Source organism: Leuresthes tenuis, unplaced genomic scaffold (genome assembly GCF_036924035.1).
Source record: "Leuresthes tenuis unplaced genomic scaffold, fLeuTen1.0.hap1 SCAF_24, whole genome shotgun sequence".
NCBI classification, from domain to species: Eukaryota; Metazoa; Chordata; class Actinopteri; order Atheriniformes; family Atherinopsidae; genus Leuresthes; species Leuresthes tenuis.
Window position 1 is genome coordinate 18,277,234 of NW_027325378.1, and position 142,140 is coordinate 18,419,373.

At 42.5% G+C, this 142,140-nt stretch overlaps 6 protein-coding genes across 10 annotated transcripts in view; 2 read left to right on the forward strand and 4 right to left on the reverse strand.

Annotated features, from left to right (window-relative positions):
* The first annotated feature begins 16,684 nt into the window (after positions 1–16,684).
* On the forward strand, positions 16,685–30,390 carry tecrl2a (trans-2,3-enoyl-CoA reductase-like 2a). Its single transcript, XM_072378231.1, has 13 exons — positions 16,685–16,825; positions 19,861–19,911; positions 20,046–20,097; positions 21,595–21,639; positions 26,741–26,844; positions 26,955–27,070; positions 27,704–27,809; positions 28,161–28,233; positions 28,978–29,021; positions 29,091–29,148; positions 29,418–29,506; positions 29,604–29,649; positions 29,769–30,390. The coding sequence occupies exons 1-13, from the start codon at positions 16,802–16,804 to the stop codon at positions 29,894–29,896; spliced, it is 936 nt and encodes a 311-aa protein (XP_072234332.1). The 5' UTR covers positions 16,685–16,801; the 3' UTR covers positions 29,897–30,390.
* Positions 30,391–30,549: 159 nt separating this feature from the next.
* On the reverse strand, positions 30,550–61,064 carry abca4a (ATP-binding cassette, sub-family A (ABC1), member 4a). Its single transcript, XM_072378230.1, has 49 exons — positions 60,997–61,064; positions 60,421–60,514; positions 60,163–60,304; positions 59,862–60,001; positions 58,412–58,539; positions 57,836–58,033; positions 55,480–55,569; positions 52,930–53,164; positions 52,526–52,665; positions 49,971–50,087; positions 49,217–49,414; positions 46,465–46,670; positions 46,205–46,381; positions 45,781–46,003; positions 44,448–44,669; positions 43,930–44,134; positions 43,766–43,843; positions 43,421–43,630; positions 42,133–42,310; positions 41,921–42,052; positions 41,667–41,806; positions 41,419–41,556; positions 40,945–41,123; positions 40,586–40,691; positions 40,017–40,222; positions 39,753–39,807; positions 38,532–38,689; positions 38,128–38,252; positions 37,896–37,994; positions 37,616–37,805; positions 37,368–37,462; positions 37,075–37,107; positions 36,763–36,868; positions 36,561–36,635; positions 36,231–36,400; positions 35,843–36,020; positions 35,632–35,747; positions 34,507–34,654; positions 34,296–34,419; positions 33,994–34,123; positions 33,773–33,893; positions 33,594–33,656; positions 33,373–33,479; positions 33,096–33,237; positions 32,682–32,816; positions 32,439–32,542; positions 32,252–32,344; positions 31,904–32,153; positions 30,550–31,670 (listed from the first exon to the last, which is right to left on the reverse strand). Exons 1-49 carry the CDS (start codon positions 61,060–61,062, stop codon positions 31,545–31,547), a joined length of 6,891 nt encoding a protein of 2,296 aa, XP_072234331.1. The 5' UTR covers positions 61,063–61,064; the 3' UTR covers positions 30,550–31,544.
* A 1,006-nt stretch (positions 61,065–62,070) lies between these two features.
* On the reverse strand, positions 62,071–92,427 carry arhgap29a (Rho GTPase activating protein 29a). 4 transcript variants are annotated; one of them, XM_072379046.1, is made up of 23 exons: positions 92,162–92,427; positions 90,850–91,231; positions 76,952–77,095; positions 73,688–73,784; positions 73,284–73,356; positions 72,766–72,826; positions 72,214–72,360; positions 71,338–71,402; positions 71,151–71,261; positions 70,985–71,065; positions 70,530–70,712; positions 70,316–70,453; positions 70,020–70,210; positions 68,528–68,697; positions 68,266–68,394; positions 67,100–67,198; positions 66,760–66,923; positions 65,788–65,976; positions 65,242–65,379; positions 64,895–65,130; positions 64,419–64,734; positions 64,194–64,299; positions 62,071–64,071 (listed from the first exon to the last, which is right to left on the reverse strand). In XM_072379046.1, the coding sequence occupies exons 2-23, from the start codon at positions 91,130–91,132 to the stop codon at positions 63,095–63,097; spliced, it is 4,098 nt and encodes a 1,365-aa protein (XP_072235147.1). In that variant the 5' UTR covers positions 91,133–91,231; positions 92,162–92,427; the 3' UTR covers positions 62,071–63,094. The 4 variants fall into 4 exon arrangements, with proteins under 4 accessions (XP_072235147.1, XP_072235145.1, XP_072235146.1 ...); XM_072379044.1 differs by having other exon boundaries at positions 64,194–64,302; XM_072379045.1 differs by having other exon boundaries at positions 64,194–64,302; positions 92,074–92,166.
* Positions 92,428–100,271: 7,844 nt separating this feature from the next.
* Positions 100,272–102,214, reverse strand: LOC140284691 (THAP domain-containing protein 2-like). Its single transcript, XM_072378637.1, has 4 exons — positions 102,082–102,214; positions 101,560–101,752; positions 100,992–101,117; positions 100,272–100,891 (listed from the first exon to the last, which is right to left on the reverse strand). Exons 1-4 carry the CDS (start codon positions 102,159–102,161, stop codon positions 100,382–100,384), a joined length of 909 nt encoding a protein of 302 aa, XP_072234738.1. The 5' UTR covers positions 102,162–102,214; the 3' UTR covers positions 100,272–100,381.
* A 274-nt stretch (positions 102,215–102,488) lies between these two features.
* On the forward strand, positions 102,489–136,115 carry prkdc (protein kinase, DNA-activated, catalytic subunit). Its single transcript, XM_072378348.1, has 86 exons — positions 102,489–102,805; positions 103,652–103,728; positions 103,816–103,920; positions 104,043–104,117; positions 104,315–104,423; positions 104,535–104,647; positions 104,782–104,881; positions 104,966–105,021; positions 105,123–105,153; positions 105,232–105,389; positions 105,513–105,659; positions 106,282–106,446; positions 106,600–106,768; positions 106,863–106,912; positions 107,006–107,122; positions 107,738–107,887; positions 108,039–108,148; positions 108,285–108,444; positions 108,572–108,658; positions 108,734–108,853; positions 110,107–110,266; positions 110,375–110,484; positions 110,665–110,752; positions 110,868–111,031; positions 111,129–111,281; positions 111,937–112,044; positions 112,138–112,364; positions 112,509–112,603; positions 112,738–112,840; positions 113,108–113,241; positions 113,374–113,604; positions 113,693–113,919; positions 114,013–114,221; positions 114,348–114,480; positions 114,604–114,762; positions 115,528–115,731; positions 115,834–116,022; positions 116,189–116,293; positions 116,374–116,541; positions 116,629–116,756; positions 116,844–117,051; positions 117,187–117,365; positions 117,453–117,621; positions 118,197–118,262; positions 118,350–118,413; positions 118,649–118,797; positions 119,016–119,156; positions 119,293–119,412; positions 119,499–119,642; positions 120,033–120,184; positions 120,837–120,968; positions 121,359–121,470; positions 121,608–121,732; positions 121,868–122,017; positions 122,095–122,268; positions 122,835–122,933; positions 123,043–123,253; positions 123,338–123,512; positions 123,627–123,833; positions 124,041–124,156; positions 124,255–124,386; positions 124,490–124,669; positions 124,886–125,094; positions 125,233–125,371; positions 125,524–125,712; positions 125,867–126,091; positions 128,668–128,776; positions 128,872–128,974; positions 129,070–129,232; positions 129,315–129,489; positions 129,562–129,755; positions 129,937–130,120; positions 130,317–130,477; positions 130,716–130,927; positions 131,182–131,269; positions 131,366–131,509; positions 132,624–132,831; positions 133,071–133,138; positions 133,223–133,443; positions 133,590–133,682; positions 133,907–133,993; positions 134,122–134,193; positions 134,281–134,482; positions 134,852–135,040; positions 135,349–135,488; positions 135,626–136,115. Exons 1-86 carry the CDS (start codon positions 102,616–102,618, stop codon positions 135,828–135,830), a joined length of 12,369 nt encoding a protein of 4,122 aa, XP_072234449.1. The 5' UTR covers positions 102,489–102,615; the 3' UTR covers positions 135,831–136,115.
* Positions 136,116–141,140: 5,025 nt separating this feature from the next.
* garem (GRB2 associated, regulator of MAPK1) overlaps positions 141,141–142,140 on the reverse strand; it is an 8,339-nt gene continuing 7,339 nt past the window's right edge. For both annotated transcript variants that reach the window (XM_072378350.1, XM_072378349.1), the window contains exon 6: positions 141,141–142,140. This exon is cut by the window's right edge. The gene's annotated coding sequence lies outside the window, so the exon portion shown is untranslated.

Sequence of the window (142,140 nt, forward strand, 5' to 3'; positions counted from 1 at the left end):
TTCTTGTCATTTGGTACACCTCAGCATTTTCTCTCCGTTTCCCTTCCTTAAGAATGGCTTCTTGACAGCCAACCTTCCAAGAAGACAATTTCTGATGAGGCCTCAGAACAGTTGATGGATCAGCTGACAGACCAGCTATAAGTAGGTTTTTCAGCCTGCCACTGCTTCTCTTATCCTCTAGTTGTCCAGTTTCCTCAAATTTGTCACGCTTACATGTGCCAAGTTTTCAGTTTGCAGCTCTTTGGGAATCACCTTGATGCTGCAAAAACAATATTTCATCCCTGTCAAACTGTGTTATATTTGGCATTTTTCGTGGAGGCAACAAAGAAATTGTAACAAATTGTGTCTTAACGGCAGGCTGCTGTTAACAAAGTTAATTTAAAATTGATTATTTGCTAAATTGTGTGTTGTGTACACACAACACTGGTTCATCTCTTGAGTTAGGAGCCTACTGTTGTTAGGGTTTATGGATTTTTGTGGACTTTGTTCTTGGGTTTTCTGTGTGTTGTTATCACTGGTTTGAATCGGGTTTTATTCTGTTAGTATTCTAGTCTTTGTCTGTTAGGTACTTTTGTGGTTGGTCTTTGTTGTTATTGCTTTTTTCTCTTAGTCTCGTCTTGCCTCTGTTCAGTTTAGTTTCTAGTTCTCGTTCATGTTTCCTCCGTCTTCATGTTCTGGCCATTTGCTCCACTCACCCACCTGTGGGAATTGTCTCAGCTGCTGTTCATTCACCAATCACTCTCATCCGTATTCAAGCTCCCTGGTTATTTCAGTCAATGTCCGATCCTTGCTGTCGTATAATGTTCATTCATGTCCTTAGTCACAGTCAGGTTGTTATTTATTAGGGTTTTGTTTTCTCAGTTTAGTTCATGGTTTTCCAGCTTTATTATAGTTTGCAATAAATCAAGTTTGGTTCCTCCTCAACTTCCTAACTGTCCGTGTCTGCATTTTGGATCCTATAACCACCACTCATCCACCCTAACAGTTTTGTTTTGTATGCCTTGAATGATTCATAGGTTGCAGTGTTAAGTGGCTTAAGAAAAGAAAAATGTTCAAAAATATAGATCGTAGAGGGACTGAACAAAAAATGAGTGAAACAGTTGATGTCCAAAAAGAAAATCTGGAGAGCTGTTGCTCAAGACCACTTGAAAAGACAAGAGATAATTCCTGCTTCTTGGAAGCAAATATAATAAGGGGTGTCTTAAGAATTTTGCATGGTGCTGTAAATAATACAAAATGTCTTTAAGAATGTTTCATTGACAAATTGAGAAAATTCCTCAATGGTAAATCACGATGATGAATTGTCCCAGTATATGCTGTTGAGGCACATTGATAAGCTCTCCTGAAACGCACCCCTGCATCAGCCTGTGGGAGTTTCTATTCATAACTACATACAGTCTGGAGCATCAGTTTCAAACACTTTGACAGTTGTCAAGTGCAAAAACCAAGGATGATAAACTCTCATCCCAAGGATATATCAATGTCCTCTTATCTATGAGATAATAAATAAAAAAAAAAGGTAGAGGTGTGTCTTTTCTGTGCTAGCAGCTTCCTGAATAAACCATGGATGCGTTTAAATGTGTGGGCAGTTTTTCTGTCGTGCTAAGGGACAGGAGCATTAAATCAATCCTCCCAGGCATGGAACAGCCTCAGGCCATTATATGTTGAGCTCTTATTGTCAGACCCAGAGGGGTAACAGTGCTGACATCGGCACTCAAGCAATTTGAATCAGATTCCACGACTGGCCTTAAAAATCAGTGTATATGACTACATAACTGTAGTTCAGCTACAGTGTTGAGGTAAGGGCTAACAATTAGCATGCTAATCAGTCCTGTCTAACAGAGCATCACTTTTTAAATACTTGCAATGGCATCCTGTTTGCTCAGCAGAATTTAAACAGCTCTTCTGACGGTCAGCACCCCGAGCATTTGTGAAGCCAGAGTGCAGTAAGCATACTCAAGCAAGGTTTATGGATTTTTCAAAGATATAATACGGCTTTAATTCCATGTTGACGTTTCTTGGAGGTGTGATGAAATCAAGAGTAATCTTACAGAATCTTGAGCGTGTCCACAAAGTGTGGTGGATTTATTTGATCAGTCAAAAGTATTTTTTCAGTTAATGAGTGCACCAGGGAAACAATTATAATGCAGCAATAAAGATCAAATAGGAAATGGATGAAAAACAGCATCATATTAACACCCTGCAACAGACCTACAAGAGTTGAGGATAATTCTGCTTAAAAAAATATATGCCTTTACCGTAACACTGCATCACCCAGTGAATGCAGCTCAAAGGCTCAGTCTTAGAAGAGCACTCAGCCAATAACAGTTACTCGCAAGCCAATTCAACATGATATTTCAGTGAAACTTGCAGAAAGCACTTCAATACAAAGGCAAGTGAAGTCACAATGTCCTTCAGGTAACAATTCCTTTAGTTAAGAGAAATAGAGAAACCTGCCAAACAGAGAAATCCATTTCTATGAAGTTCCATGTTATGTGGCACGGAGTAACATCTGAGCAGCAATATGCAACACTGTCAGACAATCAAGCCATCAAAATAAGTATAGGACAAGCATTTCTGTTATAAATCATCCCAATGTAAACTTGTTGAAAGTGGCAACGTTTAAGATCGTATGCCAGATTTGTTTCTGAGCCTCCTTTTGTTCATTAACTATTGGTAGGTCACATGGTTTGAGGTTCGAGCCCCACGCTGTTATCTTCACATTTTAAAGTTGTGCACATTTCTCACATTACATTTGTCCGTAATACTACCAGCAGTTTGTGTGAGAAAATCTGTTTTCCAATTAAAAATGAGAATAGATTAATTAAAAACAAAAAATAACAAATGCAGCAAAGTTGTTTGTTTTGTGCATATTGTGCATGTGCACTCGTGTATGTGTGTGTTATTGAAATCTGTTGAAATTAATTATCACCTGGTAGTGAAGAAACCAATTTAGAGGCTTGAACTTTGCTTTGGAAAACAGTTGACAGCATCATAAAGCATATGCAATTTGTAGTTAATGGGCCAAAACATGCAGAACCACTGGTGCAGTACTTTAAATCCACCGGGCTGACCCACTGTTACTGTAAACAGCACATTATAAAGATTTGTCCACATTTCTATTAGACCTTTGCTCAGCAGTTTTTTTTTTATTGAGTCAGGAGGTGGTGCACATTTCTAAATATAAATCCTGCATGTGTGTGGGTGGACACATTTATTGTAACAAAGAAAATAAAAAAAAATGTATAGATTGAAGCTCATTAAATTTGTCGATTTTCCCTGCCTCACAGCAGAATGTAGAGCAAAGTATATTTTCAAATGCCATCGTGGGGGACATGTGATTGAAAGGAGGACTAACATACATTGGATATAGATGGGGTTTTTTCTGTGCTTGAGAACATACTGTATATTATTGGATGGCTTTATTGACTATCAACAGAATAACAATATAACACACATTTTCACATTGTTTAGTCTGAACAGATCATCAGTTAATCATTCAGATTTGCTAGGTAATGTTATATCCCAGTACCGGCTCAAAGTAGAATTATCCAGCCTCCCCATCTGTAAATCCTCCCACAAGTTAATGGTGACATTAAACTAGTTTGAGTTTGGTTAAAAGAAAGTTGTGATTGTAAGGAAGATTAGCAAACACTGTATATAGATTTCCAGTTTTAAAAAATGTGTTAAAAATGCCTTGGCGAAGAAGCCTTAGACTCATACAGAAACAAGAGGCTGTGCCCTTCCTATCGAACTCTCAGCAAGAAAGTATATAAATGTATTGTTAAAAATGTCTTGATTTATGTGAATCTAAGTAAACCATGTGAGATTGGAAGGTGCTGAGCACCGAGGAAGTGCCGCAACAGGCAGCATCTTTAAAATGAAAAATACTTTTTTTTTTTTTTAAAAGATGTATAAGTCTAAAAGAAACAGAACTTCCCACTTTGTAGCCAAGTGCTCTGATGAAGAGGGAGGTGATACCTTAGATACTGTTGGGAAGCAGGTTAACATTTCTGCTCATTTTGGGAGCAAAAGGCAAGTGCCATATATGTGATTTGTGTTGAAGTAGTTGGCCTTGAAGTAACCTTTGACTGAATCAAGGATTTGCTTTAGAGTGGTAAAACTCTACATGAAAGAGTCATGTTTCGTACCCCAGCAGACGTGTCGTGGCTGAATAAAGAAATCCATCGAGGGGTCTAACGTTTCAGCAGGGACACGAGCAGGTAGCAGGTTCTTGACAAATGATCACCAAGTGATGAAGCAACATTTTCAGATTTTCACCTGCTTCTTTGTTTTTCCTCATTCATGCCGTTTTTCCTCCAATTCTCTTTTAGTTGTTTTTTCTTTTGTTCTCCCACTCGGCCCACTTCTATCTCCTTTGTACACAATTATCGATCTTAATCTGAAAATTCTCTTTTTCTTTAACTACTTTGTCCTTGTCCTGTGCCTTATCCCTACATTGCCCCCTAATAGAATTGAAGTTGTCCATTAAGGTGCTCTTGTTTTTCTGTTTCTTATCTGATGTCTGCCTCTCTGCCTTCACTTCTTCTTCACTGTTTAGAAATCTGATTCCGTGGATGGCCTCTCCATTTTCTCTCGGCTCATCTTTCACTTTGCTTGACGTAATCCGTGGCATTCATGGCCCACTTTCTGTGTGAATCTGAACATTCTGCGCCGGTGGCTTTCACTTTCCCGTGTCGGTCTCAGCCGTTCCACTTTCCTGCTCGTCTGCTTCTGACCTTTACCACACACTGCTGGTTATTACCCAGAAGGTCATTTCTATTTCCTCGTTCTGGCTTGAAGGCTTTCTCGCAGTTTAACACCTCGATTTTTTTTTTTCTCCCAGGTGGCTCTTAGTTAACGAGGCAGACAGGGGTGAAACATCTCATTGTCGGGAAAAACATGAACAATAAAGCCTTTACAGGTCAAGGTCTTGGATTAGATTTTGTTCCCAAAGCTCAACTGGGTGCTGTGAAGCATTTAGCTTGATGTTTATTACTGTCATTGACAGACAGAAAATAATCTGGTTAAAGCGTCTATTTTTCACTTCAGTTGTTGAAACTATGCGATATGTGATTCTGCTCAATCCCAGATGGTAACTGTTGATATGTGCTCCACAGTCGCACATCTTTGACCTGCTGAATTTCCTGCTGTTAGAACCGACCGTCGTCAAGCTGCACCTGCTGTTGAGCAAACCTTTCTGTACACGACAGGGATCCCTTCTGAAGACAGTTTCCTAATCTAACTGAAACATTTGTCTTCTCTTAAAGCTGGGCTGTTTAATAATTTCTTGTGTGAATCGATAAAAATATGATTTTGTATGTAAAAGTAATGATTTTGCATATTTTAAACTTTTCCATTTCTGCAGCTCTCCAGACGAGCGTCTTTCAGCTTGTGTTTTATTATTCATATTTTCTGCTTATGGGGCTATTATTGTGTTCACAAGAACAAAATAATGAATAGTGTGATAAATATATCAGACTTTGCCAAAGGCTGTTGCACAAAGCAAAGTTTTAAGAAGTGGTTTGAAGGCAACTCGAAATTTAGTCTGCCTGATTTCAGTGCAGAAGGAGTTTTATAGGACTGAGACTCGAATGGAAAATCGCTCTTTGTCATGAACTGTGATATGAGAGTAGTTAGCAGGGTGCTTTCAGATATTAGTGGTCAGGAGGAAATGGAGTCACTGAGCTTCAGACTCTAGCCTCTTTGGGCCTAAAGGGACCCAAATAAAATTTACAACTGAACTCATTTTTACCACATGCCATTATGGTGTCATGAGCTAGATTCACTCATTTTTTTAATCAGCATGATGGTGACACTATTTCCCATGTTAAATAAACATTAGGCATAAAAGGAAAAAAAAACAATTTGTGTCCAATCAGTTTCAGGTGTCCCCCTCGAGCTCCACCCACATTTCCGAACACATAAACCAAGAGGCTGTAGGGGCCTAACGCTGCACATGTAAAGGTAGTCGGTTGTTGTATGATTTCCAGCTCAGTACAGCTCCAGTCTCACAAAAATTAAAAAATAGATAATAATTAACATATTTGTTCATGTATCCAAGTGTCACAATGTAGGAGCAGAAGTTGTGAGATGGTATGTTTTTCATTGTCTGCTAAGCAGGAAAAGTAATGTGAACCTGGACCTATGTATATGTCATCTGTTTTGTTTGTTTTTATTCATATTCAAGCAAAGATGGAGCAAGGAAGATAATACAGCTGGGGATTGGATCACTCCTGCATGTTTATGCAGGCCTACATGCTCTACACATGGTCCAAAGTATCAGTGTATATTCAGCCAAATTCTCAATAAAGCTACTCTCATTCACATATTTTTCTCTTCCTTTTGTCAGACTGCTAAATGAATCAGATATTGTGACTGGAAATCAACCCATTAAGATGGAAGAGCATTTCCAGACTGTCGCTCTGCTCTAATAAAATCCTCATTTCATAGCCATATAGCATCTGAAAAAATCCCCCCCATGTACAGTGATTTTCCTCAGAGAGAAGTGACAGAATGTTGTGAAGGTTGTTTTTTTGTTTTTTAAAACAGACCACACACCATGCGTGTACACTCGGACAACAACAGTGGTCCCTTTAAAAGAGCCAAGTCTGGCTGTAACTGTCACTTGACTGAACCTGTGCGATGTAACCATGCTGACTGATTTAGATCATCCTAAACGTCATTCATTTTAAACTCGACCTTCTGAAGTCACAGATTGTGTCAAAAGTCTCCCTCATACAAGTCAAGTATTCTGTTGCAATCGATACAACTGGTCACATAGAGGTTTCCAAGGATGAAGTTCACAACTAAGCTCTCCCAGAAAGTTGCTAAGCAAAAACCAAACCAAGTGTTTTCCTCAAAAGTTTCTTCAACTATTTTCTAAAGTTCACAATAGAAAGTGGTTCAATCTCTGGACTCTAAAGAAAGGGCAAATGGTGAGGTGGTGACTTACAGTAGATCATACTTGGTAAACTAAAAGACAAAAGGCACTACTCCTTGAGATATTTTAGACTTGCATACACAATGTTGGACTTAATTTCCCCCATCTGCATACATGTAGCTTGTTTCTATTTACATTTTACTTATAAATTGTGCACTCTTGTCATGTTTGGTACTTTTTTGTTGATAAAATGGACAATATCTTTGTCTGTTTGTGTTAGGGCTCACCTGTGACAAAAAGTGCAGGAAAACGTAAAAAAGCTGATGTCTAGGAGCTGCCATACAAAAGTGAGCGTGGTGAGAGGAGCAGCAGCAGCATTAGTGGCGAAACCCTGCAAGCTCCACCAAGCAGGCCTTATATCAACACCCTCACAGGTGCAGCCAGTTAGGATAATTAAGACAATGAGATTCATGCATCACCAAACGACTCTTCCACTGTCTCTGCAAGGCCAGCCGGAACTTGAGGAAGCTTACACTTTACAAACACATGAATCATACATAGAATATGTATGAAAGAAAAAATGCTTTGTCATACAAAACAGTTGAACAAAGTAGAGTTTAGTTATTAACTTTTTTGGTTTTCGAAAGTGAGCAATTTAGCCATTTTCCAACGGAGAGCAGGCTTTTCATCCTGAAAGTGTGCTATGTTAGAAAGTTAGCGCAGTCACCAAATCAATCATCAAACTGTTGATCAAGAGCTCCGTCAAACCGCCACAGAAAAATGTTTCCCACCTTGTACTTGAGCACAATAAAAGCCTTATTTCTATTGGAACTGTGAGGATTCATTTCTTAAGAAGTAAAGACAATGGCGCTGTAGTTACTGCTTGACAGAAAGTGTTTCATCACTTCAGAGAGCCTCAAATGGAAAAGAAGACAATCATCTTAGGGTCCCACCCCCACTCTTCTTCATGCTGTCTGTTACACACTCTTTGATCAGTAACTGGATTTGTGGCCAGAACCAAATTACCATAAGAACCCTCAGGTAATGTCAGCGGCGAGCAACCTCGGGAGAGTTTACAGTCTTTAGGCCAGAGATCAGTGTTATTCCTTGGAAAAGGCTTTCTTGGCGGCACAGTGAGATCCTAATAAAATACTGTATTAAAAAGGAAATAAAAATTCCATGTTTCTCAATTCCTTTGCATCTTTTTCTGATATTTCTTAAAAGAATTATTCATTTTATAAAACTAGCCCCATCAGACGTTCTCCCTGTGCATGTCTCTCCGGGTACTTCAGCTTTCTTCCACCATCCAAAAATGTGCATGTTAGATTATTTGGTGTCTCAAAATTAACCCTAGAAGGGAGTGTGAGCACACATGCTTGTTTGTCTCGTTTGTCTCTGTGTAGCCCTGTACTGGACTGGCAACCTGCCTCTCGCCCAGTGACAGCTGGGATAGGCTCCAGCCCTACAGCTTTACATTCCAGGTTATGATATAAAAAAAAAAAAAAAAAACTATATCGCTCCTTACCGTATATTAAAATTAGATAAATACAGCCTCAGATTAATACATTTTACACTGTCATTATTTGTTTTGTGTGTGAAAAATTAACCACAAGCCAGATTCAACAGCTTGTAGAACCATCTTTCGCGGGAACAACTTGAAAAAACATTTTTCTAGATGATGCTTTAAGATTCTCACAGTATTATGGAGGATTTTTGTTACACTCTTTCTACTTTATTTTGCTGCAGTTCATTGAGGTTTGCAGCATTCCTCACTGCAAAGCTTTCATAAGGGCCATGGCATTTTAGTCTGGTTGAGGTCTGGTCTTGAGCGGTCTATTGCAACACCTTCATTATTTTCTTTTTCAGCCATTATGTTCGCAGATTTGCTTGGGATCATTGTCCTGTTGCCTAGCTTTAGTTGTCACACAGATGGTCTCACATTTATAATACTTTGGTATACAGAGAAGTTCATGGATGACTCAGTGACTGCAAGGTGTTCAGGTCCTATGGCTGCAAAACAAGCCCAAAGCATCACCCTTCCCCCATCGTGCTTGACAGTTAGTATTAGGTGTTTGTGCTGATATATTGCATTTGGTTTTCACCAAACATGGCGCTGCATTCATGCACTTATGACCAGACATCTTAACTTTGCTCTCGTCTCCCCAAAGGACATTGTTCAAGAAGTTTCTTGGTTTAGTTTGTTCAGATGCAACCTTGCAAACTTAAACTGTGCTGCCATGTTCTTTTTAGAGAGAAGAGACTTTCTTCTGGCAAACCAGACATTCTTGTTCAGTCATTTTTCTAGTTTCCCTGTCATGAACTTTAACATTTAGCATGCTAACTGAGGCCTGTAGAGTCTGATATGCAACTCTAGGAGTAGGAGTAAGCATGTACGTATTTTTCAAACACAGTTTCTACATCATGGCCTAATATTATCATTATTTACATCCTCCTGTAAATATAATTGTTCCGGCTCTCTCCAGTCGCCTCGGCGCTCTGATTCGATGCAGGAGATGTCAGTGGGCAGTGATCTTTCAGGGTGTGCTGTTGTTCATCCAAAACAAACTAAGTTCTCCGTTGCGTGCGTGTATTTCCTTTATAGCATGCTTCAGCAGTGAAGCCGGACAAAAGCAAATTAAAACAAACAAACAAACAAAAAAGTTGCCTATAGTGATTAACGTGAAGTTTGCGGAAGCTACAGCGTCGTTAGTAACCACCATAGCAACGTTCGAAACAAAAATGAACTTCACAGGTCAATAACTAACAAACTAAAGCTTGAATAAATTCCTTGAAAGAAGAATTTTTCGCTTTCAACAATGTATTATAATGTCCAAACTACTTTAAAATATTTATTTTCCTCTGTGAATAAAAGGAACGTCAACCCTGACTTCAGGCTTTGTGCAGGCACACTGGTCGCTCGTGTTGGTGGATATTCGTAGGATTATGCACAAAAATCTGTGCAGAACTTTTCGTACATTTACATACAAACTTAGGGTGAGAGCAGCCTGGTCAGTTGTAAGTCACAGAGAATCTAGAATCAAAGACTGATCAAGTTCAAAAGCTAAATCGCCTAATGGCCGAGGGTTGTCTCTCAGTTGTTGCCATAATCTTCAGAGATCTCAAGCCAAAAAAAAAGATCAAAATGGACCTTAGACTTTGTTAGAATTAATTTTTAAAATAGCTGTCAGTGCGAGTGACTGCTTCACCATCTGTCCCAACAATGCAGATGATGTTATGCGAGTAAAACTAATGAAAACAATGATGTGTGAAGTTGCAGTGACACTTCATAATGTGCTGACTGATTACCTGGGATCTCTGCCACAACAATGGTAATATCTCTTCCCTGCGCCTCTGATAAGGTAGCAAAAAGCAGCACTGACGACCTCTTTTACGACAGAAAAAGCCTTGCATCTGTAGTTAATGTGGCGAAACATTTACTTCATCTTTGTTGTGATGCAGAGTTCATTATTGTTAAGGGCATACTTTATTGTTGCTGGTTCGCTTGTTTACACATGAGAAGCTTATGGATAAGGCCAAATGAGGATTATATGGATATAAATCAAATTGTTACTTTTAACTTTGTAAAGGTGAGAGTGAAAATTAATGAGAAAAACTCGGAACCTTCACTTTAGCAGAGCTCTGCATCATCTCTTAAGTAAAAAAAAACTCAGAAGATACGTGTTAGTCTTTTTTAAGATGCAATATTCATGTTTTTTGACAATTTAAAGCTACTACAGAGTTGATTTAGCTATATTAGCTATATGTATCTCGCATCCTTAATGGATACATTTATGTACTGAAGAAAGACTTCAGACCTGTATGCTGGAGCCATTTTCCGTGCAGATGGATCTCATTGTAGTCACTTCACAGAATTCTCATTATTTCGTTTCAGCAACCCATTAGTTTTCTCAAAGTTGGAATGAAAGGTTGTTTTTCCCATGGAAGGCACATTAGTGCACCCAACCCCTTCTGGTGTCCTTTCACTTCATTTGATTCTTTGTATGTGAAATGTGAAAGAGAAATTCTTAACACTGAACAAAAAAAGGAAAAATAAAAACTCTGCCTATGCCAGGGAAATGTAAATATATATAAACATATATATTATGGCATGCCATTCAGGAAATTAATCTTTGAATATGTGGAATGAATCCTGGAATATATAGAATGAACCTTGAATATATTCAATGAAACTTTGAAAATCTGAAGTGAAACTTGAATATATTGATAGAACGACAATATATATATACAATAATATAATATTATTCTGTATAAATTACATATACAGCTGAGTTGAACTAAGGCTAATGTCCGACTTTGCCATTTTATTAGGAAATCAAGTTTTTAAATGAAGTATGTCAGATGCTGCAACGTTGTGGAGTGTGTGAGAAAAAGTACGTGGAAGTTTAGCTCAGTTCACTGCACAGACATTGTCTTTCAGTTACTTCAGTAGTGATTTGTCAGTTGACAAATCAGGGTTTTATTAGAGCAGAGTGACAATCTGGAGATACTTGATGCGAACAGGAGTTGACGTGTGGCATTAAAAGGCTGCTTTTTAGTCACAATTTATGATGCATTTAGCAACATTTAGAAACAGAAAAAAATATAAAGGGAGCAGCTTTGAAAATTCCCCTTTACTGATATACGCTTACACTCTACTGCAAAAAATTGCAAAAGTTGGAACTCTGGACCATGTGTGGAGCATCTAAACCCATTTGAGTCTCGTTGAGCAGGAGCAGCAACATGCAGGAAAGATTCAATCCACAATCAAATTATCTAAGTGAGTTAGTTAGGTTTGATGTCTTATGATCTTGGTCAGACTAACGCAAAAATGTGTTGATTTTTTTTAAATATCATATAAACAAGCTTGTTGAGTCAATCATGAATTCCTCTTTCCACCACTGCACTGTCTGGAGTCTGGAGTATTCAAGAGTCAAATGAGAGACCATCTGCCCTGACATCTCACGCTTGGATAAAAATGGAGAATAAAACTGGACAATAATCTCAAGAACATTAGCTTTACACATCAGCAATTCTAGAGCAGATGGCTGAAAGATAAAGGAATCAAGCTGTTGCAGTAACCCAGTCCAGAGTCCATACCACAACCTGGACCTTAAGAAAGCTGTGCATAAACAAATGGCTGCAGACCTCAGTGAACTGCAGCAAGAAAAGAAATTCCTCCACACCTTTTACATCCTGATATCATACAGAAATCTGTATCTATTGCAGCTAAAAGAGGTTTAGCTATTGATTCTCGCAAGTGAGTCATGGATTTTTTAAATTTATTTTTCCTGATACTTCAAGCCATTGAATTAATTTTAAGACCTGGGCGCGTTAAAGTTGGAGCAGGTGTCTGAGGAAAGGGTGTTTATGGTATCTCTGCTTAGACCATTGCCCCCTCCATAGTAAACAGTAGAAAATGGACGGATGCATGAAAAAGACCTGATAAGGGCCAAAAGATTTTTTTCTGTGCTCAAACAAAAGCTTGGCATTGAAAGTGGATGTAGTTTTTTCTTGCGATTATAAATATTATCTTTGAAAAAAGATGTTCCAAGAAGAAAATAAATGTTAGTATTTAATCATTCCAGAATTCTTAAAGATATCAACTTGTCTTTATATTTGTATGTCATCAGTTTATTTACCATTTCTCTTATAGCTGAATTTACACATTCATGGACATATTTATCTATTTAAGTATTTATTTATCTATTGAATATTAAATAAAAAAAGCTCCCTCCATTTAAACCCAAGTAGTGATATCATTGCATATTTGTTTTCAGCTGTCGCAGAACTTCAGTCCCCCATGATCAATTTTCACTTCGCTCTTCATCTACACATCAGGAACAACAAGAGGTTTACTGAATAGTTTCTCTAATGATCCAGACACTTCAAAGCAAACAAGAATTTGTAAAAGATGACCAAAAATGACAGAAAGAGACTTAAGAAGTGGAGGGAACCCAGGTTTAACCAGTAAGTGATGCTGCAGAACGCCCACACAACCTGCTGCTTGGACACCATCTCCCCCTACTGGACAAACACCATTTGTGCTGGAGAGAACGGTCAAAGAATGTGCAGCAGACCATTTTAAACTCATCTATAATCTCTACATTGTAGATTGGTTTATAGATTGCAATTTGCAGCAACCAAACTGCAGATAAAAAGGAGTGTAATTGCTGGACTATAAGATGGAAAAAAAAAACTTAAATGTAGCAGTTTTAATGCAAAGCATGCTGTGATACATCAGGTTGAACAATTGCCTGTTTTATTCGAATTACAGCATCTGTTACCCTTTAAGCAATAGCATAAGAGGCTACCAGGGGAACCAGGTAAGGGAACAGCTGCAGGAACTCCAGTGTTTCTTTTCCATGAAATGGTGAACTGCAAATCAATTTAGCAAAGAACTATTGTGTGGGGTGATTAAGGATTCCCAGGAAAGCAGAATTCAATGAAATTCCAATTTAGCCCAGTATTAGGGCTTTTTTTAGAGTGCATACATAAGGACCAATGGAAAACATTCCTAACGATATTAAGGTGTTAATCAAGGTAGAAAACTTAAACATGATGGATGTTGCACAGTTTCACGTCCTTATATAATTTTGACTCTTTAGTTGGGGAGCTAGTTTTGTTTTGAGTGTTTCAGACCAAAAAGCAAATATCGATAACCCTGGGGAGGGCCTCCCTTTTGTATGTAAACATCAGTGCACACTTGTGTCATACACAGGCATTTTATTCTACAGCAGTGCCTTCACTGAACATCAAAATCAAGAGGTTAGGAGACGTGCCTGTACTGTGTGGACAGGCAGAGTCTTCTCATGAAGGGTCGCAGATTCAGATCTCTGCAGGGGAAGATGGAGGAGACGTCAAGCCAGCCGTCATAACATCCTCCCACACTGCGGTGAGCCGATTACATTTAGCAATAGCCTCTAGCTCTGCACCGTCTAAACTCCACATCTTGATAAGGACAGAAAAAAAACTTCCCTGAGCTGGCACCCTCAGAGGTGGAGGGAGATGGAAAAGCCGATAATGACCCTTGGGACCAGCAGGCGGCAGATGACGGGTGTGATGCAGACTCGAACATTTGATTCAAGGCAACTGCAAAAACTTTTAACTGCAAAAAAACTGCTGGTTTCCGCAAACTTTCCCCAAACATGTACTCCTCTGTCTCAGTAAAGGATTTTAAAGCAGGGGTTTTTTGCCATAGACCTACTCTTGAGTAAACTGTAAAAACGAAGTTCTTTGTAATTTCCAGAAAATATGAGAGGTTTCTATGGAATTTAACAAAGGTTAAAATCAGCTATTTATCAGTGTGAACCTTCACAGGCACATATACAGACAAAACGAATGTCAGTGTCTTTCCTGATAAACATTATTGTACTTAGAACTAACTGAAGTAAGCACTACAGAATAAAACAGGAAATAAAACTGGCTACAATACAGAGCAAATGTTAACTAGACCCAGAAAAGGAGATTTAAGAAAGAATTAAGACAAAGTGACTCTAAGATAGAGGATTCTTCGTTTAGCAGATGAATTGGTAACAGGTGAGGGTGTCAGCTCACCGCTTTGTGCGAAAATCTGCTAGAAAATCATAATGGAAATATTTGCTCGTGCAAAACTGCAACAAACTTTGGTCTTTCAACATCCCCAGTGCATAATGAGGTAAAAGATTCAGTGAGTCTCAGAGTGCAAAGGCCAAGGACGGACAGCACTCGAGTGCTTGTGATATTCAGTGTTGAACAGCACATGCAACAGAAAGCAAATGTATTTATTTCCTGTGTCTTATTCCTCACTGATTTCATCCTGGTTTACATTTGCCTAGAGCCTTTAGGGCTTGGTCTATCTTTCTATCCAAGCTCTCGTCTCTCCACAGACTGAAACCCCCTCAGGCAACACAACAAAAGCCTGAATTACAGTAGGCTCAGCTTGATTTTTCAGTGTCTGAATCTATTTGCTAAGGGAGCAAATTAATAAGAACACAGCTGAAGAGGCATATGTGATAACGCCACATGGCAAAGGAGATTAAAAGAAAAATGTCACTTATAGGCGAAGCAAACTCAAAATATAGACCGTTCTGCTTGAGGGGGAAACTGAATTTTGTTATCTAGCCCAAACAGCTTCAGTAAATCAAAGTCCAGTTTTATGCGTGTGTTTACTCCTTGTAATTTGCATCTGTTTCCCCCTGGCCAGATGTTTCGAATATCAAATAAATAAACGATAAACAACCACATTGAATGCTGCGACAGGTAAAAAAAAGGGCTACAAAGCACAGGTTGGAGAAACAATACGAAGCCAGCAGCACGCTGTCAAACACAAGCGACATGAGAATTATTTTTTTTTTGCAATCAACTTTCATTTATTCTAAATATTATTAACACAGGAAGCAAACACACACATTGAATACACAGAACTGATTTGGGTTTTTAGATGACCGAAATACTTTTTCTCACATAGCATCCCAATCAATAGTCCCTGTTCCTAGATGTATATTAAGTGCTGATCTTACTCTAAAATAGACTAACTGTGAGCTTCTTGGGATAATGAAATGGGATAATCCAAAATTGCATTTTGGCCCGAGATGTCCAATATCCAAATGCTATGTTGAGCCCATAATTGTGAAATGAACAGTTCGCCACCCGTCAACCAAATTAAGAATAACATTTCTTATATTTAAGTCCAGAGAAAGCTACATCTTTAAGTCTTAAAGGATGAACCAGCTCCTGTTCTAGTGTCTTCCAGGGTGAAGCTGCATCAAACCAATGTTTCAAGGAACGCAGTACGAACGCCCAATGATATAAATTAAAGTTTGGAGCAAGCCCGTCCGCCCTGTGTTTTGTCTCGTTGTAATTTTGACCATTTACTGCGAGGTTTCTTTCCATTCCAAATTAACTTTTTAAGATTTGAGTCGAGTTTCTGTCAAAACCCTGCTGGGGTTGGTAACATGAGAATTTGATGTAAAATAAATTCAGCATGTGCAAACATAAACTACATGAAAAAGACACAACATAAAACTACGTCCGATGACAATAAAACACTGTAATGGGTTTAACTAACCACACTGTCTGACAAACAGGCGATTAAATCTTTAAATAAAATTTTACGAGATTTTAATTTCTTTCATTACATCTTGTCGCCAAACCAGATAAACTGTATTGATGGCTTCTATAAATGCAGTGGATGGACTGCAGTTTTTAAGTTGCACTCTTTTTGTGAGGGATATCTTGGTGCTCAGTCCATCCCTCATGGATTCATCTTATGCTGACACGACATTGCACTGCAGCTTTAGAGAAATGTGCTCCAAGCCATAACTCTCTTGCTGGCATTAGGTGGATTTCATTTATAGAATGGTATTTATATTGCATGTGTATTTTATAGCTTTTTTCTTCTTTTTTTTTTAAAAACACATGCGACTTTAGGTGTAAAAGGAATGTATTGTTTCCTGCGAGTGCATTCTACACGGGTTGGTGTTTATCTAACTTTGTTCTTGTTTTGCACCCTGACGTTCTCTTACAATCAGCTGCTCTTAACAGTCTCTGTCTCTGGTTGGCTTTCACCTGCTCAAGCCAAGCTGGGTTATGCTAAGACCTTTAATTAACAGGAAAAAAGCCAGAGATGTGCAAAGAGGAAAAAGCAGCAAAAAAAGGAAGGGTTAGACCATGTGCAGGGTTTCTGGAGGGCCACCGGTGACTCTGTGTCCCACCGCTGTCTCGGATGAAGATAAAAAGAGAAGGCGAGAGAGAGAGGAAGAGGAGGAGCAGGAGGAGGAGAGGACTGGAAAGAATAAGGGTCAGTCCAGGGATTGGCCTGGAAAGGAGAGGAGCTATTTCTGTGTGTGAGGGGTGTATGTGTTGTGTTTGCTTGTGATGGTTCCAATCCTTTGTTTTTCACACTGTATATTGAGGCGTTAATAACGTTAGGCCACCAACATGAGCCGGACCACCTTCTTTGAGGTAAGTCAGTGTACTGTATTACTGCTGAACTCAGATTCTAAACTGCTACTTACTGGTAGAGATTTTTTACATTTCTTCATCATCGTTTCACAAGTCTTCAGTTCAGTTTGGGTGATAAGAGGTGGAGTCATTTTTTGCAAGTTCTTAATAAAGCTGAAATGCGGATTTTCTCTTCCTCTGTTTTTTAAATAGGAAAGTTTCTAAAATCTCAAGATTCTATGCCTTAAAAACTAAAAGCTGGAGCCTTTGTTTTTCTGATTCCTCTCGTGACTCTGGTTATGTCTCACAGGGTCTGATGAGCACTAATGAAGAAATAGACAAGTAATTTGCTTTAAGTGCAGCAGGCCTATGAGCTGAAGCTAATTACAGGTTGCTCTGGGATGTGTGCCATGCCCCACTATAGTACCTGTTACAGTCAAACTATAAGGCAAACCAGCCTGAAATTAAAAGAGGCATGCATTCATTATGACTGCTAATGTATTTTTTTTTTACAATGAGGTAGTTGAACTCGTGTTAAAGGTTTCCATTGTTTCCAGTCTGAATGCTGAACCAAGCAAACCGATTGTTCAACAAACATCCATACTGAAAGAATAGATGTGAAAGCGGTATTGATTATTTAAGTAACTCACTTTGATAATGGAAATGACCATATTTTCCTAAATGATTAGCTTTTATCCAACCTTACCCTAGCTTCAAGATTGGCACCACACTTTTTCGGTTTTGTGGATGCGCAACGTATTTCCAGGGCTTTCTATGCTACACAAACCAGATAAGAGTAAGTTGTCTGAAACTTTCCCCACAATTCAAAGTGTATTTCCTAACACACTGAAACACAAGTAACCGGCCGTTTTAGCATAATTTGCTTTGTCTTCACTGACAGTCATTAAGAGTTCAGTATTTTACCATTGTGGAATGTATTTCTTTCAAAATTGGCACCAGTTCAGACAATTGACTGCATAATTCAAAACTTAGTGTCAATTAATAACTGGCACCTTAAAAAGAGCTTGTCAAAGGGTTAGTTGCTTGCTTTACGTGGTTGAACGAGAAATTCTGTCAATTTGGAGCTACTATGAAAGTAAAACAGATAATGATTTTTGTTGAGCAGCCATATGGAGCTAATAAGCTTCAGCAGTAGCTACTGTGCTCAGTGCATGAAGTAATGATCATGTGGTTCAGGATCAGTCATTACATTAATCGGCTTTCACATTAAGGGGGGGCATTATAGTTAAGAGAGAACCCCAGCTAATATTAGTTAGTTGGATAATTAGAACAGGATATGTTGAAAGCAAAAAAGTTTCTAAAAAATACACCCGAGATATAAAGAGTGTTCATTTCCCCTTGCATATAAAAATATCTCATATACAAGTTCTGTTTGACCTGTACTGTCAGCTGTGCCCTGCATGCACAAAAGGATCAGGGAGACAGATAACAAGGTTTACAAGGGCACAATACAGCTTTGAGCACACTGTTTCACAAGGCATGGCCATAAGGGCACTCCTTCTCTTCACTAGCATGCAAATACATCAGGATGTGGCACAAAGATGCCCTTTGGAGGTTGTCAGATGGGAAAAACAAACTCACTTCCCTGGTTGTCCTTTTCTGGAACGTCAGTATGCTATGTCCTCAGATGCTGCCAAGTTTGAACATACTCCAACAGGAGAGAGGACAAGACCTACTCCAGTTTTCTAACAAAAACACTTAAAGTGAGCACTTGTTACTGAGGGTTTTACCTCACTGTACCGATGAACTGTGTTGATCTTTATTCAGTGAATGCTTCATTTAAATGTGTGTTCTTTTACTTTTACAAACAGCAGATGGTGGGGCTCTGCTTCATTCTCATTCTCTCTTTCTTGACTGTGCAGTCAGCAAATCTTTAGGTATCCATTAGTGGGTTATTACACTGTCCAGTAAAGAACCTATTTAGCTGGGACAGCTCTGCTGAGCAGCACAGTATGGAGTGCTTTCGGGGCAAATTGTCGGCCCACCCAGCACCCTCCTTGCATATGCCATACATCACCGTTGACATGGTCTAATTAAGATAGAAAAAAATGTGCAAGATAGCAGCACAACTCCTCTTCTTGTAACAGACTCAGGCATCCTCATTACCCAGAATGAGATTGTGCCACTTAAAACAGAGAACTGGACGCACCTGACAGAAAAGAGTTATTCAAAACAAATGTAACAATTATGAATATAACCGGCTGCTGTACAGGTACGGTAAATGCTATACAGTAAAAACTGCAACACATGCAACCACAGTTCCAAAAAGATGGACAGAGCATTAGCAATAAGCAAAAAATGTATGAGAATTGTGGCGAAATTTCAGAATAATGTTCCTCAACATACAATTTAAAAAAATAATAATTAAAAAAAACTTTGAACATCCCATCATCTACAGTACATTATATAATCAAAACATTCAGATAATCTGGACACAGCACGACGTAAATGGCTGAAAATCCATATCGGATGCCCACGATCTTCAAGGACTCAGCTGTCGTTGCATTAATAACAGGCTTGTGTTTGCTGTGGAAATCGCTGCATGAACTCACAATTCACTGTGCCTTCCTCAGATATGGGTTAAAGCTTTGTCATGTGACCGTGATCCAGAAATGCCACAGTAGTGTCTGGGCCAATATGGACAGAAAGTGGACAACTGTTCTGTGTTGAAAAAAAAAAAACAGCATTTGTTTTCAGCACTCAGTTAAAATGCTTGCATCCCTGATGGTATGGGGGTGCATTGGTGATTATGTAACCAGCTTCTTATATATCTCGAAAGGCAACATCAGTGCTAAAAGATTTTTGGAGCATATGTTCTCATCCAGATCACATCACACACACATATATATCAGTATTTGTGTAAATTATATTTTCTTCAAGCAATAAATTATAAGATGAAATCAAATTAAATGTAAAAAATGGATGAGTGTTACCTGGCTATCGTAAACCCTTAATGAGCACAGGAGATAAATCCCTTGTGTGATGTGCGTATGGGTTCTAATGCTTTATAAAAAGTAGTTCTTTCTTTTCTACAGGTGGAGATTCTCGATGCCAGGACAAGGAAGCAGCTTTGCTTTTTAGATAAGGTATGCTTACAGAATTTGACATGAAGCTCTGCAGATTTGAACAATGTCTGGCTGCACAGCAGGACTTTATAATGACTGCAAACTTGAAAGTTTTTACCTCAAAGTTACAAACTTTATATCTGTATTCTTTTCAGGTGGAGCCTCACTCAACAATAGGAGACATAAAGAACTTATTTAACAAGTCATGTGAGTGCTTTCAATTCAGTTATATAGTGTCTAGTAATGATGAGTCTTCTATCATCCCATGGTTTGCTTTTATGAAACTTCAGGTAATTAGAAAATGTCTTATCATTCTTACCTATTCGCTCACAATACAAAAAAAAAAGAAATAAATATATAAAATCATGTGGTCCTTACCAGGTATTCAAAATAGGTAAATAAAGTTTCAGAATAATTCAAGACATGTCAAAGCATACTATTTATTTCACAAAAACTAAGCCAAAATACAGAAACTGTGAAAACCTATGTACACCCTTAGTATTTCCTTAAGAATTAGGAGGGTAAGTACCAGCATGGTGCTGCTAATCCAATGCAATTGATTACTTCATCATCGGCAAGTGGGAGCACTTCTGTAAAAGAAGGAGATTTGCAGTCAATTTTTCAGAGCTGGAGCATTCAGGTGTGAGTTAACACAATGCAAGACAGCAAGTGAATGCTGCTGCCTATCAATCTGGGAAAGATTAAAAAGGACCGTTTCCAAACAATTCAGAATCCATCATTCTACAGAGAGAAAGATTATTCAAAAGTGGAAAACATCCTACACAGCTGCCAATTTTCCCAGGAATGAACATCCTAGAAAGTTCACTCCAAGGTCAGACTGCTCAATGAGCATATAAACTGCAACAAACCCAAAAGCAGCACTGCTTAGGTTTGCAAAGTTGCATGTGAACACACACAACAAGGCTTATGGAACCATTTCCTTTGGATGGATGAGACCAAAGTGGAGATGTGGAGACAGCATCAAGTTTGGCAAAAAACCAAACACCTCGTACCGAGTTTCAAGCATTTGATTTGTGGCTTGTGGAAGGACAGAGAACTGTGCATGAACAACAGTCTGCAAACTTCAAAGAACTGAAGCAACGCTGTGAAAAAGAGAGAGCCAGAATTCTTCCACGATGATGTGAAAGACTGTTAACGCCTTATAAAAAACTGCAAACTATACCTTCAAGTTAATTCCTGCTGAAGGTGGTTCTACAAGCTTTTGAATCATGAGATGATTTTACATGATTTTAAGCCTCAGCATTGGGGCTTAGTTTTTGTTAAATAAATAATGACATGTCAAGTGCTGTTGTTCATCTGAGGTTGTAGTTATTGAATTTTTAGACCTGATAAGGACCGAAAGATTTTTATGTTCTGATACATAAAAGTTAAAAGTTTTTCTTTTTTTACATGCATGTACTGTTGTTATATGTTTGACATCTGACATGCATTTATTGTAAACTAGAACTTGATCTTATGGTTCTTGGATAAAGATAATGATTAATCCACTTGTTCTGCTTCAGTCTGTCATAAGCTTGACTATGTTACTAAATGTTTGCCGACACCAATGCCATCAACACCCATCAGAGTCCCACCGCTCAATTATTAGAGATCCTGAAGCCCAAAGCTATGTGCAATGCCAACTCTGACCAACCTTGTATGTGAGTGTTTGTATTGTATCTGTTTGTTGTTTGATCTGCTCAGATCCTCACTGGTATCCAGCAAGACAGGCCCTGAGGCTTGATCCCAGTAAGTAGTTAAGTTGTAGTTACATCTTTGTATTGTAGGGTTCAGATTAGCCGAACGCATCACAACTCATTGAACAGCATTTCATCCCTTTTTAGGGTAAAGAACTGGAATATCCTTAACTGTCTGAGTAAATCAGCTGATTCTTAGTCTGATTTAGTTGCGCTCCACTTTGATGGAGACCAAACTAGAAGCAGAGCAACTCCACAACAAGCAGCATCTAAGGGAGGCTGCATCGCTGGCAGCTGTGTGTCACGTGTCAAAGACTTCAAAGAAACTGACTACAAAGGATTTTCATTGAAGTATTGAATACATTAGCTTTGACCTTGAGTATTAGTCAAGTTATAGTTGAACTCTAAGACTGTAAAACATGATAAAATGCCTATATCATATTGCTACATCATATCGGGAGAAAGAAATGATTTGAGGAGGAAGATTTTTAGATCAATAAAAATCACTGATCGATCAAATTAAGTTTGGAGAGTGACTGAATGGCAGCTGTCAACATTTGTGCTGTCATGTGTAGGAGGTGGCGAGGAAGGAGGACCCAGGTGCAGACACAGACCGAGAGCCAGGAGGCAAAAATGAAAAGAAACTATTTATTTTAAAACAAAGCCTGGAAATACATCAAACTAAAACATGGATATCAAAATCAAAACGCTGAGTAAAACTTGAATAGACTAGACTAGACTAACCAGAACAGAAACTAGGATCAGCACAAGAGATGGTAATGATGAGGATCGGGCAAAGAGTGAATGAAGCCAGGAGCTTAAATACAGAGGAGGGTGATTGGTGAGTGCAGACAGCTGAGGAAAATAACAGGTGAGGGGAGTGGAGCTGATGACCGGACTGAGGAAACAAGTGAGGAAGTGAATAGAACTGAGACAAGACAGGAAAAAAAGAAAAAGAAAACTAACAACAACAAACAGAATGGAAATACACAACATGGAAAAACAAAAACCAAGATAAAAAAATACCAAAAAGACATAGATCATGACATGTACATCCACAGGATGTGAAAGTGAGTTTATGAAGCGATGTAACTGATGGCTACCATCCACACAACAGAGCAACTAAAACCATGAATGCAACCATCAATAGAAACGCAGTATGTGTGACTGTGTATTATGATACATCATATTCTCTTTTACTGGACTGAATACAGGAGTAACCATCGATGCCCTTGCATCTGTCCATTTCCAGCTATTTGTGGAGGTGGTGTGCAGCAGTGCCGCTCTTGCATAATTTGTCCTAAATGGACGCATTTTCTTTAAATATACTAAACCTTAATACTATTGTGTTTATGTCGTAAAAGAGAAATAGTTGCTTTACTAAAAGCTATTTTGAAGTACAGCGTTATGAGCTAATTTATGGTAGCCTATGTGGACATGATCTATCAGTAAACTGTATGCCAACTTTATTCTTATTATTTAATCTTTTATTAATAGTATTCCAACTTCATTTCAAAAAGTACAACTTTAATCTTTGACGATTCAATTGTATTCTTGACAGTCTGACCTTAGACTTGAAATGTTACCTCTTTTTCAAGAGTGTCCTGCGTAGCTTCAGATGCGTCCTTCGGTGTGTGAATGTGTGTGACAGAGAAAAAAGCACCATGTAGCCTGTAACATTACATAGACTAGGACATGCTGTATGAGTGGGTGTAAATAGATCATTTTAACTTGTAGTGTAAAAGCTTTTTTGAGTGGTCAACTAGACTTTATAAATACAGTCCATTTACCATTCATCATTTACCTATCTGCCTCTAATATTTAAAATGAGCTTAAATTCCATTAGTGAAAGATATAGGTGGTTTTGTAGTTCATTCAAGGCAGAGGGGGTCGTATATTATTTGACATCCAAGACACTCAAAAGTAATAGTTCTTTGAAAGGATGTACGTCGTAGACAAGTTAGGAGCAGAGCAGTAGCTTTATAAATGTGCCAATGTTTGTCTCGACACGAGAACAAAGCAGGTCATCCAACACAGACATACAATCTGCAGCCGTCTGTAATGGTTTGAAGGTTTGTGATAAACCATAGGATTCCAGTGCATTTAATTATTGCAAAGATGCATGGATATAAATATCGTCATCATCAGTGACTAAAAGAGTACTTCAGTCTGGGTTACAAGCCTAATAATGGGAAATGATATCACCGGTATTATAAAGGAGCAACTCACAAATCTTTAAATAGTATTTGCACTGACTTTCAATTGAGAGGTGAATGACAGCCATAAAAGGTACCCCATTACTTCATAAAGCCAAAAATAATTAAGTAATTGTTCATTCCAGCTTTATCTTTAACATCAAAGATGGACTATTTAATGCACATTATTATCTTGTTCACTTTAGACAAAGCAGGACTATGAGCCCTACCTTGTTCCTAAAAGGTACACTGATGGCGTTTGGACAGAAGCTATTTGGGTCATTTACTTCCAAGGACATACTAAAAATACCACCTAATTACTGCTGCATATTATCTGTGGATGTGTCCAAAAATACATTTCCAGGTAGAAAGACTGTGTGCCGATGACCTGAACCATCACTTAAAACTCAAGGCTTATTGCAAACCAACTTCCAAAAGAGAAACAGAGTGCAGTAACTTGCATATTTCATAATCCAATAATTTAGTCTCAATAAAACTTATCAAATGCTGAAAGTGTGCTCAATTTATAATCATGAATTTGATGACTGATGAAAGTGTTGTGACACGAGCAACTAAAGGCTTTAAAAAAAAGTGGCATTAAAAAAATGTTGGATCTAATTGGGCGTGGTTGGAAATAAAAAGGGAACCTTTCAGAATTAAAGACGGACTGAGCTTCAGTAATTGATTAAAAAAAAGTATATAAATTGTAGAGTAATTTAAGACTAAGGTTCTGCGATATAGTATTCCATCCATACAGTACAAACGGGAGACATCTGTGTGTTGAAGGGACTTGGCTGAAGATCAGTATGAGACAGCTGAAGATCAGTATGAGACATAACTGAAGATCAGTATGAGACAGCTGAAGATCAGTATGAGACAGCTGAAGATCAGTATGAGACATAGCTGAAGATCAGTATGAAACATGGCTGCAAATCAGTATGAAACATGGCTGCAAATCAGTATGAGACTGGGCTGAAGATCAGTATTAGACATGGCTGAAGATCAGTACGAGACAGCTGAAAATCAGTATGAGACATGGCTGAAGATCAGTATGAGACAGCTGAAGATCAGTATTAGACATGGCTGAAGATCAGTATGAGACATGGCTGAAGATCGGTATTAGACATGGCTGAAGATCAGTACGAGACAGCTGAAAATGAGTATGAGACAGCTGAAGATCAGTATGAGACATGGCTGAAGATCAGTATTAGACATGGCTGAAGATCAGTATGAGACATGGCTGAAGATCAGTATGAGACAGCTGAAAATGAGTATGAGACAGCTGAAGATCAGTATGAGACATGGCTGAAGATCAGTATTAGACATGGCTGAAGATCAGTATGAGACATGGCTGAAGATCAGTATGAGACATGGCTGAAGATCAGTATGAGACAGCTGAAAATGAGTATGAGACAGCTGAAGATCAGTATGAGACATGGCTGAAGATCAGTATTAGACATGGCTGAAGATCAGTATGAGACATGGCTGAAGATCAGTATGAGACATGGCTGAAGATCAGTATGAGACAGCTGAAGATCAGTATGAGATTGGGTTGAAGGCAGTATGAGACATGGCTGAAGATCAGTATGAGACATGGCTGAAGATCAGTATGAGACAGCTGAAGATCAGTATTAGACATGGCTGAAGATCAGTATTAGACAGCTGAAGATCAGTACGAGACAGCTGAAGATCAGTACGAGACAGCTGAAAATCAGTATGAGACAGCTGAAAATCAGTATGAGACATGGCTGAAGATCAGTATGAGACAGCTGAAGATCAGTATGAGACATGGCTGAAGATCAGTATGAGACATGGCTGAAAATCAGTACGAGACAGCTGAAGATCAGTATGAGACAGCTGAAGATCAGTATGAGACATAGCTGAAAATCAGTATGAGACAGCTGAAAATCAGCACGCGACATGGCTGAAGATCAGTATTAGACATGGCTGAAGATCAGTATGAGATTGGGTTGAAGGCAGTATGAGGCAGCCGAAGGTCAGTATGAGACAGCTGAAAATCAGTACGCGACATGGCTGAAGATCAGTATGAGACAGCGGAAGATCAGTATGAGATTGGGTTGAAGGCAGTATGAGACAGCTGAAGGTCAGTATGAGAATGTTGACTCCATGGTTACGGCCTTGCTTCTGATATAACCATCACTGTGTGAATGAAAGTGATAGAGGACAAAGCAGGTGTAGGAAGTGCTTTGTGTGTCTGTGTGTGTGTGTGAATCAATTAATTTGGCTTGTGATGGAAAAGCACTTTGAGCAGTAGGCTAGACGACAAAGACTTTTTAAAATAAAGTCTGATGTGGAGACACTCGGGAGTATTTCCCTTCTGTGGCATGTAGAGTCTAATTGAAGGGTATGAACAAATGACCTATATGTGTGTTTCCGTTGGAGGCTTTGTTGAAGTCAAAATATTTGGCACGTCATGAAACACAAAATTCAACACAGAAGCCTCGGAGCTAGGACTGTTGAGCAGCTATATTGGACAAGAATGAAAACACTCCTCTCTCAAATTTCCAGCAACAGTCCCAGACATGTTACTGAATTGTTGCCAGCTTTTTTTTTTCAGTTTGTTTCCTCAGCTGTTTCTTTGAGTACCACTTCCTTTTCCAGCCTTTTATTGCCACCATCCCGACTTTTTTTTTGAGACGCGTTGCTGCCATCGGATTCAAGATGAGATGATATTTTTCATGAAATAGTGAATTGCCTCACTGTCAACATTTCATTAGTTTTCTATTTGCAAATCAGTGCACTTTTGTTTTCATTTACATTTTAGACAGCATTACAACTTTTTTTTTTTTAAGAATCAGTGTTTATTAAGTTCATATGCACATAACTGGCAACACTGAATATTTTTGCCCGCACTGCCATTTCATGACGTCACAGCATTGACCCTGCTTAGTGAAATGATACAATCTTATAAAATGTGTTTTTTATCTTCTTTCTCAGAAGGAAAATCACTCAGAGATGATGAAGTCTTGCAGACTCTACCTGTGGGGACCACTGCCACTATGTACTTCACAGATCTTGGTCCACAGTTAGGTTGGACTACGGTGAGAAGACCGAGCTTTAAGATCACTTATTCACCGATTCTGCAATAGAGTCAATGAATAGAGTGGGGTGAATATAATAAACTGATCTAATCAGTGTATGTTATTTTCAGGTGTTTTTTGCAGAGTACGTTGGGCCCCTTTTCACCTACCTCCTCTTTTTTTTCCGAGTACCGTACATTTATTCTCACAGATATGCCTTTACTTCCAGTCCCCATCCTGTTGTCACGTAAGTAGAAAATTAAATGTCGACTATAGCACAAGTTATGACAGGCTACAAGCTCACAACAGGCTTTTAAGCTGGTAATTGCCTATGAAGTATTCAGTGTTTAACAAGCTTATTGAGCACGAGATTTGTTGTCTGGATGAATAACGTTTTTTGCTGGAGTAATGTCTCACTGCATATGAAATGACATATTTAGCAAGAGGTCTGTCACTCAAATGAAATCAGGAACAGTAACTGCATGACCTCATGTCAGAGCACCAACCTCAAAACTTAATTGTTTGTTGAAAAATCTACCTTAAAAGCTGCTGTGACAGGATGGTTTTGCAAGTCCCTTTTGTTCATTCATTCGTGTCCAGCTCCTCGAATGTTAAAACTGCACCCATGTCAATTTAGGACTAAGACATCTTAAGCCTCTACAGAAAGTGTTTTTTTTACCTGCAGCTTTCTTTGTTAAATAAAGGATGTGTTGCTGCACTGACACAGTTTGACTGTCAGATCGTGGATCTAATGGACCACTCCAAGTGCAATCTTCTGGCTCCTCCAATCTGAAAGCTGCTGAAAACATATTTTGAAGAGATGGACAGTAGAAGCAGGGGCTCAAGAACAGTCCAGTTATTACTCCCTCTCCTCTTTCAGACTGGCCTGCATCTGTCACACCTGCCACTACATGAAGAGGCTGATAGAAACTATCTTTGTGCATCGTTTCTCCCACGGAACCATGCCTCTCAGGACAATAGTCAAGGTGAGGGAGCATAACTTTGTCTAGAAAAGAGGATATTTTACAATGTGTTACCTTTTTTCCTCTCTCCAGCTGTAGCTGGTTTTAGGTATTTTGTTATTTATAAGGACAAGTCTACAGCATAAATCATATAATCGGAAATACCACTGTTGATTACAATGTGCATCCCTAGATGGATCTGTGATGGAAAAAAATTATTCATGATAATCAAAAAAAAGATGCAGTTGGGAAACATTAAGGACTGAGAAATCTCATTTAAGACAGATTATTCATTATTAGTATTCAGAGTGTTCCTAGTCAGTTGCAATGTGTTTCTTCAGCTGCAGTAGCAGTGTTGTCTGCTTCTTGTTTCAGAATTGTGTTTATTACTGGAGTTTCTCAGCATGGTTAGCCTATTATATCAACCACCCTCTGTATACACCTCCATGTAAGTCAAACTGAAAAGACACAAACACTCACTTTCTTGTTTTCTGTCTTTGTGGGGTCCCGTCTTTAACTTAATGCATTCCCAAGACCCTTACCCTAAGGCCTGAAATGTACCTGCTTTTACCCTCACACTAACATCAACAGCTGGCTCAGACTAACTGTTCACACACTTGTCTATGTACTATGCCCATCACTGGAAAATTCCACTGTGGGGCACACCAGAGAGTTTGGACTATACAGAGCACCTGGAGTCGCAGGATTTAATCAATGAACATAACAAGAATAGAGAGGTTAGCATTTGGGTGATAAAGTATTAAGATCACAACTGGAAAGGTAACACCGATGGTATCTTTGTTGCTGTTTAAAGCCCCTCGATCAGGACGATCAAACATCCGATCAGATTTGCTTCGACACTGCCCCCACTGGTCACTTGTGAATTGCATCTCACATACAAAAAAAACGGTAATTTTATGAAGAACCACTGCTCCAAATAAACAGGAAAGACATGAGGCAGTTATCATAAGGACATCAAACAACTATATTTCTTGTTAAAAGTAAATGTTTCTGGCCTGGCCCTGACCAACCAAACTCCTAACCCCATCTTCTAGTGTCGCGGGCTATCAGTCTCTTGACCTCATTAATATGGAGAAACAAGATATATCTCTCTCACACCACACAAACAGACATTTTTTTGTCTTTTTATACTTTTCGCAGCATATCAATGCCAGACCATTTCTCTTCACAGCATATGGAGAGCTGCAAGTCAACTATGCACTAGTTATATTTGCGGTACGTATACTGATACTCACACTGGACCGACATAAAGTCAGACTCCTGATTTGATCAATTCTGCTTTAGATGTGTGAAATGGGTAACTTCTCCATTCACTTGAGTCTGAGTACTCTCAGAGGAGATGGTGAGTTGAACTTTTCTTTCTCTCCTTACGTTGGCGATAAAGCGATGATGATGGAATTACTGTATATTTACTAAAGCCATTCACTTGTCCGTAGATTATCCATCATTGACACTCGTTGCATTTGTTTTGTTGATTTATCTACCCAAAAACACTATGGTAAATTGTCTAAGTCTACTGTTTTTGTTCATTGCTCAAAGAAACACTGCAACGGTCATATTTTGCATGATAAACAAACAGAAACTTTTTTCTTTTTCCTCGAAATACTTCAGGATCCAGAGGCAAAAGGTTTCCTGTGCCAACTAAAAACCCTTTCACGTGGCTTTTTTTCTTTGTTTCTTGTCCGAACTACACATATGAGGTAACATTCACTGCAATTTCTTATGTTAACCAGCAAGAAAAATAAAAATGTGTATTTACCTCTCTGTTTGCCTGCGCACTTGACAAATATCCTGTAGGTTGGAGCTTGGATGAGCTTTTCCATCATGACCCAGTGTCTGCCAGGTATCTCCATGAATGCATGATGTGACATCATACTCTCAACCAACTGATCATGTCCTATATATAAAGGTGGTGGAATACAGGCATCTGTCATTGTATGTTGTTTTGTTTTTTTCCTGCAGTGGTGGTGTACACATTGCTGGGGTTCATTCAGATGACCATCTGGGCTAAAGGAAAGCATAAAGCCTACATCAGAGAGTTCAAAGACTATCCTTGTATTCGGATGGCCATCATCCCCCTGATTCTCTGACAGCGGCGGGGAGTCCAGCGCTATCCGTTTTTCTTTTTTTGATATTTATGACTGAGCTGAAACCAGTTGGAATAGAAGCAATAATATGGCAACGTACTGTATCTGAGCCTTTAAAAACAGCAGGGAACATTTCATTCTCTGTTCAGTTCTTAAGTTTGGGTTTAATTTCGTCCTATACATTAAATCTAGCAATATATAAGCAATATAAGTTGACTGCACTTAAATAGCTCTTCAGTGGTGTTTTCCGAGCTTTGTTAACTTTTGGATTCTTAAATTCAGTTCCTTCAGAACTCTGCTAAGGACTTGAACGTGTAGTATTTTAGAAAGCCATATTAAAAGTGGGCTGGCTTAAAAGCGATAAAAGTTTTCATCTATTAAAATTTTCAGGAGAATTAGTCTGTACAGAAGTTATCCTGTAGAAATACAACAAACTTTTCCTCTTGATAAAGTGCCTGTAGAAGAAAACAAATGAACTTTAAGCTTTTCTACTCAGATCAGCTTATTCGCTGAAATTGAAAATGCTGTGACCTTCCGACATTAACGTGTAGAAGCCTTACCAAGTACTCAGTAATAACTTCTCTGACCCATTCTGTCTAATCTCAGGTTTTATTCAATTTAGTAGAAAACTTTTGTGTTCTTGTTGGGTAGTTAGGGTTTTTTTTTCGTTTTTTTGTAGAAACGCACATGTAAGTTGAAACGGGCTGAATAAAGGCGCACATCTTAAAGACAAACTTTATTTCATGCTTCTCATAGAAACATCACCATTTTTTTCTGTCTCTGTCATCTTTCTGCAGTAACACCAGGTGTTGTTGGAATGCAGAGAGATGACCAAAGTTGCACATGCATATGCTATAAAGTGCAAAAACATAGACACCAAACTATCACATAGTGTTGAAATGATTTTGACTTCAGCAGAAGGATTTTGTAATGATTATCAGCAGTACTGCACTAGCATATTGCCAAACATCTTGGTAAAAAGTGTAATACTTGTGATCAATAAAGTGCTAGAACTATGCTCCTTTGGGTGTTTTCTCACATTTAAAAAGGCATTTAAAGACAATCTTGCATGGCATCTGAAGCAAAGAAAAAAATATATATATATAAAGGACCTATGCCTTTTCACAACCTCACACTTAGCTTTTTATTTTTTAAATCTTTTTCATAGATGAAATGTCTCTGTCCATTTCCTATTTCTAAATCTGTATTTCATTTAGTTCAACAAGGCCTACAAGGTGAGCAGAACATAAAACATACAGCAGGCACATAAATGCTCACTAACCCTGTTTACTTTTAAAAGCAAAGTAGACCATGTGCAGCATTGCATCGTGTTGAATCAAATCCAAACACTGCTGCCCCAACTTGCGTCGCTGTAAGGTTTCTAACGCATACGACTGACCAAATTCCACAATCAGAAGGCTCCTTAAATATGGATTAAAAGTGCAGACCTCTTTTGGATAGCTCAAGTTCATCATCTGAGGCTTTTAGCATCTAAAAATAGATGCAGTCACTGGTTTCTAATAGAGGAGATGTGATTGAAGACTCTGTGTTGAAAAGGTGGCTCTATTCCTGTCTCCATAATCCTCCGAAGTGCTGACGAGTCCATAGGCCACCGGAGTGGGAACCAACAGCTGTCATCCAGGTCAGCTTATTAAGTTCCCTTCCTTAAAGACTTGATGGGTGTGGTATCGATATAACGTTGTGCTCCAGCAACTTTTGGATGCAATACAATAGAGTCATCCTCTCTTGACTGCTGCTTGGCAAAATTCACAAACACCTGCAGGGAAATATGAAGATCAAAATGAATGATGTAGTAAGCTACAACAGGTCGACACCAGAGATATAAAGAGATGGTAAAGTTTTGTCTTTTTGAAGAGAACATTTACAGAAAGCAGGGCTAAAACATCTTAAATATATAAGGTAGTTAAAATCTTAAAAGAGAGCAGATATGACCCATCTTGAATATCCATTTTAGAATTCATTACGTTCTGTTTGCCCGAGTTTAATCACCTGGTCGAGAGTGGTCTGTGACACAGAGTAGTCCTCTATGTTGAGTTTGTCCTTGTTAGCCAGCACCATTTGAAATATCCTTGCCAGAGAAGGGGAGGAAATCTTGTACTGTAGAGTGTTGTAGTGTTTCTCCCTTTGAATGCAGCCAGGGAAGGTGCTCTCCATGAAGGCTTCAGCGGGGTTCAGGTCCGGGGCACAGCCAGGCTTCGCTGCCCTGATTTTCATGGTCACGACATAGCCGTCACCGAATCTGGATCAGAATAACAGTTTTTTGGGTTTTTTTTATGTAGACGTTTTGGTATTTTTTGTAACGTTATTAGCAATATGACATAAACTGAGATGACCCACTTGTATTTGAGATGCTGAATGGTTCCCAAACACTTGAAGGATCCATTGACCATAATGGCTAAGCGGGTACACAGAGCCTCACATTCCTCCATACTGTGAATATGAAGTAATAACAATCCTGTTGTGTGCTCACAGCTACAAACACATTTGTACTCACATATATCTATATGCGATAATTATAATTTACCTGTGAGAAGTGAGGACCACTGCCCGGTTGTCCTGAATGACACTCATGATGGAGTTCCACAGAAAACGTCTGGAGAGAGGGTCCATACCTGTGGTAGGCTCATCCTAAAGTACAGTGTTATAAAAACACATTGACATTTCCACAGCTGAATTTTGTCTATTCAAATCTGACCGTTCCCACAACTGTAAAGCCCATGCAAAATAATCAGCCATCTAAAGACAGTAGTACTATGGTTGGCCTCACCAGCAGCACCAGAGCAGGACAGCCTATCATGGCAATGGCGGTGGAGAGTTTCCTCCTGTTACCTCCACTGTAGGTCCCAGCGCTCTGACTGGCATACTCCGAGAGGCCCAGCTTCTGGATGGCCCATTCTGCAACCTAAATATGAAGCGAATATGTGCCTCGCATTACACTTTTCTGGCTCCTGTTCGTAAAGGCAGCAGTTTAGTGGAGAAGTTCAGACCTATGTCCCCCTGTCCCCCTGACACTGAGGTGTCACCAAGCCAGCTGAGAGACACAATGTCTCTAGTGTGTGTTAGGGTCTGCCCCAGGAGGACCTCTTGGTTGTACATTCCCAAAATACCAGATCTCGGAGGCCTCCAGGAATGGCAAACGGTCAAACTCCCACCAAAAACAAGAAGTATTGCTACTTCTCACCTTGCTGATCTCAGACTCTGGGACCCCACGGAGGCGTGCGTAGAGGTGCAGATGTTCTCTGCCTGTTAGCAGCTCATCTATGGCATCGAACTGCGGGCAGTAACCCATGTTCTGATGGACATCCAGGATATTGGTCAAAATGCTGCAAAGACAACATGGTAGGAACACAGTTAAACTTTAAAAGGATTTCTGTGACATGCCTCCAACAAAGAGACTAATAGATTCACCTCTGAGTGATCCAGATAACAACCACATGGGTTAACTTCATATTACGAACCTGTGACCAGAAACTGTGGCCTCTCCTGAAGTCACATCTATATCCCCAGTCAGCATCTTAAATGTTGTGGTCTTTCCTGCTCCATTTACACCCAAAAGACCGAAGCACTGCAGGTGATGAGGAGGAGAAGAAAATAAACACAGACAAACGATAAAGTTCACAGTCTGTCTCCTCTGAGGAGCATCTGTCTGAAATCCATTAAAGCTAAAACTGAGCCAAACCTCTCCAGGTGATACTCCAACACAGATTCTGTCCACTGCAGGGATGATTGTTCCCGTGTATGTCTGGCAAAGAAAGAAGGCAACAAAATTAAATTGAAACAGCTAGTATGAAAACCTTTTTCTTTTTTTTTTCTGCTTTACTTTTATCCTTTAGTCTACAATAAAGAAAATTACCTCACCTTGGACAAGTCTTTTATGTGTAAAATGTTGTTTGTTTTTCCACTTTGGTGGATTCGCTCTCTTTCCTCAGCTACATCTACATCTTCGTCCGCATTGTGAGGCTTTGGGCCATCTGGAATCCTGTGAAAAGGAAAAATGACTAATCAGCAAACCAACTGTTAAGTCCAGGTGACAATCTCGTCAAATATCAGATTGTGTAATCCAGTCTTGCTGCACTTGCCAGTGGTCAAGGAAGAAGCGATACTGGAAGAGAATGTTAAGGATGAAATAGACAAATCCTTCAACAGCCATGCAGAACAAGTTCTTCCCAATGAAGTCCCAGTTATAGGGATCTGGACTGTAGTCATCACCTGAAGAAAAGCATACACACAGCACAGCTTTAAGTTGTGTTTTCACATTTAATGTTTTTCATTTATAAACTGTTGTGAAAATATATCCACAACTTAGATAAACCTAATCTATATTTGGTATTTGCTTGCTGGGCCATGACAGGTTTGATTGCACATGTGTAGTTTTTCGTACCAAAACGGGTGTTGATATCAGTCACAGCCTGGTTCGTGGCCATGTCTATGAGACCCCGGCCCAGGCAGTAATGGGGAAAGATGAGCAGCATTGTCTTTAACATCTGGTTGAACCTGTACAGAGCCTAGAAAGTGATCCGACAAATGTAATGAGTACGAGAGGATAGGCGGATTGTAAACAGAACTCAAGTAAACGAGCCCCCTAAACCTACCGTGGTGCTCTCAAAGAGGTCCAGGATGAAGGTGATGGCGCTGCTGTTGATGCCAATGAAGAGGTTGATACATGACAGAGAGACGTAGGCTGTGCTGGGGACGTTGAATACGTAGGACATGGGGTACATCATGGGTGTCACAGACCAGCTACGAAAGAAAGAAATATGAATCAGTTCAGCAAAGAGAATGTCAAAGTGTAACACAAATGGCATCCTATTAGGCACTATTTAACAAAACACTTGTGGACATTGCCTGCTGATCTTGCTTTTAAATCCATATCAGTAATGGACCTTAAACAGAGGAGGTGGCCTCGGGTATCACCAACCAAACACTCATATTGCGGCTTTGATTCTCCTCCTAAGGTCGTTTCACAGCCATTTGCACCTTCCACTTGTGACTGTGTTGGTCAGGCAGGTTAACGGCTCACACGTGTCAATGACCTAAACTACCCATAGATGGGCGAGTGGGTCAGTGGCACACATGTAACTCCCAATGACTCTTGAAGTGTAAATGTCCCAACATATGTCCTTTGAGTGCTTACATGGCCCCTAAACGTTTTTCTGCTCAACAGAATTAAATAGAAATAAATCCTGTTAGTTTCAAGACAAAGCCAACACAAACAGGACAAATGTTGGCCACTACCGTGCCATTCTATGTGCTGATAGGCTGATTGCACTCGACACTGCTGATAAGTTACCATATCGGTCCATCCTTAAGCTGAAGAACACATTCCATTGGTGAAATTTGAACTCTCACATCCCCTGATCATTGTTGAAACTGTACAATTCATTCATCCAATGTGATCTGTTCTTTTTTTCATGTTGCTCTGCCAGCTTCAAGATCAATTACAGTTTTGGGTTTGGAATTTCGTTTTGCACCATCTTTACAGTCTTTTTATGTACTTCTCTGTAGTTTAGAATGTGACATTTGATAACAATAGTTTGACGCAGGGGACACATTTGTACAGAAAATGCATTCGGGCAGCTTTGCGACTGTTTATGGCTGCTTTTAAACTGTCCACTTGAGGCAACGCTCCTGTCTATGTTGATTTTGTTTGTCTTGTTTGCTGTCAATTATGGAAAATAATAGACACGCACAGTTCAAACAAAATGACTGCAACTTACCCATAAAGCATAAGCAGGGCAATCAGGGGTTGTAGATTGGTTGGTGAAGTGTAGCACCTCTTATCAAAAAAGATGAAAATTTTCACCACTAATGCAGCACTGATGGAGTAATTTACCTGCAGAGAGGGACAGTAAATACCGGCCTCTGTTAAAAGAATATGCCGACGTGTCAGACACTAGCACACTCTAAAAGCTAATGGGGCTGCTGTACCATGTCCCACAGAAGGTTGGCTATCCAGTACACCAGTGGACTGACACCGCTGACAAACTGCAGGTGTTTGGCCTGAGTGACCCTCTCCTGGATGAGGTAGAGGACAAAGCTGGCTGGGACAAAGGACATAGCAAAAATGACGCAAATAGCCACCACTGCGTCCACTGAGGTGGTCAGTCTGTGGAAAGGAAAGAAAATTAGAAACGTCTCCATGAGCGGTGGTCATAGAAAGGCTCATTTTTAGAAAATCTATGTAAACTATCCTGTTTTGGCTCAGCTAAAATACAAAATAGAAAGACTGGACTATCAAAACTGTTTACCTTCCCTTTAAAAAAAAGAGCAAAAGCAGTATAATGGGGTAAGGATTATCTGGCCAATGGTCACTCACACAGTGATCTCAGAGAGCTGCTCTTTGGTGAGGTTAATAGGATGGTTGATGGCAGTGATTCCATATTCATCCAAATTAGCTCCTTTGGGCAGGTTTGCCCGGAGGATGGCGTTGTTGGCCACATTCATAAAAGATACCATCGAATGCCAGCCCTTATTGTTGTACCACACCTGGGAAAAGCAGTGAACAACACAATTTGGCAAATTATATATTGTCTTTATGATGCAAGCGTGTCATATAAAAACTACTTCATCAGATGCTGTTATAAAACAGGCAAAGAGATCAAAAAGAGGAATTTTTCATCCAGCAGATGAGCTTTGCCGAACTAACCTTGACATTGTTTTCAGTCTCCATGTACTTGAGGAATGTCCCAATATCATTCAGCATCTGTTTGGAGTATTTGCCCTAAAAATAAAAATTGGAAGGCTCATCAGAAAATCCTTTTTTGTGAAAAAATGCAAGCGTGCCTAAACAGAAATGACAGAGCACTTACAGACAAAAGAAAACACGATATTTGGCCTCAGAGCCTTACCCCAGTAACATTGAGAAGTCGTCCCAGCTGGGCTGCAACATCCTGAATCGTCTTTGGCTGTACTCCTAAAACAGGAAGCTGTCCTCCAACTGATATACCCCCATACCTGGACACCACAGAGAAAATCTATTTGACACCTATCAAACTTGTAATCTGTAATCCTGTGACGGTAATACGTCAATGCAACCACTAGAGAGAGCACTGCACCAAGACACCCTCACATCCTTCCACAATATGTACCCCAAAACCCATGAGAGATCCCTATTTAGACATAAATCTAATCTTCCAGTGTATAAGTGGGGTGGAAATTACCTTTGCTCATTAACCCAATATTTGCTCTTCAAGCTGTGGAGAAATCACACGAGAGACTGAATTATTTCTCAAATAGCAATGCATAACAGTACGAAAAAGTAACATTCAGCATTTTGTGCACCATTCTCCATCTTTTTTATTATATCAGTGCTTGTTACAATCTGCCACCTTAAATTCAGATCAATTCACAGCAAATAACTCTACAGTACTGGTGTGATTACATTACTTTCCTTTGTTTCCATTTGCAGTTTTTCCATTTATTCTATTTTTGAACTGTCACAAAGATCCAGTACCTGGTTCTGATGAGACCGGGGTAAGTCTTCACCAGGTAGTCAGAGATGTTCCTACCAGTCAGGTCCATCAGAACATCCCCTGTTGACTGGATCCTCTGATGAGCAAAACAACACAAAGGGTTGCATTTTAAATTAGACACGTGTCACTTGTTGTAGATCTAAAGCAATCAAAAAAGCAAAAGTTCTACTCATGGAATGAAGTAGTGTGCATGAGCTGAAAAATGTTGAAGATCAGTTTGTCAACCTACCTGTGGGGGGGGCAGGCCTCCAGCTCCCTCAGGACAAACAGGGAGCATGGTGAGTTTTTTGGGTGTGCTGCACTGACATTCCGGAGATGGTTTAAGGGAGTCCCACTGTGGGCTCTCCAGCATTTCTATCAGGGCAGGGTTAACCAAGGGCATCTCCCACTCTGTGGTGATGTTGTTACATGGGAAATCTCTGGCAAAGGAAGAACGAAAAGCATGCTATGAAAGAAAAATATTCCAACAAAATAATTAGATATATACAGTCACTGTAAAGGTCACTTACTCCAGTGGTTCATCCACCATGCAGCGAGTTCCAAAACCGGGATTGTCCAGCAACACCTTACCAAAGTATCTCATGTGAGCATCCATTGGACGCTCGTTGCTGCAATAGACCGATCAAGGAAGATAATTATAAAAATGTGACGATGCCATTCGATCATAAATAAATTTTCATTATGACCTTACTAAAGAGCCATGTCTCCTCATGATAGCTAAATGGTGTAACTTGGGACTACCTGAAGAAGGTGTACTGTCGCCCATACATCCAGGGGCTGAGGGGCAGGCTGGGATACTCTCCAAAAGGTGGGACAATGAGTGTGAACATCAGTGCCAGGAAGACAAAGCTGGCGGGCAGAACAATCTACCAAAGACACAATTGCAGTTTAGAAAACAGCAAAGATCTGTAACAGTCATATGACGGCCTGTGTGGGACAAAAATGTGCTGACTACTTGCTGATTAATACAAAAAAAGTCTGGTGTTTCTTGATTAAAAAAATATATATTTTAAAATGTATCAGTCCTAAATGTGTACTAAATGCAAATACTGTAACATTAAGAAATAATATCAAACACTGTAACTTTATTTACATATATGTCATTATCATTATGATTATGATGTGATAAATCACAGGCAGGTAACCTGGGCAATGAAGTCTTTGTAGGAACGTGTGGCATGATGTAACCTCTTGATCATCAGGGCAAAGAACTGTTTGATGATCAGACAGAGGCCTCTGACCTGGTAGGATCCCCTGCCTGCACTGGCCTCTGAGATATCACATGGGCCCTGGCCATTGGACTCTGGAAAACAAACCCAAGTTAAATTGACATAGAATAAGTTGAGCCACAGCTGTGAACCCAGAAAAGCCAGCGAGCTACCCAAGCAATTTAGCTTTTTTCAAGCAACGTTCAAAATGTATTTGCCAAAAATACTCAGAGGATGTCTTAAGGACTCAGTAATCACCTTCACGTGACACTGGACCCTCCCAAAGCTGCAATTCTAAATAAAAACTGGTCTAGCGCTCATCAGAATGCCCACGCTGAAGCTCTCTGCATTGTGCTGTTGTCAGGAAAAACACAATACCATCGTATAATTTTTTAATAGTTTCATTACTTGAAAAATCATGCCAAAGCTTTATAAAAAGTTTCAGCCAGATGCTGATTAGCTTAGCACAAAGACTGAAAGCAGGGGCTAACAGTTAGCATTGCTCAATAAAAAAGGGGGGAAAAATGAATTGAAACCTTTCTACTTATGTTTTAGTAGAAAAACACAACGTCGTTTTATGGTGCTGTAATCTTTTAGTACTTGCTTACTTTTTTTCACCCTAGCGTGTCAACCTTTGTGAGCTTTGAGGTGTCTGTGTTTTCTTTGAACCAAGCTAGGCTAACTGTACCGTGCTGCTGCAATCTTTGTGCTTTTATGTTAACATTATAGGGAACCTTCAAACCTTATTAACTCTCACTTTATTTTTTTCTCATAAAGTTGCCATTTATTAGACTGTCAGTATGTTCCTTTATATTCTCAGTTAAACTCCACATTAGACCTTTAAAAAATATGTTTGTCCCACAACAGCAGCAGTAGTCCAGAGCTCTAAGCTGAAAGGCACCATCACCTTTTAGTGCTTCCACATCAACACCCACTCTGTTGAATCCACAGACACTAGCTCGTGAAACCTGCTGCAATGATTTATCTGAAAGGGTTCAAGAATGGACACGAAGGAAAGAACACACTTGATAATGGGTAGACTGAGGAACAGGACAGCAGGGGCTACGACAACACATTCAGAAACACAATAAATGAATAAGAAGACAATAGGACGTTTGAAGAGGGTTCCACAATAAGTTTGTCTCTCTTTTTATGTACCTTGAATGCATTTCTTTTTGGCTGCGTTTCCATCTGCAGTGACCTTTAGAAAGATCTATAAGAAAATAGATCATCTTATTATCAGGACCCAAGACTGACAGAAGCACTTATATTTATACCATATATTTATAAAACATACAATGTATGATTGATTTTTTCTTTTGTACTTTCTGTAAAAAAAATTGCAATTGTTTATGTTAAATTGAAACTACTGTTAACGTGTCCAGTTAGAAATTTATTTCCTTTGTTTTTGTTTCCACACACCTCCTCCAGCGATGTGTCGGACACACCAAAGCTGCTGAGACCGATGTCCACAAGGGTTTCCTCCAGCTCTCTGAAGAGGCTAGCGTATGCCCTGGGTTTGAAGTTCCGGTTCGGCAGCAGAAAGGTCAGCTCCTGGCCAATGGCCTCAATTAGACGAGCCTGGGGCACATGATGATGGACCACTGCTGTGATGGTTTCCAAGTTACCTGTTGGTAGAATGATTTGATTTTATTGCATTTCTATTATAACCGTTCTAAATGTGTTTTTTTACTCTTCCTTTTATTTTCTGCTCTTACTTTTGCTCTTCTCTTAGTCATACATTTCTAAGTGCAAATTAAATCAGTAAACAGATATCAAACAAACTGTAACATATAAAGGCAAGACTGCATGTTCCATTAACTTTTAATGGGTATATAGAGACTGTGGAGTATTTTCTAAAGCTCAGTGTGCACAGTGTGTTTCTAAATGAGCCACCAGCAGGTACAATTAAGACCCACTTACAGCAAATCTGTGCAAAAAGATTCCACTGAGGATTAAAGTCACAGTAATGGAGCTGATGGTGACCTTACCATCCAACTTTCTGCCTGGGGATTGGCTCTCTTCCTGGCTTGCTTTAAACTTTAAACACTTTGAGCATTTACAGGAACAATCCTGTGTGCAGTCGCAGCTGGCCTGCTGGATGAAACGACAACACAAAAACAGCTTAGAGACACTACATGTGGGTTATTATGGAGATTAATCAGCATGACGCTTGTTTTCTACAGCGTTTTCACCAGGCTGCCCAGAAACAGTACAACCTAAAGTGTCTTCCGTTTGTGCTTCTGCTCTGACAATAATTCATCATTTCACTTTTGAAGCTAACCTCCTGTGTCCAATAAACGCTAATATGCAGAAACAAAAACGAGGTTTCATCTTCACAGGTCCCCACCTTGATATTGTCATGTTTCATTCGGCGTACAAGAGTGAGGTAGAAGCCAGCACCAAAGCAGTTCTTGAGGAAAATGGGTGAACCGCAGCAGTAGAGGCGACCCTGAGAGATGATGGCCACCCTGTCACTCAGCAGGTCGGCCTCGTCCATGTGGTGAGTGGACATGATCACTGTGCGCCCTGCAAAAGGGGGGATATTTGATGTTTCTGATTTGGATAAATATTGCTGCTGTGAAAAAAATATTGTGATGTTTTTCAAAGAGAATTTGGCTTGTGTAACAAATCCTGTTGGCCTAAGACTACATGACAGGCATGAGTCCAGTTATTGGATGCATATATTGGTTGAAATGAAAAAAAAGTCAAACATTACCAAGATTACAAATGCAGCTATAAAAAAAAAATAAAAAGAACCACAACACCCCCTGCCAGTAGTGGCAAGTAAAGCTTTGTGCTGGGCCTGTGCTGCCAGTGTTACCTGCACGGTATTTGAGCAGTAGGTCCCAAATCGAGCGTCGAGAGTATGGGTCCACCCCAGAGGTGGGCTCATCCAGGATCACCACCTTGGCCCCACCAACAAAAGCCAGGGCGACTGACAACTTCCTCTGCATCCCCCCTGGTTTGGAACACCGTAAGTTACTGATGGTGCACATGTTTTTGTGTGTTCGTGGCTTGCAAAGGGATGAGCATTTCAACAGTCGTGCGTGCACCTGCTTCCAAACCGACCTGAGAGGTTCTGGGTCAGCACATTTCTCTTGTGGGGAAGACCCAGATCCTGCAGCATGTTCTCCACCTCCTCCTCGGCCTCAGCTATTGGACGGCCTTTCAGCAGCGAGTAGAAGAGAATGTGCTCTGCTACAGTCATACTGAGAGAGAACAAGGGAAAGAGGAGGAAGCTGTCAAATCACATGCAAAACAATACCTTAATGAATGTTACTAATTAATTCAGGAGATGAAGTGTGGAGGAGTTGCATACATACTACTGAAAAAGGATGTTGTGTTGAGGGCACATCCCCAGAGACAGACGGATGCTGTCCATGTCTGTGCGGATGTCTTTGCCGTAAATAGTGGCTGTCCCCGATGTTGCCGGGAACATACCTGTCAAGATAGACCTGTGCAAAGGAAAAGATGGACTCAGATGTTTATGCATGTATATCCATATGCTTGCATGTACAGCATCTGTGTGACATACATGGTGGTGGTCTTTCCAGCTCCATTGTGGCCCAGCAAAGCAGTAATCTGGCTCTCATAGAAGCTGATGCTCAGGCCATCGACTGCCGGTGCGCAGCACTTGCCGAACACCTTAACCAGATTCTGGACGCAAACCCCCTTCACCAGATCAGGTGGCTCTGCCTCAAAGAATGACTGCTCTGTAGATAACGAAAGCAAATTCACTTTAGCTGTCTGAAGCTTAGTCAAAAATGCACCCGTGTCGGTTTGAATGAATCCCATCGTGTCTATTTTTAAGACAGGAAACAGGAAAATCAGGTATGAAATCATGTGATTGGAATGCCATAAAGAGTAAAGAAAAAGTCTCCATCACTTATTAACTAAGCATGAAACTGAAGGGCAAGCAACGTGTGTTCACATACGGTATGCCAGCAAGAGCAAACACACACAAGGACATCAAGTTCCCACACAGCGAAGCCTGAATGCGACGGTAAATACTCAGGAGCCACAGTTCTACACAGTACTGGATCAATTCTGTAATTTACTGTATGTGGCCAAAAAAAGTGCACAGCAGCGTGAAGACTTCTCTTCTCAATTACTGGGTTAAGGCCTGGAATCTATGGTGGCCAATACACACGTAAAAAGGAAACACTGAACCACTTTTTACAATTTGAGCCTGATGAATCCTGGCATTGTCATCTTGGAATATGCCTGTGCGATCAGGAAAGACAACCAAATAAACCCGGTTATTCGGTAAATTCTGGTAATGAGCGGACTTCCTTTTCAGGTCACGTAGTGTTGTTGAACCTCACCCTGACCAACTGAAGCAGTCCCAGATTATAATGATGGGTTCAGCACTTCATCCACCTCGGTGAAAATAGTCAGAATAGTCCTTTATGTTCTCTCCCATACTTTACATTAGTCTCACTGATAAGCTGTGTGGTAATGCTCTTATTTTCACTGTTAAACATTCCCATGAGTTCTACTGTTGAGCGGACCGATGATTTGACCTCTCTGAAACAGAATAACAGGGCATGTGTCTGTCAACGTGTGTCTGTCAGCTACTCCTTAAATCAGTTAGGGTTAAATAACTTGCTGCCAGGTGAAACATATTAATCACTGCAGTGCTTTTAATCACTACACTACTTTCCCAACAGCAGGACCTTTAGTGTTTGTTTAGTTAAATCCAGGTGAGGATTTTTTTTTTCCTTCCTGATCAGGCAATGTATTCTGGAATTTGTTCCTTGTCTAACCTTAACACTGATTAAAGTGTGTGGCAAAGCATAAAAAACAACAAGCAGCCATTATACCGTCTTTCTCCTTGTTCTTCTCAGACTCAGCCTGGTTTTCCTTCCCCAGCAAGTCACGCCGGTCCTGGTGCTGACACGACGGTGCGTCCTCCTTAGCCCCGGCTTGCTCCTTATCAACGTTTTCCTCCTCAGCTTTTTTCTGTTGCTCCCCTTGCTCCTTGTTTGCCAGGTTATCGAAACCTTTCCTATCCGACTCCATTTTGTCATTGCCTTTGGAAAATGGGGTTGAAGTTAGTTTGATGCTCGATGGCAAATACCTTACAGTCCAGTCAAGTATCATCACTGGTTTTGTCAGCAAAACTGGAAAAAGAAAAGCCCATAGAGAAATAGTAGTTGTAATTGTACCTGATGCTGGGGCCACACTGTTGAGCCAATAACATGGCAGGAAAGGGAAGTAAAAAGGACGGCCAATCCCATACTGTCCTGTGATGACAAAATAAATATCCAATAAACTGGCAAATATGCTTTTTTTGTGTGTTTTATGTGATGTAACCAGACAGCACGCTGACCAGGGAAGACATTGTCCAGGTACCAGGCCAGAACAGCATAAAGCACCGTGTCCAAGCCCATCATACAAATAGAGGTGAGGAAGGAGAACTCATCTCCCTCCAGGGGGCTGGTCCGGATGTTGTCCCACTGCAGACCCATACCCTGCTCCTCGTACCGTGACAGATACTCTGTCCCAAAGCCAAACGCCACCTGGGACAGCAGGCTCTGAGTGAGGAAGCAACGGCAAAATAAGACTTTTCAAATATCTACAGCCAGACTTTTAACTACCTGTAGTCTAATACTTTATTTAATGATTTGGATGAATAATCTTAGATGAGTTTGAACCACAGATATGTTTTCTTAATAAGGAATGGGTTATAGTTTTTAAAAAAAATATGGTATCTAATACCTATGTAACTAAGGGAATTCTGAGTGTGCAAAGGAGGGCTCAAATCTTAATGTTTTTAAGAAGCTAAGCTGTTCTGTGATGAAATAGGGAAAGTGTAGATGTTAGCATGCTTTCAGTACAGACACCCACCGCCAGGATCTTCATATCTTTGGTGATGCGGTCCTGCCAGGCGAAGCAGAAGATGTGCGGAAGGTAAAGGGTGAAGAATACAATACCGCAGCAGGCAGCTGCGAGGTTGGCTTGGTTGAAGAAGACGCTCAGGAGGAAGCACTGCATGATGGTAGCCGTGGTGAAGGTAAGCAGGAAGAGAAAAAGGATGGTGGGGTTGCTGTAATTCAGTACTCTTCCTCCCTGGAGATAATTGAGGAACATACAGAGTAATGTTCAAATGTGTGCAGCAACACCAAAGTGAAGCGCTCTTTCCATAAATGTTTGAATCATTTTGCTTTGGTGAAAGTGACAGCACAGGACATGCTGTGGGACTTTATATTGAATGTTGAATGGACAACCCCGATACCGGCTGTGTACAATGTAAAAAAAGAAGAAAATTCAATGATTTACAAATCTAATAAACTGAAATTTGTTTCACAACAGAACAAAGAACACAAAGACATTTAAAGATCCTCATCCAATCTTCATCAGCAACACATCTCATATCTCAATAGTTGGGACAGGCCCATTTCTACTACTGCATAGTGTCCCCTCTTCTCTGGTGCATCTGCTCTTTGGTCCCGAGGACACGGCATCCATGATTTCCAAAAAGAATATGAAATTTTGATTCATATGGCTCAGGACAGTTTTCTTCTTTGCCTCAGTCCATTTCAAGTGAGCTTTAGTCAACATTTGATATGGTTTTATGCTCTACTGTGAATCAAATGTTGGCTTATGAGGTATGCTAATCACTGGGTTGTGTTTCTATTTACATCTGAGACGTCAACCCAACTTTTTAGTACTCAAGAAGAAAGAATTAAAGAAATCAAGAGAAAAATGCAAGACCATAAACAAGCAGAAAAAGCCTACAGTGTCTGGTGCATTTGTTCATCATAAAATGGAAATCTGAGCCTCTATGGAACCTTGTTGGAAACATCAGGGTGCTGGTAAAGTATTCTGGAAAAGACAGCTCTCCGTGCAGAGACCCAATTTGGAAGATTTCATGTGAAAACCCGTTTTACCCAAAGCCTCCACAAGAGGTCCCATCAGCTCACTTTAATATATTATATAATGTCTGAGAGGCACTGTGAGCCGCTAATCATTGACAAGTCCCTTCCTGCAAATCCAACAAGATCCACACATAATTCTGATGATGTCATAGTGTTCACAGTGATGTCATTAATGATTTATAGGGTAAGTATCCACTGAGTGAGCTATTATAAACAATTCAGTTGTACAAGGAGAAGACTGGAATGATTCACAGTTGAACAGGTGATTTCTTCACACTCATATCTTGAGGAGGTTTGCTCACCATGATGATGGCAGTAAGGAGAGCTGTGCTGGTGCCCATCATGATAAAGCTGTCAATAAACCATGTGGACCAAATGACACCGTTGGTGACCCCCGTGGCCTTCAGGGTCTCCTTCAAGCGGAGTTCCTTCTCGAGAACAATACTCTTCACTATCATGGACACGGAGTAGACCCAGGCCAACACCATGAAGATGGGGAAACAGCGGTTCAGTGTCAGCATGAAGCTGGAGGGGGGAGGAAGAGCACAGATATGATAAGGAGAAGGAGGACCTGCTTACTGACGCATCGAGACAGAAATGTGTGATTCTCACAAGCTGTTGGATTCACTGCCAGAACAAGCAAGCAGTGAGTACTCTATGAGCTAAGCGAGAGTCAGCAGTTTCCTGCGATCAAACTTTCAATTCAATTATCATGTTTCCACTCACAGATCATCCACATAACAAGGGTAAGGCATCTGTTGTAGGTAAACCCCCAGAGGCCACTCCTTTCCTGTCTGAGTCTTGATGATCCCATGTTCTATTATGTCCTGAAGGTAAGCAAAGCCACCCCAAACGTAGCGGAGGTCATCCATAGGATCAGCCCTGGGGCCCGGGTCCCAGTACCTAAAAAAATACACACATGCTTAGCCTCCGTTTGCTTTGTCACGACACTGAATAGATCATTTCCACTTGAGGATGATTCTAACCTGTCTTTGACTTTATTGGTGCGCTCCACGGCATCGATATCCATACGGATCTTAAACTTCACATGAGCCGGGACATTAGTAGTCCAAGAGTGCATGTTCACAAAGACGAGGCCAGCCCAGAACTTGCCATCCTTTAGCAGGTCCAAGGCCCGATAAGTGACATCGTCCTTGTCAGGAAGAGCCACAAATTTATCGAGGATCATACACTGGCGGGGGGGGGGTGAACAAGAGAGAGACAGACAGACATATGAAAACAAGTGATGGACCTGAGTAACCTCTGGGTATGAGATGGAGAAAATGAATAAATCTCAATAAGATTTGGTAGATTTGCAATTCATCCCAAGGGGCCAAATCTTCTCTCTGATATTCAAAAGAGTTAACATCAAGGTAGCGCCCGACTAAAAGGCAGGTAAACGGGATAAATGCTCGAACCACTGTTTAGAAAATTAGATAAAATGATTTCGGTCCTATTGAGTAGAGTAGCATGACTTTTTTTTTTTATTCAATCGAGATGGTTTAGATTTATTCCTTAGGGGCCACAAATACCACATTTTCATGGCAAACTGTCTTGTAGTTGTGGAGATGGTTCATCCTGCAGAGAAGTGGTGGACTGACTGACAAGCTAAGACAGCCATCCCTGAGTGAAAAGCCCAGAAATACCAGAGTGGAGACATTCACACATTTGCAGAAGCGGTTGTCTCTTCCAAGAAAACTGCTTCTGTTATAGCCATTCACTGTTAGCTAATGCAAGACTAACTCCAAAACAGCTCTTCACCCCTAAGAGTACGCAGACAACCTCCCTCCCCAACGCAGAACATGCAAACACAGTCCTGCACCTGGAAACATGCACAGTCACCCTTTTGAAATGATTCATATCTAAAAGACGGACCCTTTATATGTTGACGCTTTCGCTCATATGAAGAGTGTGGCCCCACAGGGTGGTGTGACACGCATGCATGCCACCAACATGAGCCGGCCAACCATTAAACTCACGGTCATTGTTGTCTCTTTATAAAGGATAGAGGATGGAGTGACAGCTGTATCTAATCGGCCTCAGTCGTTCCCGCTCTCTCTGTCACACTCAAGTGCTGTAAGCTTCAACTTGGACAAAAACAAAGAGCACCAACAATCTCCCCGGCCTGTCTTCCAGGTACGCCCCATGTCAACCCCCCCAGTGCAATGAGCCTCTCATCGCGATTAGCCTCTGCAGGGAACGGGGCACTTTTAACTTTGCTTCAAATGCACTGGCCCCCCAAAAGGGGAGGGCCCTCACAAGAGACGGTATGTGATGTTTTGTTTTTGTTTTTTCTTAAACCGCCGCTCAATCACCGCTAACAAAAGAGAGTGGACAGCTGGTTTGCAACTTTGGCACATGCCCACCTGGGTAGACTTCCACATATCTGGACAGGGGACAAATTACAGAGCCAAAGAACAGTTTATTCAAATCCTCTAATAACGTCAAGAGTGGTACTGAGAGCAAAGTGCTCAGCTAACCAGGGGCATTGAAACCTAAGTGAAAGGACCTGTGCTTAAATGGATTATTCTTATGAATAAGCCTGTCCAAGAATTCGATGTTTCAAGTGAAACAAGAGTGGCAAAACAGTCCACATTCTTATTGTTAAAGTTCTAAAGGAGAAGTTCTAAAGGTTTGCAATAATGATCCTGACACTTTATATTCATCTGAAAACCTGAAGCCTCACTCTTGGAATGCAGTTATTTTGGACCTTGGTCACAATCTCAGCACCTGGTCAAAAACAAGCGGTAGCTGAACAGAAACCCAAAGGGCCTGAAGATAAAGATGAAATATTCCTCAAGTACAATGAGTATGTTGTTGCTGTTTTGTCTAATTCAGAGGTGAAAATATACATAAGTCAGGACACTCCGAGATGTCATTCTGACTCATCAAATCTTGCCTTAACAATCAACAGCCATGGGGTCAAGGTGAGGTGAGGAAGTTCAAGAAAAAAGTGTGCAGGCACATCTCCATGACCTTCACGGATGAATCTTCTAAAAAAAAACTATTTTTTTTCATCAACATTCGGGACCAGAATTTGCACTTTTCTGCTCTGGATGACTGCTCAAAGTGCTTTTACACTGCAAGCTGTATTTACACACAGACACACTCATACAGCACTTCTCAGTTTACACAGCATTACAGGCTGCCCAGCGCTTTTTCTTTTTGCCATCAGACACTGATGGATGCACTGAAGGCAACCTCGGGTTCAGTGTCTTGTCAAAGGACACTTAGCAAGACAAGTGTCAAACCACAACCTTACAACTGTCAGACGATTGCTCTTCTTAAGTAACCTCAAAATCCACAATGGACTATTTCAAGAGCTGTGAGCTCAAGGCTTTGCCTTGGTGTGCACTCTCTCAGCCTTAAGTAACAGAGAAACTATGTGTGTATGTGTCTCAGAGGTGCAGGGCATGCACTGCAAGTCAAATACCTCACAGAACGAGAAGCAATTGACGGAAGAATAGGCAACAGTTCCTAGAGCAGGAACAGAATGATTCTTAGCTGGTTACAAAATGTATTCAGTGGAAGCTGTCTAACTTCCTGAAGCCAGTGCTACTAAGCACTGACCATCTAAGGTGCAAAAACGCTTTTCCCTTTAGGTCATTTTCGAAACAGTAAAAGAGTGAAATTCAAAAGGATTCCTTTTTTTTTTTTATATCGGTCTAGTGATCCTTTACTGTAATTCCATATACTGATGCACATACTGACTGCTGTCTTTCAGTAAAGCCTACTCACATCCCCGTATTGATTTAGCATCCGAATGACCCTGTCAGTGAGGTTGAATATGTCTCGCCAGTCGAAATTCGGCATGTCGTACGGACGGTCCTCTGGTGGGCCGTTGTGCAGGAAGTTGAGGATGTGTTTGGAAGAGAATGACGCCTCTTCCAGACTCCTGTCAATGAAATCCATCACAGATGGATTGCGGATGGTGTCCTGAAACAAAAGGAAATAGGGTCATTATGTTTATTTCCCTTTTTTTAATGACGAGCAAAAACCCTTTGTATTCGATAATATGTTGCTTAGAAATCATAGGGGCACCATAAATATTACAAGTTGGCCAAGAATAAAATGGAAAACAATGCAATTCCAGAAAAGAAAAACAATACGTTATAATGTTATTTTCATGGAAATGTATTGATGAAACCATCAGGACAGGAGATGAAAAGACTTGTGCTTGTAACACGAAGAAGAAAAGTATGTGCAGTGTTACAAAGAGAGGCCTATCTGGAAAAGTGAAAGAGATGGTATATTATGGTAAGATAAACTTTCATATTCGAGCCGGAAATCCCTGAGACCTCAAAATTAGTCAGGAAAAAGCTCAAGATAAAATAACAACAACATCATTTATCACCTCATTCAAAGGGACATTGTTTGGCATTGGATGTCAGCTGAATGGAAAAAGCAAGCTCGATCATCATCTGCATCTCATGTCTCACTGACAGTAATGCTTTTTTGTGCTATAAGGGGTCCACTCATTCTGTTGTCCTACCCGGATCATCTTGACTTGGACTCCATCTTGGAAAAAGTCCCAGAGCTGAGGAGCCACTTCCTCCCAGGCCTTCCCCATTGTCCTCAGCCTCTCCAGCTCCTCAAACGTGGTGTTTGCCTATAGTAGAGATGTCCATGTGAATATAGGTAAAAGCATGTAGAAACGCGCAAATGCAAACATTTGGTCACATCCAATTTCCAGCAGAATTTATCAAACACCAAATACACACTTGTACACATGAGTCAGACATTCAAACACACACACACAGTCACAGACCTCCTAATCTCCTGCTACATACCATTCCCACATCAAACTCTGTGAAAGCAGGCTTTGCAAAGACAACACACACATTCTCACCCAAAGAATTCCCGCGGGCCTTTACAGATAACCGGCAACAAATGCACTCACTGCCAAATCGTCAAATATTTACTGCACGCTTATCGTTCAAACCATGGATGTGTACAGTGCTTTGTGAGGCGCATACCCAAGGCTGGCTGCTTCAGCATTCAGTCATGTGCAGTGGGGGATAAAAGCACTCAAGAGTACACCCAATTAAACGCCTTCCTCTTGTGTGTGTCTGATTCCGGGTGACAATGGAGACAATGAAGCCGGGGTGACAATGGAGGCCGTTGGTGACAACTGGCTGAATGCATTCAGCCGGCCCAGTGAATCCCAGTAAGGTTCCCACAAGTGAGAGCTTCCTCAGTTCAAAACAGCATGGAAAAGACGAGAAGAGGGGAACTGGATTTCTTTTGGTGATTTGGTCAAAGGGAGCAGGAGCTAAAATGTAGGGGTTTGTGGGCCTTGCTTTGTATTGTTAGTACACACTGTCCTAAATGTAATGCAACAAATAAAATGTTTTTGGGTGCGCTAGCACGGAATCTCAATGCTTCCATTCTGAGAAGTTGAACGTTAATTATTTGATTTGTCTTTTTTTTCCCCTGAAGTTCTTCCGTGCAAAACACCAAAACAATTAGCAACTACACTTCCAACAACCTTTTGAACGAACAAAGTAAGAGCCCACTGATGACAGGAAACAGAAGAGGCCCCCATAGCTTATTATCCACAAGAGCAGTCAAATGAAACACAACAGCATACATTTAAATGCAACAGTCCTCACTTAGAGAACTTAGAAATACGCCGATGCGTGACGTGAGAGCATGACAACCGAGAGCCTATAGAAGCAATGTTTTTGGTCTGGCAATGTAATAAATGACCTCGTGGTCATTACTTTCTTAGTGCTTTAACATCCCATCTGAGGGAAACGGAAAACAAACAGGTCATCAAAGGTCAGGTAGGAGGAAAGACGGCAGTGTGTGTGTTATTATGCGTCTTTAAGGACGGAGCGCTGGTGCTGGCATAACACTGAAAAAGCCATGGCGCCAGTGGACTGTAGCAGTCACCTCAGCCGATCAGCTTGTGCTCTTCCATTGCGACCAAGCCATCCATGACAGCTGCCCCCCTGAGGGGCTTTGACCGACACTTATCTACATCTAGATACAAAGGGCTGGACATGACATGAGGGAAGCTGATCCCCTTTTATGAGAGGAAAAGCATTGTTCACTGCATCAGATTTACTTGCCTTAAAGAAAAACAACGATACGGATGTTGTTAAGAAGCAGAAAGGATCTATCGGTGGTCGTCTGCGATATTGTATTAATTTAGTTATAAGTCAGACAATCAGATATCTTCATAGGTATTGTTCCATATTTGTATATATTCCCTTTGTGGATCTCTCATTCTTACAATCGCAAACACATCCCGATGACTTCTAAGACTTTCCCTGAAGAATTCATAAAATGGAATCAGAAGTTGCAGCTTAGAATGAAGTCACATCAGAGGTGACTGTGTTCAAGTTGGAAGTCAGAAAACCAGAAGGGTTTGCTCAACGTTTTGCTCCCTGACTGGAGTTAGCTAGTATTACTAATCTAAGTTGACAGCCTTATTACCTTCAGTTCTGCACATATAAACATGTCAATGTGTTAAATGATACAGGTTGGACAGCACTATGTGTGCAACTGAATTGAAGAGACAGAAACTGACAGATGTATAATCAAACAATTTGTCACAGCAGCCATGTTGGCTTTTGAGTTCAGGGTTGCTCTGGTTGTGCCTACATCAGGAGTCAGAAAATCCGCTTTGGACGTGGTAATGGTGGGGATCCCGAGTTAAAATGGAGCGCAACACAAGAGTCTACCTTCAAATAGCTACGATGTATTTGAAAGTTTTTACATACATGTTGCAGAGCTATGATCAAACATAAGAACCACCCAAGCTCACAACTATTCATCTTGTGACATTGTGAAACCAAAGTTCGTTTTCCCATAATATGTCGTGATTTCAAGAAAACAAAAGGCTGATTTCTTAAGAAAATAGGATAGATCAACTTTGTTATTATGCGAAAACAAGCTTTGTAAAAAACACCAGAATAATTGACTTGTGATCTCAAAGTAATACTAAAATCTGTAATTAAAGGCAAGGCTGCTCTCGGTTTCTGTCAAATAAATGAATAAGTAAATGAATGATTCATCCACGGTGCGGCTAGTGTTGCTTACATTTCTTATGATCTTCCTAACAGCTGGCGAGTCTGGGGCGTAGAGGATCTGGCCCATCAGCATTGGCTTGACAGAGTTCCACACAATCCTGGTGGCAGGGTTAGACTCCAGTTCTTTCATAAGATCATTGCAGAAAGGAGCTGGAGGGAAGCATTATGAGGGTAATGACCACTGTTGCAATAAAAGCCAAGTGAGACCTTATAACTGCAAATCAAACAGATCGTGTCAAAAATAATTACATAACCAATCATCAGAAATCTCAATGACTTATCACACGGCAAATGAATAATTAGCTTTCCTGTTCATCCCAACGCTCTGTGCATTACAAAGAACATTAGTGGAGAATAATGATGGAAACTGAAACTCTTTATCCACTCTAATACACTAATACATGATCAACTCACTGGTGCTGTCGTCATATGTGTAGTTGCTCTCAGCCCTGCCAATGCCGATACCCAGGAAGGCTTTGTAGTTATTGTCCTCATACCAGTTAAAGGAGGTGACTCGAGAGAAAGCCCCCTCAGTGTAGCCGCATACCAGACTGGAGGCAGCAGCCATCACCTGCCTGAAGGACATATTTTTCTGGAAGAGAGGACTCATGACCCGGAGAAACTCCATGGAGCTACTCCTATGGAAGAACTGTGAAGAGATAAGAGAAAACAGAAGAAACCTTTCTATATGACATTGGGTTAGAATATAGAATTCTTAGTCAAATGTACAACCTTTAGAATACTACCAAGAGGCCTTATGGAAAGTTTTTTTTTAGTGTCTTCCCTGCCCAACAACGCTGTATTTAAAACTATAAACAAATCCAGAATTTGATGCCAGCAACACACTTAAGGAAAGTCGGGAGCGAGGCAAAGAAAGACAAGTTTAGAGAACAAAAAAGTTACAGCGTTCTGGAAGACTCCACATTAATCAGATTAACTGGTGGCAGGTGAGGGTGTCAGGATGGGGTATAAAAGAAGCATCCACAAAAGGATCAGTTTTTCCAGACAAAGATAGGTTGTGTCTCATCACTCAGTACCAGTATCAGTTCAAAAGAACATTTTTCACAGCAGAAAATTGGGAAGAACTTTGGTCTGGCAACATCTACGGTACATGCACATCACTCTAGTAACCTGCAGGTGTGGACTGTGGTCAACTTTTAAACAATGCCTAAACATGATGCGTTGCCAGATTTGACAGTTGCCAGCTTTTCGAAACCACATTCATTTGAATTGACAGGAGAAATATAATACGGATGTTTGTAGTGTTATTTGTGTATTATATTAAACTATTATATAATGTTTCATTTTAATAGGCTTTTGAGTGGTGTTTTAGATAGGCTTTTGCCTCTTTGATGGTAGCTTTTCATTCATATTGTATATTTTAAAAACAAGGTGCATAGTGCTTTACATACAAATATTGACAACTTGGTAAAAAAAAATAAGCAACAACACAAAGGTAATATAAAATATCAATATTGAAGAAAAACGCTTTAAAAAGTTAAACTTAGAAAATAAGAAATAAGGATACAATACAGTACATCGGATAGAATCTTTTGCAGTATTGTCCTTTGAAAACTGAAACATTAACCTAGCTACTACACTTAAAGGCATCTACAGACATCTACAGACTGCAGACATTTAGTTGAACAAGCAAGATACTGTAAGGATTATAAGACTTCTGATAACTGAAGCGCGCGCATGCGCAGCACTGGGTTCTCTTCACACCCTGGAGAAAATGTTGACACCCCCCCCTCCAGCTGTCACTGTATAATTCGCACACTGCGTGCCACCATGATCAGTACACCGCGTGGGCTCAGGAGTTCCTTGGAAAACAGTGCACTGTTACATCCCAGAATTGGACCTCAACCTCAGCGTTTAATGGGCTTTTGGGGAAAAAGTAAAGCAGAGATGGGAAAGAATAATAAATGACAGATTCCTCTTTAACAGCTGAAACAATTGTATCCTCAGTTCAGAAAAATGATGAGAAAGCGTTAAAAGGAAGGGATGATAAGCATGCCTTTAACTCAACCTTATTCCTTGACTGTGTTGCTGGCATCAAGTTTTAATTTAGTTCATGTTTTCTGAATATAATCAATGTTGGTCTCTGAAGATCTTTTCTTTTTAAGTTGTCTCCGTTAAACAAAGTAAGAAAGGTCTTAACAAACAACAGATTGAAGGTTTTCTTCCATTTAGAAAAAGAACTTTCCAACTTCTCTGGAAATTTATTTAGTTGATCACTAAGGAAACTTCAATTTCCATATGCTAAGGCCCTGATCTTTGGAGAATTTGAGGGTACCGTCCTTCTCTGATTTATGATAAGAGGAACAACTGAATTGTTTGAAATCTTCCACTTTGAGCGGGCACTGTCTGCAGCTCTGACGGAGACAACCGTCTCGCCAACAGGATGTCTGGCTGTCGGCCATGGAAACAACAAACAAACATGACAATATTTCCACACAGACATTAATATTAAAAGTGGAGACAGGCGACAATGTAAGAGACAGTTTCAGGCTTAGTTACAACAAACCTTGGTATTTATGCACTTCAAGCAGCTCGTCGAGCAGTGACTAAGCTACAGCTGACTTGATAAAGACATCTCAGTTGCAGATATGCATCGACTTAACATGTGTGACGGAAAAACACACATCATTTAATCATTATCCGTCAGATTAACCTTTGCCTTTGTTGGAGGCTTCACCTGCTGTCTCAGACTTTTTTGCTGTTGCGGTTTGTTTTATTTTCTTCCTCTGTTGGGATGGTCCAACAATGATGAGTTATCTGTTTTCGAGGCTGGGAGGGATTGCTCTGAATTTAGCCTTCCTAATACGCACTAGAAGCTACCCCCCCACCCCACCCCACCGTCTGTTTGCGTAAAAACTCAGGCAAGAGGAAGCAACTGTTTCCTGAGGGCTAAAAATAGGAAGCAGTGAACTTTTGAATGGGAGCTACTGGGCTGGCTCTTACCTCTTGCAGCTTGTCCAAAGTGGCAGAAACGACCCGGACCCAGAAGTGAATGTTAATGCCGTCAGAGTAATTGTCCAAAACACGAGGAAGCTAGGAAAAGACAGAATTATGAAGTCAATCAGTTCTTGGTTATGTTTTTTTATTACCTCTACATGAAAAAAATGTCTTGACACATTTGTATAAATCTATGAGGCTATTAGGTGATAAAATCTATTGCAGACAAACTCTTTGTAGTGGAAAACGTGGGAAAACTGACAGGATCTTTTGTCTGTTCTGTTATTGCTGTCCCTTATCTTCACCTGAGCTCTGCTCTTTTTTTTTTCCGCATCTGCTGGTTTTCCCAAAGAGCTTCCAGAAAGCTCACAAGACAATGGGCTAAAGGTTCAGGAAGCAGCACGAAGCCAAGACACTGAGCTGCCACCAGAAACATCCTTCCTCTTCAGCTCCTCTGTCTCACTGCATGGGCGGGAGACTTCTGATGTCCAGTTGCAATACCCTAAGCCTTGCTGGTCGGTGTCTGTGACTACACCCGATGGGCCGGTGTATACATTTAACAAGACAGTAAGATTGAACACAGAGCGAATATTTGATGCTGAGATGCGTTTGTGCATCTAACACACAAACAATGACGGACGCCAACAGACGCCTACTACTGAGCCCTTGTGGCACAGTTCCATGGGATTATGGATGAAGACGAGGCTGAGGGCTGTCCCTGTTGTTGTCTGTCTTATTGCGGCTCATGTTTACTCTCAGCGTACACTAACTACTAACCACAGCGGTCTCTACACTTAGCTAATAATAGAAAGAGGCTAAGTCAGTCTACTCAGCTAATTCGAACTGTTTTTATAGATTGGTGACATCACCATTGCCTATTTGGGCTGCAGCACACTCTTAATTTAGCCTCTTGTACATAAATAATTAATTTACTCACAGTGATTACCTTTGTCTAGGGTTAAGATACTTATCAATACAATCCAGCTAAAAAGAGAGAGCGTGATCGGAAAAGACACATTGAAAATTAGTCAAATTAGTCTTTTTGATCGTGAGGGGTTTTTTTTTTCCTCTTTCTACAAGAAGATTAACGGCTTGTTTATTTTGTGTTGTCCTGAGAAACATCTGCTCCACCCTATGAGCCAGAGCTCCTATGAAAATACCAACAACTGTTTGTCCATTGTCCAAAAGCACGAGGGGACTTTGCACTGAGCTTAACGATTGTGACGATGCAGTGAAAGAAATAACTGAGTCGTAATAATTCAGAGCACGTGAATCAGCTTTGTTAAAACATACTTGATAAATAAGTTGCTGTAATTAGAATTGCAGTTACTTGATAAAGATCCTGAAAATACAATTTGTTACACCTTCTTTTTCCTTTTCAGGGTATGTGCTGGTGACAATATTAAGTCATGTGAAGAAGCAAATACACCTTCTCTGGCTTCTAAGGCTTTGGATATCAGACGTATTTGGTGTGAGGCGTTTGTTTGCTGGGGTGTGTTTGGTTTTTGCCAAAGAAGCAGCGAGCCATGCAGGGTGTCTCCTGCCTGTCGCCCAAAGGCAGCAGGGATGGATGGATAATAAACGGATGGATGGTGCTGTGCATCATAACCGTGCATTGATCCAGAAGTCTAAAGTGTGCTGTGAGAGACAAGACTTTCTGTCATAAACTTCAACACTTTGAGGTGTGACGAATGAACTTGAACGACGGACGAACGAATGATCGGTTGATCAAGTGCATTTGATCACAGCAGCGCTTGGCTGCTACGTACTTTTTCACTCCCTGATTCTGCATTTATGCTTCGTTCCTGTTGAATAAATAACGGTGGCTGTATTAACCGCGGTGTAAGACATCTTATTAACTATGCACAGATGCATGAAACCTTAGCAGTGAAAAAAGGTGCGCGTTGTTTTTGGATAAATACTTTACTAAAACGTGCAGTTTGGCCAAAAATAAACTCCTACTGCTTTTGTTTACTGACTATTTTACTAAGTCAGATGTTGCAAAATCCCACAACTTAACTGAGTCATTCAGCCAGCACTCGGCTCAAATCTCTCTTGCTCCACTGAAGACCTTTACGAATGAGCCCCAGGCAACATTTCTAAGTGTAAACCTTAATGCTTTAACTGGTGTTCCAAATACAGTTAACACAGAATGGAGTTTAGATTGTGCAGATGTGAATTGGTCATTAAGTTGGTGAAACCTCTATTGGCATGTATTCTCAATTTAGAAGGGGTGAGTTTTACTGATCCAAAAAAGAAAAACAGACAGAAAAAAAAAAAAAAGAAAGCCATTACACGCTCCCAACACTCAGTTTATACTGTCATAAATACCAGCCCTTTAAGCTCGAGAACCAGCACTGACCAGCTTGAAAAGTTTGAAAAAGTCGACATTGGCATAGAATTTGTCCTCGATGATCTGCAGCCGCTGTGGGGTCAGGATGCACATGGCGTTGCGGACGGCGTAGAGGCCTCTGCGGCTGGGGAAAACTAGGAATCGCTCCAGCAGGTTCAGGCTGCAGGCAATGTCTTTTAAATGCAAGTCTGGGACCCCGAAGGCAAACTGAAAAAAGTGGACAGGAGCTGGAAGTGGGTTAGCTGATCTAAAGAACTGACTTAATGAATTAATGGATTCTACTGTCATTGCACTGTTGGGTGCTGTGTTGAGTTTTTCCCTCTCATTCCTGACTCAGATGGCTCTGTTATTCAAAGTTTGTGTTCCTGTGTGATGCTGTGGTTCATTTGTGCTTATTGTCAGAGCCAATAAAGTGGCTGTTTGAAGAGGACTTGCTTGGCAAAAACTTCCGGTCCACAACATGTGTTTTGGTCTCCAGATTAAAATGGCATTCGTTTATGAATGTTAGATATAAATACGTAAGGTGTATCCTTGTCTTTGTGTGTATTTTTGTGCTTTTATGCGTGAATGGAAGTGCCCGTGTACCTGTTCAGGCCTGATTTGGGCATTCACTAGATGATACACCACAGACTCGGTCAGAGGAATGTCTCTCAGCAGGAATGACGTCAGCGTCTCATCTTCCTTCAGGATAGTCTCCACCTTAACTCCTCGACCTGCAGAGACACACAGAGTCGGCTCCTGTGGTGGAAAAGTACTGTGAACCTATGCCCTTCGTTAATTTCAACCCATGTGCCGTTGGCTTTGATTGACATTGATTGTTTTCCTTTCGAGTCATGCAGTGGAAAAACTGGTTAAGTCGGGAAAAACAAAAATCAGGATCGTCGCTGATGTGTTTCAAAACGAGTTGTAACGAGCAGGCTTCATTAACAGAAAAGGAGTGCAGGGATACAGACTTCCCGTCTCTGGGCCGCCTCTTTACTTCCAGCTGCCTGCCTGCACTTGAATAAAGTTTATTTTGCAACACAAAGTGGAGTTTTGGCTTCTATCCAGGATATGTCCTTGATGAATTTGCCTGGTGATGCAGCTGTTCCAAACAACATACAATGTAAAAGCAAGTAAGGACACGAATCTGAGAAATTCATTGATTTCCAAAGACACGGAGCCCCGCACATCACACAGACAGGCCTTTTCTTTCTCTTTTTTTTCCCTTGAGCTGTGCCAAACACCATTCTTTTTGTCTAACATGAGCAGTCATGAGTGGAAGTCATCAGTAGCATAAGCTTGTTCTCATGATAATTCAGGTCTCTTTCTCGGGGCTCATGGGAACTTGGAAGGAATGTGGATGCGTATCTCTGTTAGTCCATCTACATATTTCTCCATGAGAGTGGCAGCACAGAGAGCAGCCAGACATAATCATGCACAGGCCGGAATGCGCCCCATGTCACTCCGCTCCCATCATAAAGGTTTATTTTGCCAGCAGGGAAGCATGTTGTATATACAAAATATTGTCCATGTATACACGAACAGGGAACACACAGTACAATGTCCCTTAAGAAGTGAGGAGTGCATGTAGAGTGGATTGATGGCACCCATATGTAAAAAAAGGAAAAGAAGAAAAGGAAACAAGATGCTCGTGGCAAAACTAAGCAGCTTACATTAAGTTCCTGTCTTAAGCCCATGTGATATAATGGTTTTACACAGTCCAGACACAGATAAGACAGCTGAGAAATTATTTGAAGTGTGACTCAGGCTGGGATGCGCTTTTTGGTCCGATGATTTGGACTTCTGAAACATGAAGCTCAATTTCTTTTTAAAATCTTATATCATTTTAATACGTTTACAAAATAAATAAGCAGATAATGCGTTTGTAAGTACCAGAAGATTTGTCCCAGCTTACAACTCAAGTTAAGCACACTTTTGTCCAGCTGCAACACCTGCTCCGATGAAAGAGCTCCCCAGAATAACTGCCCTTAAGTTGGCCCTCTTTTGACGGCGATGTTTTTGCAGGATGTTGACGAAAGTCTGGAGCACTGACCTGAGACCTTTTCAGGATGAGTGCGCAAAGTGTCCATAAAGTTGCTCATGACGTTCATTTCCCTCCAGAGGCGACCGACCTGCAGAAACTCCGGGTCATTGAAGAGAAGCTCCTCGGCGTCAGAATAGAGCCGTGCCAGTCTGAGGAGAAATCTTAATGAGGACAAACACACTACACAACGTGGAAGCTAAATATATCCTCTGCCTTTTTCTTTCTTTTTTTTAAGCTGATATCAAATATTTCATGGGGATTCTGCACTCTTTCTGGATTAAAACTCTTGCTTGCTGTGGGTGATGCTCACATAGAGTTGTTGTAGTTGGACACCAGGCCTGGAGATTCCCCACGGGTGGGGTATTGAAAACAAGGGTTGTTGGCGTTACAGAATATTCCCTGGATCCATGGCAGGACACCAGTCGAAGGCATGGCCTTGTTGGGGAAGTGACCTGAGAGTAAAGAGAGGAATCTTCTGCTTCACACCAGTTTTTAACTGGAAAAAAAAAAGACTCTGTGTGGGAGTAAGATATCAGGGAGTTGCTCTGGTGAGGAGCTGTTTGCTCACATTCATGCTGACGGTAGAGTGGATTCACTCTTCTGAGCCACACCAGTCCCATGAACAGCATGACGGGCCACATGATCTCCATGAAGAAACGTACCTGTTTAAAACGACACAAACTTTCTAAATGAGCATTTCCCCTTCCAAACGGCTGATTTCAGTGGGTGTGAGATGTTCTTAAACAAAAACGTTGGCAGTGGGCCGATAATGCTTCAGCGCACTGTTCTAAGTCAAGAAAAACAGCCTTATTTGTGTCTATGTTGACACCGATTTGGGCGCGGCAGTCTCATGGGCGTGCAATACGCTGCAATTCAGATCTCACACATTCCATATCATACAAACTACACAACAGAGAGAATGTTAGTCCAAGTGGTGAAAAAAGGCTGGATGAAAGCTACATGTTAAAACACTGAGGAAAATATCCCACCAGTTAGACACAACTGCAGCTTTCAGTAGCAGTTTCATACAAACTTCAGTAGAAGTTTTCATAGAAACTAAATCTGACGTGCATCAGATGATGAAATTGCACAGCATTCCCTGATCTAAACTCTGCCAAATAACTGATAGATGAGAACATATTACCCTCTGCCTCCTGCGGATGGTCCAGTTCTTCCACAGCAGGAGTCTGACCTGTTCTCCTGACCCCATGATGCCTCCTCTTCACCCCCGCGGGGGGCTGGCTCCAGCCGACAGACCTGTATTCGATCAGTCCGTGACAACCTTCAATCTTTTTATTGGCACAAATCTGCCTGCCCATTCATCTGGTGAAAGCTGCAAGTGAAAGCTAGCGGTAGCTCACTAACGAGGTGAATGAGCTCAGCACAATGGATCGAGACACGTCATAGAGCTGGTGCACAGATAGGAATATGCAGCCTTTGCTGTATGGAATTAACGCCACTGGCAGTGAACATGACATTTTGTATTTCCCCACTGATTGTACACAAGATTACAACATTAGTTCAGTAGCAGCTGCAGCACCATACGCTTTCATCACTGTGGGCAAAGTATGGCTGCAATACGAAGCACAACACGGCGTCACGACTTACCTCAGAGGACGACCTGCACTGTAGACCGATTCTTGAGAAATAAAAAAGCATAACAGCACAAGGTCTACCGAGTGTTCCTTGCGGTTGCTAACGCAGCTCGTTTCCAGACCTCGTGAACAGTTAAGCAGATTGATTTAATCTCCTTTCTCAAGTGCAGGGAGACGGTTAACGCCTCTCTTCCATTCGCAGAGGCCTTCATGACCTAAGCCACCTGGCCCTCTTTCGACCGCATAATCCTACTGCTGCTACGGTGGAGAAAACTCGTTTTTAAGAAAAAAGGTGTCATCGTGGTGTTGGATAAAAGCCAGCGGTTTTACTCAAATACACAGATCAACCTGTTCACGCTAAACAAGTTCAACTTCAGAGCTTCTTTGTTGCAAATGTATTATATTGCATTAAAAAATGAATAAATCAGGAAAGTTCTCAGTCCAAAGTCCACCACAAAGGGAGTTAATCTCTCCCATAAACAACTGATCCTGAGTTTGTGTGCTTTCTTCCTTCATCATGTAACACAGACCCAGAGCATTTCATTCCAGTCAGGGAAGGAGCTTTCTAAAGAAAGGTGTTGACTTGTGTATGTGGGGGCGCAAAAAAAATCCAGCAATTTAGTTGGAAGTTGTCAGATATATTTTAATAAGTTACAAAAGGGTGTTTGTTTTCATGTACCTGTTTTTTTGCTCACACTTAAAACCTTTCAAACATTCCGTCAACCTTGTACATCGCCCTGAAAAACAGATACCATTTAAATAAATGATGCACTTCCAATGACTTACAAACAACCTGCAAGGTTTAGTTTACTGATAAAAGATGACTAGTTAACTTGTAAAAAAAAAAAAAAAAAAAACACAAACAAATAAACAAACAAAAAAAAGCTTTGGCTATTACAGAAGTCGTAAATGTTACTCTATAAAAAATGTTTTAAAAAATGCATGAAAAGCAATGCCAGGTTAGAAAAGCATCGGCGTTCATAAAAGCTTTTTTTTTTTTCTTTTTTTGACAAGTTGACACCATCCAAGTTCAGCATTATGGAAACAAGAGGATGAAAACCCTTTGCAACGTTCTTATACAACAGGACTCGAGGCCCATTACAGGTAATGAGCACAACACGTAACAAAAAGGTCATTATATTGCTTTACAAAAGACGTTATTAGAAAATAATTCATCTTAACCTACGTGTAACAGTTTAAAACACTCTTATTCACAGTAGGTCCAACACAGAGCATTGATGTCAGGTAAGTGCACTGAATTCTTTCTCAGTGTTGTGGCTACAGTATACGCACTAATGTAACGACTCAAACAGGGGTTTTTTGGTATATAAACATACATTGATAGTGAGCCTGTATGAACAAAAAGAAAATGGTGGAAAATTGCACAAGAAATTATAAATATTCTCAGGAGGCGCCGAGTGTCCAGAGCACGTGATTGAAAACAAAGTGTGAATCATGTGGAAAATATACAGTATTAAGTGCGTCCTGTTTGCCCTCTGGGCTCCAAATGTACAAAGAACAGGTCAAATAATTCCCCACAAGCTCCTGAAAGCCAGCATGGGGTCATTTTCTCTGCAGCTGCTTCTGAGGCTCTAAAACACGGCACGTGTTCACATTCGGCTACGGCAGCCAATCGTTTCGAACGGCTCAAACAAAATGAGCCTCTCGGTGTTCTACCTCCTGCAGGCGCCGGTGCCTTAGTCTCTGATACACTGGTTTGGACTGGTTCTGGCCCAGTTCCTCAGGGCTGGAACTGGGAGACTGACAAATGGCCGCCTGCTCGACCTCAATGTCCTCCTCAAGCGGCTCATCTACTGACACCTCTATCTCAATCCCCAGCTCCTCCTCCTCATCATCATCATCATCGTCGTCATCGTCGTCCTCATCATCATCATTATCCCCATCTTCTTCCTCAGTGCTGTTAGCTAATGAACAGTTCTGCAGCACTTTGGTTTTGTTCCCTGTCGGGGGCTTATAGAAGGTTCCTGGGGGAGGCTGCAGAGTCCTGGGAGCCCTGAAAGCTGTCGTAATTGTGCTGTACTTGGTTACATTGTCCTCCCTTCTTAAAGTCCTGCTGGGTCGCACTGCGACCGTGTAAGGTCTGTTGGGGTAGAGGGTGCCAACACTGCTCCCTGCACTTCCAAGGGACGGGTCTGACGGCACGGAAGCAGATGAGCCGTCGGCATCCGCTGCTGTTGTGTCTGAAGGCGAGCTGGCCACGAGTCTGACAGCTCTGGAAGCCACATCCTGCTTGTACTGTTTGTCCCACGTTCTGCGTAATGTCTGCGTGTCGATAAATGTGCTCTGGAAACGCGTGCCGACTCGCAACTTTGGATTTTCAGTCTCGTCCACTTCTTCTATGGACTGGTCAAAACTTCCTCCTTTCCTCTCGTCCTGGTCGCCGCTGTTCCGAGTGTTATTCTCATCCACGTGTCCTCGGCCGGCGAGCCGTTCGGCCGGCAAGCTCACCGGCCGGGAGGACAGCTTGTTGCGAGGGTGTCGAAGCTGAACCCTGGTGACCGTGACGTGTTGGGAACGACAGAGGCCTCTCTCGCTAGGTTTCGGGGCATCGGTGACGCTTGATGACATCACCCCGTTGAGGGTCTCCGAGTCCGTTTCATCAGCTTTAAACAGAGATTCAAAAACATGTTAAACATTCAGGCTTCACGTAGAAATGACGCAGACTTCACTAACTCAGGCTTACTTGGGCCATATAGTGGGTAAAGTGAGTCGTATAAATACTGACCGGGTTCAAAATCGCTTCCATCGAGGCTTGGCAACGTCTCCTGAACTTCAGACAATAAATGTGAAGAAGGAATTATGGAGGAATGTCTCTTAAACACTTTGGAGCTCTGCTGTAAGGGCAAAAAAAGGAAACAAACAAACACGCTGTTAATCACATACATGCAGAGCTGTGCCAATATAATACAAGCCAGTGTCATGTTTTGGATGTAAACTAATGAGTAATGACCTCCTTGATGTCTCCCAGCGACTTGGAGTGCCTGCTCAGCTGCTGCTCCTTCTCCTGGTGGGTGAGGCGGGGGTCAGAGCGTGGGTGGGCATCGACTTCTGTAGGGGAGGTGCCGCTGAGAGGACTGAGGGGGGTGTCAAAGACCATCTCGTAGTGTTTGATCAGCAGCTCCACGATGAGTGCCTGGTAGGGGTAATCCACCAGAGAGGAAAGGGACACTTCGGCATCCGCCTGCCTCGGCTTGATCAGCGTTGGGCCAAAGATGATTCCCAGGTTGCTGGCTGTCATCTTGTTTTCTTCCGAACACTCGGTCACCCTTGTGGAAGGAAAAAGAAAAAACTGATAAGTTGTCAAATTAGGACTTAAAAGCACATTCTATCCTTTGATAAGTCTCTACTAAGACAGCGTCAAAGAATAAGATTCATATTCATGTTTCAGGGTTGAGGTTTGGATACTCAAGCTGCTGCCCTCCGTACCTGTGAAGATGCTCGATGAGGAACTGCAGTGTCTTGTAATGAGCGGAAGGCAGGTGTCTTAGCAGATCCTTGATTTTGAACAGCACCCGGTTGAGCTCCACGCTGACCTGGGCCGGGGCCACAGGGCAGGGACTGAGCCGCAACGCTTCCAGTTCCTCCACAATGATACTCTGGCTTTCCTTGGCCAAACCGATGAAGTCGTTATAGTAACGGAAGAGGATGAGCGGCTCTGGAAGCTGCCGAGTGTGGAGGGAAAAAGAAAGCGTAAACAAATAAAAGTTACCAAGTGGTGTGGAATTAGAAATGACAGACAAAAGTAAGCAAAGACTAAACTTCTACGTTCTCACCTGTCGCAGGTAGAGTTTGAGTACGTTGCTGATGTCGTGGGGATACAGTTCAGAGAGCTCCACCAGGTCCTTGCCATTTTCAAACGCCTGACACAACTTCTCCACCCGAGACTTGGCACCGTTCACTCGGTAGATTCCCTTCAGAGCACAAAAACAAAACGCAGTCAGCACAAGAAACCGAGAGGCAATTTCACGACTCAACGTGGAGAAACTGGGGAAGTAGCTGCAGAAAACCAACAGGGTCAAACAAACTGTAACCTGCACACGTCGAACTACCAATCAGTCCTATCATTTTAAATCTAACGTGGCTGCTCTGCACATTGCTAAAGTGTTTGTGTTCATAAAACACTGCATAATGCCTCGTTATCAACTTGCACTGCTAATAATAGCCTGTCCTGTCCAGTGAGCACAACGATAAGCTCAACTGGCATGGGGCCAACTCAGGTGTCACATCATTCCTGTCTCAGAGTTTCGTTCTGAGGCTGATGGCCTTTACTCACTGAAGGCTTGAACCGATGACTGTACGACCAATTTAGAAAAGAATACCTTGATGTTGAGCGCCCTGTTCTCAATTTCCGATGTACACTTCCGTATGATGAAGGGGATGCCGTCTTGACTGTTCTTTGCCGCCTGTGTGAAGTCGATACCGAACAGGTGGAGCCTCCCCTGGAGCTTCTTGTGGCCACACTGGATGGCCAGGGTTTCCAGGCACTTTTTGTGACAGGCCAACGAACACTGCGAGCACATGCACACAGGTTTCACACGTGATTAAAACACCTCCGACAGTCAGAGGACAGGATAAAACTCCACATCTTTCTTTTTTTGTTCGATCACTAAGGCAGCAGAAAACAACAGGATGACCCCGGGATATATTTCGAGCTGAAACTGAACTATTCTCTTGATTATTTCTTTTTCCAAACAGGAAGTGTGTAAATCTGCGGACGAAAATAGCTGCTCACGGCTTCGTGGGAACATTAAGTCAAAAAGGCCAACGAGCAGAGCCACGAAGCACCGCAGTGAGCGGCGTTCTTATGACAGTTTCTTGTCAATATGTAAACCGGTATCACATAACTCGTCTTGTTTAGTTTAACTTATAAATATGGACAGAAACTTGATCTTAGGTCAAGTGTGGACGGGGGCGCACAGGGACGAAGGAACAGTCTTCAGAAGACACACAAAGGGTCTTCAGTTTCCTCTGCCCGTCCCCCCCCCGACTGCGATCAGTTGGCGGGTTTGGTCTCTGAGGAGAGACTGTGGCCAGTTTCAACCTTTCTCTTTACTCCTTCATTCAAACGTTTTGATGAGGGGAGAAGTGGCTTTTCTCTTTTATTTTGGTTTAGATTTTTCTCGCCGCGAGAGACAAAGAAGCCGCTGTGAGACGCTGGCAAATTTTCATCTTGAACTTGTAAACACTCCAACAATTATAGAAGGTCGGGACAGAGGGTTGAGCCTTAAACGGTGTTTGTTCTATTCATTAAAAGGGAAAAAACGAAGAAGAAGAGAGGAATCCAAGGTTACCTCCTCGCACTCGGCTCCATGAAACACCACCAAGCTGTCGCACTCTCTGCACTTGGAGGGCGCTCGAAGCTTCCTCAACTTGTGGGTTTGAGCTGCCTTGGACATCTGAGTGTTTCTAAAGGGCCCCGGAGAGCTGGCCGTCTCTATTACCATCTCATTCAAACCTACAGAGAGGTGAGAAATAAAGAAAAAGAAAAAAAAGATTCAATGGAAACCATTTTGTGCCTCAAATATAATGAAAGATTCACCAATAAACTTACAAACTGAAGTTATCACAATACTGAAACACACAAAAGGATACCTTACTCCCTAAAAAACAGGCGTTAATAAAATAACTCACCATTATCCGAGGGTGAGGGAGGCTCCCTGTCATCCAGGTCATCTGCCGACGACATGGTGCCGGTGGAGGGGGTTCTGGGTAACCTCCTCTTGAAATCCCCTGAACAATAAGGCAGAACACACATGTAAGACCACATCTTCAGTCAGAGTCAGATCACAGTGCTGACAACTGGAAAGATCTGGTGAATTTAATGCAGCAAGTGGGACAGGTGTGGTTGACTTCCTGCTGTGGATTCCTGACTATGTAGACGATTACTGGTGACTCCCATCAATGTTGATTGATCAGTGATTACCTCCAAGTCCATTTCAAGAACGTTAACTTTCTGACGAGCCTTATAAGGAGGCTAATCATGGATAAACTCCTACACCATTCACACTCTGGGTGTGGGTGAACGGGGGTTGCAAATACTTAAGTGAATCTGGAAATGACATTCCAGCCATTATGTTAATGTGATGCATTAAATGGCTAATGTAATGCAAACCTTCTTCCCCCACCATAGGATGACCCTAATCCTCAAAAAACAATATTCTCCAGGATTGCCAGAGACCTGATGCTATTGTTCATACAGTAATAAATAGAAGCTGTGAAAGCCAGCCCAGTGAGTGGAACATATGTTCAAAGATTCGAGCAAATAGAAATAAATACCCCCCAAAAACAGGGCCCAGACCATGAAGCAAAAAGGTGCTACAATGATATAATGCGCAGTCAAATACAAACACGCTGAGACCACAGAGAAGTGTAGGACACCTTGTCAACTGTTGCACAGCAACAGTGGAAACACAAACCTCAACCAACACACGATTTCATATGTTTGTGTACTTGGCAGAGTAACAGTTGTGTAAAGAGGCACCACTGTCTGTGGTTGCTTAGCTCCTTCACTCCGAGATAATCAAGTGTGCTGCCCCCAGGGCGATCAAGACAGTCGCTGATGAGCAATGTTTCTCCTGATTACCGTGTGCTCGCCTGATCTTTGGATAAGGACTGTTACATATGAGCTCGATGTTGCGCGACTAGCGGAGAAAACCTGACGAGCTGGCTTTCTTGGAAAAGAAAAGAAGAAAGAAACGCTTGACAGCTCGAGTGTGACGCGAAAGATTTAAGACGATAAAAGTGCGCTGCAGAACAAGGCAGCGCAGCTAACTTGGGGCGGCTCCTCCTGCTCTTACCTGGGCTCGCAGTGGGCGAGTCCATGGAGCGGGACTCGCTGCTCCCTCCAGCACTTTCCGAGTCGCTGCACATCCCTCCGCCCTGATTGGTCGAGCCCCAGGGACGAAACGGGCCTTGAATGCGAAGCGCTGGACAGAAGAAAAAATTACAATGTTGAAAAATAAGGAATGTTGTTGCTGCAGCACCCACTCTGAGTGTGTGTCGACAGCACAGATATTCCATGCATGCACACAGTAAATTAGAAGCTACACAGACGTGTACCTTGGTTATCGGTGCTACCATTGGAGCGTCTCTCTGCGACCTTGGCGTGTTGGGGGCCGGTCTGACTGTCCACCTCATCTCCACCCAGGATGTCAGAGGTCACAGATGCCTGAGACAGGTTACTGTGGGACGAGTGGCTGCCGGTGAGTGAACGCTTGTTGAAAAACAGCCTGGGGCCAAAAACATAAAGAAAAGAAAAGAAAAGAAAAAGGTTTAAAAACAACAACTACAACAAGACTTTTCCTGTTACAGAGTCCTCGAAGCAGTGGAGGATGTTGTGGATTGAGCAACATGTATTTTTGAAAGCTGGACAAAGACCACTCATTACTCATCATCTTCTCATGAAAACTGCATCCATCATATCCATCCAGTGAGGGACTTTTACAGTGACCGTTACAAATCAAAACTTGCCTCACTCTACACCCTCTTCACCTGTGGAGCCTAGCATCACACACTGAAAAACTTGGCTTCCACCTAAAAAAAAGCTAAAGTTGCTCCAAAAAGCAAGAAATCGCCGGTACTGCTGGGATACAGTGAAGGCATCCAAAGCTAGCAACAATACAGGTGAAGATCCGTAAAAATGGACTTGATTATTAACTTTAATAATCCCAAAATGGGAAATAATTACATTAGTCACTGTAAACAAGTATTTGCATAGTTAAAAAAAAAGAAAAGTGGATCAATAGATAGAATTTGTCTTCTGTTCCACTACCAATTTGTACATTTTAATTGCAAATTCCATCAGCTTGTTAAGATCCCTTAATAATACTGACATCATGAGAGGGCAGTTAATTTAAGGATAATGATGATTAACTGCCACACACTTGGGCCATGCTATCCATTGTTAGCCCAAGTACCCCACAATATACAATAAGTAGGTCAGTGGTCTATATTTAAGCGTTTGGGGAGCAGTGCTGTGGGTGCACGTGAGCATGGGTGTGTACGTGCGCCCAAGTTTCATTTCCTCTCTCCCAAGCTGAATTCTTTTGATCAGAGGGATCAGAGTCAGGGGGGAGCGGGTGGTGGGGGGGCTAAGTGAGAACAAAGCGCTCTCTTATTCCCAGCTGTCTGGTATGTGTGTGTGTGACCACCAACCTGTGTCAACAAAAGCCTTTCACAAAAAAAAGAAACTATTTTTAACCAAAATCCGAAAATTGCCCAAATTAGAAAGACCAAAGCTTTCCTCACCAGGGTCGGTCAGCGTGTGTGAAGCTTGAAAGCTCCTGAAAAAAATTAAAAGGAGGCTGCTCCGGCTCCTCCGGCCACAGCCATTTCCGCAGGAAGCCCTGGCTAACCTGATTGTTTTAAACTTTCAAAAACAAGCTCCCTCACTCTGTCACTCTCTGCAGTGAGGTGTGCAGCTCCAGAGGTTTACACTCTATTAACCACAATGCAATAGTGTGGCAGAAATGTGCCCCGCAGGAGTCTTGAGCTGCAGAGAAAAAGAACCGCGGGAGTCTGTGTGTTCCGTCTCAGCATCTTGACTTCTCACCCTGCGTTTTGTGTGACGGGAGAATCCAGCGAGTGAGACTCCAGGCGAGGACCGTTGGTCGGCAGGCTCCTGACAAACTCGATGTAGCGCTGGCCGGGCTCGTACAGCTTGGCGTTTTCGCACAGGCTCTGGTGGTTGACGGGTAAAGACACCACCTGGGCCTGCTGCAGCTGGAACCAGTTGACCGTCACCTGAAACAAGGTCCAATCAGCGGATCAGCGTCCCCTTTTCCGTCAAGATGTAGCACATAATCTCTGCTGCTCAGGCCTTACGGGATCACATATTAATGAACTTACAGCCTTAAGGGTGAGGTCGCACTGGGAGACCATCTCTCGGATCTGAGTGATGATCTCACTCTTGGTGTTGGCCAGATCGACCCTCTTCACGCCAACGTCAACCTGACAAGCTTTGCAGTGCTCCCTGGCCTCCTCAGCCTACCACATAAAGAAAGACCGAGCTTTAGAATCCTCAGCGGGAGCCACAGATGTCTGAGCAGAAGAGGTGCCATACCTTCTGCAGGGCCTCCTCCTCCAGCCTGCGCCTCTTCTCCAGCTGTTTGGCTGCTGCTGTACCCCCTCCTCCTCCAATCTGCTCCTCCTCCAGGCGGCTGGTGGCTACCTTGGCCTTCTCGTACTCCTCTTGCCGCTGGGCCTGTAGCACTCGGGCCTTCTTCAGAGCGCTGTCCGCTTCGTGCTGGACATGGAAAGACATTAAACTCATTCACAGGTGGAAGAATAACACAAAAATATGGCTTAAATCGAAGCCAACTTTCTGTTATTATTCAAAGTTAATCAGGAAAAGAACAACAGTCTTGTCAAGCCGCCGTTAAATGACAAATGAAAGCATGTGTTTGCACGTGTATAGCAGCAGAAGAAGCCATGTTGGACCGAGCCCCCCCGGTCAGTACATCTTTTGACTCCACATTTGGAGGTGACTCCGTTCGAAGCACAAAGTTCATGACTCACCATTTTCTTCTGCTCTCTCTGCCACTGCTCCTTCACCTCTTTCCGTAGTTTGTCCAGCTCATTCTTCCGGGCCAGGAGAGGCTGGAGACAAACACACAGCCGCTCAGACCACTTGTTCCCCCATTCACAGACAAAGCAGCTGGAATGTTGCTTTTTCATCGATTACCTGCACGAATTTGTTGCTCTGCAGTACAGCAACAGTGTGAAGTACCAGCTGACTGTATTCAATGTCGTTTTTGAAAGCCGTCATGTAGATCTCACGGAACGGCATGAACTCCTTGGATAAAAAGGGGAAAGTCTTACAATCCAACACTTTTTTTTTTGTCGTGAATTGAGCTACGGCGTCCGCTCACCTGTTGACTCGCAAGCGTCTTGGCGGTTTCAGCCATTTTGGCGTAACTCTTTGCACACTCGATATCTGCAATTGGAAGACAAAGTTCTTCTATCAAATTCAAATTGTGCCGAAGGACATTTTAGTTTGTAAGAACTTTCAGATGTGAAATAAGAGAATAAAAAAAGTCTAATATAAACAAACAAAGCGGTAAAACGGAGCAATGACCACAGCAGATGTGCTTGACAGACGAGCCGCTGCTGACTGCACTGTACAGCTGAACAGAGCTTTCTGTGTGACACTGGAAACACTCATTAACCAGTCGATCCAACAAAAGCTCTCACACTGCAAGCACAACCTTGAGCTCAGATAAGACTTCTTTGTTTTTAGAAAGTTTCTCAGGAAATCAACAGCCAATGTGCACGATGCAGCTGGCGTGGCTTAAAGCTTCTGAAAATGTCTGACGTAGTCAGAAATAAGTCAATGGAGGGAATCTGGCTAATTTGAAATCATCTTTATCTATTGCATTTTTCCAATTCTGCCTCAAGTACAGAGCAGACGATACTGGAGTCTCACATCATCTGCACACGTGATGCAGATTATTCGCTCAGAGATAATCAGTGGGAGCAATTTGAACCTTCCTAGTCCAGATATAAGTTAGGATTTTTTTTCTTTTTTTCTAATCTTCATCATGTCTGGCAACAACAATAAAACTAATGTAATCCCCATTTCTGCAGATGTTGAAATGCTGATGAAACCGCGCGTAAAAGACAGCAGACAGACGACTGCCCAGAAAGATGCGGTGAAATGTAAAGCACACGCTCCATCACATGCAGACATGGCGGTGTTCTGGCCTGACAGGTGCTACTTAGCTGCGTGGGCTCTACGCCTGACTCACCCACACTGAGCCGCTTCTCCACCCATGCCAGCAGCTCCTTGGTGTACTTGGACCACGCCTTGGCGTAGAGCAGCGCCGACTCCACGCCGTTGTCCTGCCGCTGCAGCGTCCTGTCCACCTCTTCGGGTCGAACCGGCGGAGACGGCCCTGTGACAACCACGGAAATCCCATGATGGAACTTGTAAGAGACGGACTTAAACATGGCCGCTGGCCACCGACCCACATCCAGCATGCCTGTCACCACTGCTGGACCAACATCTGTGATCGTGAGTCAGCAGGAAAAGCCCATGCTGACCTTGGGTGATGGACATATGGGCTAATACCTTCTGACGCTAAGTAACACCGACAGAAGACTCGTATTATTCTAGGTGATTGCTCATCACCTCACATAACCCAGAGCCCAGAATAATAAACAGCAGCCAAGCTCGAAAAGTGATTTATGTGCGAGCTTTTCTTCCCCCCCTCACACCAATCTCTGGGGATTAGTTTTCCTCCCGACACTTTCACACAGCAGCACCAGAGTACAGTAGCTGAGTGTTCCATCTGTCTTACCTGGCGGATCATCTTTCTCAGGACCGGATCCTCCAGATTCCACAGAGAGGTTCTCAAAAGACTGAATAAAAAGGAGAAAGAAAAAAAAAAAAAGTTAGAAAAAAAAAAGAAATCTACAAAAGCAGGGCGGAAGGGGGGGGGGATTTCCTCCTTTGAAGCACAGAACGCTCTGCTAACATGCTTGAAACAATTCTTATCAGAGCCTGGGCTTCCTCCTTCGAGCAGTTCTACAGTAAACGTTGCAGCAGGAAAACAACAATGCATGAGTCAGTTCATCGCTCAGGGAGGCGCCTCCAGGCACATGCGTCAGCCCGCAAGCTCTTGCTTCACCCCTCAACTTTTCACTCAACAATGCAGCAGCAGGTCACATCCTACCGTTAACGGGCTGCTCAATAAACTAAAGAATTTCATCTCTGATGCAAAGTGAAGTTCTGGACAGTTTTTACTTGAGAGTTCAATAAGTACGCGACCATCAGACCAACTGTGACCGCAGTTGAGGACTTAAATAACAAACTTACCCGACTTCTCTTCGTCAGGGGGAGCCCCAACACCGATCCATTCTCTACATCTCCCATAAGGAAGTCGGACACTCTGGAGAAAGATGGAAACGCAAAATTAAAAACTGGGACTGGGGGCAACGATGAAGATGATCACAGTAAAAATTAGCTGGACACACAAGAGGCAGATTAATATGAAGACAGATGATTGTAATGCAAAAAAAAGGGAACATTTCAGGGCCATTAAGTGGTCCTTTTTATGTTTAAATGAAATGCTTGTAAAAGTCAGATTACTATCTAGTGGGAAACATAAATAAAAACCGATCAACATTAATCATGTACTCAAAAGATGTGACGGGTTCAAACACACAAGTGAGGGAGCTGTGGGAATAACAACATAATGATAACAATGACGTCATACTCACACATTGCCAAACGTGAACGCCAATGTGTCAATAGCCGTGTAGATCTCTCCGAAAAGCTTGGGTTTGTTCTCTTCGTTTACCTCCTTAAAGTTCACGCCTGCAAAAGTGGGGTGAAGAGAGACAGAGTCAAGCTTTGGTGGCGGAGCTAAACCGAGCATAGTGCATACATCCTTTGTTTCAGCTATGATTCATCATCCTGCGCGGGATGTCAGGCAAAGAGTCAATGAAAGTCGCTCTTGAGTCATCCTGGACTCCTCAAAAACCCGGAGAGCAAGGGATCCGGGTTTGTGTGCTGAGATTTAAAAAAAAAAAAGAAAAAAATATCAAAAAGTCCCCCAGAGGCATCCAAAAACAACTATGGTAAATCAGTAAAGATAAGCAAAGACTGCAAGTGTGTATATTTGGCTGTAATCTGGCCAGGCAGTAGTTTCCTGCTGAAAGTCTAAACACGGTGATGACTGAGGACAGAATGAGGGAAAAAAAATACGGCTGTAATCAGTCTTCACAATAAACTTCCTGTCCTGACTGAGCAGAAGGAAAAATAAACGACAGGAGAGATGCTCAAGAACGAGCACAAACACGCAGGAATAAATCAGTGATGTCACGGCGAGCTCCGCTGCCTCCATGACTTCCTCGCTCTCTCCTTTTCCTTTAGACTACAGCAACAAGGATTTCTAGAGTTCAAAGACTCACAAAGGGAGACATGTCAAACATTAAAACCAACACTGATTCCTTGTTGTTGAGCTAAAAATCGGTGCCTTCATCTTTCAGTTTCTGGTTGTGGCTTTTGGACAACCTCACATCGGAGAAAAGCCCAAACTGTGTTCACGAGAAAACCTTCGAAGGGAACCAGTTGAAAGCGTAATGACACTTCAAGTTTGAGCACTTTAAAACTTTTGCCACATATGGACAAATAAGCAGGCGCCCACCTACCAAAGCTTTCCAAATACAAGGATGCTTCCTCAGTAGCTACTGCACAATGTTCTCTTTGAAAAGAGTTGCCCAAAGAGATATACAAGCGGCAAAACTGCCAATTACCTACCTCAGAGCTTTTCGTGTCCTCCTGTTAAACACTAAAAAGCCTCGTTGATCATGCTAGGCAACCTGTACTGCCTTTTAACATAAAACCAACAGATTTCTCTGTCTTTCGGGGGGTCCTATAGTAGTTTGCACTTTCTCACAAAAGAAAAAAAACGCTGACAGCAAAACAGATCCAATTCCAAATGATTTGGGTTTAACAGGTTCCCTCGTCCATGGGAAGCTTCTTGTTAACCCCAAAGCAGCTACTGTGGCTACCACCAATCAGAGCACACAACTCTTTTTGCTGCTACATCTCCTCCTCTTCTGTCCAACCCCGACCCCCAACAGGACATCCTGAGGCTTGCTGGAATACAATGCCACTACTCGCTCAGGCCCCAGCCAACGGTCCAAATGTGGAAGTTACATCATCAGGGAAAAATGGTATTGTCTCGCTGAAAAAGCACAACACTCTCGAAACACTTATCGGCAGCAAACTCCTGTCCAGCGTTTGTGGACTCGAGGTGCCAAAGTTCCAGGAGAAAAATCCCGAAGCGAGGGGCGCGACTGGGTGCACGGTGTGACGGGACGAGGGTTCAACTCTGCGTCGGGGTACAATCGAGTGTTTAATCAGGCAGACGTTTTACACATGTAAGGTAAAAACTCTATGCTTTGGATTTCTTCTGATGCCAAAATGAAGGCCAGAACACCAGAAACTCCAGATCACACGACATGCCGTAATGAATAACGGCATGTTGAATTTAAAGAAGGATAACAGGTCAATGAAGGCAGGGGTGCAGAGCTGACTGGGGGTGGTGGGTGGGGTCAAGAAGTGAGCAATCCTGGCCACCTAGTGGCCAAATAGACAGTGCCACACAAAGCTGTGAGAGAGCTACTGTGACTGGCTGTCAAATCTTGGCCTGTTAGAAGTCTATCATTTTTATAGCTGAATATACAAATTCAATTGTTTGGGTTTTTCTAGTTTCAACAGAAGATGAGTGTAGCTAGCTAAAACCGTATTATGCATGCAATGAAACAGGTAGCAATAGCCTAATGTGAATTAGTGTGTTTATTAGCCTCTTGCTAATAATAGCTAGAAGTAGCAACATTAGCTATGTTATGCTACTACTTATTTACATTAATTTCATTGTTAAGCCCTGATAAAGGCAGTGTGTGGCCAAAAACTATTGGCTTCATTTCATTAGTTCCACTATGAGCTAACTGTTAGATTAAAACTTAAAAACTATAGAAATTTTAATCATAAATTATTTAAAGAGTGCCCCTGTCTCTACCCAGCATCTAAACTTTTGTAAGCTACACTTTGTGATACAGCTTTTTGCTTAGGTAATAGGGTGTTAATTATTGTGCTGTGCATTCTGAAAGTTCATCCTGCGGTCTACCATCTCACAAGAACGTCTGACTGGCCTTGCCGTCATCAGCATTAACCAAAAGAAGTAGTTGATGATTTTACATCAAGGAAGGCAAGAAAGGTCAGGTTGCAGTTATTATTTATTACTATTATTAGATTCTAATTATTTGAATAAAGAGGTAGTTTGTGCAGAATATTGTGTCTTGTCCTCTGTGTGCATGGTGGTGGGGTGGGCAATGAGGAATGTGTGTGTTTTTTGGGGGGGGGTGCACAAGAAGCCAGGACCAGCACTGCTTGCAAGAACCTCACATTTGTTGATACACGTGCACGCATCCAAAAGGGTTTGGAATATTTCAGTGAAGCGGAGCTACATCTCTATGCAGAGCCTCCTCCAGCTTTGTGCACCTATCAAAACAGCTCCTCTTTGCAATGCAAATTGAGCAGAGGTAAACTCGGGGGGGGGGGGGGACTGAGAACTGACCTGCATATCAGATGAAAATCTAAAAGAACAAGATTCAATAGGATTCCGTAGCGTGACTCCGCTCGGACGGGTAGACAAAGGACAGTGGACTCTCTTCGTCTTCGAGTATCAAGCGTCTGACTCTCAAATATGATTTTCTAACTCTCTGTAGGGGTTTCAAACACATGCTGCTGCAGTCGGAGCGACTGAGTGACTTCTAAAAAGCTGAAAGGCACTCCCCTGAATCATTGTGTAGAGAGGGAAGACACAGCGGGGGCCAGCACAAAGAAAACGTGAACATCCAGAAGAGAAGGCTGTCAAGGGAGAAGGGAGGATTAGATAGGCAGAGACGGAAAGCAGAGCAAAGGAAGAGTGGAGGAGTAGCCGGGATGTTTTACAGGGCCCTCCCTCAGCTCACCTTTGACTGTGGCGATGACGGTCCCAGCTGTGCTGAGGATGTCCACGGAGTTCAGGCTTTGGTGTTTGTCGATAATGGCCCTCAGAACGCGCAGCAGCTCGCCGAGTCGCTCGTGGACCGCCTGATGGAGGCAGTCCTGATGCTCTGGAAATCAAAGAAATCAGTATCACAATCACAATGTCACTATGTATCGCAATCTGTACATAGAATCTATATCTAAGCCCAAGCCATGGTTTTATCATCTATTTCTTAGCTCTTTCAGTCAATATGAAAATAAATACCAACACTGAAGAGACCACACAGGAAAGGCTTCCGACTCAAGTTTCTTTCTTAAAAATCAAAAAAAGAGCAACACATGAATGGGAAAAGGGTGTTAAAGTCTGTATGCATCAACCATCATGTGCTTCTTACAAGCTGTGGAAATCTTTTCACACCCAGTCATCCCTCAATAAAGCGTTTCACGCATATAAAACAGATTGAACAGCTATAAAATGATCAACCAGCCCTGATAACCTTTGACCAGCAACAACCTATCAGAGCTGCTACAGGGATGACTTCACTGTAGCCACTCAAGGCTTCCGAGCGCTGGCAGGAAACTGCAGGCAAGCGTTATCTTCTGGTGCGAATCGTGTCACCTACTGCAGTTCAAAAATGACCTGCTGTGGTCTGGGTGCAATTAGCGGCTGTCGGGCCAGTTAACCACAGAGAACAAAGCATCTCAGGCATGCAGGTCCGCGTACTTGGCCTGACTTTACCAACCGTGAGTCAACACCATTTGCAAAGGGACAAAATGCACTTTGTTATCAAATAACCTTGACAAAAGGGCTCTCGGCATGCTCGAGGAATGAGGTCATGAATGAGAAAATGTAAATGTGTAAAGGAGCTCGGGTTAAAGGAGCGTTTACTACTCATAGGAAACGTACAGGGTGGGGGGGCCTTGGCTTTAACAGTGATCTCTGGGACTACAAGGAAACAAGGAGGCAAAGGGACACACAACCGCGACCGAGAAGCGTCCCGCTACTACACTGCAATCATACTAAACACATAATAGGCTGCTTGACATTTCATCGTCCTTATCTGAAACACATGTTTTGATGACATTATTCTAAAGGCTGTTTCTTAGTCAGAGCTCCTTGCAGCACACACATAAACACATACAGAATGAAAACAGGCAGTCAAAGCCACATTTTGTGCTGACGATCACCCCTGGATTACCAGTCATGGAAAGAGGGATCAGAAAGACTTTAGCCATCTCCCGTTTTTCCTTTTATCCGTTAGCCCTCTTTTTCCGAGGGGGACAAACGGTGCCGCCAGTGGGGCTAATAATGCCGGGCCTTTGGGGGCCGCCGTGACAATGCTAGCTGAGGCCAGACCTGCAAATCCAGCCGAATGAACAGGGCAGTGGTTAGTTCATGGTTACCAGCAGACAGGTAACGCACGCTAGTTTGAGCTCACACCGTAACTGTAGAAAAAGCTGGAGGGAATTATCCATTTCAACTTTAGTTTTAAAGATAGACTCGATCCCCTTCAGCATGGAGGACGATGAGGCAGCCTTCAAAAACAGCACTCCAGTCCATCTTATTCCTCCAGAACTGATGTCATTCCTGATGCTTCACCACCTTAAAGCACTATTTTCAGTGTAAAAAGTGTGGTTAAAAATCGATTTGGGCACCATTCTGCTATTTTTCCCCCCCGAACACTTTCACTTACTGACTTTTTTCTCATCTTAACGGACTAATAAATTATTTAAGAACACAGACGACGTACTGAAAATCCCAAACTCGAGTTTTACTCTGAAGAGAGATTGATAATATTGGCATCTTTCTTTGAAATTCAAAGTGAAAACCAACTGTCTGTTCCTTATGACAGCATTTCTAAGTGATAGAATCACTTAGAAATTTCATTTCACAACAGAAATCTTTTTTTAAAAAGTGGTGGGAAAACAAAACAAACTCCTGTATGGATCCTTATCCTGTTGGAACATTTATCTCCTGTCAAGTTTAAGGAGTCTCGGTGTTATCTTGTCATCCAGTATTTTGAGATTTCACAGGCCGTCACGGTACCACAGATTATGTCATCCTCACAACACCATTTGCACTCAGGCAGCGCCACATAATCCTACTCCCACGTCCGTGCTTCACGGTAGGAACCAGACACTCAAAATGATTGCTGGGTATTATCTGAGTCAAACTAATCTATCTTGGAGTCATCCAACCAAAGAATGTGCTCCAACCACATACTTTATTTTTGCTCTTCAGCTAAATCTCATCTTCTAGTTTTTGTTCCAAAGAGGAAGCTCGAGTTTCTTCCTGGAGGTGCTTCGGAATCCTGCAGTAACTGTGTGTTCCTGTGCTCTTCTCCATCTCTGTGGGGTCTTTTTTTTTTTGTTCTGCTGGTGATTTTCCGTGTGGACCCGTGATACCGACCTTAAACAGACAGAGCCCACAGATCCAAGGCTGTCACAGTTCTGTGTTTCAGAGGCAATGTCATAATCAAGTTCATGCTGATCGCTTTAATTATGCTGCACAGACTTACTTCTGATGTTTACTGTTTACCCCGAGGTCTTACACACACAAAAAGAACCATTTCAATAGGTTTTAAACAGGCTCATGTCTTCTAAAACAAGTCGATCCAAGCCTGGTGTTCCTGACGATGCTTCATGGACAGCTTCATTGGAACTTATCAGTGCAGTCTGCAAATTTAAAAAAGAAAAGAAAAAGGGGAGCACTTAACCCTACAACGGTCAGTAAAACACAACAACTCTGAGAAACGGCATCACCAGGCAGTAAAGAGGGCGCCCCAGGTGAGCAACGATGAGAGACAATCAGCTGGAAGATCCCTGGAGGTAACAAAAAGAGAAATTTGTTGGAATTACATGAACAAAAGTACAAATCCTGGACTGTTCACCACCACAAGAACACCTCCGTGCCAGCGTGTGCGGTTGCTTCCAGCTTTCCAAAAGCTTCTCCACAGGACCAGAGGAGTCCCATCTTTCTCCATAGCAACCGTCCTCATCCATCTCCACCATTTGCCAGGATCAGCTCCTTCCAGTGCTGGATACATGGTGGGTTTTTGATCACGTAAGCCTCTCATCTTTTTGTTTCTGCTGCCCGTGAGGCAGGAAAAGGGCCAGGGGTGGGCTTCTGGCCCAACCACGAATCAAACTGAGACCCGGTGCTCCTGTACAGTCAATGCATGCGAGTGTATGAAAGGGTTGAGCTGTACGGAATGTTTTGACATCTGAAAATTGACAAAAGCTGAGAAAATGTAGTTGGGCACAGATGCTTTACCCTCTTTTTGCCGACACCACATTTCACCGTTGATGAAAACCTCTGATCCTTTTTTTTTTTTGTTAAGAGAGCCCAGCCTTCCCAAAAACCTGATCACCCATAACCCTATATGGGGACCCCAACCCATGATGATTTTAAAGCTTACAACGAGTCGATTCAACCCTTAAGCCCTTAAGTGGCCTGGCTCAGTTTAGATCCCATTTATGGACATTATCCTTTGAATGATAACAAACACACAATAGCCTAAATCATCCCCACACAAGGCTAAATATCCTATTCATCTGCCCGGTAACTGAATCCTGAGGCCTGAAGGCATCAAGCTTGGGCAAGCTAGGGATTTATTAAGGGCAGGCCTAAACCATGAATGCCCACGAGACAGAGGGTCTTCCTTTGCAAAGCTCCGTGGGCCTCCGTCATCAATGGCAGTTGTGTGGCCTATTGGAAAATCTTAAAAAGGAGCCTAATTAGCAAGACATTATGGCTGCATCCACCAGCACAGCAGGAGACAGGATAATGTACAGAGTGATTATTTAACCCCTAAACTGCCATTCTGGGCACGACACAGAGAGAGGAAGACTCGTTCCCACTGAGGAGGGGGGGGGGGGCTGTAAAAGGAGCCCTGGCTGGTGCGTTTATCCCAAAAAGTTTCAATCACAGAAGGTGTTTCAGTCTCTAAAACTACTAGTAGGATCGAGGTCATCTGAGAACCGGGCAGCTGGGAAGATATTTCTGTTTTTCTCAGGGAAGTCTGGAAGTTTGGAGCGAAGATTTTGTCCCATTGTCCCCGAGACCGACAGCAAACAGTGGGGCTGGTCACCTCACAGGCCTGCCACATGAAGCATTTATGGAACAATAAATCACAACAGCTTCTCCCCTTTTCACGGAAAAAAGAGGTTCTGTAGTTTGTGTGTGTGTTTTTGTCCAAGTGCGATAGCTAGCAGTGGGAGGATTCTAAGGAGGAGTTCTGTGAGTATGGGAGTCAGAGAAAAGAAGAAGGAGGGGGTTGCGTTGGTATCTGGGGGTAGTACTCTCCCTTGGGATTTGTCCCAAATTTACCCCTGCACCCCACATCCCTGCTTCAGAAGGAGAGAGTGAGAGACATTCCTTGGCATAATAAGCCCTGGTGAATGAAGGCTACATGGGGATCAGACTCTGATCCTGATGAGAAGGAGGCCGCAGATCAGGAGCCGCTCAGAGGCTCCGGCGACACATTGCCAGGTTTTTACTTCATCAGCGTCATGGAAACCCAACATTCCAGCCTCTTGTTTGGGAGCTGGGATGGGAGCTGCAGGAGCGAGGGGTGGAGGGGGATCCATAATGAAAACATTGCCGGATCATTCACCGTTGAGATGATGCCTCAACACCAAAACATGGCAACGCTTCTCTCTCGCAGAATACTTTTGGACATGAACTTAGAAAAATCAACACTTTAATTCAATGACTTTGCCAATTATGCTGGATGTGCTCCATCTGACCTTAGGGACTTCCACTTGGACCCAACACAAAATGACTTGGCAACATTCCTCTTGCTGTGACCCTAGCTATGCTCGGTCATGCATTACAAACTATGGGAGCAATGCATTATCTTTACTTCAGACGTTTGAGAAAACCAAGGGTGCGTACCGCCTCGGTGCATGTGTGGAAACACTAAACGCGTCACAACCTGGTCTGCAGAGGTCTTATCGAACAGAAGAAGCTCCTGGCAGAGGAGACTGGACGGGAAATCCATGACTAATGTCAATCCAAACCTCTCCATGTGACCCCAGCTGAGCATTTCTTCTACCCGTCCCACTACATAACCACCAAGCACTCTACAGCAGAAAGAAATTGTGTAGTCATCAAAACTTCTAAAAAGCTTAAGACTTCAAAAGGCTCTTTAAGATTTGAGTCTTGCTCAAAAGCCCAGCAACCAATAATGCACTAATAATCGATCACTGAATGACTCAATAACCTTCCTCTGAAAGGCAATCTTCTCTAATTGGCCCGGGTGAAATGCCACATTCCTTAACAATTGTTTTTGGCCGCCACAACCGCAAATATTCACTATCTGCAGCACTATAAGGTGGTCTTGAGAAAAAGGTCCACTTAACCTTTAACACTTAGCAGGGTCACTGCAATGGGTGGTCAAAACCCTCTTCAGCATACTTCCTGTGGTCAGTGGCCCTGTCCCACCTCTGTCAACAGACCTCCGGCGGTTCGCTTTATGGATTAGCAGATTACATGCAGCTGGTAAAAGGCACGAGAACTCTGCCTTCCCAGACCTCTGCGCTCGTACCGAATCATTCCCCGGCGAGCCATTTTTCCCAGGACTGCAAGCACAAAAAAAAAAAAAAAAAAAACTCACACAGCAACTTCCACCTAGGTGGTGGTGGGTGGTTTTGTTCCCACTCTGAGAGCAACTGCCTTTGTTAAGCTTGTTAACTTTTATTTAGTCAATGCAAATAAATTTTTTTTAAAAATAAATAAAAAAAAATTTAAAAAATCACAAATAAAATCCCTGCTGCTTAGATTTAACTACAGATTTCAAATTCCCGTAAACACAAGCTCTGTTTTCTTTTTTTGCCAGACATATTTAACCTCGAATATTTCCTCCTTTAGTTCTTTGCATATAAATGAGAAACTCAGTGTGGAGCAAAGAATTTGTTTTCCCCCTCTTTCGTTTCTCTTTGGAGCTGTCTGTCACCGTGAGGAAAGACAGGCAACCTTTCTCTCGAGTTATTCCCCCCTACACATCATTACCGCCGCCGCCCACTGTTGATGCAAACTTCTGAAAGCTGGCATTCCAGCTCAGCTATGCTTTCTTTAAGAGAAACTTCAAATCCCCCCACCGTGCAACCTCGAGCTGGCAGCCGAACGGCTCAGGCATTTGGCCGAAGAGGCTGCAGTTATTCGCAAGTTGTGCAAAGCAGGCAGAGTTGGGAGGTCTGTCCAACAAGTGCACAAACGGGCCCTTTTCATACACCTGTCAAGAGGCAGAGCTGTGAGGTGAGGGGGCTGAGGCCGGGGCCAAGCATGGCATTGAGAACAAGAGGATAGTATCTAGCTTTACTATTATCCCGATCCCGAGAGAATGGGCTTTGTGTACTGAACGTTCAAAAACAGAACTTCAAAAAGCACAGTTACGTTCATGGCTGTCAACGTGTTTTATGTACTTAAAAAGGATAGTGGTCAATTGAAACAAGACCCGTGGATTCAATGTTCCTGCAGCAAAGAGAGCGGACTTCAAGGAGCTGCACTGTTTCATCAAAGCACGAGCATGTGCTGCTGAAAGACCCGGGACACGCTTTCTAAATAGGAAAGATGAAGGAAAAACACCTGAGGAGCTACAGGAAGACGAGCACAAAATCTTCTTTTTCCTTTTTTTTTCGCATTTCGGGAAAGTTAACTCGGGTTCTTTGGCTCAGACTACGAGGGAGTCGGATCCATAGATTTCTCACAGGAAACTAGAATCCTAAAAAAAGTAGAGATATGAGGCTTTTAGCAATGCACCATCTGAAGTAAAGCCTATTAGAGGGCAGCGGGTGTGCTCAGAACTGGAGTTAAGTCAAGTAACTATTGCTTATTTTGAGCTACTGAGGCTTATTATTCAGGTCAGATCACACACGCACACACACACACACACACACACACCAACCTGGCTCGCAGCTGTTCCCAACCAAGAACAGGCAGCAGTGGTTTCAAATAGTGAAATCATGCACATGCTGCCAAATAATAAATCAGCAGCTGAAAATTATGATCTCACTGTCCTCGAATCAAAGCTTCGTCACCCCTTAACTTCCAAGAAAAAACATCGGTCGATACGATGTGCTTCTGCGTGCCCTGACGTCTTACCTCCAACACAACCGGTTAGGCTTCCACTACACGTTACCATGGCAATGTGCCCTTGGGAAAAAGTCATCCACCTCTGCGACACTGAATAAAACTCAAGTCACCTCGTTAAGCCACAAATCCTTCTACTTGGTGCAGACCCTTGATGGGTCCGCGTTCCCCTCACTGGACACAGAAACTCAATGTTGTGGGCAACAACAACGGCCGGCTGTACCCCTCAGTGCCTTCAGCTACGCTGTCTCTCAACAAGCTTCCAGCATGGGGCTGACCCGGTCACGTGTGAGCGTGCCCTGGGGTTGTGGCAGGAAAAGTAAGGCCCATAACCCAGCGTGCAGCTCACACGACCCGGTCAATCGCAACAGCAGAAAACCTCCACCCGTATTTCTGTGGTATTAACAAACTGCAGCTCAGGCCTGGCACCAGCAGCCTCTGATCATTCTTTACAAAATCTCTTGACTGATCTCTTCTCTCTGTGTATAACTTTAATAAGTTACAGGCAAATCACAGAGAGAGTCCATAAATAACTTATTACACAGCTTTGGCAGACAGCCCTCTCCAACAGCTATTTTATTTTACAAAATCATGATCAATCCACTTTGTCCGCTGGTTAAAAATCAACAAGCGGGACGAGAGCAAGAACTGTGACTTTGATTGCCAGAATTTTGCTTTAAGACTCAATTTTTCACCGGAAATTTTTTTTTTAAAAAGCCACTTTTGTGTCTTTTAGAAGCTCTAAATCATAAATCAACTTCACAAACAAGGCTAAAACCAAGAGAGAAGTCGGCTTTCTGGCTCTCTACTGCTTGGATGATCGTATATTTTGGACTACACAAGCAGTTAAGGAGTGCATAAAGGGTCAAAATGCTTCTTTGCCTAATGCAATTGACCTTTAATCCGGTGCAAGTAGAAATTCAGCTGATACTTAAGCCTATTCTAAGGATAAATTTGTCATCTCTGTTAAATAATTGACCCAACAGGGTAAAGGGGAGGTCCTCTGACTGCACAAAGTGGGTGTTGGATAAATCTATCGTAATTCTTCTGAGCAATTAAAGCGCGAATGCCAAACAACATTGGTATTATCACCCAGCTCCAGCAGAGAGAACGAATGGACGCCGTCATCTTTACAGTATTTGTTTAAAAGAAAAACAAAGAAAGAAAGAAAAAAAAAAAAGGTTCAATGTAAACACGCATGAAGTCTCAAGTGCTCAATTTCCAGCCCCTCCGAGGATCCCACAATACGTAGCCTCTCATGGGCAGTGTGGGAATCCTGGAGCTTAACCTCAGTGTGCCGCAGACATCGTCAGCCTCCTGGAACAAAGCTTGCCCCTGCAAAAACAGCAGCCATAACCATAAATCTCTCCAGAGGAAAGGAAGAAGACACACACACACACACACACACACACACACACACACAGAGGGAGGGAGCTCCCTTAGGCTCCAACATGAAAACAGCTTACAAATCTTCAGGTTCAGTGGGGCTATTAAACTCGACACGTGAGCATGGTTTTACTACCTGTACACAGCATGCCATCATTTTACACAGTGCGCATTTTCAGATAATGCTGCGCTATACTTCGCTTCTTCAGTCAGACGGGATAAGTGGACCTGCCATATGTCACAATCCCCTGCACTTTAATCTTTTGGTGGGGGGCCATCCAAAGACCCAACCGTAGTACATTTGCTAATGCTAAGACGCTATCTGAGCTTTTAAAACGAGGATCGCTCAGAGCAATCAAGCTAATGTAATAAATCCCGAGAGTCAGATTAATTACCAAGATAATTGTACAGCGTGATTAAAGAAAGATCTTTGGAAAATCTCATTTGTGGCCAGACTCTAAGAGCACGAAGGTAACAGGATTGTCAGCCAACAACAAAGGCTTGTTGTCTTGCACAATTTACAGTGACTGTAAATATGGGAACTGTAAAAAAGAACCATAAAAGGAACTTTTTGGGATTCCAAGCAGAAGCTTGAGATGCTTTACCGAGGATCCCAGACCCAGTGGGATAGACCGTCTAAACAAAGCATAGTTTCAGCCATTATGGAAGTCTGGAATGGTTTGTGAAAAGGCCAAGTAGGGCTAATTTTAGGCTGGTATTTCACAAGGGGTGATTTAGGATTCGGCTCGCTAAAATAGCATCGAGGCTTTCTCTGAGGACCCGGACCAGATGACTTTCCCACAAAGCGTTTGCGTCAGAACAGAAAATTCAGCTGCATTTCAAAAAGAAGAGAAAGCACTCATTATGCCATATTCTAGCTAAAGGTACCAAAACACAACCAAAATTCAACAAAGTGGCAAAGTGGCACCAGTTGTTCCATTTTCTTATGTGGCTAGAATTAGAAAAAGAGTAACTCGCCGAGCGGTCAGGTGCATTGCAGTACGTCACTGTACATTACACAACACCTTTGGAACATTCTTAGTGGGCACAAGTCAATCATTAAAAACCAAAAAGCATACAGTGCCTGTCAAAAGAGAGCCCACGAATTCCAGAAAGATTAACGCAGGACTCTTATGACTAGAAACAAAATATGCACCTGCCATAAGGAGCGAGGGTATGAGTCACCAATTACCAATGAAAGATTAGATCTGTGACTAATGATGACGGAGTCGTGGTAAAACCAAGCTATTACACATGTGTAATGTGCCTTATTATTCCTGGAGAGAATGCAGAGCCCTGCAATGTTTGGGTCAGCAGAAGCATGGGAAGCAAAGTGCTCCACTGGAGTTGGACCTGATAGAACGGACATACCAGATGGTAAAATTCACAGCTTTACAACAAGCTGATTTCACATTCAGAGAGCGTTTCATGAAAAACTGTGGAGCAAGAAGCAGGCAGTTGGTTCTGCAGCAATGTGTTAAAAAAAAGAAACTCAGGGTGTGACCTCATAGGACGACTTTCCATGGCGGTTACATTTAAAGTGGTGGCAATAACATGCTGTTAAATTCAAGTCCCAACAGGGAGGTCATACGTAAACAGGTAGAAACCCGGAGCGGCCTTATGTCATTTCTTTCAAAAGATTTCCTGCCAAACACTCCGTACCCGACTGAGCTGCTTACAGCTGAAGTTCTCTCTGAAGCAGCTGACACATGAAATTGGACATTATTCTGCATGGCGCACTCGGAGCATAAAAACACAGGTGACACACCTGTCCCAACAACAACAACAACAGACTCCTCACTCCTGAAATAGACGGTGACGAGAGCAGCAATCTTCTGCTGAGCACCTGAGAAACAGACACCAACAAACTTTGTTAAATCTTTTGGCTGCTGAAGGAACACGTGCTAAAGCCAAATGTTTGATAGTCTTCTCATTCGGAGCGCCAATCATCATCAAACGCAAAAGTTACCACCTCCACAGCTCAACGGGTCCCCGAATGTCCCCCGTGACCCCTGCTCAGATCAACCTTCAACACAATAATCCTCAAAAATGTCCCCAACAGAGACCTGGAAGTGATGGAGTCCAGCACAAAAACAGCTCCTTCTCAGGCACAAGCGGGAAAAAAACTCAACTCTGTCATGCACCGCCGACTTCAACCACAACCGAAGAGTCACTGTGTAATATTGCCCATTTAAGGATTATATGCATTGCGAGAAAAACAAAAACACAAGCTGAGAAACCCCCCCTCAACCGCCTCCCTCCCCACCCTCAAGGGATCAATCCTGCAGCTTGCAGCTATTCTTGACTTGGGAAAGAAACATTTCTGCTAAAGCTGCCAGATAGCAGAAGCATGCTAGTCTGGAGATGCCTCCTGGGACAATGGGTGTCAGTCTCACATCACTGACTGTGAATGCAGGCACTGTTGCGAGGGGGTACAGAGCTCTAAGTTGACTATTAGTCGGGACTATTGGCTCTATGTAATTGGGGGCCGGTGGTGGTGGGGCTTTAGGGTAATGAGAGGTCTGAACTATTGTGACGTGCTTCGGAGACAATATGGCCATAAATTAGAGGGGAATTTAAAGCTCATCCAATCACTGCACAACGCGCCGACTCCCAACAATCCCTAAAGCACTAAACCTTAACAATGACAAGCACAAACTGTCTGTCCTGCTATGATTCAACAAACAGAATGTGTATGTGTGGAGTTTACTTATCCATTTGTTCTATGACCAAAGCCACTCGACTGAAATTGGGTCAAACAATGTCCAACAAATGATGCCGACTCTTTTATTTGTCGGTCGGCCATTACAAGGTTAACATACACTATTTACCGTTACATGCAAAAACAGCCTAAACTAAAGGAGAGCATCAATGGGAGGACGCAAACATCAGCACTCTGCACTGTATCCACGCCATGGTATAGAAGCAGCAACATCAGTATCCATCGAGGTAGCACCTACAATGGAAAGCCCATAAAAAGTGAGCCACTGAACTGTACCGTGTAATGGGAACACACCATTAGAACCGGTTCTCTGCTGACAAAACTGGTGTTACGTTAGCACCAAATCTTTGCTGGGTCAGAGCGAAGAGGAGCTAAATGTCAGGGGCTCGGGTTGTGAGAAATGTTGAGAAATGTCGGCTTAATTCGAGGGGACAACAAGAGATCCCACTCAAAACAAACAGCAGCTATGAATCCAATTGGCAAAGCCATTAATAATTTGCATTTGAAGACAGCATTGCAGACAGCTTTGAAACTAGATTGGTGAGATTAAGACATTGGTTTGCACTTAAAAAGAAAGAAAGAAACCGTCTCACTGCACCGATCCAGCGTGGCTCTGATGAAAATATGAGAAAAACCCAGATCACCGAAGTATGGGAGGAAAAATAAGCAAATTCACGTAATAATCAAATGTGCGTGTCGCGACAGCTTAATCAAACACGGAAAAAGGCAGCGGCCACAAAGTTTCTTCAGCTCTCTGAGCTGCCTCAGACGTTTACAGCTGACGGTCACCAGTTACTGTAAATGCACGTTAATCTGTGGCATCAGTAGCATGAGCTACGCCTCCTTTTAATGGCCATGTTTACCGCGCTTGATGCCGGTCCCGTTTGAACATGAAGGGAAATAATTCCGGGTCATCGCTGAGCTCCTGTATAAGTCTTGCACAGATTTTCGCCAGGCCTTTGTCTTTTGCAGATTTATTCGCTAAGCTGCAATGTGTCTGGTTTCCCCCAGATTTGCCCCTTCCTGTAATTAACCCAAATTAGACATCCAGTGGGGAAACTCTGCTTTACAATCACATGCCGGCATCTCATTGACTCCATTTGTAGAGAGGAGCATGTGCTTACTAGACCTATAAATTATGTGCAGTCGCATTAGAACCGGGGGGGACGGGACTGACAGTTACTGATGTTTCCCCATCTAAGGTTTCCACTTGCAGTCAGTGGTAATTACAGTTTGAAGGGGACAGAGATTCTAAACTGGTTTCCCAACAACAAGCAGCAAAGCCAAAAAGTCTAGAATGACAGCTATGCAAGCGCACAACATAGCAGGAACCTGTGCTCACACGCTGTGTGCCGATCATATTCAACAGGCTTCAAACCGAGACTGCAACTGTATCTGTTTACACTTGACATCAGCCAGGCAGAGACCATGTGAAACCCTGGATACTCCAGATACATTTCTCAACTAAAGCCATAAAGCTGCAGGCTGTGAATCTCTTGCACATGATGATATACTGCTTTGATCTGCAGCGTGCTGACAGGTCACTGAAAAGTCCCTCGAGCTGCTCTCTCGAATGCTGACCAGCCAGGTCAAGCACCTTTACTGACCTCTCCAGACAAGAAAAAAAAAAAAGAAGAAGCTGGGATTCCTTTTCTCAAACCTTGGGAGCCATGACAGTACTAATGAGGCGGGAGGGGGTAGCAGCACCACACGCACGCTGACTTTATCTCTTTTGGAGTTTCCTCACCAGGTCTGAGGATTAACAAACCTGGGTCAGATCCAAAAGCCAGCGGCGAGCATACCAAAGCAGAAGTGTCACAACGACCTACACAAGCAGCTCCTTGTAAATGCGTCTTTCGTCACCATCTAAAGACAGCGTGTCAATTATTGGATTTAGCGAGTGTTATATTCTATCCGGGTGTGAAGCTTCCTCCTGGAATGCTGCTGTTGTTACTGAATATAAGACTTTAAAAGAAACAACAAACACACACACACAATTTTTTTTTTAAATCACCACATCACTGATAAGACAGATCAAAATGTTCTGTTTTTTTTTTTTTTGCAGAATGTCTTGTTAGAGAGAAAGAGACGTACGTTATTTTCCACTTTACGGGAGAGATAACAACCAAAGTAAGAGTGAGATACGGGAGGTTGACTGACCGCGCAGTCAAGGCCGCAGCGCGACAAACGGCTGCACAGAAACAGAACTGTGTACACTGCGGTGAAAGCAACACTGTGTGTACACAAGAGAGGACCGGCCGCTACATTCCGTTAGAAATCCCTTTTTGCTGCGCTCAGGCCGTCCGACGGTTTTCTTTCCCTTCCCCACTGCCACAAATTCAGATTTTGACAGCACGAGACCCTGTTTACGAGCCAAACAAAATGACAACTAAGCACCAGAGACCCCCCCCCCCCCGTTGTTTCCCTTAGACACAGTGACGCGGGACCCCTCTGCCTGTACGTAGAAGCACACACATCGCTGCAAGGCCCACATCCACAGCAGTCATCTGTTGTGGAAACAAATCATTAACAGGTTACAGCCGGAGACGCTCTGCGTGCGTTTGGGGGTTTAACAGCTCGACTGTACCTCAGAAAACTATTGTCAGTTTATATGAGCATGCTGAACGTGAGGTGGAAACGGCCGCTTTTCATCAGTGTATTTTATTTATAGTCCAACATACCTTTGGAGTTGAACACCTCTTTGAGCTGCAGAAGCACATCAGCAAACTTGCGCACGTCGCTGACCAGCTGCATGATGTAGTCTGGGTCTGAGGCGATTATGTGTGGGTTGTCCGAGCTGACAGAACCACTTTTGGTGATCCGAGCAGAGCCCCCCGAACCCATGCTGGAGCTGGAGAGCCGGGAGATACCCAAAGAGAGTTTCGTTCCACCAACACCGCCGCTGCCGCCGCCACCACCGCCTGATCCTCCACCGGTGCTCTGGCGCAGCATGGCTGCAAGCATGCTTTCTTGGTCCTGTGGCCCTTGGGCCTAAATCCTGGTGTCCCTCTTTTCAGGTTTGCGCTCAAACCTAACACAGCACCACGGCAGGGAGGAAGGGCGCTGTCAAGGAGAGAGGAGACACTTAATCCATACATGATGTCATTGCAACATCACAACATTATTGACCCTTTCACAACAATGACACATACACAGGTGGGATTCAGATGGACTAGTCTGCATCATTTTTAAGTTTTCCTGTATATCTAAGCCTAAATTAAGTAATCTGTGCCATTTGTTCACAACAGTCAACTGTTGGACTTTTCTCTTTTCTATCAAAATTGACTATAGACATGATCTCCGAGAGGAAATGAGGTAGAAATATTTTGTAAAAACAGTGTAAAATACTGTTTAAAAACCATGCAGGAGTTCATTCAATTCAGCATTTGTAGTGCTGAATAAATCTCAGTATTCCTGATATAATCTAGAAATTTAAGTATTTTTGACGACATGGTTTATCAAACCAAATGTACATCTTCGTCGATTTAAACTTAAATTCGCCAGCACAATGAGGTGCTACACGTAAATAAGAAGGCGGCACTTCTATTAAATATCCCCTGGTGTTGTCATTTTTTTCTCTTAAAGTCGAAAGAAAATTTCATGAGTTACATTCCCATTTGGACAGTCGGCTTACTGGGATTTAATAGTTCATTCGGCTTCTATAAAATTAACCAGGTAACGTTTTCTGTCATCAAATGTCAACTTTCCACGCGGATAAATCGCCGTGGAGCTGCGTAGCTGAACGTAAAGAGTAAATCTGGAAAAGTGTCAGAGACACTTAACTTGCGTGTTCATGGTAGAAAATGTTCAAAGTACAGTTCCACCAACTATAGCAAGGCAGGATTAAAGTACGCCTTGTAGAGAAAAAAACTGACTCAGGGAATTTAAAAGGGAGATATCCATACCTACATCCCCGCGTGACCGCAGTCGTCTCCCGTAAACTTAAAGGATGGTCAGACTAATTTGAGCCAAAAAGAAGCCAACTTTACACACCTGCCGTTGGATCCTTAAACATTGCCAAAAAAAATCCAGAAGCGGAGAAGATTCTGATGACCAGAGCGGAAAAAGATAAATTAATCCACAGACACTGCGCCCTCCCTGTACGTTACAGTCGAACCGCTAAAGCTTTCCCAGTCCGGCCACCTCCACTGTGTTGAACCGTCTCCTCTTTCCATGTGATGCAGTCTGTAACTTGTGATTGGTGTGTTTCTGTGTGTCTGCGAACGTGTGTCTGCGCGCGCCAGGGATTGTTGCGTCGACTTCTCCCTGAACAGCAGGTGCCTGAAGTTTTACACTGACAAGCTCGCGATAATACACTTCCGACAATGCACGTCCTAGTACACCTTTCAAAATAAATTTCCTGAGCAAGAAAAAAAAATTAATAAATAAAATGTCGGAGAAGGAGAGAAACACACCAGCGCCGAATTTTCAGTTATCTTGTCGTTGTAAAAATGACTTCAGAAAATAACGTCCCATGTCCGATAAAGGCAACATGAACACCCATGGAAATGCAATAGGCGAGGTAAAGAAATATTTCAATGTAAATAAAGGTTGAGGTGTTTTACATTTTGAACGTGTACATCTACGTTTATAGTACAAATTAGAGTAATTCGAGTTATTCAGTCTCGGTTGTATTTGTGACAGAAGAAAAAGTTTAAAAAGTGCGTAGCACTCGTTGAGCTTTTATGCTGAAAATACATTTATTTGCTTACAGATTTTACCAGTTGTAGTTTACTGAATTTAAAAACATTCATTGTTCTCTGTAAATCACTGCCAACACTAAGATATTCCGTATTCCCTCTCCACCATGGACAGTAAGCCAATAACATGATTACCTTTGCCTGGATTGTATGCAGTTCGAAGTGTAGAAATAATGAGTTTTCACATAAATTTGATTTTCCTGGACATGGAGGTACTCCCATGAGACAGACGTTCAGAACTCAAACATAAGGAAAGAAATATAATTGTGAACTGCTTCAATCGGTAATCTTATCCAGTACACGTGACGATAAACACTGGGGAAAATGATTAACTTAAGTTTCTGTGGGTAAAATCGTAATGATAAACAAGTTTATTGCCACTGATAAAGAGTTGGATGTATGACAGGGAGACTTCAGCTATAAATAGAATGCTGGCAGGCAGCTTTGACACACTGAACATGGATGTTAGGTAATCAGTGTCTTGCTTTGGCCGTATAAGACTTTCCACGGGACATCACAGAGCTATTGTTGTTTCAAATATGAGCAATAAAGAAATATTGTTCCAGTATCAAAAATCAAAACACTGAATTGGAGGGTATCAGTGTCAGACTGAACTCTGTGTACCTCAGGTATGATAATGTAGACATTTCATTTACATCTGCAGTACATGCCAACATCCCTAAACTTCCCCACAACCAAAACAAAACTATGTGTCAGTGTTTTTCTGTGTACTACTTTTATACAAAACCCTTTTTTTATGTGTGTGTGTTTGAATATACTTCAACTCTGTATTGTATTAATGGGCTTTTCAACAAGTTGCACAGAAAACAGACCCAGCATTGGAGGCTTCAGTTGACACAGTGCATCTGACTGACATCTGGTGGTAGATTCCATGTAGTTCAGTCCAATAACTCAGCTATGTCACCCAAGATTAACTGATACTTAGTCAGGTGTGAGTGGGTATGTAGTTGAGATGTGATCAGTTGTTGTCCTTCACCGCCAATTTGTGCGTTAATGTGTGAGTTCCCACACTGTGATGGTCCACAAAGCTTTTCTTTGTGCTCATATAGTTCTAATTTCTCAGGTCAAGTTGAAATGGCAGAATATCCCTCAGCCCATTAGAAAATCCTCCATTCAGTGTTTATCGAAACCGTATCGTTAGTATTGCACCTGTCCCATTTAATGTACTACAGTACAGGCTGAACCAAGCACTAATATAGCAGAATCCAGTCGCTGCAGTACCACGTCTTCACAACCTTAGCAAAAGCGATGGAATCACCACACGTTTATCTGTCTTTTTTTATTTTTCAAATGCATAAATAAACAGAACGCAGATACAGCCCAAAACAATTAGTCTAGAAAAGGCACAACAACAACAACAAAAAAAGAAAATCAAGTGAGCAGAATGAGCAGTGAATGTTTGCTCTGGAAAATGTATAAAAAAACCCACCAGATGTAAAACATCATTATGACCCAAAACAGAAGGAAACATGGTTGTAGTGGGCTAAAGAGAAGCAGTTCTAAGGTGCATTTCCATCAGCCTGTTTAGATGCGCATCGAGAAGTAAGTTTTGGTTGATTTGAAAGGGATGGAAACAGCTGTGTTCGCATCAAGTCTTATGATGCACTTTCCCAATAATACCCAACTGCTTCTGGTGTTTGCGGGTCACTCACAAGACAACAAACAGGTTTGTGTGGACGGAGAAAGAAGTTGTGACGTTAGGGTTACCCTAACTGGGCAGACAGCTCCAATACCACTTGCCCGATTCTTAATAAAGGTTCAAGCCCTCTCTCCAGCAAACAGTCTGGATCTCAATCCGACTGGGAAGAACAAGGGTCCATGACAGGACTCCATCCTGTAAAGCTGGTCTGTCAGCTGCCAAACAAGAAAGCTGGAACCTGATTGATGAGGCATGCCTCAATAAAGTCAGAAAAGAGCCATGATAGGCTCACCATCCCATCATTTTTCCTCAGGGTTGAGGGATTTCATAGTTTTTTCCCTTTCTGTTTACATCAACTGTTTTACAAAGTCGGAATTTTCAGCCTTTAGACAAAATTCTTTGTGTCAATGTGATTTGTTATGTTTTTACAAAATAAAAAGGTTGAATGGACATCCTCCCAGTTTGGGAATTCTATTAGTTCTACCATTGGTTGTACCTTCTGTACCAGACTAAGTTCAGTAAATCAGATCTGCATTAATATGATTTGTGGAGGGATGAAGGCCGCTTCATCTCAGCTAAATAGAATATTACCATGGTTTAATATTATTAATATTAATAATATTAACACCACCTACCATCATTCTATATGTATTCTAACTTTATATGTATGTATCTGATGGTAAAATGGAAATTTAGGATCATGTTATGTTTGTCACTAAGTGAAAAACAATGAAGGTTTTTTAATTTATTCTAAAGATTAAAAAAGGTAGGAACCCCCTTACTGTGAGGTGACCACCGTGCAGCCCCATTTAATCAAACACACATGATTTATCATATTATCTGCTAACCAAAGATCTGACACTTTCCTCTGTCAAAACATGCCCCAATGGGGCGTTTGTTCATGCAGACCGTCAGGAACTACATTTATATTTGAAGAATACGCAGCAGCTTCTTCTGTGAAGATCATAGGTGTGGACTGAACACTCTCTCCTGCTGTCTCCAGTAAGGAATTTTGCTGTGCATCTTTCCTCTTATTCTGTATGTTGGTATAGATTCTCAATCACCCAGGTCAGTTTTTCAGACACTGGACTTGAAGATGTTTCACCTTTCATCTGAAAGGCTTCCTCACTTCTAACTGGTCGGTGGGAAGTTTTCGCTTATCAATAGTTCAGTGTTGGAGGATAGTTACGGTCACGTGTGTCACTGACTCACCATTATGTGAGTCGTTTGAGACGTTGCATCCTGGGAGTTGTTTTCCTGCCTGACCAAACTTGCTTTGGTCGCATGATCCAAATGTGTGAAAAGTTGTGAAACTGCGTTGGGAGGCGAGTCAAGGCTGCATTGTAGATATTGGGAAGGTGATAAATGAGACCACCTCCTTTGCAGAAAATGTTTTTTTCCAATTGAACATAGATGGCTTCATTTGTCCTATATGAAGGTCTTGCACCACATATGCAACGCCACTCAGTATGTGTTTGGGTGTTTTGTCCTTTAGGTGAACCTATCTCTGTCTGAGGGTGTTGTTGGGTTTGAAATGCATCGAAATGTCCCGTTAGGAGATCCCTCTAAGACTTTCAGACACTACTGCCACATATGGAATATGGAATACAATACTTTTGCACCTGTTCTTGGCTTTTCCATTTGTGTTGTTTTGTCTGGATTTCTTTTCAATGCTTTTCACTTCCGCTTCTGAATGCAACTATAGTCCTATGTGCTGTAATATAAATGACTAATGGTACATGGGCCTGTCTGCTTTTGCATCTTATTTATAGATGTCTCTTGTTCCAGATAAATAACTTGAGCAGCCAAAAATATGAAAAAATGCTCAATTAAAAGATTTTCAAAAATGGGGGGGGGGTACTGTTCTGGATACTGCAGAATATTTAGGTACAGAGATGATTGTGGTTGTCTCAAAGCAGACAGGAACATTCTCATGTTCTACTGATAAGTAAAAGATGTAAGTAATCCCATCAGTGTGCTGATCGGCACATTTTATACCAAAGATTTGCAGTATATAAGACCTCTGTTGACTTTGTGACTCCTCATTCAGAGTGAATCCAGCAGAACTGGAAGAGACCCAGTACTCACCACTCAGAATATGATGGAGGAGCAAGTTATCTAATTACAAGCACATAAACTATCTCAAGCAGATGGTAAATCTGAGAACCAAGACCGCCTGATCAAGAGAAACAGCTACCAGAAGTGGAAATGAGTTTAGAAGATGAGCATTACATGAGATTCTTCTGAGAAAAAGACACTGTTTCTTTAAATCCTCCAAAGCACCCACCACCAGTACTCACACTGAATCAGACATGCAGGTGTTTCTAAAGAGGTACGCATAGGGGAGTTGAAGATTTAGACTACAGAAACCCTGACCTCTGTAGAAGCACCGTGAAAATGGAAAAAAAAAAACGGCAAACTGACTCTTCTCTATGAGGTGAAGATTAGAAGGAAAAAAAATGCAGAACAGAAGTTGTCGTGTAAAAAGATTCAAGAGGTAAAGTGATTGTTGGAAGAAGGACAACTCATGCATGAGCAGGTTAAGCAACTCAGACATAACACCAAGGACCTGCATCAGTCTTCCATAGAGCCTCAAACAAGTTTTCAAGATTATATAACGCAGAGTTTAAGGATTTAGAGGAAAGGAATGCTGACCTCTGTCAAATGACAATGCGACAAAACCTCCAGGAAACAGAGGCTCAAGTGAAAGCTTGCACTGAAAAAAAAAACAGCTTCAACCAAAGACAAAGCCAACCATAAACAGGAAGAGATAATAAAGCCTCTGGAGTGGACAGGCAGAGAAAAGTCATGGAGGTCGCCAGTTCCAAGGCTGAGTTCACTGCAGCTGTACCAGGATCCATAACAGATTCCCACACTGGACGATTTATTTGCAGCGAAAAACATCTTGGCAAACCTAAAAGTCTTGTCATCACCAGAAGATGTGTGTCGATAAGAGTTGGACGCCTTCTGGTCAAAAGCCATCTTCCAACAAACTTCACTGAAAGACCTTTTAGATCAAACACAGCTCTATCCACTGCTAGATTTAGATCTACAAGTAAAGATCTGGGCACATGTTCCCCACCAGAAGGTATCCATCCACATCTTAGCCAACACAAGCAAATGAAAAAAACATCAGGTGTGAAAGTAAATCACACACCTTCTTGTACATCCATTCCTGTATTATACACTTATATGTACTGTATTTCAAATACAGCCAAATTTAAAATCAAGCTGCTGTCATTCACATACTTTTCTGTTTCTGTCAGAGGGTGAAAAAAGATCTAAAATTGTAAATGAGAAGCAAGCAGATAGATTAATTCTATAGCATTCTATCGGCTCGACTCGTGGTAGAAATTTGATCAGTAAAACAAAACTAACCATGGTAAGTTGATGACACTCACACGTTTTATAGTTGAATAGTTGTGCTAAGTTATGACATTAGTGTGATTTGTGGAGATTATAGGGAAATGAGTGAAATTACGACATGCAAAATGCGGTGACTATATTTGATCGTACGCCTGTTTATGGTAAACATAGGAAGTGCAAGTTTTTGGACATATGCCCTAATAAGGTAACGAGTTGCATTTCCTTAAAAAATAAGAAAATGCAGCAGAGGAAAGTATGTTTTAAAACTTTAGTGATTCAGACATAATTTTAACATTATGACATTAGACATTTTGAAGCTATAAATAGAGAATGTGAGTGATTTCTGTCAGTTTATGACCGTTTAAACATTTTTTGTTGTTGCATGTTTTAATTTTTTAGATTAATTAACTTTTCCGAAGGTGTTTATAAATCTATACAGTGTTTCAGAGAGAGCCACCAGAGGTCAGCCACGTCCAGCTCCAGAAGAGGCTCATCTTCATCTGTTGACAGCTTGGACCACCAGCGATGATGATGTCCCAATGTCTGCCCGGGGACACCGCAGCCACACCCCAAATAGGGCTTTGCGGTTTGATCTGTCCTTGTTCAACGCACCTGTACACGCTAAACGCCAGACCTGCAAGCACTGCAGCAGGAAAGGCAACATTTACAGGTCAAACATGGTCTGCAGGATCTGCAAGGTCCCCCTCTGCTGGAACAGTGCGTGCAACTGCTTTGTGAAATACCACCAAGAAATGTGCTAATTCTTCTGATGTTCTAATGATGAAATTCGCTAGTTTGTATTCATACGATTGGATAATGTTCGGGTGTTCTAATGTTCTAAAAGAACACGCATTATTGCAATAAGTCAGCACACTGATATGTTTATGTCCTAAAATAACAATCAGAGGTTGAAATTTTGACTTTCATAATATTTCAATGAGTGCCCTATAAAGGCTTAAGGTCTATACGACAGACAGGTTTAGGCCTAATCTGAACTACTTTTGATACTTTAGGCTCAATCACGGTGCTAACAAGTGTTGTTTTGGTAAGTCAGGGCTCAAATGTCATGTCATAAATTAATTTGGGCCATAGCTGAACACAATGGAGAGGAGCACTCTGCCACTTTTTTGACCAGGTAACAAAATCGCCTTGCATGACCTGCCTGAAATTCATAAACATGTAACATAAACATAGCAGTCCCACGACTTTTGCCCAAAGCGGGGACCTGCTGGACAGATTGCCAGTTCATCACAGGGCCAACAAAATGATAAATGACACAAATAAAACCATGCACGCTCACTCTTACTGTCAACTAATTTAATTCTTTTTTAACTAAATTTGCTTAAATTTGGTTACTTACTGTTTGAATTTTCTAATTATCTTGTCATCAGAGTTTCAATTGGGGTCTGTGGATGTAAGCGGGTGGTAGGAAGGGAGCATTTGGCAGCTTGTTGCGCTCCTGATAAGGTTTGGTTGTAATGGCAGGCAGTTTGAATCTCTCCTTGTTCTGCATTGGAAGCAGGCTGCCGCGCTCATGACAAAGTTTTATGAAACGAGTCTGACTCGTTCACATTCTGGGCAAAGGTTCATTAGACTTTTGGAAGTGACAGTGTCATATTAAAGTGTCAGGGATCAATTGTATGCACCTAAATTAATAGAAAAGTAAATGTGTTTAGTAAAGACAATATCGATATTTTCTTTTCTCTGATGTCATCATAAATGCCTGTGCCTGCATGTATCATAACAACCTGGTGTTGAGCAAAGGTCTCCGATGGATTTGATTGATGTTTTAGTCTTTTTTATTTGTATTATTATTATTACTCTGCTTTGTTTGAGGTGAACTGATGTTCATGACCATTTTTTGTCATTCAAAAAATATATTGTAAAAATACATATAGATAATTCTGTGCTCTGCAAACACCAATCGGACATAATAAGATGATAACAATAATGATGGCTCAGTCTTGATAGAAAAAGAAAGAAAAAAACAGAAAATGTATGATAACTATTTACATAGAGAAACTGTAAATATTCTCTACCAACACCACAAACCGGCCTGAAGGCGAACACAAGATTGGTCTTTCATTTCCGGTTATCCCTTCAATATAAAACTCCAAACGAGCCGGTTCTCATCTCATTCTCAGTTTATAACCCCATAGATATATATACACGTAGATGCCGCCTCTGACGCTGCTGTCCATTGGAACTTACGTCACCACGTACGTTCTTCGGCCATCTTGGGCCGGGGAAAGCTGTGTCCACTTACAGCATTAGTCTATCAACGATTAAAATCACCACAACTCACTGAATTTTCAACGGTTTTTCAAGCCGTTTGGTTTAATATAAATGTCAGACATATATTTGTGATACAACATAGATTTATTTGTTTATATACATATATATATATAAATGTATTTATATCATACATACATTAGAAATGTGATTGAAAATAAAAAAGTCATCACTCCCTCTTTGTCCTCCTTCTCTTCATCTTCCCTCTTCCTCCTTCTCCGTCTCCTCCTCTTCCTCTCTTTTCCTCATCCTCTCCTTGTCCTCCTCTCTTTCTCCTTCTTCTTCTCTTCTTCTCTTTTCCTCCTCTTCTTCCTTCTCCGTCTCCTCTTCTTCACTTTTCCTCCTCTCCTTGTCTTTCTCTCTTTCTCCTTCTCCCCCTCTTCTTCTCTTTTCCTCCTCCTCCTCTCCCCGTCCTTCTCCTCCTCTTTTCCTCCACTCCTCTTCCTTCCCCTCCTTCTCTCTTCCTCCCTCTCCTCCTCCTCCTCTTCTTCTTCTTCTCTTTTCCTTCTTCTCCTCCTCTTCTTCTCTTTCCCTCCTCCTCATCCTCTCCTTCTTCAAATCATCTAACAGGAATTTCACTGTCTTTTTCTGCCTTCTTTCCCTGTCCCTGGCATTTCTTATGCTCCGTTGCAGCTCCTCGACCTTCTCCTGAGCCTCAATCAACTTTTGTTTTGCTTTGACCGGGTCAAAGGCATACTGATGATCCTGAAAAATGTTACACTTATTAATAACTTAAATTTGTTCTCCTCGTTTTATGAGCCAGGCATTCTGCAAAGGTAATAAGAACAACAATTGTTTCACTCACTGAGGTTGACTTCTCACTGAGGTTGAAACCTCCAAGTTCTCTGACAGGTGAACATGAGCGTGATCGCTGATCCTCTGCCGCCGCCTGCTGCTGTGACGTCCCGCTCGACCTAGTTGTACCGGGCACCTGGTGGAAGATATTTGAAGCCATAAAATCAGGCTGAATGCAACATAACATAGGGTAAAAGAATCCATGTGATTTTATTTGTTCTTGCTATGCCTGTCCTCCAGTATTTCTTCAGGTAAGTGTAATAATTTTGTTTTTCACAGAGCCTTTATCAGGTATGTATTTCATGTCTGTCTATACTGATATTATTTAGACAAAGATTTCAGGTATTTAAGGATAACTCAATCATGCATTGTTGCTTTAAAAATAACAGCATGTCTCCTCTATTCTCTAGAATTGTGCATTTTAACATCAGGGAGGTGACAGTGATGTTCTTAAAGGTTTATATGAGGGTTCATTCAACAGGAACTATTTCTAATAGTGTATTTCATTATCATTTAGTGGCCACTGCGTTGTGTTGGTGAAATATTAAGATTATATGAGAATTTGTCAAGACACTAACTTTGCAAAGACGGACAGGAAAATTAAACACTGATGGTGTCACTCCTTCCTTTAAACGAGTCGACTGTCCAGTCCTGTCAAAGTCTTGTGGTTTAAAGTGACAGCTGCAGACGACTGAACGGTCCTTTGGGATAAAACCTCTCCTCCTGAGTGCTGCTGCCCATGCCTGCCTCTTCCGTTTGTCTTTTGGAAACCTACACAGAAAACAACTCCATCTGAACAACGCTCAGTTCTCCGTGTTTATGTCGCTATATTTCAGGTGCATAACTTACGTTAGCAGTTAACGTTCATGTTACTGCTATGCAACTGATTTAATAGATCATTTAGGAATAACATGGCCTACTTAGCACAGTTATATACAGTGGCTGATTGCCAAATGTCACTTTCATCATCTTACTGATGTCTTACTGACAAAAACATATTTTGTTTTCTTGTCCTGACGTAAGCTAGTAATAAGCTCGTTTCATTGACGTTATCTCAAACATCGAATTCAACAGTTAAATAATATAAAACAACTTCTTACTTGTGAAATGTTACTCCAAGTTTCTTCGTTTCGGCATTTCTTTCAAGGGAACACCCGTAAGCGGCACAAAAGTCTGGCATTTTGCCAGATGCTACAACTGTCAGACCAGCTCTGACAGTCTGACTGCTGTCAGAAACCCCGACCCAAGATGGCGGCCGTGTTGACGTGCCTGACAAGCCCGAATGCGGCATCTACGTGTATGTATCTATGGTTCTGACGGTCTGACTGCTGTCATAAACCCCGCCCCAAGACGGCGGCCGTATTGACGTGCCTGACAAGCCCGAATGCGGCATCTATGTGTATATATCTATGTAATACCCCAAAGTGTGGTCGAGAGCTCCGTGGGAAAGCTTTTATTTTGAAATGTGTACAGCTGACATCCGGTCTTGTTTCTTCCTGTGGTAGGATTTGAGACGGAACGCCTTCGCGTTGGCAAACTGAAAGGACCATCATTTAGCCCCTCCAGCAAGCGGACAGCATCGCGACTGTGATTGTGCAATCAGTGATTCAAATAATGTGGAGCTCGCGACGCTAATGTTAGCTTCAACCAGTGCTGCAGCCATGTCGTCCCAGAGCAGCGCTGCTTCAGGGATTCACGGTCTTCTTCTGAAACTTCATGAATCACTTTCAGACGAAGACATCAGGGGTGCAGCGTTGAAATGTCACGATATTATCGGTGACCTGGGCCAGGAGTGCATGCTAACTTCCACCGAGAGTGAACTTGGTAAGACAATGGTCTATCAAATGCACTTCAGAGATTACATATAAACCGCGCCGAACTCCATGAACAGTCTGACTAATTGAACTTAGTCATGCTTATTTTATTTACAAGTTCGAAACACCTTGCAGAAAAAGTGCCATCCAGATTCTTATTTGGTATTTATTAATTCGTCATTCTGAAAGCATTTTATTTACACCGATACGGTTGAATTGTCCTATGTAAAGTCAGGGTATTCCGCCAAAACTCTGTTGGAGGTTATCCCTGAGGGCATTGTTTTGATCTCTGGAGAGATTAGCTGCAGGTGTCACTTCAGAGGAGCTCGTCCTGAAGTTGAAACCAAATGTAACGCATATCTTTGAACTCATAACAACCCATATTCTCTCCCCTGTCTGTCTAAATTAAACTCTCTTAAACCCCTCTAATTCACTTCATTCAGTTTCAGTATTTGTTCCAGTGATTAAGTTCTGATCTGCTGAAACAGTTGATGTTCTTTAGCCCCAATTTTAAAAAAGTTTTCCACTTTGCCTCAGTCGACTTTAAATGAGCTTTGGTAGAGAAACTGCTGGCATTTCAGCTTTTTCTTTCCACTATAGAGCTTTAACGCAGGTTAAAGAGTGATGGCACGGTGAACTGTGTGCCCATCTTTACTTCTTAGAGACTCTGCCTCTCTAAGGTGCTCTTTTTTTATTCCCAACCCTGTTACCAACCTGTTGCATATTAATCTAACTAGTTGCAACATGCTCCTCAACCTGTTTATATGTATCTTACTATGATGTACATACTGTAGAAAACCCACCAAAACTATGAACAACAATCACATTTTTCATCTTTGCATCTTTATCTGTGAAGCTCTGCAGACATCCTTGTTGTTTTCAAAAGACTACGGACTGCTCATCTTCCTTAGGAGGTCCCTGGGAATGGATGAGGTAAGTAAAGACGTGCTACTCTATAACTAACAAACCGTGTAGTCGAGTGAAAAGTTCAGCTGTTGACAGAATCGTCCGTTTTTCCAGCTGCGGGACACTCGCGTCGAGGTCTTGGTGTTTCTGGAGACGTTTTTAGATAAAGTCTCCCCCAGAGTCAAAGGTTGGGAGAACACGTATGCCACCGATATAAGAGTAAGTGCTTTGGGTTTTTTTCTTAGGACATTGAAAGGTAACGCTGACATCACTTCATAGGTAAAATTATTACCACTTTACTAATAGCACACAATAATCATGTTTGGTTTTGCTTATTGCAGAACATGTGCATGGTGGTGTACACAAAGGAACGGATTGCCAAATGTAGGGCTCCAGTGTTGGAGCTTCTCATCAAGGTTGGTCTCTGCTGATATTAACAGAAATTGTAATGTTATTGGTCCTTGACAAACAGACTTGCCTGTTGATCTCGTGGTTTTGTTTGATTATTTGTTATCGGCGTCCGTTATGATTTAAGACTGCGCCGTGTGCTCGATAACCTGAAAGAAGTTGCCCTTGTGCCTCCAAAACACCGTCCTTGTTAATGTCTCCGCAGGTTCTCCAGAAAACAAGGGCTTCCAGCGTTGCCGCTGACTTCAGAATCTGTGAGATATTCAACAAGTTTTACGGCGAGCTCGGTCAGAAGTGCAAACTACCGGACTCGGGTGAGCGTTCCCTTTTATGCCGAGCTCAAGTTTAACGTCAGGCGATTTCATTCTGGCTTGGAATTCTGAATTGCATCATGTTTCAGTTATTTCTCCTCACTCTCGCCATAGTTCTTGGTAAAATCTACGAGTTGCTGGGAGTTCTCGCCGAGGTTCATCCCAGCGAGATGGTCAACAACTCAGACAAACTCTATAAAGCCTACCTTGGAGAGCTGAAGGAACAGGTGTGTCTTCCAGGTTCCAGGAGCCTTATTTTTCAAGACATTGCGTTGCAGCTTCTTAAAGTCCTGGATGTGGTTGTAAACTGGCGGAAGCTTTTTTTTTTCCTTTATCTTATTTTCATTTGTTTTCGCTTTAGATGACCTCTTCGACAAAGGAGCCCAAGCTTTTTGTGGTTGCTGGATGTTTAAGAGGAATCACTGCCCTAATGTTCAACTTCACGAAAACAATGGAAGAAGGTGGCTGGCTGCGTGTGTGTTCACATATTCGTGTTGTACGTGTTGATTTGAGGACAAAAGCAAGTGTTTGTTTCTGATTTACAGACCCGTCAACGTCTAAGGAGATCTTTCAATATGCCTTGAAGGCAATCACTCCCCAGGTAAGCGTCACTGTGGAGGCTAACTGTTATTTTTGCCATTATGTCTCACGATGTTATAAAAAGGCTCTCCGTACTCATTTTTTAAACCGTTTCTGTTGCAGATGGCAATGACTCGCTATGCTGTCACTTTTGGTAAGGCTCGCCACTTTTGGTCAAAATTCTGCTCAAACTCGCAGAGTAATGACATGTCTCTGAATGCTCCTCGAACAGCTGGACTCCGACTGTTTGCCAGACATGCGTCCCAGTTCAGCACCTGCCTTATGGACCACTACAGAGACTTGTTTGAGACCATGTGCAAGCTCTGTGGTCACATTAATGCTGAGATGAAGAAGACGAGTTACCAGGCACTTGAAGCCTTTCTGAAGCAGGTATAAACCTCTGGGCTTTGTCCACATGGGCACAATCAGACCGGCTGGTTTGTAACATCGAATAAGATCCGTTCTTCAAATATAATTTCTCTGAAATCGCCCAAATACTCTTCTATTTTTCAGGTTGCAATGTTGGTTGCTGGTAATATTGAGGAGCACAAAAGCAAGTTGAAGTTCTTCATGCAAAAGTTCTGCGGCATCATTAAAACCATGGAGTCGACCCACAAAGAGCTGTCTATCGCTATACGAGGATATGGATTCTTTGCTGCTGTATGTTAATTGCTTTCTTTACTCTGATTCCAGTTGCGAAAGATGGAATTACTCTTCTGTCTGTCGCTTGTCAAAACAAGCATGAAGCATGAATTACACAGTTCGTCTTCCTGAAGCGGGATCTGCAACAGTCCCAGCTCTCTGCACCTCTCTTTGGTGATGAATGTTTTACTTCTATTATTTTACCCTTAAAATTTAGGATCTAGATGCTTCTTTCACCGCTGATTGCTACTTGGGTGCTCCAGCAGCTGGAAGGCATATTGATTTTTGACTTGATCTGTAAAGAACGTACCGGATGGCAGCTGAGATTGTTTCCAGCCCACGACCTTGAATAGGATAAAGAAAATAAATGAACGGTTGTTGGTTTGTTTCTCTCACAAGATCTGGCAACACTGGATAGTATGCAGACGCAGTTTTAGATGGTTGCTATCTCTCTTTTAACCACTAGATGTCAGTAGTGGTTACACACTGATTCTTTAATAGTGTGTGTTTGAATTGGTTCACTTTAGGGTTTCCAGAGTAAGCTATCAGACGGCGTTTACATTTATCTTGTAGCTTCTGTAGCTCACGTGCGATCCAGTTTTCTTCATTCAAAATGCAAAGCCCATGCTGTTTTCTACAGCCATGCAAGAAAGTTTGCCCACAAGACGTGGACCTGATGTACACAGAGCTGATACAGCGCTGCAAGCAGATGTACCTGACAGAGTCTGATGGAGAGGACGACAGCTTCTACCAGCTGCCAAGCTTCCTGGACTCCATAGCCAGTGTCCTGATTCACCTGGACAAGGTAGGAGAAATGGATTAGTTAATTATTTACAGCAAATAACTTTAACCTGAATTAACCTCACAAGCTGGTGATTAATTCCCCTCAAGTAGCACTAATATGGTTCTTTTTTTTACAGTATGAATATGATCATCTGCCTTTTTCCCCTGGTCTCAGATACCTGAGGTGTATACTCCCCTGCTGGAGCGCCTCCTTGTGGTGCAGATTGACAGCTTCCCTCAGTACAGCGAGAGAATGCAAACCGCCTGCTGCAGGTCCATCCTTAAGGTGCTGGTGGCCGTGGCCTCTAAAGGACCGGTTCTGTGGAGTTTTATCAGCTCTGTCGGTGTGTTGATCCTTAACAGTCTCACACTGTTTTTCACAATGTGTTGTATTTGAGATAATATCTGCCACAATAATCACTCGTGCTTCTTTTTCAGTGCACCAGGGCTTGATTCGTGTCTGTTCAAAACCCATCGTGCTTTCTGAGGTCAGGCGTTGTTTTTTTTTTTAGAACGGGATTCACACAAATCTGTTGAATGTATTTATTGATTGAACTGCGCCTCCATCCTTTTCCCCTTAGGGAAACAGGAATGGTCCCGCTGAGTCATCCCAAGTTCAGACTGGAAAGTGGAAAGTTCCATCTAGTCACAACTACCTTCCTCTGTTTAAAGGACTTTTAGACTGTGACCAGTTAAAGGTACGGTTATATTTTGATTTTAATGTCATAATTTCACAATTTTGAAAAGTTTGTCTTATTTTGGCTTGTGTGTATATATATATATATATATATACACACATTTATTTATTCTGCACTACACATAACGACACCTGGAACTTGCATCGATGCTTTTTCAAGGATCTAAATGTTAATTCGGTCCTGGTTCTTGTGCATTTCCACTGAGCTCTCAGGCAAATTGGAAGGTATTCCCTGTCCTCATTTATTCTCAAAACCACTTGACCTCCGCAGCTTTTTATGTGCGCTCTCTTCTCATGATTAACTGACTTGCTGAACCTGACGGTTGTATTTATAAAGCGGCAACAACCATTCTCCCGGAACGTTTTCTCCATTAAAGTTAACGGAATTTTCATTATAGATATGAAACATAAGATGACAGGGTCAAAAAGGCAGAAATAAGACCCTGAGACGTTACCTCGAAGGTTCTGGCTAATCATAAGAACTTCGTTCGCTTTTTTTCATAAGTTAATGACAAACATCCCTTCGATGGGCGAAGCTGTCCTAGACGACAGCCATTTATAGCAGTCGTGTGTTTTCTTTGATGACATTTCGCTTAATTTGTGTCCTGATCTGCAGGATTCCGGCTTTCTGGATGGAGCCTTTGAAAGTCAGAATGCTGCCCTCGGGTCTCTGAGCCATCTTCTCTACGATGAGTTGGTGAAATCGATTCTCCGCATTGTGGAAAAATTGGACCTGTCGGTGCAGAAAATAACCGCAGGAGAGGAGGTGATAATTTCCGTCCCTTTTTTTTCTTTTTAGCCCCATTTGAACATTACATTTTGTGTTGTTATTGACAACGGAACTCAGTAGGGCTTGAAAATCCTTTGTTTGTGGAACCCTAACATAATCGGTGGAACTGCCCCTCCTTGTTGGTCAGGCTCCAGATGACGCAGCCCACGTCCTGCCATCGTCTGATCCCGCAGCTCATCTTCTGCCAAATAAGGTCAAAGACTTCACGGCCTTCATCAACCTGGTTGACTTTTGCAGGTACAGCAGCCCAACGTGAAAGTTTTCCGCACAGATTTCCGCTTTGTTGCTTTCTGTCAACAGGCGTTTGATCTACCACATTTTAGATTGTCATTTAGCACATATCACAGTGGGAACTATTTTTTTCTCTCCGCAGTGACTTGTTGCTGAATAAACACGTGGAATATTTTCATTCCTGGATGCATTCCTTAAGCCACGAACTTATCCTCCACTCCATACGAAATCCGCTCGTCAGTGGCTTTTATAAACTGCTGTCGGTCATCGTGAAAATTGGCAAGAGAATTAAGTACTATCAGGTAAATATTTCCTCTTTTTTGCTCGAAGTTTGCACTGAACAAATTGAGAGGAAAGGTGATGATGCAACACCACGCACTCGTCACGTTGAATGTACCAAACAAATAACCCGCACTTGCTTTTGAACAGGGAGTTGGCCTGAGAAGCCCTGCGTCTCCTCAGACTGACACCGTGAAAAGCGCCTGTTTTGCGCTCTTCTCCAAGTTTGGAAAAGAGGTAGATTCCCGTAATGCTGCGTGAAAAAACGACTTTTATTCCCAGCGGATGTTAGAGATGTGTGTTTCCCACCAGGTGTGTGTCCGAATGAAGCAGTACAAAGACGAGCTGCTGGCCTCCTGCTTGACCTTTGTCCTCTCGCTGCACTCCAACATCGTGGCTCTGGACATTAAGGCCTACTGCCCTGCGCTAGAGGTGAGACTATTTTTCGTACTTCACCGTTTGCTTTGTTGTCATGCTTAAACCCGCCTCTTTAGGAGCCCAGCAGCAGGCCTGAGTATTTATTTGAGTGAAAGTAGCGCATTTCCAAGAGATACCTTCGCACCACAGTCCTCGACTTAATATTGGAGGCATTTTCCAGAGGCCAAAGGAACAAAAAAAGGAAAAGAAATTAGGATTACCTGACAATTTTCAGAAGAAAAGTTTCCTTTTTCAAGGCCTGGTTATGTCTCGGCAGCACTCTCTTTTAAGACAAGGCAGCAAAGATATCTGTTATATAAGAAAATGTGGATATTTATATAAATTTCCTTGCTTGCCTTACTTGCTCATTAGCCCACTTATCGCCAATGATAGTCATACAAGAGCCATCCAGTGTTGCCGTGATCCACCCACAAATGGTGCACAGCACTTAAACTAAGCCCACCGACGAGACCAGAAGCTGGCACTATTTCATTCCGTTAGAGGAGCCTATAAGGCAGCATTTTGTTACTTTGGAAGATCTTTCATGTATCTCGTCACGTACTTGTATAAACACAACTTAACAGTTGACATGAAGACTAGATGCGAGTAAGCTGGGAGATGAGCAAAAGCTAGCTAAAATGTAACAATCAAATTATTCAGTAAAAATTGTGGATTAATGGTGCAAAGCTAAAACAAATAGATAAGTGGTCGAAAAACCTTTTCTTCATCAGTCAAATTTTCACACGGACTCTGAGTGCAGAGCTCTGTGAAAAGCTCTGATTAAGCCTCATTCAGACCCTTTTAGTATCTTTTTTTTTAAACAGGAGGATTCGTCAGAAGAAACCTTAATGATGTTACTTTTTCTTTAAGACGGTCACTCTGTTTCACTGTTTCAGTAGGGGCAAAATATTCATTCCAAAGTGCCAAGTCAGCAACCTCCAGTTTACCGATCGGGAAAAAAAAGTGATCAGATTAAGATTTCTTTTGTCGGTTTAGGCTTCATTGAATATGAGGGTGTAGCCCTGTATAGGATTCCAGGTTTTGTCGTGAGGTGGCAGCACCACAAACACACACACTTGACCAAAAAATAACCTCAATATCCCTTTCAGTGATGGTTATGTGATGTCTATTTTAAAACGTGTTGAATGGTGCAGCTGAGTCCTTCTGACGGGGCTGTGAGGATCAACGCGGTTGGCAGTGTTTGACAGTGTTTTCTGCCTGATTCCTGAGGCGTACGTGCGTGTTTTTCTCTTCTTGAATGGGTCCAGACGGCTCTGAGGTTGGGTCTGAGCCACGTCCCTCTGGCCAACGCAGCCCTAGATGCTCTTGAGGACTGGTCCTCCCACATTCCACTGGAGACGATGCAGCCCTGCTACATAAGCATCCTTCCTCTCCTTGATGGATACCTGAAAAGCACCTCCACCAACGGTAAGATGGACGAGGAGCGGCTTTGCAAACTTTAAAATGCTTAACGTCGGTGATACGACTCAAACAAATGAACATAATGTCTGAATACATTTCTTTTTATTGCTTTAGACAAAGATGCTAGCAAGTGGGAGGTGATCTCTTCTCTGTCCTCAACAAGTGACAGAGGATACGGCAGAGTGATGACAAGGCTCCTGAAGAAAAGCAACCAACTTTCTATGGTAGTGGATGAGCAAAAAGAAGCCGCTTTGTATGTAGAAGAGAGCAAATGTACTAATTTCTACTGTATACAGTAAAAATTAGCTCTATATTCATGACGCAGTAATGCAAGTCCAACATTTCTGCTTACGGGACGGATCACTTTGCAACAATATTTCAAATATTACTTTGACTTTGTGCAGGAGGATGCTCCTCTGGACATGGTGAGGCTCAGGGTGGTAAAGCTTCTCGGTCGCCTGGGCGGAAAGCTGAACAGAAACCTTGTGACGGGTAAGAATTTGTGAGGCAAACCCTACCCTCTCTTTATATCTGGAGTCTTTTGGCCATGCTGTGGTAAGCTGTGACGGATTTCTATTCGTCCCATGCCTTTTGTGTTGTTGTGCAGTGCTCTCATCGGAGGAAACGATGAAGAAATTTGTCGCCTGGGATTCTGAGAAAAGGCTCAGCTTTGCAGTGCCGTTCGCAGATATGAAGCCAGTCATCTACCTCGACCCATTTCTGCCTCGCATTAGCGAACTGGCTCTGTCCACGAGTGATAGACAAACCAAAGTAGGCCATCCGTCCGTCTGCTTGAAGGGTTTTCCACCTGATGCAGCAGTAGAACTAGATCATCAGTGTCCTGCCATTGCTTTTGTTTCTGATGCAGGTCGCAGCCTGTGAGCTGCTCCACAGCATGGTGGTCTACATGGTAGGGAAGAGTGCCCAGATGGCCGAAGGGGAGAATAAACTGCCACCGATGTACAAGCTGCACAAAAGGCTGTTTCCTGTGCTGCTGCGTCTGGCCTGCGATGTTGATCAGGTGCCTGAAATCCATCCAGATGCAGCAGAGCTTTTAGTCAAGCTGCCATTGGTCATAAAATGTTCTAAAAACATTAGAGGTTAGAAGAAAGGTTGTAATCATGAAACGTGTTGGTTAACAAACCCTTTGGGGAAAAACTAATCAAAGAATATGCAAAAGTTGGCAAACGGACAAAGATGTACTTACCTTCTTCTTAACTCAACAGCCGTGGAACCGTAATTTAACCTCCATTAAAAACAAAGCAAACCATCAATGAATACGACTCGATGAATGAATATAACCTCTGGCTAAATATACGGAATCACCACTTTTGGAGCGTGTTTTTACTCGGCTGTTTTAGTTTGTGGAAAGTATGGAATAACAAAAATCCGAAGATTTACCGAGCGATTTCTATTTCTTACACGATAAAGAAGAAAACAAGCAAATTTCCACAGTCACACTGTGAGTGAAAGAAATTGTATTTCACTTATCTGACGTTCCTCCATACTCGTGACCCTCTATTAACTGTTATACATGCGGTTGCAAGTTGGTTTTCATATGATCTGACGATCATTGCTAAGTAGTTTATTTGGCATCAGTAGAATTCTGCTTAAATGTGAATGTATTGGTAAAACTACAGATGGATATTGATAACTGTGTATGATTTCTGCTCCAGGTCACCAGGCAGCTGTTTGAGCCGCTGGTTATGCAGCTGATTCACTGGTTCACGAACAACAAGAAGTTCGAGAGCCAGGACACAGTAGCTGTTCTTGAGGCCATCCTGGTAAGTGTTCCAATTCTGTGAGGGGCTTGATTTTCCCCAAAACTAGTTAAGCTTTTTCCCAAGTTTTTTCCTCTTTTGTTTGCTTTCCTTCAGGATGGTGTGGTCGACCCACTGGACAGCACTCTCAGAGACTTCTGTGGCCGCTGCATTGAAGAGTTTGTCAAATGGTCAATCAAACAAACCACCCCCAAGCAGCAGGAGAAGAGCCCTACCAACATGAAGTCTTTGTTTAAGCGAATCTACAGCTTGGCTCTCCACCCCAATGGGTTCAAACGGCTTGGCGCCGCCTTAGCGTTCAACAGTATCTACAGACAGTTCAGGTTTGATGCATTTCTGTCTCCTTTTGGGAGTCCTGCTTCGGTTTCTCTTGTGTCCTTTCCGTTTCGTCGCAGGGAATCAGAGGTTGTTCAATTTTACCAGAATGATTCATTGCCTCATTCTGGGCTTTTTGTGTGTCTTTGCAGGGAGGAAAACGCCTTGGTGGAACAGTTCATCTTTGAAGTTCTCGTCGTGTTTGTTGAAAGTCTGGCTCTGGCACACTCAGATGAGCGATCTATGGGTAATCTCTGGTTTTTCTGCCCCTGCTTTATGGACAGCACATTCAGATTTCCTTACCATCATCCAGGCCTTTCCTTCAGGAAATAAGTTTAAAATCCATCATTTCATCATTTCTTGCTACTCTCTTTTATGAAGGTACTTTGCAGCAGTGTTGTAGTGCCATTGATCATCTGAAGAGAATAATCACACACAAGGCCCCCAGTCTTAATCAGCACAATGCGAAGAGGCGCATCCCAAGGTTGGTTATCTGTATACATATCAGTCTCATACCTGCAGTGAAAATAGTTTTAATACGAACGTTTGTATTTATATTTTTTAACGATATAGTGCCTAATAACGTCTAATACTGTGCTGTTGGAAAAGCTTTTTTAGAGGCATTTTAAAGGCATTTTGAGTCAGTATGCATCTTGCAAATGATGTGCAGTGACATGGCTTTGAAGTAAAATCCAGAAATTGCCTGTTTAGTCTTCCATTTCACACACATTTGCCGTTTTATCTCCCTCAGGGGATTTCCACCTGCTGACAAGCTGTGTCTGTCCGACGTGGTCGTGTGGCTTCTGGAACAATGTGGCCGACCGCAGACGGAGTGTCGCCACAAATGCATGGAGCTCCTGTATGAATTTATCCCTCTCCTCCCAGGTCAGAACAAAAAGCTTGCGATTGAGAAAAGAAAGCAATCCCGTTCCTTTCAGTTTGCATGGAGATTTTTCAGTGTGACTGACGCAGCAGGGGTGCATTCATTCAGTAAATTCCCGGGTTTGTGTGAGTCAGGAAAGAAGTCTCCACCTCAGTGGTTGGATGGCATGCTGAAGGATCACGGCATCGATTTCTTGATCTCACGGTTCGAGGGTGGAGGTCTCCTCTCCCAGCCCACTCTCAGGGACCTGACGGGCCCTTTCAGTGTCCGAGCCACCCTGCACTGGATGGACCTACTGCTGGCTGTCCTGGACTGCTACAACACCTTCATCGGCTTGCACATAATCAAGCCTCAGCACATCCTTAGTAAGTAGGGTGATGGTCCTTTTTTTTAGAAAATAATTGTATTCATCGATCACTTGCAGCATATATGCTTCTTCCTCCGACTTCCCAGGCTCAAGAGACAAATCCAGCTTCCTTAAAGCGACACATTTCTTCTTGACTGAGCTGGCAGCTCACGAACTGGCAGCTGCAGAGAGTTATTTCCCTCTTGGCGGGACGACCTCTCACTTCAGCCCAAGGGAGGTGGACCAGTACAACTACAGCAAGTGCACCATCATCGTCCGTCTGCTGGAGTTCGCCACGATGATTCTGGACAAAGGAGACCAGACGTTTTGGAAGGTATTGCTGATTTGCAGATACTGGCCCAAGCGAGCTCAGTCCTGATACTTCCTTTGAAGGTTTTTGCTTATAATTGTGTCGTTTTATTCTCAGCTTCTGGAAGAAGACTTCTTTTGCGCAGTATTTTTTGAGTTGACCGCGACGGTGATTTGTGAGCCCTCCATGGTTGGTTTCAACACGGCTGACGTAGAGGTAATGAAGAACCTACCAGAAGTGTGCGTTCCCTTGCTCAAGGCCCTGCTGGCCTCACCGTACCACAGTCATCTTGAAAGCGGCTTGCGGACAAAAATCTCACGTAAAAGGTATTGGAGTGTTCTGATTGGTCTTCTGACTCGCAGAGGAAAACTATCCAGGTGCCGAAGCGGCCTTTGACGTAAAAAGTCTCCTCTGATCGGATTGTTTCTTTTTTCTTTTAATCGCCATTATAGCGTGGAGGATCTATGTGCTGTAGACCTGTACGACTCAAGCACTCTCAGCAGCTACGACAAAATGGAAATGGTACTTTCATCCTGTAAACAGATTCATAAAGCGGGCTTCCTCAGCTCCATTCTGCACAGTGAGGTATGAACGTTAACCCAAAACCTATAATTGGCTTAGGTATGGATTTTATTAATACTCTTATTGTGATTGTCCAACTAAGTGCTGCCACACGTGCGTTTGTGTGTGTATTTGTGTCTCTTGAAGGATTCAACCTATGCCAAATCCCTTGGGTCCCGACTTTTAATGGCGGTGTACAAAGGCATAGCACCAGGAGAGGAAAGGAAGGCGCTCCCATCCTTGGACATAAACACCAGGAGAGTGGCAGATGGCCTGCTTCAGCTTGCTTTTTCCCTCACCCAGCAGGTTAGTGACGCCCCCTTTTTAACTGATGCAGTATTTGAATAATTGAAATGTCTGACTGAAGCATACCATGAATATAAAGTCAAAGTAAAGCTGAAATAAGAATGTGTTCTGAGTTTGTCGCATGACAAAAACATTTATTATTAACCATCCAGCCATCAAACTTGGATTGGATATGGGATATAGGGTTAGGTTGTCAAACTTGTTCAGTCATACACCTTGTATCTCCATGGCAGGTACGTCCTGACAGTCTCCAGTAAAAGGTTAGAATATTAGGAGCAAATTGGGGCAGGTGCTGGTAGGGATCCTCAACTTTTCATTGCGATGGCTCTGAACTAAATGAATCCACTGAGCGTCCACTGACCTTAGTTACTCATGTTAATTTGGTTCTCGTAGTAGGTGCACAGCACTCCAACCTCTGCGATGCGGTTCTGGCTTTTCACAGAATGAACCCACAGTGTTTACGGTCCTGAAACATCTGCCGTGGGAGATCATTAACTTGACCCTTCAATCCACTGAGAATGGATCTAATTCACCTCAGTGTCTGCATCGGTGCCATGTTTCACAGTTCTCAGACTTTTAATAGTTTAAGCAATCGTTGACAACAGTACCAGAGCCTAAAAATTGTTTGCATAGAAACAGCTTATGTCATGTTGCTTCACTGTGAGACTTGCATGAATACGCTTGGATCATTCCATCAGTAGAAAACATCTGATCCAACTTTATTTTACCATAAATCAGCCACATGACTTTTTTTTTTGTCTGCAGAGTGAGCAGCTGGTGGATTTGCTGTTGAACACCATCATGCTTTCGGTGCCCATATCTGGTGGTCATAGCCAGAACTTCATGAGCTTCTCCCATGGCGAGTACTTCTACAGCCTCTTCCAGTCGACCATCAACACCGAGCTGCTGAGAAGCCTGGACACCACAGTGCCACGCCTCATGCAAGCCTCCTCTCAAAAACCCAGCATGGTAGTTCCCTCTTTTCTTTGGCGTTAGCTGATGATGTCAGTCCTACACAGTTTGTTATAGTTATCCTTCCTGCTTGTGAGATGAGTTTTCTGTGGTGTTCAGGTGAGCGTGTTGCTGAACGGCATGCTGGACCACAGCTTCAAAGAACGCTCTGTGAGGAAGACTCAGGGGGAGCAGCTGGTTCAAGAAGTGCTTAGAAGATGGATGAGTCTGCAGTCATGGTGGGAAGGGCATGTGTCCACTCCAGAGAGCAAAACTGCCACTCTTCTTCTGCTGTCCAAGCTCCTACAGGTCCAGTATTAAACTTAAAGCCATCATTGTTTGTTCCTGATAAAAACTGAAAGCATGTTAAAACAGAAACACCTTGAGTAATAATAATCTTGATTTAAAAAAAAAAAAGGCAGTCCAGTGCAAGAAAAGCCTCCCTGCTCTCTGACATGTTTTGTCCTCTCATCAGATTGATTCTTCTGTCTGCTCTGATATCAACCACGAAGCATTCAGACCTGTGTTTTCCACTTTCACAATGCTGCTGGTCGACATGAATCTGCCACTGAATCTCAAGGTAAACACGAGGATGTTTGCTCTTTTGAGATGACACATGAAACGGTCATTCCAACATTTTGGATTTTCTCAACTCTTTAGAGTCAGGCCCTGCTGGTGTTGCCTTTCTTCACAACCCTCCCAGAGGAGCCGCTAGCCGAGCTGCAGAAGGCCCTCGATGCCCTGGTGGCTTCCCACTTCCCTATGCAGTCTGATGAGTTTGCTAAGGGCTCCCTTCACCGCAACAACTACATGGACTGTATCCGGAAGGTAAAGATGGGGCTTTGGAGACCAGGTAGGATCAGAGTTTGATGGACAGACCACCACAGCTAACTGCCCAACCTTTCTGCCTTTTAGCTACTGGATGCCCTGGAGCTTTCTCAGAGCCCACTGCTGCTCAGACTGCTGGCAGGTGTTCTCTGTCGGGACAGAAAACACATCATGGAGGAGCAGTTCCAAACCTGTTTTCAAAGGATTGCAAAGCGGTCAGTAAAACTTAAGAGACCTGTGCCGCTCCCCTGCAAGGAGACACAAGAACTTCCTTCTTTTCATGTCTGTCCATGCTCCATTAGGGCCACCAGCCAGCGGCAGCTGCAGCTGCTGCATGCCGTGCATGAGGTGATTCAGCGAGGTGACGTGCCGGTGAGCTCCATGCTACAAGCCATGACGGAGAGGGTTCTACTGCCTCTGGCCTCTCACTGTAGCACCAAGGCCCTGAGTGACTTCTTTGTGGGAAATGTCTTTGATATGATTGCTTTCCTGCTCAACCGCTTCACTAAGGTCTGCCTCTTAACAGTATTCTGTTTTATTCAAAGATGATAAGAAATCCCGTGATTCGCTGGAAGCAGGAATCCAACCTGTCTTTGTTTCCTCTTGATGTCGTGTTATTTGTGCGGTTCTCTTAATTCGTTTCAGTCAAGTGAAACCGCTTTTGAGGTCCAGCTGCTGAAAAAGATTGGCTTCTTTAAGCTGATGGAGCTCCTGTATTCGCGGCTTCCCAAAGAGGAGGTTTACTCGAAGGAGTCGCGCATTAATCAGGCTTACTGTCGCTCGGACAGAACAGACGGAAACGAGCTGTCCAAGACATTGATCAAGTGGGTCCCAACGTGAACTTCATTTCTGTTCCGGCTCCTTTTTAAGCACGGGTCGGGATTGTGTTCACATTGTTTTTCCCCACACAGGTCGTGTTTTGAAGGCTTCACTGAGAACATGGCTGGTGAGACTCAGCTCCTTGAAGTCAGGAGGCAGTATCACTGTGCCGCGTACAACTGTGCCATCGCAGTCATCAGCTGCAGCTTCAACGAGCCCAAATTCTACCAAGGCTTCCTCTTCAGTGAGAAGCCAGAGAAGGTACAGCTCCGTTCTTCTTCTGTGGTGTTTGCATGGCAGAGCTTTGTGGATGCAGTGACAAACTGTGTTCACGGATTAGTTTTTGGAAGAGTGCCTGGACCCGTTCAGCGATGTCTACGTTGAGATATGTTATTCTTAGATTGTTAAACTGGTCGCCCCTGCGGGATTTCACTGAGACTGGAGCCTCTCTCAGTCCTCTGAGAATCCTCTTCTCTTGGATGCTCATTTTGTACCCTGTCATGTTACTGATCTGTTGCCACCAAACCCATATAGACAGAGGTGACCGTCTGGAGATTTTGCTCACTCTCACCCCAACGTTTAAGTAAAACCTGTTGCTTGCATCATATTTTAAAGAAGCATATAAATATGTTCATGCAATAGAATCTTTGGTTTTGGCATTTTGCATGTTGTCTGTTTTAGAGGTTTAAATGAAATCTACACATGTTGGATGTATATTGAAGGGATTATATCCAAGGGACTTAAACAGTGGGGCCAGAATTTAATGACAAAGTTTCTGCTTTATGTCACAGATTGTGTTGATTTAACTTACTGGTTGGTTTCACTCCTTCACCCAGAATCAGTTCATTCTGGAGAACCTCATTGATGTAGAAAGGAGCTACAACTTTCCAGTTGAAGTTGAGGTATGTTGTTTGTTTATTTGTTTGTTTGGTCAGCAGTGTCAAACGTGGCTCATTTATTGTCGTCGTCCCCCCCCCCAATCATTGCAGGTCCCACTTGAGAGAAAGAAGAAATACATTATGATTCGGAAAGAAGTCAGCGAGGAGAACGGAGGTATTAACTGCTCACAACAGTGCGTTTGGCACAAACATTTGACTTCATGGTCTGAAGTTGGCCTTTACTGTTCAAATGCTTCAATGCTAATGACAATAAATCCCCCCCATCTTTATAATGACATAGGATGTCGGGGGTTCGGCTTAGTAATGAGTGACTTTGCAGGTCAGCACGTAATTTTTTTGACAAATGTTGACTACGTTTTTTGGGTTTTTTTATGCTGCGGTTTCCATAGAAGCGCCCGTGTATCTGTCCTCTCAGTCTTACATGGCCGACAGCAGCCTGAGTGAGGAGATGAGTCAGTTTGACTTCTCCACAGGAGTCCAAAGCTTCTCCCTCAGCTCCCAAAACCCAGAGGGACAAAAACGGACTGTTGCAAAGAAGGTTGTGTGTTTTTCCCCCTCTTTTAAAAACTTTTTCTGAATCTAACACGCCTCAGCGGCACATGACTTTCTAAATACTTCTTCAGAGGCTCTTCACGGGCCATTAAAGTATGTACGTTTGAGCCTTTGAGAAAGATTTTAGCGGTTTTAAGACGCTTCAGTTGTGATCTGGTGTTTTTGGTGCTATGAAAGGTTTTGTCTTTGTGTCTGAACGTGTAGGAGACAGAGGAGACGAACCCCTCCCAGGATGCAATGGTGGATCTGGAGATGGATGAGCTGAACCAGCATGAGTGCATGGCAGCCATGGCGGCTTTGATTGGACACATGCAAAGGAACAACATAACTCCCAAAATCGAAAAGGTCATTTGGGTTTTTTTTTTGCCTGAACGGGTTTATTTAAAGGAAGAATATGACGGGACATAGATTATAAATTGCTGGATTGAAAAACAACATGAGGATCTTGTGTAAGTCCAGCGTTGTCCTCTTTGTGATACAGGGTCATGTGCCCAGTGAGCTTCCTCCATGGATGAAGTTTCTACATGGAAAGCTGTCAAATCCAACAACACCTCTGAACATTAGACTCTTCATCTCAAAGCTGATCGTCAACACAGAAGAGGTGGATGCACCGACACGACGTGTTGCATGTGACACCTCACACTCCATCACCTTTCACTTGTGGATTTAATCTTTGGTATTTTTCAGGTTTTTCGTCCGTATGCCAAGCACTGGCTCGGGCCGCTCCTGCAGCTCGTCGTCTCTGGAAACAACGGAGGAGTCGGAATCCATTTTATGGTGGTGGATATTGTGGTCACTGTGCTGTCTTGGACCGGCTTGGCCACGCCCAAGGTTGGTTAAACTGTGCTACCATTACGATAGATGATCGGTTACAGTCTCTTGACTGGGCTTATTGGAGCTCATCTCACACAACAACTAAACTGAGATCTGGAGAATTCGGAGTTGGGGCTTGGGCTCATGGGGGCTCCTGAGATTTTCCTGAGTAGTTTTAACTGTTTGGTACTGATCTGTCTGCACTCATGTTCAGGTGGGTGGTAGCAGTCAAAGTTGCATCCACAGGACTCGGGACAATCAAAGCGCTGTTATCGTCGCGGCTTATCTCTGCATTCGTATTAGAAACTAAAACAATGTGTCAGAATTCCCACCCATCTCTTCTGAATGGTGAGAAGTGTCATTTCCTGTAGCCATTGTGCATTTTCTTACCAACAACACTCCTCTCAGGATAACCCCAGAGATGAAGTCCTTGCCAACCGGCTGTTGGAGTTCCTGATGAAGCACAGCTTTCACCCCAAAAAGGCCGTTTTCCGCCACAACCTGGAGATCATTCGCACTCTGGTGGAGTGCTGGAAAGACTGTCTGCACGTGCCTTACAGGTAGTGCCGACACATTTGATACATATCGAGTTCTGTTTGAATAATCGAGGCTAAGAGCGCTGCGCATTAGTGGAGAAGAAAGAGAGGGTGCTCAACTTTCACCGTGTTGTCTCCACAGATAATCAGGCGAATACAACCATGCCACTTTTACTTTTCAGTACAAAAGCACTTATTATTTCTGGAGTGTAAATGATTTAACTAAAGCATGAACTCCATCTTGTAAATGGTGCATTTTAAGAAAACTAGAAATGAAACGAAACAAAAAAACAGCCCTCAGTCGTAAAGTTACACCCTTAAACAATAAGATAAGCTTTGAAATAAATCGGATTATCTCTTAGATACAGTAATTCCTAATTTTTTGTCCTAATTATTAACTCAAAAAATTAAGAAAAAAAAAACAACAGAAAGTCATACATTTTCTGAAGCGACCACTAGGTGGAGCCGAGTCTTTTTTTTTGGTCCAAAAGTTTTATTCTGGGAGCATTTATCAGTGAAACTTGTAGACTACAGTGAGTTGGAAGAAATATCACACTTTTAAGGGGAGATTTTCATAGAATTTCCTATGGAAACGATCCTCGCACGTGATCTGATTGAAAATAACAAACCAGAACCGAGCGGGTACTTGATTGTACGTCTTCTCTGCCCCGCTCAGTCTGATACACGAGCGCTTTCGTGGCACCGACCCGAACAGCAAAGACAACTCTGTTGGACTCCAGCTGCTCGGGATCATCCTCGCCAACAGCCTCCCTGCCTACGATGCTTTGTGTGGAATCGAATACGAGAGGTAGACTATGAAATGGAACCGTAATGCGCTGCCTTGTGCCTTTTAGTTTAGCTTTAGTCTGTATGGTTGTGTTGCATTAACTTATCTGCTGGAATCGCTTGTAAAAGAGATTTTTAATCCTAATGGAATTGTTTCCTGATTAATTAATGGTTAAATTTTTTTTTAATGTACCGTATATATATATATATATATGTATTACCTTATTTTACATGACTGATATTTCTTTTTTGCAAGATTCATGTTAAGCTGCAGCACAGAAGCAGCCAGGAAGTGAAATAGAGTCCAGAATAGGGGTTTATTTTCAGATATATGTGCACATGTGGGTTTTAGTCCACTTAGTGTTACGTTGCAAAATCTCTTGAATAAAGTCTGTGTGGTGTGTATTCTCAGGTACATCCAGGCCCTCACCTCCAACATGTCCTTTGTGAGGTTTAAAGAAGTCTATTCGGCTGCTGCTGAAATTATCGGCCTTATCCTGAAGAGTATGACTGAAATGGGCAGTGTATGAACTTTCTCTGTTTTCCATTCTTTTCTTTTTTATTTTTATTTCAGCTATTCCTCATTTAAGTAAAAATGCTATTTAACCCCCCCCAAAAAAGAACTTGTCGGTGATATTGTTATCTTGCCCTCATGTCTCAGCATCATCAAGAACTTCTCAGCCTCGCCGCAGCCCAAATAACTCATTTGAAGAAAAAAGATCTGGACGACAAGTTCATCATTTGCCTGAACAAAGTGTGCAAACACTTTCCTCCATTTATGGATCGGTGGGTTTGAGGTTTTAACTGTATTGACTCTGATTATCCCTGCTGTGTGAGGGATTCTTGTCATTTTGTAAAAAAGAAAATGCCTCTCACCCGACACCGAGCTTAACCGCTGCTTTGTTCTGTCACATTTTCCAGGTTTGTCAACCACGTGTTCTCCCTCCTGCCCAAGTTGCACGGCATCTTAAAGACTCATTGTTTGGAGTGTGTGCTGAGCCGAGCCGATGTCATTCCAGACATCTTTCTGCAGCTGAAGACCACCGGCTTCACTCAGATGATGGGCCACAGGTGAGTCTCGGCCACACTGTGCTGCAGGTATTTTGACACATTCACCTCTGGTACTGAGAATATTTCCCTCCTTTCAGGGATGAGGCAAGACAAAGAGTGTGTCTGGATGTCATCCACAAGATCATCGCTCGTCTGACACCGGTTGAGCTTCAGGAGCTTCTGGGAGCAGTGACGGCTTTTGTCTCTCATCCTTCACCTGTTTGCAGAGAGAGAATGTACGACATCCTCATGTGGATCCAGGACAACTACAGGTCAGATATCCGGGCTTTGTTTTTTTGTTTTTTTGTCTTATTATTTATGCCGGAAGCACGTCTAAAAATGTTGAGGAGCTGTCGCAGAATCGACGGGACCAACAGATTCAGACAGAAGTCGACATTTGATGGATAGTTAATTCACACTTGTAACATGTCTCTGCTATCCTGGTCCCCTGGATCACATGGAAAATGTTCTCCCACAGTTATAAATCGAGGCGGTAACGAGGAAAACGTTTATCGGGGACCATGATAAACTGTCTCAAATATACCATGTGGCTGGAAACCCAATTTCTGGACAGATGTTGATGTCCAATGTCCACAGAATCTTGTGTAGACCTCAAATGTCTCTGCCAAGACCAACAGCCTGAAATCTAATCTGACATTTACTTTAGTTTCGTCACAACTTGCGACCGCAGCCAGGATGTCAGTTCAGTCACTCCGGGTGTCTCTAGATAGAGCAGCGATGTAGGTGTATACCCTCTGATACCTTCTCTGATCAGAGCCTGTGATTGTGTCATTCTTTGATACACAGCTTTCATTTCCATTTAATTTTTTCCCTTCAGTGATCAAGAAAGCATGAACGACAGCGCCTCAGTAGAGATTCTGAACGCAGCTAAAGAAACTCTGCTTCAGGGATTGTCAGACGAGAACCAAGGCCTTCAGTAAGCAGCACATATTGAGAGAAAATGTCTGAATCAAAGCTGGTTCCTTCTCCCTTGTTCGTCACAGGTCTCGGCTACAAATCCAGCCCCTCTCTGTTAATGTTTTCAGGCTTTATGTCCGTAACTTCTGGAGTCAGGAGAAGCGGCTCCCCACTGCGACACTCGAGCGAATGCTGATGGTGCTTCGCTCTCTGTACTCCTGCCAAATAGAAAGGTGTTATTTAAGCTTGGCCACCAATCTGCTGCTGGAAATGACCAGCCAGAGTCCTGACTTCAAGCGAAACATGTTTGAGTATCCTCTGTCGGAGTGCACCTTCCAGGTCAGCGCTGATTTTTCTTGCTAAAGGTCAGTTGAAGGGTTTTTTGTCTGAGCCTTACCGTCGAGCGTTTCCTCCTCTCCGCAGGACTACGTGATTGATTCCAACTGGCGCTTTAGGAGCACCGTAATGACACCCATGTTTGTTGAAACTCAAAGCTCTCAAGCCCCGGAGAGTGTGGCAGCCTCTCAGTCCGGAGCCATGAAGGGGAAACTCAGAGCCACTCAGACGTCACTAGAGTTTAGTCAGACCCAAATACCAGGTACTGCTGTTGGCCAAAAAAACCTATGTGGGAAGAGCAAAACTGCGTAAAACATTCAGACAAGCCCAGAAACTTTCAAATATACCAGCTAACAGTAGACTTTCTCTCTTCTAGGCCGCCGTACAGCATATAACTGGCTGACAGGCAGCAGCGTGGACACACTGGCAGAGTATTCACTGGGCTCTGAGTCTCTGTCGTCGTCGTTGTTGGTGTATGATAAGAAAGCAGAAAGACGAACATCAGCCAGGCGACCAGTAGGAGAAGGCTTCGGCCTGAGGCGCCTGACTGCGTCAACGGACGAGGTGGACAGTCGCACGAGAGGTTAGTGTCAAAGGGAAACACCCCCCTCTCTCTCGAATGGTGAGAAATGTTTGAAAAGAGACTGATTTGACATGGGGGGGTTTTTTGGAGTTTGCATTCAAGCTGCAAAAGTCTAATTTAAAGCAATGACATATTTGATTTTAGTTTGAGGGCATTGCCTCCATTGAAATTCTACGATCTCCATATCTTTTTTGGGGGGGGGTTCAGCCGAAAATGAGCGACGTAGCAACATCCTGAGATTAAGGCGCAGATTCCTCAAGGATCAGGAGAAAGTCAGCTTGGGTTTCGCCCAAAAAGAAATCCAACAACAGAGGCAAACAAAGGTATTCAGAAGGCTGAGATTCACACCAGAGAGCTGCTCTCTATTTATTATCAGTGCGTTTTTCTTGTACTTTAATATAGGTTTATATTTGTCCTGCAGGAGGATAAAGCTGATCAGAGGCTGAGAAGAGAGGCTCAGGTGACTCTGTACCGTAACTACAGGGTGGGCGACTTCCCAGATATCCAGATCCCGTTCAGTAGCCTCATCGCCCCCCTTCAGGCACTGGCGCAGGTGAGACTGCTTTCTGCTCCCACACAGACCATGTTGTTAATGTCTATAAAAGAGAGAGAAAAGTTCCAACACTTTGGACTATTGATATCCGTTTTTCTCCTAGAGAGATCCCATTTTAGCCAAACAGCTGTTCAGCTCCCTGTTTTCCGGTATCCTCCGAGAAATGGAAGCACAAAAAAATGCAGGGGAGAGTCGGAGGATTAAAGAGGAGCTGCGGTGCAACATGAACACGTTCCTGAGCAAGAGCACGCTCTGCTTCCCTCCATTCATATCATGCGTGCAGGTAAGGAGTCATTTATTATAGAAGTATTACATAATGTTCCGTATCAAAGAGAATGTGGTGCAGTGACTTTATATACATCCATGTTAACAATGCTGACTATTACTTCCTGAAATAGGTTTTTGGATCTTTACATCAAGTTTAGGTTTCTTCAGGAGTTGAAAAGCTGCACTTGGGTTGAAGGCTGACGAGTTAAATTTCTGCTGCTTGTTTTGTTAGGAGATGTGCTATCAGCATAAGGAGCTGCAGCAACTCGATCCGTCAGCCGTCAGCTCCACCTGCCTCATGAGCCTCCAGCAGCCATCGGGGATCCTGCTGCTGGAAGAGAGCTTGCTGCACGCTGGTGGGCCGGATGAACGTCCTGCCAAACGGGCACGAGGACGCAGAGAAATCCCTCCTGACACCAATAAATGGATCCACCTCTCAAGGTAGAAACCCTCAGTACAGATACAGTTTGTAAGCATTAGTTCAAACTGTTCCAGTCATTTCTGGAAAATTAGGATATAACTGGTTTTTTTGGGTTTTTTTTTTTAAGTGCAATGCTTAGTGTGATGTGTCTTCACCAGGCTTTACAGATCTTTGGAGGATTATGATGTCGTGCGCGGCATCTTTGGCGGTAAAGTTGGCACCAAGTCGCTCACCTGTGCTGCTCTTCAAGCTGAAGCCAACACTGACTTTGCAGAAGCTGTGAAGCTTTACAATGAGGTATAGAACGCTACTATGGAAGCCGACGGTCAAATCCTGTTGTGTTTGTAAAGGAATTTATCCGAAAGCAGTAAAACTTAGAGCTTAGGGAGCATGTCAGTCGTTCGCTGTGTGTTTAGCAGTGTCGTATAAAAGTGGTTGTATGCTGGCAGGCTCTGAACACTGAGGACTGGCCTGATGGTGAACCCACTGATTCTGAGAAAGACTTCTGGGAAATAGCTGCTATGGAGGCCTACAATCAGTTGACTGAGTGGAAGTCTCTTCAGTACTGTTCCACCGTGTGCATAGATAAAAACTCTCCACCCGACCTGGAGAACATGTGGTCAGAGCCTTTCTACCAGGTAACGCAAAATACTCAGACTTGCACCATTCTGTTGGTTTTATTTTAAACCAAAACTGGATTCTTACTCTCTTGTTCAGCATACAGTGATTCTTTCAAACAAGAATAACCTGCAGCGTGTGACTCTCACATTTTTCCTCCTGCTTTTGTGTTAGGATGTGTACCTGCCACACATGATCCGCAGCACGTTGAAGCAGCTGCAGCTGGGCGAGACGGACCAAACTCTTCTCAGCTTTATTGATAAAGCCATGAGGGTGGAGCAGCGCAAAAAACTGCTGGAAAGTCATTACAGCCAGGAGCTCAGCCTGCTCTACATTCTGCAGGAGGACTATGACCGCGCCAAATACTACACTAACAACGCCATGCAGCTCTTTATAGAGGTATTATCTAGCTCATCTTTTTTGTTTTCACTGCATCTTTCGAGTAATGTGCCAGAAACTGCTTTCATATGACCTAGCCTGCTGTATGTAGCCGGGACAGCTCACACTAGCACACGCACCAAACCCAGCTCACACTAGCACACTCAGCAAACCCAGCTCACACTAGCACACGCAGCAAACCTAAGCTCACACTGGCAAACGCAGTAAACCCAGCTCACACTACCACACGCAGCAAACCCAGCTCACACTAGCAAACGCACCAAACCCAGCTCACACTAGCACACACAGCAAACCAAGCTCACACTGGCAAACGCAGCGAACCCAGCTCACACTAGCACACGCAGCAAACCCAGCTCACACTAGCACACACAGCAAACCAAGCTCACACTGGCAAACGCAGCGAACCCAGCTCACACTAGCACACGCAGAAAACCCAGCTCACACTAGCACACGCAGCAAACCCAGCTCACACTAGCACACGCAGCAAACCCAGCTCACACTAGCACACGCAACAAACCCAGCTCACACTAGCAAACGCACCAAACCCAGCTCACACTAGCACACGCAGCAAACCCAGCTCACACGAGCGCACGCAGCAAACCCAGCTCACACGAGCGCACGCAGCAAACCCAGCTCACACGAGCGCACGCAGCAAACCCAGCTCACACGAGCGCACGCAGCAAACCCAGCTCATACTAGCGCACGCAGCAAACCCAGCTCACACTAGCACACGCAACAAACCCAGCTCACACTAGCAAACGCAGCAAACCCAGCTCACACGAGCGCACGCAGCAAACCCAGCTCACACTAGCTCACGCAACAAACCCAGCTCACACTAGCACACGCAGCACACCAAGCCCACACTAGCAAACGCACCAAACCCAGCTCACACTAGCACACGCAGCAAACCCAGCTCACACTAGCACACGCAACAAACCCAGCTCACACTAGCACACGCAGCAAACCCAGCTCACACTAGCACACGCAGCACACCAAGCCCACACTAGCAAACGCACCAAACCCAGCTCACACTAGCACACGCAGCAAACCCAGCTCACACTAGCACACGCACCAAACCCAGCTCACACTAGCACACGCAGCAAACCCAGCTCACACTAGCACACGCAGCAAACCCAGCTCACACTAGCACAGGCAGCAAACCCGGCTCACACTAGCACACGCAACAAATCCAGCTCACACTAGCACACGTAGCAAACCCAGCTCACACTAGCACACGCAGAAAACCCAGCTCACACTAGCACACGCAACAAACCCAGCTCACACTAGCAAACGCAGCAAACCCAGCTCACACTAGCAAACGCAGCAAACCCAGCTCACACTAGCACACGCAACAAATCCAGCTCACACTAGCACACGTAGCAAACCCAGCTCACACTAGCACACGCAGCAAACCCAGCTCACACTAGCACACGCAGCAAACCCAGCTCACACGCAGCAAACCCAGCTCACACTAGCACACGCAGAAAACCCAGCTCACACTAGCACACGCAGCAAACCCAGCTCACACTAGCACACGCAGCAAACCCAGCTCACACTAGCACACGCAGAAAACCCAGCTCACACTAGCACACGCAGCAAACCCAGCTCACACGAGCGCACGCAGCAAACCCAGCTCACACGAGCGCACGCAGCAAACCCAGCTCACACTAGCACACGCAGCAAACCCAGCTCACACTAGCACACGCAGCACACCCAGCTCACACTAGCAAACGCAGCAAACCCAGCTCACACTAGCACACACCAAACTGATGGTGAAATATTTGACTGGTAATTTTACCCTTTTTTTTATTGCCTGCTGTTCAGTGATGGACAGTTAGTTCTGATCCCTCTTTTTGGTACACACTCAACGTGAGGCTGTTAAAACACTGTGTCACGGATCGTACAACCAGCCTGCCGCTTTACAATCCAGTCAAAAGTCGTGTACTAATTCTTTCATACACTACACTACACTGTAGCGCCATTCCTCTGCGTTTTGTGTACATTTTTAGAAGCTAAAATGAAGAGATGTTGCTTATATGGAGCACTTTTCACAGAGATTAACACGTTTATTTTACCACTGATGGTGCATGATATGAAAATGTTAAACTGGTATTTCCAACTTGAATGGGGGAAAAAAAATTATTGGAAGTCAGATTTCTGAGTTGCTGGCAGAGCATTGTTAGTTAAGTTCCTTGTCAAGTTAACTTTATAACTGTTGATGACAATTTGCTTTTCATAACAAATAAAAAACAACAAGTTTTGACTGTCCACTTCTGAGGTGCTGTGAATGCAGCATGTTTTGAACATGAGACTGAGAGTGTGATGTAGAAATCCACTTCAGATCTGAACCTCTCACTGAATGAGATTTTTTTTAAACCTTGGGCTTCCCAAAGTTAGTTGTAGAATGTTTGAGTCAACAGTAACTTAAGACTCCCAAAATCTATGTTCTGAAGCTCAGAAAAAGTGAGTTATTTATAACATGTCCTCTTTAAAGTGGCAAAGAGTGAGCAGAAATGTTTTTGCATCTGCTGTGGATTTTGATAACAGCTTGGACTGGGATCTTTCTGCTTGTACAGAGTTACTCCAGTGTGGATACGCTGCTGACTCAGAGTCGACTGACCATCCTGCGGTCAGTGCAGGCCTTGAGTGAGATCCAGGACTTCCTGCTGTTCACTAAAGGAGACGGTGTGTTTATGCTGTCATTAAATCTCAAATAATGAATCTCCAACTCAAATTTAACTTTGATGTTTCATTGCTTTGTGTTTGTTTTCATTCCTCAGTGTCTTTGGGCTCCCTGAAGCGCCTCATCAGATTATGGACTGACCGATATCCCGACGCCAAGGTGGATCCAGTGAATGTGTGGGATGACATCATTACATCTCGGTAAAAAGAACTATGAGGCTTGCTTGTAAGTTTTTTTTTTTGAGGTGGCAAATAGCTAAACCTGACATGGCTTCGATTTTGATCTTGTCGGCCAGGTGTTTCTTTTTAGACAAGATCAGGGAAAAGCTGAGAGGCCCGGCTCCCAGCGGCAGTATGGAGGTGGACGATTCGCAGGACCCAGAGGGCGACGTTGACACAGTAGTGAACGACTGCAAGTTCAGCATGAAGCTCCAGATGGCCGATAGCGCGAGGAAGCAGGTGAAGAGTGGAGCGCAGAGGTGAATTTTTCGTGTACTGTTCATTTCTGTCAAACTCATCTCGACCCGGCGAATGTTTTCAGAAAAACTTTCCGGTTGCCACCAAGCTGCTGAAGGACCTTTACAGAGAAGCCAAAACACACCGAGGCAGGCTGCTGCGGTGGGTCCACTGCTTTAGCCGCTACAGTCATAAGCGCAGCCAGAGCCAGGGTCCTGTGGAGCAGATCAGCACCATGCTGAAGACTATCCCCCTCCTGGGTAAGAAGGAGAATGAAATCCTGAGTTTAGAGCGTTGATGATGTCTCATGGTCACCTCTTATTTCTCTGCAGAGGACCTTCAGGCTGACTGTCAGAGTGCCTCAAGTAAAGTGTTCAGATACCAAAAGATACTCCAGGGTACATCTTTTGATATCTTGGCTACAGCTGTAAGCAAAAGCCCGTCAATTCTGGGAACTATTGAACCTGAGAAAAAGGAAAAAGTTGTAAAGCTTTCAGGAGCTGCTTGGACAAGTGGAAATCCAAAGGTACCTTAACTTAGATTAACTTAGAGTAAATGTACAGTGCACACCAAAAACCTGCACAGACAGTAATAAACCCCCCCAAAAAAACAACTTAGTTAACTTGGATCTAATTCCATGTTCCACTTGAAGATCTTAACCTGATGATCTGAGGCAGGTCTGCTCATGATGGTGGTGTTTCCTGCAGGAAGTGGAAGTTGGACTGCAGTTACAAGCACTGAATTTGCTGCGCGAAGCAACCACAAAGGCTGACGAGGAGCTTCAGTCCTACTCTCAGGACTTCGTGGAGCCTAGCAGCATCGTAGAGACGTACATGACTCTGGCGAACTTCTGTGACAAACTGCTGCGTGAGGAAGAGCAGAGTGACACTGGTAAATGACTGCATTAACTAATCCTACATCTTTTGGTACGATATACCACAAAAATGCCTCCATCCTCCAGTGCCGGTATGTTAAAGTGAGGGTTTAATGTGGAATTTCAGTAATTTCAGTTTTTGTTGGTTAACCTTAAGATCTCTTCCTCTCTCAGATGGTCTTTTTTTGTTGTTATTCATGAATTTAATTGCAGTAAGCCAGTTTCCAGACCCTCTTGCGCTGCCTGTTCATGTAGTGGAGAGCATGTTGAAAGCACTGAAGATTAACTCAGAGGAGGCTCGCCTCAAGTTCCCACGTCTGCTCCAGATCATCGAGTTGTATCCGTCCGAGACGCTGGACCTCATGACTAAAGAGGTTAGTTTATTGGCTCCTGTAATAATGTTCTCGTTTTTTGATTGCTGCTCGGGCTGCGTGTGACTTTAGATGTTCTTTTTAAAAACTTTCTGATGAAAACAAATCTTCATCAGAAATCAGACTTTTGAATTTAGAAGACAAAACTGTGAAAAAGTTTGTCTACTCACTCTTAAAAGATTTGTGAATGAAATGATACATCAGTGTTTTCGTAATGAGTCTCAACTTGGTTTTGGTTTAGATGATGTCAGTTCCTTGCTGGATGCTGATTAGCTGGATCAGTCAAATGGTGGCTTTACTGGACAAGCCGGAAGCTGTGGCGGTGCAACACTGCATTGATCAGATAGCAAAATGCTACCCTCAGGCGCTGGTTTACTCTCTCATGATCAGCAGGGAGAGTTACCAGTTTGAGGACTCAGCCACAGGATACCAGCAGCAGGAGTTTGTCAACCGGTAATGTTTTGCCTGGGTTGGGACATTGTAAAATGTCAACCAAAACAGGATTCAATGATTCTGTAAATCTCACACCGAAATTTTCAAGAGGAGTTACTTTTTTTCATGATGTCTCACATTCGGCATTTGATATGTTTTCTATGCTCTGTTGTGAATAAAGTGGTTTGTGGAATCTGCAAATATATGTTAATAATATTGTCGTTGGTTTGCAAGACCTGCGTTTCGTTGTGTGAATATTGTTGGTGTCTCACCAGGCTCATAAAAAGGCTGGATGATGGAGGGGCTGTGAAGAACTTTGTGAATGCATTGCAGCAGCTTACAAATCCTGACATGATTTTTAAGGTAATGAATGCATCTTGAATCACGAATTAGTCAAACTGACACCTTCTTTGGGGGGTTTTAGGCCTGACATTGAGTATCATCATTTGATTCGCACAGGATTGGTGGGACGGTGTGAAGAATGAACTGGAAAAGCCAAACTTTGACAAGAAGATGATGAGTGACATGTATGATGAGGTGCACGCTTCACTCGGAGATCGTAATGCTGATGGTCACGGGATGTTTCGCAAGAAATTCATCCAGGTTTGTAATGAGTTTTTTTTTATTTTTTTTCTCCATGCTCAAAAAAATACACATAATTTTTTCTCCAATTCTAAATCAACAGGATATCAGTTACTAAGAACCCAGGGTTCTTCCTTTTTGTTTTTTTCTAATTTGTGTAGTCATTACGCAACATTAACTGAAGTGTATGTGCCAAGTTTTTCCAGTGATTTGAATACATTTTATTTCACCTATATGTCAGAGCTTTTTTTTTCTGAAAAAGACCTTCAAACAGTATGGAGGACCAAAACTGACACAATACATTAAAAGTTTTTTTTTAACTTATCAAAAAGAAAAAAGGACGACATTAGCTTGCTAGCTTAAATGTTGAAGCTACACTTTAGAAGTTTGTACGGCTATTTGATATCAAAGTGCAGTATAGTGCATTGAAAATGACAATAAGTGGATTTATGATAAAAGATGGCTTCCATTGGATAGCTAACTCAAGAATCTGGTGATAAGTGTGTTTTTAGTTAAGGGAGCTAGCTTCTCAAATGCATCAACAGCGTTACAAATCCAACTTAAATCATTAAAATGACTTAGCATTTACACTTCTCTTTTTTTTCAAACTTGTATATTTAAACCAAGAATGTGAGAAAATAATTATTTTGGAAAACGGATACAAGATTTCACTTTAAAGTAAAACAAAAAAGGGAAGTCCAAGATGTGGAAGTCCAAAGTCAGGTCCAAGTCTTAAACTTTGAATTTTCCAGTCCTTATCAAGTCTTCTGACCAAATATCTATATCTATAATTCAAATGCAGAATAATAATAGAAGATTTCTAGAAAAAATAACTGCTTCTGTGTGCAACATTTCACAAAAAATAATAACTCAGGACTATAAACAGTTAGAAATATGTATTAAAAGCCTCCATTATTAAATTAGCAAGCTATAAAAGCCATGAAGCTAATGTTAATTGATTTAAATTTTGAGTTAGTTGACTTGAACAAGGTGTTAGAAACTTTTTTTTTTTTAAAGGACACACAAAGCTTTTTGTTTCCTTTGAAATATCAAGTATTTTCAAGTCAACGACCAGACATTCCGTGACACATCAGGAAAGTAAGTCATGCTGTATTCTGTTATCCGTTCATTGCAGAAATTCTCCAAAGATGTAGAAAAACTACTGGGACCTAAGGGCAGCAAGTTGTTTGAGAAGAGGAAAGACAGAAGCTTCTTGCGGCAGGTGGATGATTTGGCAGGCTCCATGCGTGGATTTCAGAAGGAGCCGGGGAACCTGATGGAATACTCGCCATGGTTGAGTGGATTTAAAGCAGACCGCTTCAGCAATGAGCTGGAGATCCCAGGTCTGTCTCCTCAAAGCCATTTTATGATCTGCGCTGTCAGTGTTGATGTCCTCAATCTCAAAGATTTAGTTTCAAAAGAAGCGTTAACTCATCTATTTTCTGTGGTTATGACATATTATAGGTTATTTTATTCTGTCTTATGGCCTTTATTGAAGAGAACTTGGATGTTGAATGTTTTAACTGTGGAAAACAAGCTATTTTCTTCACCGATGAGGCCGTTTTCTTTCCTTGTATTGTAGGACAGTATGATGGCACGTCGAAACCATTACCAGAGTATCATGCAAAGATAACGGGCTTCGATGAAAGGGTATGCTTTTATCCACAGTAATACAGGACATGTGATATGGTCTGTTACCCTGGGTGTAAGACACCATGAATATTTGCCCTGCAGGTGAAGGTGATGGCTTCCATTCGTCGTCCCAAGCGTCTGATCATTCGTGGCGATGATGAGCGGGACCACCCCTTTCTAGTAAAGGGTGGGGAGGACCTCCGCCAGGACCAACGCATTGAGCAGCTTTTCGCTGTCATGAACATTGTGCTGAGCCACGACACGTCCTGCACACGCAGAGGCTTACAGCTCCGCACCTATCAAGTCATTCCCATAACCACCAGGTCCCGTCCCTTCAGTTAACCGTGACCTCTGTTGATTTCCATTACACTTATTGAAGGCTGAAGTGGAATTCAATCAAACTTGGTTGGATTCTTTTTCCTTTTTTGTGGTAACTGCCATGAACAACATTCTCTTTTTTTTCGCTCAGAATTGGTTTGATTGAATGGATGGAAAATACGTGCACTCTGAAAGAGTTTCTGTTCAACACGGTGACGGAGGAGGAGCAGCAAAGGGCGACGAGGTAAAGTATATTCATGTATCTCTGATACCGTGGATGTCGAGCCATTGTCTACGTGTTATTAAAAGAAAATGGTTTGATCCATTACATAGACCTTTGAAACTTGGAAAAAAAGTGGTTTATTACTTAACTAACTTGTGATTGCATTAAAGAGTATTTTATCTGCTCAGTTAGGCCTGCATAGATCAGTGTATTGTGCTGATATATTTACATTTCTTCTCTTTAAGGCCTTTGGAGGACTACAAAAAATGGCTCTCAACCTTTGCTCCAAATACAAACATCAGTGGTATAGCTCTATATGGGTTGGCTTACAAGTAAGTTGCATAAACCTTCTCATCTCAAACCACGTGTTTTTATATATTAGGCTCTTAAACTCTCCCTTTTGTGTTTAACATTAAATGTCTGATAATCACTGGTATGTTTATCCGTTTTTCTTTACCAGGAAAGCGAAACGGGCCGATGCGGTCAACAGCTTCTTTAAAGTGTCGCAGCACGTGCCCGCTGACCTGCTGAAGTAAGTTTAACACCTGTTCAGAATAGGTGATGATGGAGAAACAGCACATGGATTGAAATAATTGTCTTTACTTTTTTCGACGCCTAGGAGAGCTTTTCTGAAGATGTGCAACAGCCCCGAGGCCTTCCTGTCCCTGCGATCCCACTTCGTCAGCTCCCATGCTTTACTGTGTGTGAGCCACTGGATTCTTGGGATCGGAGACCGCCATCTCTCCAACTTCATGATCAATATGGAAACAGGCGGCATGATTGGCATCGACTTTGGTCATGCTTTTGGCTCAGCCACTCAGGTAAGTCTATAGTGCGTATTTTGCGTCTGCACTCATGTAACCCATATTATGATACTCCCACCACTGTGCTTCACAGTCAGGACTATATACATCCACCATGCCTGAGTCAGATTCCCTTCTATCTGATCTGAGGAAACTTGTCTGACAATAGAATGTGCTTCCAGTATCCCAAAATCTCAAGGAAACTTAGATAAAGGTTGAATGTCAAATGATACAAATTGAGAGAGATTTGTCTTGATTTCAAGATTTCTTCATGCAGTACACCCACATGATAAGAATGGAGCATGAACCCCGTAGATTCTGTTGTCGGTGTGATGACGACAGACACTATAAATATATCCCACTGTGAATTCCGGTGTTTCTTCCCAGTTTCTCCCCGTCCCCGAGCTGATGCCTTTCCGGCTGACCCAACAGTTTGTGAATCTAATGCAGCCATTGAAGGAATCCGGTTTGATCCAGAGCATCATGGTTCACTCCCTGCGGGCCTACAGGGCTGAGCCAGAGCTTCTGCTCAACACCATGGACGTGTTTGTTAAGGAACCCTCGCTGGACTGGAAGGTAACCGTCACCGCTGCTCAGATTTCTACTGAGAAGACACCGCTTAAGAACCGGCCAATTAACATAACTGTGTTTAAATGCTTAATTGGACATTTATACAGAATATCAGATTGGCTCTGTAGACAAAGAAGTATCCAGATTTGTGATCCTCTCGATTTTCTGCTTCTGTTTCATTTGTGGGTTTTGGTCATTGAGTTGTGCATGTTATTGTCCAGCTGTTTGGATGTACAGCACGTTGTATTTGTACGGAAAAACATTTGAATCCCTTTCCAGAGTACACCACGTGTGTTTTGTCGTGTGTTACACAGAACTTCGAGATGAAGCAACTGAAGAAAGGAGGCACGTGGACCGCGAGCATAGACACCAAAGAAATCAACTGGTACCCCCTGCAGAAGGTGAACTTTGCCAGAAGGAAACTAGAAGGCGCGAATCCAGCTGCCATAACCAGGTATCAAAAAAACAGAAGCCCCTCTTTAACATGCCAGTATCTGTTCAGGGACCTGCCATAATAATCTGATAAAGAACTTCATTGTTTCCTTGTCATTATGCCAACATTATCTATAATACCTGTGTTTATTCCATCAGTGAGGAGCTAAAGCTCGGCTTCGAGAAGGATAGTGCCTTCCCGGGGATGCAGTCTGTTGTTTTGGGGACTGAGGAGCACAACGTCCGTGCGAAGCTTCCGGCCGCAGGCTTGTCAGTGGAGGAGCAGGTGGACTGTCTGATCGACCAAGCCACGGATCCAAATGTGCTTGGCAGAGTCTGGGAGGGCTGGGAACCGTGGATGTGATTCTTCGATGTTTGAAACATTTCCAACTGTCTGTCACAACGAACGGGGAAATAAATGATGGGTCTGGAATGTGGGGAAACGTGAAGGAAAAGACATTTGAGTGCAACTTGATAGGTTTTGCATTGTTGGAACTTTTTTTTGTTTACCTGTGATTTTATATTTGTGTGTGTAATAAAAGAATTGCATCGTGTCACTGAAAATAAAGAGACCAAAGTCTGGAAAAAGAATGCGATCTGCAAATTGTAATACTGTCACATTATTATTAAATAAAAGTTTACTAAGTCATGAGCTGTGCCTTTTTCTTTTTTCTAATTCAGTCATCTGATATAACCAATTTTGATGCTTTATTTCTTAATGCATTAAGCAAAAAAAACACATTATTTACATTTAAACGGACAGTGTCGAAATAATCCCGTTTCTTTAAAGTTTCTGTCTCAGCTGAAAAGCCAGTAGATCTCAAAGGGTTTTTGCTTTTCAGGAGATATTTATTGAGCTTCTGAGGAATTGATGCTGCATCAAACAACAGCCTGAAACACCTGTGAAACGTTAACATTTTTAAGTTTGTCCTCGACCACAATAGCTCAGTGTATTCCAACCAGACTTATAACGTTTTCTGGAAACTGGTAGGCACCAGCTGCACAAACTTCCCACTTTAAGTCTGCACGACAGATGTCACTTAGGTTTAGAGAGGACTTTAATATCAGGACTGAAAGTGCTTAATTTATCCGCTCGTCAGCAGCATGTTTTCATTGCTCCAGTGACTGCAGCTGGTTCAATGCAAACAACACGAAATTATCCAACCTGCTCCAGTTGTAGTCCGTTACTCAGCTCGTTCTTCCTTTCTGTCTTTCTGGAACTGCAGGCTACGAAGCAACTTGATTAACGACACAACGCGATGACGGTCGATTCTGTTACAAAACCTGTCCAAGCTTGTGTGGCTTTAACAAAGAGGAAACGCACCGTGGCCTTCCTCATCTCACTGGAATTTAGGATTACCGTTCTAAGACACAAAAAAATCCTAAAGCTTACTATAAAATCATTTTTAAACTCAACAGAGCTCTCAAACAGAGCTCTGCATTGCCATGCCAACAGGAAAGCTGTTTGCATGCGAGAGCAGCTGATTGAGCTGTCCAAAGCCCAGTTTATTCCCAGAATAAGACCCCAAATCCAAACAAGCTGTAGACGAGTCTTCTGAGATGTAAGACGAGAAAAAAATGATGTGAAAGGATAAGGTTAAAGCAAAGTCTTCCGACGATGGTCACAGGGAATGTGAGATTACTGGAAAGTAACTTGAGACAAGCGTGGCGCTCTGATGAGGACACAGTGGTTGCAGGGACGTATTTGGACGGGGACTGCAGACAGAGCCATAAGAGTACAGGAGGAGGGATTGCAAAGCTAGTTAACAACAGATGGTGTAAACCCGGACATGTTGCTAAGGAGCACCTCTGCACCCTACATGTTGAACTCTTGGCTTTGACTTTACATTCATGTTATGTACAGAGAGCTCATCTGCGTTAGCTGCCGATGTGTAATGTGACCTCATCAGCTCAGTTGTTGCCAGTCTACAAGCACAACAACCCAGGGCATTTATGGTGATCTCTGAAGATTTCCGCCACACCTCTTTTTCCAACAGTTTGTCAGATGATTTTTATTTTCACTTTATTTAGTAATACATTAGTTTAGGAAGTTTTTCTCACAAATTTATTTGGCAACAATATCATTTCCCTTTGGGGTTTAATAAAATACTCTTAATGTTCAGTTTCAGTTATTTGGCATTTTGTTTCTTTTGCAGTGCATTTCTGTTTTTGCTTCCTTTAAACAATCTATACACACAAAAACTTAGGGATATTTGGCTTTCGGGTGACATTTATGGAAAATGTCAAAAGTTCGCGCTACAGTGATATTATATCATGAAAGTAGGGTATTTAATTTAGAAGCATGCACTGGTGATTTTCTCATCTCAAACAATTTATTGAAACAAAAGCCAACAACAGTGGTGGCTATACCACAAAAAAAAAAGTCAAAGTCTCAAAAACAAGGCTTGACAACGACGTCTCATGCTGGGGTCATTGAGGTCGTGGGGTACAGAGTTACGAGCCTCTACACGGTGACTCAGCTGATCCCATAGGTCTTCTTTGGGATTCAGGTCTGGAGAAAGTGCAGGTCACTCCACTTAAGGTACCCCAGTCTCCAGCAGCCGTTCCCTAATGATGCGACCTCAATGAGCTGGAGCATTGTCGTCCATGAAGATGAAATTAGGCCTGTGTTGTTCATGCAGGGGCACAATGACTGGATTAATGATGTGATTTAGGTAATATGGGCTTGTCACTGTACCATCCATAAAGTGTAGGGCAGTTCTGTTCTGACTGGACACACCTGCCCACTCTGTAACACCACCACCAAAGGTTTGTCTGGTGATAACAGTGGCTGATGCATAGCGCTATCCTTGACGTCTCCAACATCGTTGGCGGCCATTATTTCTGCTCCACGTGAATAAACTTTCATCAGAGAAGAGTTCCACTGGTCCCTCGTCCAGCGTAAATGCTCCCCGGCCCAAGCAAGACGATGACACCTGTGCCTGGTGGTGTGGTCAGGTACCCTTGTAGGTCGTCTGCGTAGACCACGCTGATGGAAACGGTTTCAAATGGTCTGACGTGACACTTGGGTGCCTCTCACCTCCCTTAAATGTGCCTGGAGTTGAGTGGCATTCGTCATCCGGTTCCGCAGGGCACTGTTCACAATGAAGCATTCATCAGTGTAATCAAAGGACTTCCACTTCTATGCCTTTCTGTGACTCATCCAGTCTCTCTGTTGCAACCTGCCGATGACACTCTGTGACATCCTGTTTGAAGCCTCACAATGGCGAGGTACTGTTGATCCATTGTTTGGCGTCATCTTGGTGTCATGATGTAAAAATGTGAGCGGCATGATGAGGAGGACTGCTTAAATACCAATTCTAATTGAACCAGGAAATGTATTGGTCGATTTATGGATCAAACACCTGTTGTGAATTTTGCCGTCAAGCTCCTGGTTAGAGAACAGCAACTTGTGCAAAAAGTACCGAAACATTGAACAGTTGGACATGTGCATTCAAAAGTTCACAAAGGATCACATTAAGTTCACCTGCAAAGGTTATTATGCATTTTAGGTTCATCCTGAAATTTCACCCAGAAGCTGAATATTCCAAACTTTTTGTGAGTTGTGTATATGTACATATATATATATATATATATGTGTGTGTGCCATTAAAAAGGCTCTTTGTCAACGCTGATTATCGTGAATAATGTCACCATCTCCTTACCCTAAACCGTATTTCGATTACAGGAACTTTGTGTAATTATGTGGCCACAAGATCCTCCGTCTTTCTATGTATTTTTTCTCTCAGAAAGCTAAAGCCAAAAGAAAGATTTAAAAGAAAAAAGACTTCTTAAGAATTATTAATGTTTATTAAAGTTTTCTGCTCAAAGCGCCAGTAAGATGAATGCAAATAATATGCCGTAATGGAGGCGGAGACTTTAACAAGGGGAATATCATGATGCTCTTCTTCTTTCCAATACTACATGAAAAGATTATTGTAAAAGAAAGGAGGAATGGATGTTGGTTGACTGATCATAGAACAGAAAGAGCAAAAGAGACAGCATTCTGCATTCTGAGAATGCTGAGAATTTTTGCCAACTATAAGAAGAGTTCAATAACATCACTGACTCCTGGACTCCTAAAGAGGGAGGCGAGACGTGAAAGCTGAAATCAGGTGTGATCGAAACGTTGTGTGCAGATCTCCAGAGATCAGACTGATTTAACTCTTATTGAATGATATAAAAAAAAAAGTCTTCTCGTCTGTCAGGGTCAAGAAAATGCTCACAGTCACATTGTCTCACAGTTACAGTGTTTTAAAATTAAAGTGATGCTTCAAACTTATGGCACAAAAGCATATGTGTCATGTTCTTATGTGTGTTGACCGTGGAGGATGGTAAGCTATGCTTGTCTTGAAATGATTCTTGAAGTTAAAGCACAACAAATACATTTAGTAATGACTTGTTTAAATCCTTTAGAGGTGCTTCATTATGAGGGTGCATAGGTAATGTGTGAAAATATAAGTGGGAAGAAAGGCAGAAGAGCAGAAATATATCACAACGGTGAACACGTTTCAGGGTAAACTATGGCTTCAACATAAATCTTATTATGTAATGTCATTAAACTGACTTAAACTATTGGAATGGTAGGTCACTTTAAAGTGGTTGATATAGTCCCTGTGGCCTTTTAAACATGTAATTAGAGAAAAATGATATGTTAACAGACCTGCTCACTCTCGAGATCACAAACAGGTGTCCTGATCATTTTATTGGATACAGTCGGTGTTAAACCTTGCCAAACTTTGAGATGAACGGTTGGGACTGGAATTGTTGGTTCATCTGGATAAGATCACTTATATTTGGGGCAGTAAGTTCTACTGGATATTTCATTGGTCAGGCTGACAAATTCTGCCGCTCTCTGCTGCAGATGGAATACTGACTGAGTGACATGATGTTGCAGCTCTGGATGTGATGCATATGGAAGATTTTGATTACACAGATTAAGCTTCCACACACTGAAGACATTTTAGTTTTATTATATCTTATGTCCCCACCTCTTTTCTTGATTGAAACTGACAAAAAGTGGCACGGTTCGTGTCCCTGGATGAATTGCTGTCTAATAGTAAGTCAGAAGACTTCCCATCACTATGGTTCGTTACTGTGCATCTCTCACTGTTTGCGTTTCCATCTTTTTTCTCTTCCAGTGTAAGAAAAAGGCAGAACTTTTGTGACATTTGAAGTACCAACCTGCTTTATGCAAGCCAGGAAAGAGCAGAGTGGCCACAAAAGCAGAACCTATTCTGCAATCTGCTGTCTGATTTTGTAATTCCTTCAAGGCCATTTGGAAAGCAGCTGCTCTTAGGAGGCAGATGAGTGACATTACAGCAGGTAGGGCTTTCTATGAAGATTGGCTTCAACAAATAATTAATCTTCTGTTTACTGTATAGTTATCTCTTATCAAAATAGGTCCAATTATCAGTCAATCAGAACCCCAAACCCTGATAATGGCCCTTTTTCCAGTCCACATCATACATGGCTGTAGTTACTGTGGCTCTTAGAACTGCATCAAAGGCTTTTTCCTGGTGTTCCTCCCACGCAGCTCAAATTTGTGCAACTTCTTCCTTGTTGTAGACAAATTTGTGATGACATTTTGGGGTTTTTGGAGACTCTCGTTTTTTCTTTCATCAGTCTGTGCCTCAGTAGAATTGGCTAAGACAGTCACAAATAGACTGGTCGGCTGGAACTTCACACTACCAGTACGTTATTATCCTCTCACATAACTTGGGGGTCTTGTTAAATCCTCTTTGGCGCCTAATCTGGAACCTCAGTGTATTGGCGATTCCTGTTTATGTGTTTATTTGCACAAATGTGGTTTTCTTGTCATTATCAGTGCAGGTTAAACCAAGAATGTGAGGCAAACTGGCGCCGTTTCATCATCAGTTTCTTGTGACACCATCTAACTGATCAGTGGTGAGATCTCATCCGAACTGCAGTGACGAAGAAGAAAAACACAAGCTCCAGTTAATCCACTTTTAATAGATTATACCATCAAAAATAGAGGGTTCACACTGAACTGATGAGAATTCGAAGACTTTAGTAATGCTGCCGAACCCAGTGTCACAGTCCCTTTGGACAAAAAGGGCAACGATTTATGCAGGCCTCAGTCCAGAGCTGACAAGTGTCATGAACACAGTATTAGCTTCAGTGTTAGCTGCTTGGTGATGGCGGGTTAGTGGGAGTGGACCAGATGTCACATTGTGTTCACAGTTGTCATCTCAGAATTATTCAAGTAGAATTGTTGACTTAGAAGAAGTCCTTTGGCATGTGCGATCAGAAATCAACACTGCGGCAGCGGCAATGCACATAATACTCCGTTGCCTTGTTGCTCCTCCTCGAGGTGTCTTTGGGGTGCTCAGGCCGTTGCATAAGACATAATTGCCCAAATAATAGTTACAAGAAACCCAGGCCACTCCCCATAAATGAATAATACGACAAAACGAGAAGGAAATCCGGGGAGTTTCTATGACAGGTTTTGGGTTGTTCTTGTCAGGACATTAATTAAGCGTGAACTGAGGCTTGCAGGTTAGCTTTTTTTTTACGCATGGATTTAAAAAACAAAACAAAACAAAAACCTAGTAGATCCACATTTCACAGAGTAAAAAAAAAAAAAGACCAAACATGATGTTGACACAAGCTTTTTTCCTCAATAAAAAAAATAAACTCAACATTAGTAATCA

Coding starts and splice junctions, on each gene's coding strand:
- LOC140284691 (XM_072378637.1), bottom strand. CDS start 102,161: ATGCCAGACTTTTGTGCCGCTTACGGGTGTTCCCTTGAAAGAAATGCC. Junction 101,753..102,081: donor CTTGGAGTAACATTTCACAA/GTAAGAAGTTGT, acceptor TTTTCTGTGTAG/GTTTCCAAAAGACAAACGGA. Junction 100,892..100,991: donor TCAGTGAGAAGTCAACCTCA/GTGAGTGAAACA, acceptor AACATTTTTCAG/GATCATCAGTATGCCTTTGA.
- abca4a (XM_072378230.1), bottom strand. CDS start 61,062: ATGGGGTCAGGAGAACAGGTCAGACTCCTGCTGTGGAAGAACTGGACC. Junction 42,053..42,132: donor GCTGGAAAGACCACCACCAT/GTATGTCACACA, acceptor TCCTTTGCACAG/GTCTATCTTGACAGGTATGT. Junction 32,154..32,251: donor ATTCAGCATCTCAAATACAA/GTGGGTCATCTC, acceptor ATTCTGATCCAG/ATTCGGTGACGGCTATGTCG.
- tecrl2a (XM_072378231.1), top strand. CDS start 16,802: ATGAGCCGGACCACCTTCTTTGAG. Junction 16,826..19,860: donor GCCGGACCACCTTCTTTGAG/GTAAGTCAGTGT, acceptor TCTTTTCTACAG/GTGGAGATTCTCGATGCCAG. Junction 26,845..26,954: donor CACAGTTAGGTTGGACTACG/GTGAGAAGACCG, acceptor TGTTATTTTCAG/GTGTTTTTTGCAGAGTACGT.
- prkdc (XM_072378348.1), top strand. CDS start 102,616: ATGTTAGCTTCAACCAGTGCTGCAGCCATGTCGTCCCAGAGCAGCGCT. Junction 105,390..105,512: donor TTGAAGCCTTTCTGAAGCAG/GTATAAACCTCT, acceptor TCTATTTTTCAG/GTTGCAATGTTGGTTGCTGG. Junction 118,263..118,349: donor ACTTTCCAGTTGAAGTTGAG/GTATGTTGTTTG, acceptor CAATCATTGCAG/GTCCCACTTGAGAGAAAGAA.
- arhgap29a (XM_072379044.1), bottom strand. CDS start 91,132: ATGCTTGCAGCCATGCTGCGCCAGAGCACCGGTGGAGGATCAGGCGGT. Junction 68,395..68,527: donor TGGTAGCACCGATAACCAAG/GTACACGTCTGT, acceptor TCTTCTGTCCAG/CGCTTCGCATTCAAGGCCCG. Junction 65,380..65,787: donor ACAGGGCGCTCAACATCAAG/GTATTCTTTTCT, acceptor TGTGCTCTGAAG/GGAATCTACCGAGTGAACGG.